This window comes from Cheilinus undulatus, linkage group 13 (genome assembly GCF_018320785.1).
Source record: "Cheilinus undulatus linkage group 13, ASM1832078v1, whole genome shotgun sequence".
Taxonomy (NCBI): domain Eukaryota; kingdom Metazoa; phylum Chordata; class Actinopteri; order Labriformes; family Labridae; genus Cheilinus; species Cheilinus undulatus.
In genome coordinates, this window is record NC_054877.1 from 19,244,784 (window position 1) to 19,388,962 (window position 144,179).

The 144,179-nt window shown below is 39.7% G+C and overlaps 3 protein-coding genes across 5 annotated transcripts; 2 read left to right on the forward strand and 1 right to left on the reverse strand.

Annotated features, from left to right (window-relative positions):
* Positions 1–295: 295 nt before the first annotated feature.
* clul1 (clusterin-like 1 (retinal)) lies at positions 296–12,567 on the forward strand. Its single transcript, XM_041804191.1, has 8 exons — positions 296–398; positions 3,141–3,289; positions 3,374–3,544; positions 3,908–4,349; positions 4,465–4,587; positions 4,674–4,888; positions 11,918–12,096; positions 12,276–12,567. The coding sequence occupies exons 1-8, from the start codon at positions 296–298 to the stop codon at positions 12,289–12,291; spliced, it is 1,398 nt and encodes a 465-aa protein (XP_041660125.1). The 3' UTR covers positions 12,292–12,567.
* A 54-nt stretch (positions 12,568–12,621) lies between these two features.
* Positions 12,622–61,524, reverse strand: yes1 (YES proto-oncogene 1, Src family tyrosine kinase). Of its 2 annotated transcripts, XM_041803279.1 has the most exons (13): positions 61,164–61,524; positions 59,050–59,117; positions 41,544–41,834; positions 35,133–35,232; positions 31,790–31,888; positions 30,843–30,946; positions 29,086–29,235; positions 27,377–27,532; positions 23,334–23,513; positions 20,932–21,008; positions 19,680–19,833; positions 17,404–17,535; positions 12,622–14,313 (listed from the first exon to the last, which is right to left on the reverse strand). In XM_041803279.1, exons 3-13 carry the CDS (start codon positions 41,824–41,826, stop codon positions 14,105–14,107), a joined length of 1,644 nt encoding a protein of 547 aa, XP_041659213.1. In that variant the 5' UTR covers positions 41,827–41,834; positions 59,050–59,117; positions 61,164–61,524; the 3' UTR covers positions 12,622–14,104. The 2 variants fall into 2 exon arrangements, with proteins under 2 accessions (XP_041659213.1, XP_041659212.1); XM_041803278.1 differs by lacking the exon at positions 59,050–59,117.
* Positions 61,525–68,755: 7,231 nt separating this feature from the next.
* adcyap1b (adenylate cyclase activating polypeptide 1b) lies at positions 68,756–74,434 on the forward strand. Of its 2 annotated transcripts, XM_041802353.1 has the most exons (5): positions 68,756–69,065; positions 69,428–69,532; positions 70,487–70,621; positions 70,937–71,041; positions 71,680–74,434. In XM_041802353.1, exons 2-5 carry the CDS (start codon positions 69,429–69,431, stop codon positions 71,861–71,863), a joined length of 528 nt encoding a protein of 175 aa, XP_041658287.1. In that variant the 5' UTR covers positions 68,756–69,065; position 69,428; the 3' UTR covers positions 71,864–74,434. The 2 variants fall into 2 exon arrangements, with proteins under 2 accessions (XP_041658287.1, XP_041658288.1); XM_041802354.1 differs by lacking the exon at positions 70,937–71,041.
* Positions 74,435–144,179: the final 69,745 nt, after the last annotated feature.

Genomic DNA, 144,179 nt, shown 5'->3' on the forward strand with positions numbered 1-144,179 from the left:
TTTCATTCATTAAAGAAAAGTTCCTAGCACTAAAAGTTCTGGGTACTTTTGGTCTAAAAGCACCTGAGGCTCAAATGGGCCCAGGCACGGTATGGATGGCCTAGTGTGAGTGCGTCCTTAGATAATTAAGAGTCAGAGAGTTCTTTACAGGAAGAATCTGGTAAGTCACTGTTGTTTCCATGTTATCCTGCAGTAAAGATGTGTAGATATATTTCTAACCTGATTACACCTGCGCCCCTCTTGTCATGTTCTTCCAGATCAAGTTTGTCCTCAGAGAAACAGATCACACTCAGCGATGAAGCTCCTGCTGCGACTGGCTGTCCTGGTGGGGACTCTGGGGGTCCTTCATTCAACCCCAGACGACCAGTTTACAGCCATCTCAGAGGACACCCTCAAACGTGAGAAAACAAAATCTGAACGTTATTCGCAGGGCCTTCTTTTTTTTTTTTTTTTTTTTTTTTTTTTTAACCTTTACAACTTGAGAGAATTAAAACGTATTTATGGCAGCAGTCCCTTAACAAATGTGCAATAAACAGACATTTACCATGCATAAATTCATTCATGTTAAAGACTTTATACAGCTGCTGGTTATTCATTTAATCTGTTTTGTCATATGAATCACATTATACCGTTATACTGTCTGCTAATAGTTAGGATCAGTTTTTTAGAAACACAGGGCTCTTTGTTTCTGCCTGCAGAGAAAACCATGATCAACATGTTAATTAGTTACATATCTCTCTAATGATGATGTCAGGACTCTTTTCCATAGCACTAGTGATAGCTACACGTCTATTAGACTGACAACCACTGTTTCAGTTGTGGGAGCAATTTAAGGATCAGTGTTTTGCTCAAGGACACTATGGTGTTAGCACAGGAGCTAGGGAATGAACCCCAACCTTTTTGGTAGAGAGAAGAGCTGCTCTGCCACTTAACCACAAGCTAGATTCATATGTCATACTTATCATATCCTCCTGACACCTGAGCTTTTGTTTGAGATGCATTTTTAGTTTCTCCCATGTATTTGGGACCTGATAAGTTTAAAAGCTCTTGTCTTTGAACAAGTTTTAGTTTTTGCCAAGAATGATGTCCACAAATCTCATGAGGGCTCGGTTTCTGTAGAGAATAAAGCACTGGATAATTTTTGAGCATTCGGGTTGTGTGCCTGCCAAATGATCAGTAGTTTTGGGATCTTCAATTGATAAGAAATGGTTTCAGTCACTGAGAGGTATTGGAGTCACATTGATAAAGGACCACAAAGATTAGTTATGCCAAGCACTGACAAAATTTCCAATATAAGGTCTACATTTTCTGGAAATTAAATTTCTAAAGTCCACACAAATTCCCAAAAATCCCATAAAAAGTACCCAAAAAATGTCTTCAAATGTTCCCCAAATGTTTTCAGCAAACCTGAACCAGAAAGCCTAAACATTCTGACAAATTTTCACAAAAATTCCATGTCAATTCCTGAAAATTTCAAGCAAATCTCTCATAAAATTTCTATTCAAGTTCTCAAAATTTACAAATAAATTCCCCAAAATTCCATGAGAAGTCCAAGAAACATCTAAAACAAAAAACAAATTCCCTGAAATTTCCATGAAAATTCTTAAAATTAAAAAAAGTCAACTTAAATATCCCAAAATTACAAATACCAATTAAAAATTCTAAATTTATTATAAATTCTCCCTTCCAAAATCCACATCAAAAAAACAAAAACAAACAAACAAACAAACAAACAAACAAACAAAAATAACAGAGAAATTCCTTAAAAAATTTCTGTGAACATATAACATACATATAATATATTTTTGACCTATAAAAAGTACCCCGAAATGTCTTCTTCTTCAAATACCTCGAATAATTCATTGGAATGTATTCATTGAGTAAACATTCCATAAAAAGAAACCCCCCAAAATTCCTGAACATTTTTGAGTAATTTTTTAAAAAAATGTAAAGCAAATTTGCACAAATATACATGTAATTTCATGCAAATAATGGCAAAAGTCCCCCAAACAAACAAATTCCCTGATATTATCATGAAAATCTATGAAATTTTCGAAGACCCCAAATTCCCAATCAAATTTTAAAAAAGAAAATCCTCGTAAATACCTTAAAACTATAAAGCAAATCCCCTAAAATTCAAATTAAATTCCAAAATTACACATTTCCCAGATTTTTGTGAAAATGCCTAAAATTTCCAAACAAATACCCTTTGGCCTCCAAACTAATTTCATCCAAACAAAAAGTAAACATTACAAAAAAAGAGAAAATTCCATGCAAATTCAACAAAAAAAAAGGAAGCAACTTTCAAAATAAAAAAGTAAAAGAAAATTCCTACAAATCTACAAATTAATCCCCCAGAATTCCATGAAAATTATGAAAAATTCATACAAATTCCCTAAAATTTTCATAAAAATCTTGAAATGTTAAAAGGACTCCTCCCCCATTCCCAGTCTAATTCCCAATACTTTACACATAAGTTTCCCAAATTTACATGCAAACACCCCCCAAAAATAAAGGCAAAACCCCCATAATTCAAATCAAATGTCCGAGAAAATACATATTTCCCAAATTTTCAGGAAAATTCCTGAATATTTCATTTAAAAAATACAAAAAATATTGCCCTAAACATCTACACAAATTTCCCTTATTTTAATGAAAATGCACAAAATTGTCAAAGCAAATTTTCCATGAATTTCCCCATGAAACCCTCCATAATATACAAACAATATACAAACACTTCCATGAAAATAAGTGGAAAATTTCCAAGCAAATTTCACAGTATTCAAACAAATTCCCTAAAATCCTATGGAAATTCCTAAATATTTCACTTAAAAATTCCTGAACAAATTTTAACAATTCTCCCAACATTTAAATGCAAATCACCCACACTTTAATGACATTCCACACAATTAAAAATTCGAAATGGTAGAAACTATTACTTTGTTGTTGGACGCTGAAATGCAATGTCCTCATACAGTACGCCCATGCAGGATCTCAGGGAAAAGTGATCTAACTCGTCCATAACTTTATTTTGTAATGGTCAGAAGTTCCACAACAATTCCCTTCCTGTTAAACAGAGAAAATGTGGAATATTAAGTCTTAATAAAACACCTTGACCTTGTTTTGTGGCTTTCTCCAAGAGCTGTCCTTGAGTGGGGAGAAACTGGTGGATGAGGAGATGAAGAAGGCTCTGTACGGGGTGAAGCAGATGAAGGAGGTGATGTGGAGGAATGAACAGAAACATGAACACCTCATGAGGTCGCTCCAACACAGCAGCGACAAGAAGAAGGTCTGACCAACAACATGAACCTTTCTGAAGCTAGACAGAAATGGAAAGAAGTTGAATTGAAAATATTTCTCTTTTTGCCACTAGGGGGCAGTGCAGCTGGCTAAGGAGGTGACTGACAAGCTGATGGAGGCAGAGGAGCAGTGCAAAGACTCCCTGCAGTCAGAGTGGGAGGAGTGCAGACCCTGTCTGGAGGATGCGTGCAAAACTTTCTACACCTCCACATGCCGAAGGGGGTTTGCAACTTTCCAGAACAAGGTAGGAAAAGTTGACAACCAACCTCCGCCTTTTCACTCAGCTCACAGCTGCAAACTTATTACATTTCCAAAAAAAAAAACAAAAAACCATACACTTGTGTCATGTTCAGCTTTAACTTTACCTTCGTTTGAAAAAACAAAACAAAAAAAAAAAAAATCAAACTCTGGCCATAGTTGGTGATCTCTTTTCCCTGCTAATAGACATGTTTGGTTACGTTGAATAAAAGAGAAACTTTGCTTCGTTTGGAGGTTTTACGAGTAAACAACTTTACATTACTTGACAATAAAGATCAGACATGCTAATCCAGTAAAGCCACACATCCCAAAGAAAATAAACTCACCTTTGACACTTCCTCCTTTCAAGGTGGAGAACTTGTTCCGCAGAGTGTCCCGCCGCTTTGGTTCCCATCAGTCCCCTGTTGAAGCAGGGGACATCCTTGTAAACCAGGGCCCTGACACCACTGACACAGAGGTCACCCAAGTGGAGGAGTCCTTCAACCGCCTCATGAACAAAGTGGGCACCCTGGTGAACCGCAGCATCACCCTGGTCTCCACCATGAGCAGCCGCCTGGACAAAGCTCTCCAGAAGGCTTTCCTCAACAACACTGACATCCTAAAGGAGAAGGCCGACACCTCAGATCCCTATGATCCTGCCCGGGACTCCGGCTTCCTGCAGGGTGTGGGACTGGACGAGGTCCTGGATTCCTTCTTTGACTTTGGGAAGAGTGTGGTGGAGGAGTTTGGAGCTGTGGTGACACAGGTGTTCGATGACATCCAGGAGGCAGTGGAGGAAGAGAAGAAGAGAGGTAGAGGATTGCAGAAAATGTTGCAAATTTTGTATCAAGTGTGGCTTTACGTGAGAGATGTATGTTCCTGCTTAAAATATACATACTCAACCATGATGTTTACTCTATTCTGCAGAGAGGGAAAGTTTTCCACGTTTCCTGCAAAACAGGAAGTTGTGCCGAGACCTTCGTAAGCAGACGTCAGAGTGCTGGAGGCTCCAGAGCCAATGTGAGGCCTGCCAGGGAACTCTGCTCACAGGTGAAACCCCACCACCTCCGCCCTCAGTGTTTGCACTGATTTATTCTGACTTCTACTTACATATGTCTTTTTCTTTCTGCCTCCAGAGTGCCAGGGTGTCCGGGAGCTGCATGTGGAGCTGGATGAGGTCTCCCAGCTGCTAGATGTGTCCAAAGAGCAGTATGATGAGATCTTATCCATCGTGCAGCGTCACACTGATGAAACAGTCAGCTGGCTCAGCAATATGGCGGCAGAATTTGGCTGGGTGGCTCAAGCTGTGAGCAACAGCAGCGCTCCAGAGAACATTTTCCGTGTCTCTGTAGTAAGTACACTAAAGAAAAAAACAGATGGAAAGAATTCGCGCATCTTTTTGCAAAGCTTTTCCATCTTTTCTTTAGACAGTGAAACACGTGTGGATTTAGCAACAAAGAATTATTCACAATTTATGATTTACATATTAAGTTTTAAAATGGATAATGACTCATTTCAATGGACTCAAACTGCATTGCCACATGAAATAAGATATTTCATTTGTTCTTGTTTCTGATTTATTATTGGGCTTTCATGCCTTTATTTAAAAGACTGGTCAGTGGATAGAGCAGGGGTGTCAAACCGCCCGCAAGATGATCTCACAATTCTGTTACAACTGGTCCATCAGAACGAGGTATGCAGATTTCCTCAAGTATAAAAATGTCAACTTATCCTTGATGAGTTAAAATTTTTCATAAAATCTGAAAAAGTAAGGAGTGATAATACTTAGATAAGAAGTCAGGAATGGGGGAAAAGAAATGAATTTGTGTGTTAATTTCACATTTTCAATTCTGCATCACAATTAGGACTCAAACTTATACTCATACTTTGAGCATTTCAACTCATAATTTAGACTTCTCATATAATATTTTGGGCTTTAAGATTCATAATTCTAATTTTTAAGTCATATTTTGGCCTTTTTAACCAATTATTTTGTATTTTATCTCATATTTTCAACTCCAAACTTTGACGTCATAATCCCATGGTTTGACCTTTTAGACTCACAATTGAAAATTTTGAATCATATTTTGACTTCTAGTTCCATGATTACAGATTTTATTTCATATTTTGACCTTTTAAACTCATGATTTTGACTTTCTTTTAAAGATATATTTGCCTCTTAAAACATTAATTTTTAATTTCAATTTCATGTTTTGACCTTTTTGAACTAATAAATTTACTTTTCTCAGATTGTGAGCCTTTAAACTTATCTTTCTAACTTTTTTAATGTCAAAATCATTTATCATCAGTGCTAAGTTTTTTTTTTCATATTTAATTACTGGTGAAATGAGGTTGACAGTTTATGGTTAAAAAGATGACCCTTTTAGGCCCTAAAGTTAGACCTGAATCCAGAATCTGGCCCCTGCTTTGATTGAATTTGACACCCCTGGGATAGAGTTTGAAAATGAGGAGAGAGAGCAAGAAAGTAATCAGACCCCCTTCACTTTTTACAATTTAATTATGTTGCAGCCTGATGCTGCTGAATAGGTGACGTACAAAAAATTCACACAATGCATTGTTTTGTTTTCTGTCTGGGTTCACCTACTTAATATTTCCATTGCACCTTATATGTGATAGCAGAAGAATTTGGTAAAGTTGATAAAACATTACATGAGAAGAAGAGAGTTGGAATTTAAATAGAAGGGAGATTCTATTTCATTCTTCCTGACCGCCAGAGACGCGCAAGAGGTCGAGACATAATACCAACAAAGTCACATGTGACCTGGTGACGAAAGCAATCTGATAAGAAGCCCTGTCACCCAGCAGTCGACTCCTTTTCATCTTCTCGCCATTACACTCAGGTCGTACAGTTTGTTTTGCCAGCTTAGCATCTAGCCGCCTATGCTAGTAGCCTCGTAACCCATCGGTTGGAGCTACGTTCCGTCCTCCAGAGGCTGCATAGCCGGTGTTCATTACCTAACCGGGAGTTTTGCCGCACCTTTGCAGGTAAGTATTATCACCTTCTCCCGGCTGGTATTGCTCTTGTTTACTGTCGTTGCCGTTAGCGTCTCCGCTGTAGCGGCTAACGTTGCTTGTGTTGACTTGCTATTTTCAGGAGTCACCGACTTAGCTAAAGCTATTACTTCCAAACCTTTCGACCGACCGGTCTCGCTGTGGTGCTCCCGCCTGACAGCGACGACTGTGTATAAGGTCTGTGGACAGTAGCGGAGAGTGTTCTCGCTCCATAGCTACCGTCCAACTTCACTACCGCGATCTGGCTTCCTACGGCTTGTGACTGAGTGTGATTCGCTCTTGCTGCTTGCTAGACCTACGGTGCTAAGTCAGTGATTCCTGGTGGGTGTGTAGCCGAGTGTTTCCGCTCTTGCCCCACACTACCCCGATATTGGAGCTTCTTCTTACTGACTAATTAGCGACCGTAACTGAACGTTCGTGAAAACGGAAGCAGTCGAGCCGGGCTTGACAGCGACCATGTTCTCAGCTTGCAATGCCTGCATGACCCCTCTCAGTGCAGAGGATGGCCATGACACTTGTCCAACATGCCTTGGCGTTGAACATCTAAGGCAGGCGATGACAGACCAGGCCTGCAGTAATTGCCGCTGCATGCCGTTGGCAGAGAGGGCCGCTAGGCTAGCTAGGTATGAAAATAGCCTAAGCGGGACCCCCTCTTTGAGCTCCAAACGCAAACACAAGTTGAGCTCCACTGTTGCTAAGAAGAAACAGAGACGTGAGGAGCCGCTGGCTCTCAAGGTGGACACACTGGCCTCTGAATTTGCCCAGATTAAGGCCCTTCTCCTTAATTTGCAACCTGAGGCCCCCCCTCCCGTTGCTACAGTTGCTAGCTCTGTTGCTCCAGCACCACCTCCTATGATCGGTGAGGGTGATAGCTTGTCTTCCCTATCCCCTGTTGCTATTCTGCAAGATGAAGATGTCCTTTCTATTGCAGCTTCAGGGAACTGCTTTAGTGATAAAGAGGGGGGAGAGCAGGAGGATTTGATGAGGGCGCCCTCACACTCTTCAGGAATGGACTCTCTTGAGTCAGATTCCATGAAAGATGTTGACACTGGGCTTTCAACAGTTAAAAAAGCCATTCAGCTGGCTATCTCTCGGCTTGGCCTCGATGTTGCCCCTGTTGAGATGGCTCCGGCCAATGCCTTCTTCAAAAATACTCCGCAACAGTCTACCTTCCAAGTGCCTCATTCGGTACCATACATTGAGGAGCTTAAAAGATGCTGGCCTGACCCTAAGGCATTCCACCATTTGCCTAGTGACTGCAGGGTTTTGGCCGCTATGAAGGATGCTGCCCAGTGTGGGCTAGACCAAATGCCTGCCATTGATGCATCTATTGCTTCTTTGATAGTCTCCCCAGATGAGGCCCTCCGACCAGATGCCCGCTGCCCGCGCCCACAGTGCAGGATCACTGATGACCTCCTCATCAAGTGCTATGATATAGCAGCTAGGATGGGGCGCATCGGTAACTCCTTATCTCACCTTGTTCTGGCTCTGTCACAGACCCTTCAGACCACCGGAGCTGATGCCCCCACACAGAGCCTGAGTGATGCTTCACTTCAGGCTTTTGCTTTCATGACGAGAGAGCTTGGCAGACTTATGTCCACTTTGACTCTGGCCCGACGCCAAGTTTGGCTGGCCCAGTCCCCCTTATCAGAGGCATGCAGGAAGACCCTACGCACACTACCGGTTGTTCCGGGACAGATGTTTGGGTCTGCAGCCCAAGAGGCCTTGGAGCGCAGTGCTCAAGTTAATAAGGTCAGACAGCAGTTTGCTGATCTACGCCGGGCGCCCCTGCCTAAACCAAGGCATGCCAACAGTTATCGCCCTGTAGCCAGGACTCAGAGTCTTTTGGGGGCTGGACGCTCCTCCCCTCAACAGGGCCATGCTCATCGGACCCCTTCACAGCCTGCCTTTCGAGCACCAAGGGACAGGGGCCCCAAGCATGGGGCCTCTTCTGGCCGACTCCCTAAGCCGCAAAAAGGCTATGGGGGCCGAACCTGACTCCCAAGCCATGGGTGCCAGCCGCTTCTCCCCACAGCACCTCAGCTGCTGGAAGGCCTTTGTCTCAGACCCCTGGGTGTTAATGACTCTCTCCAGGGGATACAGTATTCAGTTCAGACGTCGGCCTCCAAAGTTCGATGGCATCAAGGTGACTGTTGTCAACCCTTTGAGGTCTCTGGTTCTAAGTCAGGAGATTGCGGCACTTTTAAGGAAAGGCGCCATCGAAACTGTACAAAGTTCTTGTCAGAAGAGGGGTTTCTATTCAGCTTATTTTCTAGTTCCGAAGAAAGATGGCGGGTTTCGCCCCATTCTCGACCTCAGGAAGCTGAACCAGTACATAAAGGTTCTGCGTTTTCATATGCTCCGCACAGCAGATGTTCTCCAGGCTGTGTCAGAGGGAGACTGGTTCACAAGTGTCGATTTGAAGGATGCTTATTTCCATGTGCCAGTGGCACCCAAGCACAGACAGTTCCTCCGCTTTGCATTCGAGGGAGAGGTTTACCAGTTTCGTGTGCTCCCATTCGGGCTTTCGCTTGCTCCTCGGATCTTCACAAGGGTCATTGCAGCTGCACTTGCCCCTTTGCAGGCCAAAGGCATGCGAATTCTTCCCTACTTAGACGATTGGCTGGTTTGCGCTCCAACACAGGAGCAGGTGCTTTGCAACACAGAAACCCTTCTGTCCCATGTGTTGGAACTGGGGTTCACGGTGAACTTTGCAAAGAGCTCTTTGATTCCCAGTCAGTGCATCACATTCATCGGCATCGCTCTCAACTCAGTGTCGATGAGGGCTTCACCCTCCCTCCAGAGGGTGAACGATATCCTCAGCCTTGTCTCTCGTTTTCAGAGGGGCAAGAGAATAACATACAGACTACTGCTCCAGTTACTAGGGAAAATGACAGCAGCAACAACGGTCATCCCTCTAGGCCTCCTCTCGTTGCGCCCTTTGCAAATCTGGGTCAACGGATTGGGTCTCGACCCCAAGAGACACCAAAACAGGACGGTGCTGGTATCAGGCCAGTGCCTTCGGGCCCTGGAGCCTTGGAGAGACAGAACTTATCTGTGCTGCGGTGTTCCCCTGGGCTCACTTCCGTCCCGCCGGGAGATAGTAGTGACGGATGCCTCCCTCTCAGGTTGGGGGGCTGTGTGGCACCACAGGACAGTCAGGGGGACTTGGAGCTCCCATCAGAGGCTCTGGCACATAAATGTGTTGGAACTGCGTGCAGTCCATCTAGCGCTCAGGCATTTTCTCCCCTTCTTGGAAGGCAAACATGTCTTAGTGCGTTCGGACAACACATCTACGGTTTACCATGTGAACCACCAGGGTGGCACCAGGTCCATCAAGTCCCTAAGGGAGGCACAGAGGCTACTGCTGTGGGCATCACCCCACCTAGCGAGCCTCAGAGCTCTGCACCTGCCAGGAGTGCAGAACGAGGCAGCAGACATGCTCTCCCGCCAGAGGCCCCCACCAGGCGAATGGAGGCTGAATCCTTCAGTGGTTCAGATGATCTGGGAGAGGTACGGCAGAGTGGAGGTCGACTTATTTGCGTCAGAGGCTTCGACGCATTGCCCACTGTGGTTTTCCCTCTCGGAACAGACCAGTCCACTGGGACAGGATGCACTAGCGCATCCCTGGCCAGACTGCCTCCTGTATGCTTTTCCTCCTCTCCCCCTGCTCATGCTGACACTTCACAGGATAGAAAGAAGCAACCATTCCGTGCTGCTGGTAGCCCCGTACTGGCCAGGGCGAGTCTGGTTTCCTGTTGTTTGTCGGCTTCTCAACGGAGTGCCCTGGCCTCTCCCACAGAGGCAGGATCTTCTGTCCCAGTTGGAGGCGCATTTGGCACCCTCAGCCGAAACGTCTTCAACTGCAGGTCTGGCCGCTGAAGGGCCTGGCTCCCTGCTGAGCTCCTGTGAGCAGGCGGTGGTCCAGACAGTACTAAATTCGAGAGCTCCCTCCACTAGGGAACTGTATTCCAACAGATGGAAACTCTTTTCCAGTTGGTGTACAGATCAACATGAGGATCCAGTGTGTTGCTCTGTTCCTGTATTGCTCAGGTACCTGCAGTTGTTGTTGGATAGAGGTCTCTCCGTCTCAACCATTAAGGTATATGTTGCTGCTATCTCAGCTCAGCATGTATTTGTGGATGGTCGTAGCGTGGGTTCACATCCTCTAGTGAGTCGCTTCTTGAAGGGCGCGCTGCGGTTGCGGCCTCCCTTTGCCACGCGGGTACCTTCCTGGGATTTGCCTGTTGTCTTAGAGTCCCTTTGCTCCTCACCATTTGAGCCACTGGATCAGGCTGAACTCAGATGGTTATCTGGTAAGACCGCTTTTTTACTCGCTATGGCCTCTGCTAAGCGTGTCAGTGACCTTCACGCCCTCTCTATTTCCAGTGACTGTTTACATTGGCATTCTGATGGCTCGGGGGTTGCCATGTGGCCCAACCCCTCATTTCTCCCTAAGAGGCTTTCTGCCTTTCATGTCAATAGGCCTATCAACTTGGCAGCTTTCACCCCACCGTCTGGGGTGGAGGAACTGTCCCACGGTGCTGGCCTCCTCTGTCCAGTCCGGGCCTTGAGACAGTACATTCAGGTTTCTGCAGAGTTTCGTAAAACTGATGCACTGTTTGTCTGTCATGGTGGTTCCAGGAAGGGACAAGCCTTGTCTAAACAGAGGCTCTCTAACTGGATTGTAGATACCATCTCCATGGCGTACAGTCTGAGAGGCCTCCAGGTCCCTTCTGTGAAATGTCATTCAACCAGGAGCGTGTCTACATCTTGGGCTGCCTTGAAGGGCGTTCCGCTCAATGACATATGTGCTGCAGCTGCTTGGGCATCATCCTGCACCTTCGCTCGGTTCTATCGGGTCAATGTGGCAGCCCCTTATCCTGTGGCAACAGCAGTCCTGTCTGCTTCTTCAGTTCTTTGCTAAGCAAGGTGAGTGTGTATCCTCGTGACCTTGTTGGTATGGGTCATCCAGGTATTGCATACCGTCTCTGGCGGTCAGGAAGAATGAAATAGAACGAGAGTTACAGCTGTAACTAAGGTTCTATGAATTCTGGATGACCGCCAGAGTTCTCTGTCACTCGGAATCTTGTCGAGAAGATTCTGTAGGAGTTGACTGCTGGGTGACAGGGCTTCTTATCAGATTGCTTTCGTCACCAGGTCACATGTGACTTTGTTGGTATTATGTCTCGACCTCTTGCGCGCCACAGCGCGATGATATCCAGGTATTGCATACCGTCTCTGGCGGTCATCCAGAATTCATAGAACCTTAGTTACAGCTGTAACTCTCGTTTAGACTACATTACAGATGTCAGAGGCTTAGATTGTTTCTCCTTTTACCCTCCAGGTGGCGCCAAAGATCATTGATGAACAGAATCTGACTGAGAGAGAAACCACAGTGGAGGTGAACATCCTGAACTCTCCCCCTCTGATCCTTTCTGTCCCTGGAGAGTTAGAGCTTCAGGACCCAGCCTTCATCCAGTATGTGGCCCAGGAGGCTTTGAACAAGTACAAGGAAATGGTCAGGTGAGTTCCTAAAATCTGGTTAGTATCTTCTATTTCAGTAAAAAAATCTCTCAAAATGGCATAGATGTTTTTAAACACTGTTTTTTTTCTTTAAGTATGCCCAAATTACCTTTTTTTTGCTTGCATTTCTACTTTCTAAAATCAGATTTTCAAACATAAACACAAGTCTTTCTTCACAGGTTTGAGGATGAGTGACCCTACAGTTTCATCAGAGCTTCTTCCAGCACTTTCTTTGTGAATAAAACTAGATTGTGTTCCTGTTGAGTAGCATAATCTCACTAAAATGTAAATACATTGAAATAAACCCATATCACTCAGGGTGTTTGAATGTAAAATGAGGAAAATATGCAGCATACTTCGTGGCTAATGTTGTACATACATAAAACAAAGCACAAGAAACTGTTTATGATGCATTTGTTCTTCAAGAGAAGTCTTGCATGAATAAATGAATAAAATGATGTGTAAAACTTTCGCAGGGCTCCTTTGTGGCTGACTTTTCAAAAACAAAAACGCTAAAGGCAAAGCTTTAATTAAAACTTTTATTTTTCTGTACAAAATCATATTAGTTACCACATTTCAGAAAGTTCAATATTAGCCCCTGACAAGTCCAAATGTTTAAGAACAGTCATGTAAAGTTCTCATGAGAAAGGAAATTAAAGTTCACATTTTTGTCCCATTGTTAAGCTTACTGAACGACAACCTCTTCATCTTAAAAATTTAGTACTGCTGCACAAGCTGTAGACGTACCTCTAAGAACTGGTTTTAGGATTTTTCTTTTACACTGGTAAAATCTCACTGCTGTGAGTGCAACGTGTTTGTTTTGTCTGTTCTCTTTACCTTGCTGCACATGTAACCCATTTAAAAAAGGAGACCGTAATTAAATGTTGAAATAATGGCAGCTAGACATTGGAAAACGCTATTTGAGATTTTCCAATTTGCATAGTCACAGAAATGAAAGGGACTGATTTACTGTTGTTGGCTTTGGATGATGCTTTATCTCAAGAAGACACAGAACTGAGGACACTGAAGGCATTGTTGGGTTTTTACTGAAAGGAGGGGAAAAATACCACAGACGTTTGCAAAAAAGGGAAAGGAAATATGTAAGTGTTTTACAGCAATCAGAATGGTGCACCAAATTAAAGAATATGCTTATTTTTAACAGAAATCTGACTTAAGTTTCACAGCTGAAATGTCATTTTTAAAACATTTAAACAACAGAAAAATGTTTTTTATATATCAAAATAACCTCTTTGTGATTTCAAGTCCCTGTTTAAATAAAAAAAGCTGAGTAAACTGACATGACTTGCCATTCAAGTGACATAAAGAATCATACAAATCACTCCTCTTTCATCCACCTGATCAAACCTGCTAAAATAACATCTGTCTGCACATACTGTATGTACATCTCTGGAAATTTCTGTACATTCTTGCAACCATAAAGTCTGCTCTTTTCCTCTCCCTCCCCCTTATACCATCAAAGCTCAACAGTCACAGCACATACTTGACGATTCAACCACTCATGGGTGGCTTAAAAACATACTCATCAACCTACAAATAAACTCATGTACATGAAGATTCTTACTCTCAATATCAAAAAATTTTGTGAAATAAATTTTTAAAAAATCAGAGGGGGACATTTATCATCTAAAAAGTAAAAAAAATACATCTAAAATTAGCCGCTGATTTGAAGTAAAGGGAAAATAACCCTTGCTTTTTGATCACAGTGTTGTGGCCAGTCAATGTGGATTATTCCCAGAGTTTAACGTACCAGCATCAATCTGAAAAAATGAACGCTTCCTCAAACGTTTGGTCCATCTGTAAAAAAAGAGGTAAATCTCTACCTCCCAACATTTTTCTCCTTATATTTGTGGATGTACCAGCGTGGTTGTGGACTAGTTTGTAGCTTTCTCTCTTTGCAGCCTCATCAAGGCTTCTCCCCTTTGAAGATCTCCATTTTCCCAAGTTTTGATCTGAAAGATGCCAGAGTTTAAAGCAAAACAGGCCCACATTACAGGTTGTCCCCTGGCTGGTACTGTGGCTCCGTGGCTGTGAAGTAGTCTTCCAAAAACGACTGGATGTATTCAAAGGTGGGTCTCTCATCAGGCTCCTTCTTCCAGCACTGCCTCATCATCTCATGCAGGGACTCAGGGCACCCCTGGGGGCACGGCATGCGGTAACCTCGTTCTACTTGCTCTAGAACCTCCCGATTCACCATACCTGGGAAAAAACAAAGACAAAAAAAGGTTTCAATTTACAGGTAAGACTGCAATCAGTGTTTTTCTAACATTACTTAAAATTTTCAGCTTTTTGCTCCATTGAGCGTACATTAATAACGTCATCATTAGTTTTTTTACTCACAATCTCAATGAGGTGACAAAGATGCTTTATAAATGTGTTTGCCAATGGTTTAATCAAACAGTGAAGATAGAGGCTGAGACGAAGGGTGGAGCAGGCAGAAAGAGGCCTCTCTCATCAATCAAACACAATCCTGAATCTTCCTTTGTGTAATTGAAGTTAGCAGTTTTCTGATTCTGATAACAATATCAGAAATAGATCCAACAGTGCTGAAAACTGGTACTGGTATCGGGGGTACAAGTGTTTAAATCCACACAAGCAGATTGGACATTGGACATTGCTAATGCATTATTGGCCACTAATGGCCACATTGTTTTCTCAGAATGCTTTGTAAGGGGCTGTCAACAAATGTACATGTGCTTTGTGCATGTACAATGTTCTGGTTTCAGAATAGTTATAGGGAAGAAAAAATGGTATTGGAACATCTCTAGTGTGACTGAATAGTTAGTTTTTTTGTGCTCTCTCTTCCTGCATTTGTTTAACCTGACATGGCACATAGACTGATTAATATTGCATGAGATATATTTCACATTCATCCGGGAAACTGGATGACTGGATCAAAGTTCAGTCTGTCACATTTATGATGACCCAATGAGAGCAACAAGACAAAATGAGCTCCAGTGCTAACCTGAACTATGCAGGTGCTGCCGTAGTGTTTGAACAACAGAGCTTAGCTTAGTTAGTGGCTGAAGCCAAACGGTAGACGTGCAAAAATATGTTCTCTGCTAAGAGAAGCTTTTGGTGTGGCTCTTTGCTCTTGTTTTTGAAAAGAAAAGTGATCAAGGTCTGATCGACCTGCTGCTTTTTTTTTTACAGCTACATCCAAGCATTGCATACATTTGCTCAAAGTAAAACTCAATCCCTACTGTAATGATCACAGACTCGTGCTGAAGCAGGTCGGCAGAACAGCAAAAACAACTTTTCCTTCATGAAAAGCTTTCATTACTGTTCTTTGCTTTTTATTTCATAAAGGAATTTGGTTCAATTGTGATAATATTGCTGCTACATTACAGCAACATCTGAGCTGACCGCTACACTGGAAGCAGTCATTACTATTGCCCCACAGAACAACCTAACCCTGCACATAGCTACTGCTTCGCTCTCCTCAAATGATGCAGACTGGTTTGAACCACAAAAGTTGTAGACTGGAGCTTTGCAAGATCCTGTCTGGCAAATTCATCTGCTTTGCAAGGCAAGCACTTGACAAGACAGCTAAAAAACATGATGTCACATCCATTCTTTGCACCAAATAACCAATTTGGACAAAACTACTCAGAGATCAGGGACCAGTGCTTTTAGGCATGAAGAAAACGAAATTCAAACTGAGCATCAGAATAGAAAAGGTGATTTAAGTGGCTTTGAATGTGCCACTGTTGCTGCTGCCAGATGGCTGGTCTACATATTTTACAAATGGCTGATGTGCTGGCATTTTCAGGGACAACTCTCTCTAGAGGTTACAGAGAATGGTCCACAAAAAAACAAAATATTGGAGAGTGGCAGTTCTCTGGGCCAAAATGCCTTGTTGATAGCAGAGGTCAGAGGAGAATGACCAGACTTGTTCAAGCAGACAGAGAGGCAACCATAATTAAAAATTAAGCATCTCTGAAAGCATAACCTTAAAGCAGGTGAGCTACAGCAGCAGAAGATCAAATCGGTGCCACTCCTCTCTACCAAGAATAGGAAGCTGAGGCTACAATTCTTTATCTTTACCAAATCTTTAAAATAGGACAACAGAAGAGTGGAGAAATGCTGCTTGCAGTGATAAGTCTAAATATCTGCTATGAGATTCGAATGGTTGTGTCAGAAATCGGTGTAAACAACCAACATTTTACTTGAAATAAGAAAAATACACCTGCTATGATGTGAATTTTACAGTGCTCCTTGAGACAGTAAGACAGTGATCCTGAACCCTGTGACACCGTGCAGAAACAGCTCCATGGGGAGTTCCACTGTGGCTAAAAGAGGTATGACACAGAGTCGGTGGCATGGTTGGAGGCACATCCTCCCCCCACGTCTTTCTGCCTCATCCTCTCTGTATGGGAGAGTGGGGATCAGGTTATCTCACACTATGAGAGAGGAAAGACCCAGATCACCTGCTGAGACCAGGATATAGTGGCGGTGGTGTGTCGGATGTTGAGGTGTTAGCATGATTTATGTCTTGGAACTCAGAACCTCAGCTCTAATAACATGCCTGTCATATCTATTAATATAAACACAGACAGAAATAGTGGAAAAATGATGATGTGTTCCAATGCAGACACTTGGCACGCGATCTTGCTATACCTGCTTCAAAGTGCTCTACTCTACCAAGCAAGGGAATAAAAATAAAACTGTGTGCACAGCAGGACGGGAGCCAGAAATGTCTGGTGACTCACACTTCAGTTATAGAAAGGAAAGGAGGGGGATCAGCCCCAAAACTCTGCATCTCTGAGGTGAATTAATCAAAACCAACAGTTTGCATTAAAACCAAGAGGACCACTGGAGCCAGATGGTCCTCCACCAGAGATGGTGGTTAAGTCCGCCATATGGCTCTCTCTGTAATCAGTGCCACTTCAACAGTCACCAACACTGACACGCTGACAGCAGTACCGCTCTGTGGCAGCAGGGGGCAGCAATGAGGCAAAAAGAAGAGGGAGCCCAAATGAGAGAGTTTAGGGGTACTTTCCCATGCTCTGAGAAACCATTAGACATCTGTGATGACTCATATCAGCAACATGCACTTCTATTCTAATCTGCATGTGTAAGAGATCGCTATTAAAAGCTTCGGATCATGGAGAATCAGAATAGCATGTAGGAATTATCCAGAGGCACCGACGAGCGAATCATTTCAGCTCTTCATGTAGGAAACTGTGAAAAACTATCCCTCGTGTTTTGGTGACACATATTTAAAATATATCAAAACTTTTAAAATGATGCAGAAGTTTGTGTAGGTCTCATCCATCACATCTGTACCTGGGTATGGTACTCTGCCCTTGGTCACCAGTTCAGTCAGTAGTATACCAAACGACCAGACGTCTGATTTGATGGTGAAGCGGCCATACAAAGCAGCCTCAGGAGCTGTCCATTTGATGGGGAATTTTGCACCTGAAAAGACAAAAAATAAAGTCAAACAGGAGGAATTTTCTGACTATTTTCTTTGTATAAACACTGGTTGTGACCAAACCCACATATTGTCTTTTCCCTTCAAAAGTTGGGTGCCATTGTTTTTTTTTACAGATAGCAATGCTAAATCAATATTTCCTAAATGTCCAAAACAAGCCTGAATTGATATTTTTAAGAGAAGAAAAATTGTGTTTTTATTCCAGAGTATTCTTGATTTAAACCGTTTTATTGCAAATGTTTTATCAGTTTTGCTTGATGGAGAAGGCTCTCCTCAATAAAAGCTCCCTGGGTTAGTCATCCCACATCTTTTGACTTTCCAGGGATTGCATAGTTAGAAACCCCCATATGGATAGATGTATATACGCTAAACAGTACTGAATACAATAAATTTGGTTCAAATGCAATTAATCAATAGTAGCATGAATCTGAATGAGGGTGCAACAAGCTTTATGCTATAAAGGAGGAGGCTGGGGTGGAGGAGGTTCAGCTTCGCCAGCAGCAGCAGCAGCAGCAGCGTGGTGCATCAGCATTAATACAGGCAGTCATTACTGAGAAGTACGTCATTTTTAAATACACTGCAGTGTTGAGAGAAACAGCTTTGATTGGCTGTGGGAGCTGGGAGGCAATAACTGGGATCAGCTGGCTGTCAGCTGATGCCGGCTGGGCTTATGACTTCCATGTCCTGCATGAACTAATGCTAACTTATAGAATTGAGTGAAATATCTTTTAAAGATTCCAATAAACATAGGAAAATAGAAGGAAACAGATGTTGGCTTTTTATGTGAGAGGGGAAAGCAAAACTCATACTATAATGGTATTACATCAGGGGTGCACAATTTCTTTTCCCTATTTTGTGCCTTTAATTTTGAGTGGCAGAGGATCACATCGGGATGTAGTGGTATTGAAATAAGGCATCGATCCAATAGGTATCAGATTTGTTTGTACCAGTACCAACACGGAACTGAGTTTTGATACTCATCCCTTTTCCCTACATAGAGCTGTCTATGGTGGACTATAACAACTGCAGAATTTCTCTGAAAGCTAACAGTAAACTCAACCTATCTTCACAAAAATATAAATGACACAGAAATGAAAAAGTTCTGTGAGATTTTTAGCAAATTAACCATATTTTTGTGCTCTAATCATTTGTTTGTGCAACAGATGATAGTCTCATGGTTTTAATCATCATAAGGAAGAAACATTTCTACATTGTACATCCTTGGCATTATGATAGCAGATTATATCGACTGAAGCCAAGGTCAGACTACGTGTTCTCAGTATGATTATAGCCCTACCCAACAGTGACAAGATTCAGAACCCACTGGCTCCAGAATCTGTTATTTGATCCTGTGTAGTGTCTCATAGTGAACGACTATCAAGGACACGTCTCAGACACCTCAAGACCTCCCTACAGTAAGTCTCCCATATTTGATTATTGTCCTGACTTTTGTTGTCTAGTGATTTACTGTGATGTCAGTGATGCTAACAGACAGTGCATTCAGAAAATTACCCTTCACTTTTTAAAATCTTGCGTTGCAGCCTGATGCTACAGTCTAAAAAAAATCTTTGTCAGCAATCAAGCTTTGTACATGATATTCCCCCCAATTCAATCAATATCTTTCCATTTTGTCTCACATCCTGTATTATACCTATCAGCCAAAGTTCAGCCCTGTGCAAGGAAATAATAATCCTGGAGATTTGGTAATGTGATCCCTCCTTTATCTCTGAGAGTTTGAACTGTGGTTTATCTGCCAGTGAGCTTTAACAAATTCCAAAGCAATATAAAGAGTCAAAAAAATGCTGACTTTGACCATTCAGTATTATTTTTAAAAATCTAGTGTTTTATGTCATTTCCCGCAAAGTGGAAATTGAAGGTTTTGGCCTGACGCCATCATAATCTTTAAATTCCTTTTTAAATCCTAATTCCACAGTTAGTCTTTAAAAAGTAAATGTAAACCAAAACAACTTGAAGTGAAGGATGATTTTTTCATTTCCATATTTCTTGAGATAATATTGAATAAATTAAATGTGAATACTTGTTGCCAATTTAAGTTCTTGCAGCCAACAAAAACCAACATAAGCCTATGTGTTGCTGTGTACCAAATGCATCCCTTTTCTCCACACACCTTGTCTGGCTGTGTATTCATTGTCCTCGATGAGCCGAGCAAGGCCAAAGTCAGCGATCTTGCACACCAGGTTATCAGCCACCAGGATGTTGGCGGCTCTCAGGTCCCTGTGGATGTAGTTCATCCTCTCGATGAAGGCCATGCCGTCAGCAATCTGATGGAGAATTCAAGAGGACAGACACAGAGATGAACAGGGGGAAAGAGGAGGAGGTAAAGAAAGAGACAATTTCATCCAGACAGAGACCAACTAGAGAAAACAACCAAAGAAAGCTAGTGTAGAATTGTTAAGCTTTTGTGAATACATATACAAACCATGAACACTTCGACAGAGAGGGCTCACAGTGAGGTATCATTTCTTGATCTTATATTTGACTTGAAAACTAAGTCATGGGGTCCCAGTACTGGGAAATTTCTTGTTTTAAATTACCAAAAAAGCAGGCAAACTCCTGCATACTGTCTAAATATTAACATGTTCCCAATACCTCTGTATAATTTACAAAACCAATTTTCTCTTTTTTTGCCAGAAGCAGCTTTTGGTTAAAAATATGACTGATAATCTATGATATTCAAAGCCCTAGAACTTTTCAGTACAAATCATTGTAACAGAGATTGTATCATTTTAAACTGGTTATTCAAAGTATGGCAGTATTAAAAGTTTTAAGACCTTAATATGAACCTTTGATATTAACAAATGGCCACATTTCTTAACACAACTATCCATCATCTTCTCACTCAACTCCCTCTGAGGCTTTCAGGGTTTCAGCTCGCCTCGGTGTCACACTCAAGCCCTTTTTCACTGCTGAATGAGAAGAGGGAAAAGAGGGAAAGGAGAGAGAAAAAGGAGCCTGGGAGCACAGAGAGGAGAATTAAGAGCAGATCACAGGAGGTGACTGAAGCAGAGAGCTCAAGTGGCCTCTTATGAGCGGCATTTAAGTGCTACAGGCGGTTAAGTGGTGGAGACTGAGGGGAGTCACATACAGCAGGGGACGAGGAGGAGGAAGAAGAGGTGAAGGTAGAAATGTCATGTTGGGTACTAAATAAATATAACAGCCAGATGGAAAACAAACTGAAACCCTTATTTTGAATATTTTGACTCATGCACACCTACACACACGGCTGGGAACCCACCCACAAGCAGCTCTCTTTGTTTTATTGATGATGCATGATAATGCCTCCCTCACAGAGTTTAAGCAGCAGCTGGGAAGCTTAAGAGGCAAAGTGTTAGTGCTCACACGCTGCGTTTTCATCCTACCTGTGCAGCCATGTCCACCAGCTGGGGTAGCTTCAGATATTTACCGTCTCCCTCCTTCAGGAAGTCCAATAAACTACCTGTGGGAGTTTAAAGGACTACAGTCAGGCATGATCAATACAGCAGTCTGGGCAAGGTACCAACAACAAAAATCAGAAATAAATAAAGAATCAGTAGAGACAAATATAGTGCACTAGAAAGCACCAAAATAACCAAAACCTCACTAGGGAAACATGATTACAAAACATAACAAGCTTTGTTGTTAAGCTCAGCTGGTTTTCACACACTTGAGGGTTGAATTCAAGTTCAGCAGTCAAGCAGTGACATTTAAACAATAACATGTCCTTACTAAAGAAAGTTTCTATTATTTTATTGTGATTTGAGAGGACAGTTCTGAGGTTGCACAAAATGCTCTTTATGCTCATAAAGATAAGATTCATACATTTTTTTTCCAGAATTTTCAGATTAATTCTAGGTGACTTTTTCTTTTCTTTGCCTAAATCAAGGTATCTTATATGGTATTTTGGTTTTAAAAATATGCGATGACTTTGCAATGATGGGGGACAGGGTTGAAAATGTATTTAAGTAAACTATACAAAACTTGCAAAGACTAAGAATGTACATTATTAGATATTTTGGATGACTCCCAGTATTAATAATGTTCCCATTCCTCCCTCTGATTGCAGGGACATTGAATTCATCAGTAGTGAAATTCTTATACCTTCATATCTTCTCTTTGAGAAATGGTTGACAAATAGATGCAGCATACAATAAAATGCTCTTAAGCATGTAAACAATAACTGTATAAAATGTTGTATTATGTAAGTTGGTTGAAAATGACAAAGTCGGGCAGTTACAAAGTCCTCTGATGTGCAGAAGCAAACAGAAGAACAAGCAACAAAACCCAAACAAAGACAACAGGACAAAAGGGCACCCAACAATATCAGCAGAACCCTATACAGAAACCTGACTAAGACAATAAACTCAACAGCCTCATGAGAAACAGTGAACTCAGACATCACAAGGTGCCATGAAACTAAGACATCATAGACATCATTAGAGCACGGACATCACATGACATCATAGGTACCATAAAAACAAATAAAACTGCAAATATTAAAGACCCCGCAACATGTCATACATAAAAATATAAAGGTCAGAGGTCTACTCTGGGATTAAATCATGTATGGACCTGTTTAAGAAGTAGTTACACTTTAGTTTCATTAGCTTTAGCTAAAGCTAGCATAGCTACGCTAGCTACGTAGTTAACATCACCACATAAACCAATGTAGCTATATAAGCTTTAGCAATGCGAGTTTTAGAAAACATAGCTAAAGCTAATATAGCTATGTAAACTATGTAGATAATGTAGTTGCATAGCTTACATTGCTAATATTAGCTTCCTCAGTGTAGATATCCATGAGCTTTAGCTTTAGGTATATTAGCTACATAGCTATGTAACCAATATAGCTTGTGCAGCTAACAGACCTACGTAAACTACATCAGAATGTTTTCATGGAGGAAGAGCTTGCAATTCCTATAAGCAGACTGTTTATTTGGCGTTATTAAATGTTTTGTGAAAAGGTTTTGAAGGTCAGGTTTCAATGTTTAACTTTTGCTATCCTAACCATTACCTAAACCATTACCCTAACCGGACTGGAAGTTCAATCCAATTTTATTTTGAAAGTTTTACCACATATATCTGTTCTGACAGATGAGGTGTCTAACACTAGCTGTCTGTGAAAGGGGATGTCTGAGAGATACAGACCCCTTTATTGTATTTTACAGACTGATCACTAACTAACTGCTTACCTTTGAGTAATAAGGGTAAATTATGAAGAGGGGAGCAAGATGATAGAAAGTAGAGTCCCCGGCTTCATTTGTATTGCTTGATATCCAAGAGAATTGAAATGTATGGCACGACAATCTCCATTTCTGAGTGGCCTTGTAACAAACCTTGTAACAAAGAGGTGGAACTGAGGCAGGCCTTAAGCCTCCTGGAAAACAGCTTCTTTGAACTACCTGCCAGGTAACCCAGGAGGGCACCTAAATATGTCGCACTCTCAGTCATAATATTATCAAATCAGGTGAGTTACAAAAACATCCAAACACTGTAGAGTTTGTGTGGTAAAGAAATTAGCTATTCATTGTTGAAGAAGGCTGTAAACTTGTTTATATTTACAGTAAAAATGGGCTATTTAATCTAAACATTTATGGGGCTTTTCCTGCCTCAAGTGGATGCTCAAGGAACAGCAGTTTTTTTGCATTACTCTTTATTTTTCAACACCTGAGGCTGGCCGTGGGTCTAGATGAAAAAGCTGTTTACTAAAATGTTACATTACCCCTTAAATGCATTAATATGCAAGAGAATAACTAGTCCAAGGTGTACATCTTCTTGTCTTTACCTTTTCCCATGAATTCTGTGACGATGTAAATGGGCTCCTCAGACACCACCGCATAAAGAGGCACCAGTTTGTCGTGTCGGAGTTTCTTCATAATTTGAGCCTCCTGTAGGAAAGCCTCTGGGGACATAGTGCCTGGCTTCAGGGTCTTTATGGCCACCTTAGTCGTGCCGTTCCATGTGCCTAGGGAGAAAAAGAAAATAACAAAAAAATAAAATAAGCAAAATGACCTCTTTTGCTTAAAATAAAGCACTTAACTGTTTTGCATTTGTGGAGCTTAGGTGTGGAAACAATGAATCTCACACATTTCCAATTTATTAAGTGATACATCCTGCAACACTTAACACTGCAGGTGCATTAAAGACTTTGCGACCCCTTTTAAGTGATTAAAAAGTGGATTCTAAAATCAGCCGGCGAGCCAGTGATCCCTGGCAGCATTCCCATGTGTGAAGAGTGGCTCAGAAGAGAGAGAACATGATGGCTTAAATAATCAGGCACTTCCTGGTTTGAGAGCCACTTACTCACGCCCTGCTTACATACAATGAGCTGAGGCAGGAGATCTGCTGCTTCCGTCATGTGGCTGACCTTCATGAATGAATCATACTGAACAAACTACACACACGAGCTGAAGGACAAAGAAGGGTAATGATAATATCTACTAACACCATGTGGTTGTAGGAGAGTAGAGGTCAACTGGCAGCCTGCAGGACATTTAAAAAAAGTAAAATGTTTAACAGGCAGGGGCAAGAAGAAGAGTTTCAGGAAGAAGTTGCTGTTGAGCAAAACCACACAGAACAAGGAGAGAGAGAGGGAGGGAGGAGAGAGCGAGAGAGGGATTCCTGGGATTGCACAGTGGAGGCACGCAGGTCGAGGCTTGCTGCAGGCCACACTTAATGAAAGACTGAGTGATGAAAGAGGAGCGTCATGCTCACTCACAGGCCCCTGTCTCACATGCGGGCCCCAGGAACTGAAGCGTAGGAGCTGACCTGTCATTACTGAGCTGCGTGCAGAAATCAGTCTTTGCATCAGTATGTGGGCCAGTGAGACAGCAAGACCAGATCTGTACTGAGGTCAGCCCCACTCAGCTCTTAGCAAACATGAATCACTCTCTAAACACACTCTGTGCTTTTCCTGCTTCTGCAGAGTTTCACATTAACTTTACATGTGTTATAAATAATGTAAAGTTGATGCTTTGTTTCTATATGTAAACACTAATGGCTGTGAATGTATGTCCATGTGGTCGTTTGTAGCTTTACTATTTAATGATCAGTGTTTGCATAAAACATAAACACTATGTGTATTTCTTATTCATGTGTGTTGCTGACATAGGAAGATCACCAATTATTCATTGAAGCTGATCCTAAAACTAATCAGCCTTCATCAGCTGCCATTTCTGACTACATCAGCAACATCTGGTTCAGTTTGCTGACGGATTTCCTTCAATTATGATACAACAAGATTCCCATCTGCACATGGTTTTGCTTTACGTAAGGAGTACATTACTCAGCAGGAGCTCTGTTCAGAAACCTGCTTATACCCACATTAAGTTCTTAGACAAACCAACAAATTTCAAAGGAGTTGAAGGTTCCTTGATCAGCAGTTCCTACAGCTGAAATGATGAGTTAATTGCAAGTTACCCACGAGTCTGTAAACTGGAAAGTAGATCTGCAACAAATATGCTGACTCACAGCTAATGGCTGATTTTATTTTCAGAAAAAATAAACATGAGAGGGTTGGATTTAAGGTCTTCAAATTTAATTATTTTCTGGATTTCTTTCTTCTTCACAATGTTGAACAAAGTCTGATTTCCATACTGTTGCTTTTGCAAAGCGAGCAGTATCAGTAGGTTCGCTCTGTTTTTTGGAGGCTGGGGTTGGTGCATTTCAAGCAAGTGAGGACAGATTTAGGTCTGTCTGTTAGAAGTGGATGTAGAGGGTTTACAGCAAGATCATCAGTCTCTTTACTTAAAGAGCTGGGAAGCAAGGACAGAGTTTGTGAAAGACAGATGTATACTGTTGCAGTTAAAATCAGCAACTGACAAGGAGGTTCTCTCCTCTTCCCTCATGAAAATAAGGGAGTACAAGGAAGTAGAGCAACTACTTTAGTCAGGGCATCTCACCTGTCTTTGCTTCCCCCATCCTCTTTCTAAGCTCTCTCTTGTGACTTCTGTCTTTCTCTTGTGTTCTCTCTCATGCGTAATGTTGGCACCAGGAATAGCTGTCTTTTTGTGGTGGTAATTAGGGGCCAAGGGCTAGGGTTGGAATCTGCATTGCCACTACCTTGAGGCTAGGTTTCTGAAGATGGAAGTGCTGTTTGGGCAATGAAGGCTAGAACAGGTAAAATAAAGAGCATCTGGCATGGTGAATTGTGAGAGCTAGCCTGGGCGAGGATGGCTCTGAGAAGCCGGAGCTCACTGTCCAGTCTTTCTGGAGTGTTTTTCAGACTAAATAAACAAACACAGGTGAGGGGAGATTTCCACTTGCTAACCCCAGTAAGGTGCTGGCCTTTTGCTGCCCACCTGTCTCCACTGTCCCCTCTGGAAGGGCCAAAATACCCTGCCACATCCTTTTGCACCTTTGTGTATACTTTTTGTGATGTTCATATTTTCATTTTGCTTCAGTATGTTTTTTTCTATAACAATCTATTTAAGTCTAGCCCCTAATATTTTTTATAAACATCTTATTATGTTTTATTCTTCTTCTGGTTTTCTTTTTGTACCAAACACCTAGTTAAATTCCTGGCAATAAAACCCGATTCTGATTCTGATTATTGGATTTAGGGATTTCTTCACTGAGGGCTTATCCTTTAAGTGGGGCACAAGTATCTTGTGTTCACTACAAGTTAACCATTTTTGCTGAGCTGTGTCTACATCAAAAACTCAGCAGCAGTGTGGTTTGCTCTTAGCCTTGTGGAAGAAGTGAAGAGTAAATAAAGTCGGCTTTCCTTTATATCTTATTAAATACTCTCCAGTTGGCTGCAGGGTCATTCATCTGTCTAGATCCAAGCACTACACATCTGTAAGATATGCAACTTATGTAAACCTTAAGAAAAAGCAGATGAATGGAGTGATGCACAGATCTGGAAAGTATTTACGAAATCAGCCGCTCTGGTTCCCTTTGATGCTCTCAGAGTCTGCACACTGAAGGCCTGTACATCTGAAACATGTAGGCATGTTTTTTTATGTCTGAGTGCAGCAAATCTCTCAATAACTTCATTTATGTACATCTTTAAAAGACTATGCAACTTTCATTCCATTTCTAAGTGTTCTCATAAATGTAGGTCTGCATTAATGCTTGTATTATTATGCTAACTGATCAATACGTGGTTCTATTTGTGTTAGACTTGGCCCCTTTCACTCTATACTTACATACTAAGTGATATTTATCTATTCACTTCCAATTCATGCCATCTCCTTTACCTGTTACTTTTCATTGTTAAAGCTGTCTTATTTATCCGTTTATTATTATTGTTCTCATTTTCTATTCCTCTTGGTGTTGAGGAAGGGTTAGGACAGACAAGATTGTATGTCTTTATACTTGTTCTTATAACTGTGTTTGTGTTTACTGTAAAGAAAGAAAAAAATTAATAAATGTAGAAAATAAAAGACAATGTACATGATAGATATTTATTTATAGCTGCCATTTCCCCAATAGTACTCAGGACTTTGACCATTTTTCCACTCATCTATAAGATTCCTCTAGCTGTACTGTCTGTATTTTCACAGAGAAAAAAAGCCTGACAAGATTAGTAAGCATGCTACTGAGTGGAAAAAATCCACACTCGTAATACACTACTTGGAAATGTTTGGCCCTGAAAAGTCCACCCCAGAGTCCCTGCACTTTTGGGGAAGCACTAAGACTCAGATCAGGGACCTTTTAGAAAAGTCCCGCAGACTTTATTTAGACCCTGGTAACTGTGGTGGGAATGCAGTGAGCTCCTAGAAAAGTCCCTGATCCCTGGGGGAAGTTCCTGTGGTGGAAACCCGGCTTATGCTTGTTTCTGAGACATAAACTGTGTCCTGGAGTACAGCAGTGATAATGTCTTACCCATCCAGACTTCTCCGAAGCAGCCCTGTCCCAGTTTAACCTCCAGTCTGAGAGACTCTCGTGGGATTTCCCAGGCGTCCTTAGCAAGCCCCTGAGTCTGAGGCTTCACTGTCGGACACACTGTCGTCAGCCGGTGGCACAGACCGTCAGCATGTTCTGGTCAGGAACAAACATGAAGAGACACAAAAAGTATGATGTTCGATACAGACAACCAGCTTAATTATATAAACAGAACACACAGAGACATACTTCAGCAAGTGGACTGTAAACATGTGGTGAGAAATGCATAAAGTTGCAGCTGCAGACCACATTGATACCACAACAGAGCAAACTGACAGAACAAGCCATTTCTATCTTCTGTATGAAATGTGCTACACAAATAAAACTGAATTGAACTGAACAACAGCCCTGATTCACAGCCATTCTTGGAAAACACTTTGTTCCCCTTCTAGAAATAATCACTCCTGGTTGTTCTACCATCTATACTTGAACCACGATGAACTCAATTTGATTCCAATTTAAGTGAGAAAGCGGAAAGATCACAGGGTCACATAGCTGACACAGTGAGAGCTAACGTTAGCTGGCAGCACCAGGACCAACAACCATGTGAGAAAGCCCATTTGCATTCAGCACACGCTAAAAGTTAAACCAGCCTGTTTTATCAGGCCACTGAACAGGTAAGATGCAACAAACTTCTTCTGCAAGAATTCACACTTGTTATTGACCTCTGTCTGCACTTTAAAGCTCCACACTGGAAGGAAAATGTAGAGCCATGAATTTATCAAACAGTGAAGATACACAGGGAAAGGTTTATTATTGCCCTTACTTTATGGATTACACTTCTGGGTGAAATATTGCAAAATTTGAGTGAAAACAAAATATCTGTACCCAAGCAGCGTTGTTCCTGTTGATATCACTGAACTGAACAAACTGTACTGATATTCTGCACACATATTTAATTGTCAATTTTTCTTAAGTCCTTAACATATTTTTGTCCTGAATGGAAGGGATTTAAAACTTATCACCAAAAAAAAAAAATAAAGGCAAAAATAATCCAGGTTCAGGCACTCAAGATGGCACTCTCGTTGTTGCAAAACAAATATTTCTACGGCTACCCAAAAGTAACCTGAACAGTTTTTTCTGAGTGCTTTCATCATCCAAATACTTTCTTGTGACAGTCAGGGGAATTTTTGGGAGCAGCAGCCTGCTTATCAATATTATGGAGAGATTACAGCAGGCTTAAAGCTGTGCATGTTTTTTTAAAAGAACATTTTTATATTCATGCCTCTTTTGGCTTAAGCCTCACATGGTTCTGATTTTTTGGGGGTGGGGAGGGAGGGGGTTGGTATGATTAGTGAGCTGTCATTATGTCAGTAAAAGCCTGAGAATCCCCATATAAAAATAAACTGTAAGGCATATTCAATACATTTCCCATCAGCATTACTGTAGCTGAACAATACATTTTCAGCTTTAAACACTACATTTACTGCATACCTTTTTAGCAAAGCTTCTTTGAAAGACTAGAAATCATTGACATGTTTGTTCAGATTACACTCTACAATCATGAGTCTAAAAGATAAAAATTACAAACCTCCTTAGAGTAAGAGCAATAGTTGAGTTGTAAACAACTATTTGTCTAAATGTTGCCTTCAAGAGGTGATGATGTTAATGATGTGTGTGCAGGTCCTTCTGACAGGCAGGCTGCATACCTGTGTAGTGTTTCACCAGCTTCTGCAGTGTGTCAAACTGGGCCCGAGTGGTGATGTAATAACCGCCACTGTCCAACTTGCGGATCTTGTAGTGTTTGACGTTGTCTCCCTTCACCTCATCCCAGTCCCGGATTGACAGAGAGTAGGCACCTTTGAAATCCAAAGATGTTAGTCTTCATGGTAACAAAACCACAAAAATACAAAACCAAGGGCTGATAACATTTTAATCACAATCACTCTCAGAATTTCTTTAGTTGATCATAATTTTTCTCCCTTTTTGCATTTAAACGTTTTTCGTGTTTCATTTGGATTTTTGTACTGTCTAAAACTGAGGGCAATCAATTTCCTGTTAGGATACGGACCTGCTTTTATTCTGAAAAGTAATTAGGAATGTAGGGTAGATGGAATATAATTAAATGAACTTAACCACAAAAAATAATGACTGAAAAGGTGATAAGGGAACAGCACTTGTTAATATTTGATAACACAAGGTGACTTTTGACTTGCCCACTGAGCTGTCTGTGAGAAAAGTGAAATCCAAAATTTGCATTTAAAGTGCACCATACAGTTTATATATTGGAATAAGGTTGCCATAAACTTGAAAAAAATGAGAATTTTGAGTGACTGAATTTTAGATTTAGATTGTTAGAAAGTTTTTCACCTCTTTAGTGGCTAGGTTTAATTTGAGCAGGGTAAATATAGTGCCCCATGACATCATTGGATGATTTAAAGAAGCTGAGTGGCTTTGTTTCTCTCAAAGCAGCAACAGTTTAATCTCTCTTGTCCATTAGAGTTGCGATACTAGAGCTTAGTAACGTATCTGATGACGGACATGTTCTATTCTCCCCTAGTGTGTCATAATAAAACCTTCAATGCTAATAATGTGTGAAGACATTTATTTTGAAGCCCAACATCAGGAAATGGACTGTTTTTGGCAGCGATTTAACAATGAATACTTCTCAAACGGGGGAGGGGAACATAGCTTAACATTACTCAGAAAATGAGATATAAGGAATACCTGAAGTGTCAAATATAGGATGAGAGAATGAAACTGAGACTTTTTAGCTCTAAACTGTCAGCATTTATAGCTAAAGGCTGGCATTTCAAATAAATGTGATTGTTTCTCTGGTGGATCAAAAATGAGAGTTATAAAACAGCAGTATAGCAGACAGCTGATTCCTTTGTTCAGGTTGTAGCATTTTTTAAATTCTAAGAGGATTGTCTTTCCTATGAGTGGGCGTGGCTTACACACCTTCAGCTGACACGCCCACACCACCCTAGATCAGATTTTATTGCCTCATTTTTCATGATTTTGAAGCTTAATTTTATAGACCAAGAGATGTTTTCCATTACTGAAATTTGGCCTGGTGGTTCATAACAGTGGCTTGCCATACCTAAATTCCAATTTTTTTATCGCTTAAAAGGGACTTGACAGGATGTGGTGGACTAAATTTACATCAGGGAGACATTTCAGTGGCTTGACCAAAGGTGTGCTGAAAGGGACAATGAAGCTTGGGATATGTACATTAAATGAACTTCTTATGGACCTTAGTCACACCATGATTAATGAGATAATGCTGACAGCTCCAAAAAAAAAAAAAAACAATATTTCATACACCAAAAAAAAAACATTCCCATTATTTCATTGACCATATAGCTCCAATAAAGCCAAGTCTGTAGCTTACACAAGCAAAAAAGGGATTTAGGAATACATTTCCTTACATTTAATCTGTTTTCATCAACAAAAAACCTCATACCTTTTGTTGTCTCGCTCTCTCGTGCCAAGAAAGTGCCCCGCTGATTCCCTGGAAGCAATAATAGACGCTCAGCATCTTTGCGGCCCATTTTACCAAAGTACCATCTGCCAAAAGCAAGAATATCGGACATCAGACGCAGAAGGAGCGCTCAAAGTGAAACACAGCATAAGATGTAGGATCTTCTCCTTCATGTAATAAGAATTTGACTCTGGTGTACTGGTGCTTTGATGTAGGGAAATTTTCTCTGGTTTTATATAAATCTTCTAAACCTGAGAAACAAGAAATTCAAACAGTACATTTGTGAATGACATTTAACACAGAGAATATTTGTTTTTCATGCAAAACAACCTTATGAGCCCCACACAGAATATTAAGAAGCTTAAAATCTGTTGAAAGCAAAATTGATTTATGCCAAAGTACTATTATAAAGGCTTTAAAGGACAAATCAAGAAGTATTACTAAAAACTAGCTAAGGCTGTAAAGAAGCTCATAGCCTGCCTTATCTTATTGTTTTCTCAAGGACAGTGTATTCTGAGGTATCCATTCAATTTCGCATTTACCAGCAGTTTTTCTCACATATTTTCTAATGAGTTGCAAAAGCATCTAATACAAACATTCTCATTAGCGCTGAACCCATTAGAAAGCAGACCAAACCAGCCTAAAAGTAGCACAGCCTCTGAATGTCTTTGTTACACCAGATGAACACCGTCTCTCAGTGACAGTACAGAACTCCATTGTTTCAAATCTGTGTTGCCATGCTGGGTTAGTCACAGTGTGTGACCGCCCAGCCACATCATGTTGTCTCAATCAGAGAACCAACCGAGCAGGGTGAGACAGCAGAAAGGAATGATGAGGAGAAAATAAAAGTGAAAGAAAAAAATAAACCGTAGGAGGATGACGGAGATGGAGACAGACAAAGAGTGTCAAAAAAGTTAATGAGCTCTCACTCTTCAGCCTGTATGGAGTCAGCTGGAGCCACGTAGTTACTGGGGATGTAACCTTTCTGTCCGGTGTTGATGGAACGAGCCTCCCACCAGTCACCTTCACTGAGGAGAGAAGAGGATTGGAATTCAGAAACACACAATATAGACCCAAAAAAGCCTGATTGAAAAATACACCCACTCTTAAAAGTAGACTTCAGGTATAAAAGAAGAAAAAGATATAAAACAACAAGGTCACATTTTGCGTCACTCAAACACGTCAGTGCTCAAAGTCATCTCACTGAGGGAGGGGATTAAAAGTCATGATAAATGCAGATGGAAAAGAAGAGCATAGACTTTTCACTTTTGTAAAAGTACTAAATGCTTTAGAACTAGTAAAGGAGCTTTATGATAAATCTTACTTTGATAAGATCCAAAATTAATATCAACCTGATCACCTCACAAAATCAGGCTTTTGTCTTAGGCTCTTACCCATGCTGTGGCTATAAAAACTTCAACACACTAAATCATCAGTTGGATGCCATGCCTTATTTGCCCCTTTTTAGCAGTTTCACAGACAAGTGAATAACCGTCATTCACTGCAACTCTAAACTTTACTTCATACCATGTAGAGCATGGGATGAATCAGCGACAATGAAGAATCAGCATCAGCTTTATTGGCCAAGTATCCTTACACAACAAGGAATATGACTCCGGTTAGCTTTGCTCTCAATGCACAGGATCTAAACATTAAATATGAAAATAAAAATAACAGAAAAAAAGAATAAAATTAAGTATTAAATATGTTCAAGCTGCTGTTAGGTATTTTCACTAGTATATACAGGTCTTGGGGCATTATTGGTATGGTTGCCAGGTGTGCTGAATAGATGCTGAATAGATATGATCTGAAGTTTAAAATAAGCTATGAGGTAAAAAAGATAATTTAAGCAAAGAGACAGTGCAGGGCGTTTTAACATTAAACAGAGCTAAGGTACTTGTAAGATGAAAGAATTGGCTAAGCCCCTGAAAAACCCAGTGAATGGGCCCTCCCAGTTTTGATTTCTGATAATATCAATGTATGTGTGCTGGATCAGCAGTATTGATGCTAGCATCCTGGCTATCAGTTCCCTCATTTTGGAGCTGAAAAGTGTGTGAAGTTTTGTTGGATTCTGTTCACTGTTTCTGCCCATTTTTTACATATTTTTTCCACTTTTAACCAATTTTTACCTCCTAAAAACAATTTTTGCCACTTTTAACATATTTTTTTGCCATTTTTAACCCCTGTCCTGAAGATGCCCGTTTTTGTCACGTTTTTCCCCATTTATATCAATTTTTGCTACTTTTAACTGTTTTTCACCATTGTTGTCATCTCTTTTTGGCCCTTTATTGCTTTTTTAGCCCTGTTTTTTCTGCTATTATCACATTTTTGCCACTTTTAACTGATTTTGCCAATTTTAAGCTTTTTCCCCTTTTTGATATTATTAAATTCATTTTCCCTGTAATTTGTTTTAGTTTCTTCTACTTTATTTTATGGCATTCAGACATTTGTGCACATCATGGCTTAGCCATGATGTCTGACATTACTTAACTATTGGTTTTTTATCAGTGTGCTCATCAACATTGTTAATTTTTAACAATGTCATTCTATATTAGAAAAAGTGGTTTATGTTTTGAAAAAGGTTATATTTGATACTTTTATACTACAAAGCGTTCAGAAAAGACCTAATAAAGACTCAAGAGTATATTTATGAAAAATTAAATTACTTCCTCTACACAAAAAAGCCAACAGCTCAACAAAACTTACTACATCGACTGTCCTGTGGTGCTGGGGTCGTTTATCTCCTCAGACGGCAAGCACATAGCTAATTATGTATGCAAGATGACATCAAAGCAAATCTATCGCTCTGCACGAGCTCAGTATTGCTGGGGACTATGCAGGGAAAGCGGGAAAGTTTGACCAGAGCTTTCTCATAAAGCAGAATTTTAATCTAAGTGAGGTTTTCCTGGTTAACCAAAGGCTTAATATCATCAGTGGTATGGAGAGATTTTATGTCATTGCTGTGAGTAATGACGAGGGTAAAACAAAGGGAACTGTATAGCTGAGCGCCGTAAACACCAATGCAGCAGCAGAGAGAGAGAGGGGCCTATGCCAAGCAGAGTTGTAGTGACTTCGATAAACTACCTATGACCATTCCTCAGATAAAGTTGGATTGTAGTCAACACAGAATCACATCGTGCAGAACGGCATGGACCGCCTGGAGCTTATAACGAAGGCTCTGTCTCCCTTCAGAGAGGTTACAGTTATATCATGATGAGGACTGATATTAGCAGCTGACGGTAAGACTCGCTTTGTTGTTGTTAGTGGAGGATGGTATTTGGCTGTTGTAAGCTGCAAAGTTATGATAGTGGCCAATGTGCTAACAGGCTAACGGTGCTGATGTGAAGCTAACTATTGTTTATGTGTTTAACATGTATTGTGTAACTGACTGCATATGTAAGGAAAAGCACGCAGCTTTCATTTTGATACTTTAAACCACTTACACAAAAAAAAATAAGAGAGAGATTTACACTGAATTATGAATAATGATATGTTGCATGAGGTTATCAAAATAGTTATAGTACCAGCATCATCTGTTCTAGCATACATTTAAAAATGGATCATAAACTGATTAAGAAATGGTTCTACATCATTATGAAAACTGAACATATCTATCCTCCTCCCACCTCCTCTCTGAGAGCAGATGGATTTCACATCATGCAGACGTATCGATGACAGTAAGTGAAGACATGTGTGATGTATGTGGGGAAGAGCATATGTGGAGCACTTGGCCCTCTGCCTATTTTCCCACCTGTTTACACCTGGGAAAAAACACTCTGCTGCTGCAGCAGGAGGAAGCAGCCAGGAATAAGCATTTAGATTCCATCGTACTACCACCACTATACATGTATATATGATGGGCATCAATAAATTATAGTATAGTGAATGTAATTTATTTTAAATGAAATAAATGTAGGTGTAAAAAAGCAAATTAATTCCTCAAGGATTTTGACCATCACTTTTAGAACATTTTTAATTCAGCTTTTATGTAATAACAAACATTTCTCATACTTGACAAAATGAGGGAAGATTGTTATGATAATGACTCTAACCCCAAATGTTAACCCCTAAACTGGATGAATAATTTGTGGCGGGAGAGAAGCTATGGGGACTGGACAGATGGCCCATTAGAGAAGCCATTAACCCAGACAGATTTCAGCCTAAATCACAGACTTGAATACAACGAGGGATTAAAGACACAAACACACACTACCATGTCAACACATATCCCCTCAGCAGGAGTTTGTCAGTTTTAGAGGCAAATGTACTCACGTGTTGTTGATAATCTGGAAGCGATCTCCTTTTTTGAACGATAGATCATCTGACGTCCTCGCCTCATAGTCATACAGTGCTACAAAAAATGTTACACCGCCTGGAAATGAGACAAAACTGTGTGTTAGAAGTGTGGATATTTAACAGCTACTTTACCCTACTGTGCCTCAAAGGGAAATTTACTTTCTTTTAGAACAATCTTTTTCAAAAACCTTTAAATGTTACACAAAAAAACTAAAAGCCCTCCTAGAATTTCAGATGTGAAATTAAGATTAACAATTTTTTATAGTACCCCCTATATTACTTTGGATCTATTTTATACAAGTCTCTAACAGCCAACAAGCATCAATATATACAGTGATAATAACATAATAAAAAACATGAAATAATTAACTAAACTGATTGGTCAAAACTGTACCACAATCATAAAAACCATAATGATACGGCAGAAAATCAACAAACAGATGTTTCTGCCTCCATGTCATTCAGCACCCTCTTAAAAGCATCCAATGAGAACAAGTCATGAAGTTTCAGGTCGTTTCATCATTGGTTCCAGGCAAATTTGTTTACTATGGAAGGCTCTAGAATTGAAAGAGTCACTGAATATAAATATGTTGGCGTATGGATTGACGAGGATTTAACGTTCAAACACCAGGTAAACAACCTTGTCAAGAAAATGTGACAAAAGATTGTTTTTTTGTGCAGAGACAAATCCAGCTTTCCTTTATTCTGTAGAAAAAGAGTTGTTGAAGCTGTGTTGGTATCTGTCATTGATTATGGTGATGTGATTTACAGACATGCTGCAGCTTCAGTTCTAAAGCCTTTGGACAGTGTATATCACTCTGCTCTTAGATTTATTACTGGTGATGGGTACAGAACTCATCATTGTGTTCTGTATGAGAAGGCTGGTTGGCCTTCTCTGGAAGAGAGGCGCAACAAACATTGGTTTTTATATATCTTTAAGGCCCTCGTTGGAAAATTACCACCTTATATCTCAACCTTGTTAGAGTGGAATGCTGGTAGCTATACAACTCACTCTACTAATCTGTTACTTCTTAAAGTTCCTCGAGCGTGTACTGAACTTGGTAAAACAGCTTTTTCCTTTGATGCTCCAAGCTCATGGAACATTCTCCAACACTCTCTAAAAATTGATGTTCTTCCCTCTCTTTCAGAGTTCAGGACTTTGATTTCTAGCCATTGTGTTTCACATTGCAACTGTTTTACCTGATTTCATTTTATCTACCTTGTCACTGATGAGATTGCTGTTCACAGTGATTGTTCTATATACTGTACTTGTTTTATTGTGCTGTGGTTTTAAGGTGTCTGTAATCTCGAAGGCATTGGAAATGAGGGAAATCTCAATGTCCTTTCGAGAATAAATGAAGGTTTAAAATGAAATGAAAAGGTTGCCACAAACTTTAAAAAATTTTCCCCAAGTTCAGCTCTAACTCTTGGGAATAGAACTGAACTTGAAAATGAACAAAATTTAATTAGTAAGTTATTTATTCAGTTATTTATTCATTTAGTAATTAATTTATTTGTTTATTTAGTAGTTTATTTATTTTAGTAATTTCATTATATATTTTGTCAGTTTTTTAGTTAGTAATGGATCTATTAAGTAATTAATTAGTTTCATTATTTTATTATTTAGCTATTCATTTATTGTTGATTTTATTTATCTATATATTTTAGTTATTGTATCTATTTATTTAGTTTTTTATTTTAGTTATGTTTTAAGTTATTTTGTTAGTTATTTAGTAAGTGAAATTGATTTGATGCAGAAAGCCTCATTGAGATCAAGAATCTCATTAACAGGAGTTCCCTGGCAAAGATGGGCAGCAGCACCATCAACAGAGTTATACACATGACACACAGCAGTTACAAACACAGACCAGCTAAACCTTAGTCACAAAACACAAAGTCATTCATCAAAAACATTTCCAACACTTTTAATCTTTTGTCAAAAAGATCTAAAGCAGCTCTCCCAGACAAAAAGACTACTGTAGCAGATCCCAGGCTGTAGAAGCAGTGTACCTGACACTCCTTTAACCCATTTCAAGAAATTGGGAACAGATAGCAAAAGTAAATCTCATGACTGAGTCACAGAGCGAAGATTGCAGCTTCCAGCACTTTTTACATGAATAAAATCACACAGGTATGATGGAAGCTGATTAAGTATCCTTGTAAATAATATAAATATTTGTCCTATCAATATCACTAAATTCAGCCTTCTAGAGGCCAAAGAAGGCCACCCGACTCAATCATTCAGAGTGCAATGATAAGTTATGGACTTCAGATTTTTTATAAACATCACTCCCTCATGGTATACAATATTCAAAAAACTTGACCATAATCAATCAGAGGTATAAGACTGGCAGAAACAAGTCTTTTCTTAGCAGTATAAGAAAACCAACTTATTTATGAAACAAAAAGCAACTGACTTCTTTACAAGTCGCTAAATATAAAGAATCCAAGGTGTCTCAGTCATGATACCCTGAGATGTAGTAACAGAGGGCAAGTCCAGAGGTTTTCTCTTTGAGTTTGGATTTGTCGGGAATCAGAACAGATTTTAACTCATGCAAAGTGTCCTGTACAATAGTAAAGGCTTGTTGTAAACGACAGAGAGCCTGATGTTGTGTAGGAGCAGAGCAGTAAATGATAGCGTCATCCGAATATAAATGAAGATCTGCTTTAAGTACGTTTTGACCAATACTACTGATGAACGTTGTAAATAAGAGCGGCCCAAAAACGGAGCCCTGAAGCACACCCTTTTTAACTTCAAGACATTTAGAAGTAAAGCCTTAAGCCTGCACACACAGGGATCTGTTTGATGGATTATTTTCAAACCAACCAACAGATTGTTCTGACAAACCATTTCCTCTGTTTTTCTGTGATAATGTGCAAATTTAATTGATTTCTTGACATATTACCTTGTTATGATAGTAAAACCATCTCTATTATCACAAGACAATGAAATAAAAAAGAGGATTTTTGGTGAAAACAAACTAATTTACTTACAACAGTAAAACTAAGAAACAAACTGTACTGACATATGTCTGCTAAGGGCTTCTGTACATCACAGACTTTTTGCAGCTTCTTTTTTCCAGGCACACAATATTGACCCACTTTTGGGTCCTGCTCTACATGTTGAGAACCATTATCTCAAACTACTCCTTAATTAAGACATAAACAAACTGGTTAAAGAATTATAACAGTAAATTGCATATTGCATAAGGTCATATTGCAAAAAACACACTAGGTTTCTAGAAAAACCTTTGTTTAGAAATATCCCACTGCCTGTGTCTCAGAGCTGGGCTGAAAACAGGCCGCTCTCTAACGCTGATTTATTTGAAGAAAACACACCAGAGAAACACAATTTCTCAGACTGGGTGGTATCACTTTATGCCAGTGAATCAAATTGATGTCACTTAATCTCTTCCACATAATGAAAAGAGTTGATTTGTTGGCTCTGAAGTGACAGAGAGCGGAGAGACAACACGACTCTGATATGTTTATCTGCAGGAGGAAATTGAATGGGCAGGATTAGATCTCCAGCAGCCCCTCAGGCCAGATTATCCTCCTTGAGAGATCACGGCAGGGACCCAGGGATGTGTGTGAGTGCATGATTGTGTGTGTGCTGTGGAAGGAAACATCTCTGTGTTGTGTATGTTTATTGCTGAATTTACCCATCTAATCTGTGATTTATTAACTGCACAAAAGGATGAGATTACTTTTCATGTCACCAAGAGTCATTTCATTTCAGACAAATCCTTCATCAAAGAGTCATCTAAAGTCAAAGTCTTGCTGAAAGTAGAACTTCAGCTGTGGACGACTAAATCCATTGAAGTCAGGGTATGTAATTGTTGTCTTTGGCTCCAGAGACGCCGTGCATTGCTTCCCATATTACAGACCTATTTTGGGTTCCTCTTTGGCCTTGATGTTTTGGCTCAGTTGTTTCAAATGTCTAATTTGCATAACATCTGCTGCTCATAACGTACTGTGCATTGCGAGTTTATTCAAAAGTTTAACACTGATTCACACACAATGAAAACACATTGAGAAAAACCAACTTGAAAGATCTATTAAGTTCATAAATTTTGGCTAGATATTCACAAGATGGTAGCAGCAGAGCTGCTTTTAACACTACAAATTTGATCTGTCGTCTCCAAACTAAACATACAGTGGAATACGTTGACTTCACTATAGCAACAGGCAGCTTCACTGAAGCAACAACCTCTGGACTTAAAGGGAACAGAGAAGTACCATCGAGAGAGATAAGGCAAACAAGATAACAGAAAAGTGGTCGAATTCATCGATTTGGACAACCATCCCTTCTCTGTGGTGGAGAATCTGAGTTTTTGTCATCTTCTTGAGCTTTTGGACCCATGCTATGCCCTGCGGTCTTGACATTACCTTACTGACCATGCCGTACTGGAGTTGTACAACAAAGTACGTGACAGAGAATTTAAAAAGCAACTTCGCCATCATTAGCTTCACCACAGACATTCAGAGCTCTGATGTTTGCCCCATGTCACTGCTGAGCCTCACTACACAGTCCTCCACCTTTATGTTAAAGCACGCAGTATTACATGCACGCCAGTTTCATGGGTCTAACACAGCAGAGCATGTACAGCAGGCCAACAAGGATGCCGAGTGTCCTACACAAAAAGCTACACTTCATTTTACAGTAACAGTGGGTAAAGAAATAAAAGTGAGGGAGGAAAAAGTGATGTAGCAGCTCCAGTTGCACTTTAGAAATTGCACTGAAATAACAAGAGTGCCTTGTATTCAATATTTGGGTTTTATTGCACTGTTAATGTTTTGGTTCATGTCTCAGATTAAGCTGCTACATTTTAATAGGGATTGTTGTTTTGAATCTGTATGATTCATATGTTTGTGATCCTATTCAAGTTAAACTGTTTACACCACTTTAACATGGAGTTGGGAAGTTTTTAATTCATTTTTTAGTTCAGTTTTTGTTGTGACTGATAGAGTCAAGTTAATTATCACTTCCAAGTGGAATTATAATATTTCAAATTCATTTATTGAATTTATTTCTTATTGTGACTACTGACACTGGTTTTACCACCTCTAAGTGGAACTGAGGATATTTGGGTTCACTTTTCTTGACTGCTCAGGTGTGTGAGCTGTTTTGACCACTTTTAAGTAGATTTTTGTCTGTCTGATTTAATTCAAACACTGCACTAAATGAAGATGTAACTTCATTTTTTTTGACAAATGATTAAAGCGAAACAGAGCTATTACGCCATTATGAGCAGAAATGTGATTTTTTTTTTTTTTTTTTACAACAATGTTGGCTGTACTGAGTTAAATAGAATAAGTTTTAGATATCTAGTAGTTATTCCGTTTTCTTCAGTTATTTTTGCAATCAAAAACAACTGAAACTTTAATCTAGGTAATTATGAGTATCGGATCAGGACTTGGTATCGGTAGATATTCAATATTAAAAAATCAGATCAGAATCGGAGGCCAAAAATGCTGATCGGGACAACCCTAGTTCAATCATTAAAAGGGTAAAAAAAATACAAGGGGCCGGAAACTTTTCTTATGCAATGTACATTGTGAATTATATTACTCATTGGTGAAAAGAATTTTCAAAATAAGGCATGAATCTAAATTTAAAGCAGTTGTTAATTTTTTGCTTTTGTCTCTAGGTGAACCTTTACCTATAGTTTGGATTTTTTTATGTAGAGCATTTTTACAGTTTTAGGTGTCATAAAACTATCAAACAACAGAAAAAAATCAAATAAAATGCACACACCACAATAAACCATTTCGAAAGTTCAATGTACCAAGACAAGCTAATATTTTAACATACAAAAAGCCAAAAATGAGTGCAGCACTGCTGTTCTTCTGGCCTGATTTTATGCCCTTGATTTCCATATGTAAAGTGGTCCAGAGTTAACAGTCCTTTTTGGCCAAAGCTCAATATCCAAGTTTAGACCTGAAGTGTTTGGTTTGATTGAAATACAGGGTTAAGGAACAAGAGTTTTTGTTGTGAGTTTTAATCTAGGAAAAATAAATGCAATAACTACTGAAAAATAAACAAAATTAATCTCTTCAGTGACTGGCTGAAAAAAAAAAAAAAAACAGAAAGGTTTACACACCGTTTAGCTCCCAACGGTGTGCAGACCTTCCTTCCTTTTCGGTAGTTTGTGATTTTCTTATCCTTTTTGCCCAGACGTGCATAGATATGTGTCTTTTAACCATTATTTTAGGCAATTAAAATAAAAAAAAAACTTTCTGGATGTAGGAGGGAACACTTGAACCAGAAATATCATAAAATATCTGAACACTGAATCACTCCTCATTCATGTTATGAATCATACATAACATTTTTTTTAAATATGCTTGGTATTTTTTAATCTGAGATCTCCTCCACAAACTGACCTTGGATGACGCCGGGGAATGGGCTGCTCACAGCCACGGACGTGAAGGAGGTGGAGGCCCCTCCGAACGGCGTCATGACAGATGACGCTCCACCAAACGGAGTGAGGCCAGCGCTGTGGCTGTTGTAGCTGTTGTTGTGTGTCTTCATAGCAGGTGAGTGACCCATCAGCGTGGGGTCCGGCCCATAGTGGCCCAGGTGGGCGTTGATCGGTGTGGCATTGGGGTTGTCGGGTCGGTACTTCAGAGCCGGGCCCTTGTCCTCTTTACTCCTGACACAACCCATCGTCAAGCCTGAATATAAGAGACAAAGGTAAGGGTTAAGTCACTGTTAATGCTGAACAGCAGAGGTTGATTTTCACTGATATCGTCTGAGTCATTTAGACTGTCTACTGTCACCTATGCCAACAGCACCAAGGTTCCACCTACATTACTTTTATGTATTTGGCATTGATTCTGCAAAAGTGTTATTTTAGTGTCCTTGACAGAAAAGAAGTTGGCTGACTAAAGTAGTTAAAAAAAAAAACAAAGATGATAAATTAGACAAAACAAATTAGACAAAAACAACAAAATGCTGACCCAGATTATGATTTTACTGAAGAGCAGTTATGCCAAGCGTCTTGGATGAGGGACACGTTTGAATAGGAGGATATTGATGACTTTGATTTGATTAATTGATAAAATTTGAAAATGTTGATAAATTTTAGGGCAAAGGCAATTAATTACTGTATTATTAACTTTTAGGATGTTTTAATCTCATGTCTCTATTTTTTAAGCTGTATTTGGGCCACTTAAAAAAACATGAAAAGATAAAAGGGATCCATGAATTTTTGAGATTGAACTCAAATCTATTATCACCGCATAAATTTACAAGTAACCAATCTGAGATTGTTTTTGTTTTAAAAGTAGTACATTTACAGAAGAGAATAGCATTTTCAAGCTTAAAAAGTCACAAATTTACATCATTGTTTAGTTGTAAATTTAACAGCGGTTTGATCATCTCAGGGGTGTTGTAGCGTTGCCTTCTGAATAGCTAAAGTTCACGGCCATTTCTCTGCAAAGTCCAGCTTCTAATGATAATACAGTTCTGGGCTAAAACCACAAATATTCATTTTTGATCAGCCCCAATAAAAAGTAAAATATTACTAAACTCTAACTGCAGGACTTGTGCAAGGCAAAAAGCTCCATATGATACGATTTTTTTTTCCCCAGGGAAAAGCAACATAAACAACTTTTTAAACTCAAAAATTAAGAGGCTTTTCTTGAAAATTAATGTATTCTTTCTATTTTTTAGAGCTGCCTAATGGCCAACCCTACTGATTTGGGGGCTTGTTTCAGACAATTCTTTGGTTTTAGAAGCCAGGCAGCCTTAGGTCTAAATGAGTTAAAGCAAATGGCACTGTGGGAGTGTTACACCAAAAGCAATATTTGAAAGACATCGGCATTGGTATTGGCAATTGGTTAAATACAATTCAAACATCACATCCATCCTGATTTTCAAAATCGGTGCACCTCTACTTGTAATGTAACAGAGTTGCACCAGTCATGATTGGTGTAATGCTTCTAGTATGCAAACATTTTCTCTTATGTTTAAGCATGAAAACATCAGAGTTTATCACAACTGTAAATAATCTCTTAATTGTCTGAAAGAACCTTCCAAATCCTGGACACCGCTAAAAAATGCTGCCTGACCAGGGCCCAAAACATCAGAAGAGACCCCTCACACCCCCACCATGGACTGTTCTTGCTGCTGCCCTCTGGAAACAGGTTTCGCAGCCTTCGAAGCAGAACAGCCAGACTAAGAAACAGCTTCTTCATCCCACAAGCTTTAAGACTCTTAAACTCAAAATAACCTCACCCTCACATATCTTCTCAATGTGCCCCATTAGATTGCTCCATTAGGAGCCCAGATAAGACTGTGCAATATAAAACTACATCGTGCAATATATGTAAAATAATATTCCACTATATTTAATACATATTTTCATGCAGTATTTAATACCATATTTTTATTTTTATTTCTTATTTATTATGTACATTGCTGCTGTTTATCTTTGCACTATCTGAAGCCAAGCAACAAAATTTTGTTCTGAAGTACTATTTGGTGTAAATCTGAATGACAAATAAAGTCTGTCATTTGATTCAGTAGCTAGATATACCAGATACCAGCATAAAACTGATCGGACACAACAGATAAGTAATATCTGCTGATAGCGCTGTTAAACCAATGCGCCGATCCATCTCTACAATCTGTTACACCATACAAAATCTCTAAAAGTGCAGGGATTCACACTGAAAATAAACCTAAATACCTAAATATAAATACGTATTTGGAAGCCTCCAGAAACCTTACATCACACAAGTATGTCCACAACTATGCATATACAGTTGCAAGAAAAGTGTGTGAACCCTTTGGGATTTCTTGGATTTCTGCATAAATTGGTCATAAAATATGTTCTGATCTTTATCTAAGTCACAACAATAGACAAACACAGTCTGCTTAAAGTAATACTGCACAAAAAATGATGTTTTCATGTTTTTATTGAACAAAACATGTAAACATTCACAGTGCAGGGTGGATGTGAACCCCTAGGCTAATGACTTCTCCAAGAGCTAATTGGAGTCAGGAGTCAGCCAACCAGGAGTCCAATCAATGTGATGAGATTGGATGTGTTGGTTAAAGCTGCCCTTCCCTATAAAAAACACACACCAGTTTTGAGTTTGCTGTTCTCAAGAAGCATTGCCTGATGTGAACCATGTCTCGCACAAAAGAGCTCTCAGAAGACCTACGATCAAGAATTGTTGACTTGCATGAAGCTGGAAAGGGTTACAAAAGAATCTCTAAAAGTCTTGATGTTCATGTGTCCACGGTAAGAAAGTTCAGCACTGTTGCTACTCTCCCTAGGCGTGGTCATCCTGTAAAGATGACTGCAAGAGCACAGCGCAGAATACTCAGTGAGGTGAAGAAGAATCCTAGAATGTCAGCTAAAGACTTACAGAAATCTCTGGCACATGCTAACATTTGTGTTGACAAATCTACAATAAGTAAAACATCAAACAAGAATGGAGTTCATGGGAGGACACCCCGGAGGAAGCCACTGCTGTCCAAAAAAACATTGCTGCATGTTTGAAGTTTACAAAAGAGCACCTGGATGTTCCACAGCACTACTGGCAAAATAGTCTGTGAACAGATGAAACCAAAGTTGGCTGTTTGGAAGGAACACACAATGCTATGTGTGGAGAAAAAAGGCACTGCACACCAACATCAAAACCTCATCCCAACTGTGAAATATGGTGCAGGGGCCATCATGGTTTGGGGCTGCTTTGCTGCCTCAGGGCCTGGACGGATTGCTGTCATTGATGGAAAAATGAATTCCCAAGTTAATCAAGACATTTTGCAGGAAACTCAAGACCATCTGTCCACCAACTGAAGCTCAACAGAGGATGGGTGATGCAGCAGGACAACGACCCAAAGCATAGAAGTAAATCAACAACAGAATGGCTTCAACAGAGGAAAACACACCTTCTGGAGTGGCCCCGTCAGGGTCCTGACCTCAACCCAATTAAGATGCTGTGGCATGACCTCAAGAGAGCGATTCACACCAGACATCCCAAGAATATTGCTGAACTGAAACAGTTTTGTAAAGAGGAATGGTCCAAAATTTCTCCTGACTGTTGTGCAGGTCTGATCTGCAACTACAGGAAACATTTGGTTGAGGTTATTGCTGCCAAAGTAGGCTCAACCAGTTACTAAATCCAAAGGTTCACATACGTTTTCCACCCTGCACTGTGAATGTTTACATGGTTTGTTAAAAACAAAACAAACAAAAAAACAAACAAAAATGAAAACATATTTTTGTGCTGTATTACTTTAAGCAGACTGTGTTTGTGTATTGTTGTGACTTAGATGAAGATCAGAACACATTTTATGACTAATATATGCAGAAATCTGAAAAATCCCAAAGGGTTCACATACTTTTTCTTGCAACTGTATGTCTAAGCTCCAACAATGACTTCATCACACTTTGATTAAAGATGTGCCACTAAAAATTTAGTCAAAATACAAACAAGTAAAAAAAGTTTTTCTGCTTAGTCATTCCTCATTTTGCATGGAAATCCCAATGACTAGAAGGTTAAACATGCACACTGAAAGTCTGCAATTTAAGGCAAGTTTTGTTTTAATTAATATATCTCCACCTACATGGTGATGACAAACCACACCAATCTGCCCAGCCTGGAACAGATCTGATCCAACATCTCTGGAATTGTTCAAAAAGTCAGAACTTTAGAGTCAGTCCGAAAACTTTCAAATTAATCTTCAATCTTCAAGTTCAGCCTTTAGAAATGAGAGATTTTCTTGACTGACGCATAAAAAGGCAACACAAAGAACAGAGCTGGTGTTATGTCATTGGACTGAGCTTGAGTCATATGGTGAAAAACTATTTCAATATTGTTCATTCATGCCATGAGCTTTTCTTTGGGGTCCAGGCATAACTTTACCATCCAGAACATAAAGAATGTAAGGCAACAAATGACCTCATGGGACTTCACAAGTCCCAACAAAACCCTGACGATCCAGCTCTGCTAGAAATTAGATCCTGTTTCAGCCTTTAGCTACTTCAACTCTGCCCTTTGTGATCACACTATCACTGACACAGATTTGAGAGGGAGGAAAAGCCCTTTGGTGTTTAAAGTCAGAGCTCCAACCTACTGAGCTCAGTGATATATGACCCCTGTGAATGTGTATAAACAGTGTGTAGGCTAGACTTTAAGGATCAGCTCAGCTCAAAGGAAAAACCATCAAAAACACAAGAAATCCTCCTTTGTATTAGTGTATTAGCTCAGTTGCTATGTCAAAGTGGAAAAAAAACAAATGCATTTTTATGACTGTCAAAGTTTGTGTCTTGTCACTAGAGCTGGCTCTGTTTACTCATTGTTCTGTCACCTTTGGCCTCATTGTTAGTCGCTCTGTGCATGTGTCTGTCTCTTCTTAGGTCCACAATAAAACAAGCCGCCACTGCAGGCGAACTCCAGGACTGATTCACCATCAATGACTCATATCCTTGCCAGGAAATGTTACAACATGGTTTCAAATGGCCTTCAGAGACAGGTCACACTTTGGTGTTGGTAACAGAGGAACAGAGGTCGATGCTGCTGTTGTTCACACAAGAAGGGGCAACAAAGCCAAGATGAAAAATAAGAGAGGGAGAGAAAAAGGACAGATGATATGCCTCTAGGCCCTGAGGGGGATCTGCTTATAAAAAAGCAAGTAAAAGTGCCTTTACTCTTGAATTTGCATGTAAATAGTAACAGACTTTCTGTTTTGCAGAGATCAACAAATGTGATTACAATGTGTGCAAATATAGTGCTGTTATTTAGAGTAGATTTGCACATTGTGTCTTTTTCTGGAACCAACTCTTAAATAGTCATGACTATTTGAGGGTCTTGGTTTGAGATGAGATACGAATTTTGCAAAGAGGAGAGGCTAAAGTCTAGCCAATCTGTCATGAAGCCCAGATCAGTGGAGGGCTACAGTGATGGTTGTCCTTCTAGAACTCTGTCTGAACTCCTCACAGGATCTCTGGAGCTCAGTCAGAGTGACCATCAGGTTGTTGGTCAACTCTCCGATGAAGTCAGCTGAAATGCTTTTGTAGCCTTCCCCAGATCTGTACCTTGCAACAATCCTGTCTCTGAGCTCTACAGGCAGTTCATCTGAACTCATGGCTGGTTTTTGGTCTAATGTGCATTGTCACCTGTGAGGCCTTCGATAGAGAGGTTGTGCCTTTCCAAATCATGTCCAATCAGTTTAATTTACCACAGGTGGACTCTAATCAATGTGTAGTTCAGCAAAGATCAAGATAAATGGGAGTAACCTGAGCTAAATTTCAAGCGTTTCTGCAAAGGGTCTGACTACTTTTGTTGATGCGATATTTCACTTACCCAGTAAATACTGGATGTGTTGATGGTACCATGAGGGTACCAGATTTCAATACTCATCCCTACTGAGGACCCGAGCAGCTATGTAGCACAAAAAAAGCTGATGGTAATCTCTGAAAATGAAGAATTTAAAGTATAAATCTTGAAACTTTTTCAGGAAGTTTTATATTTTTAAGGATTTTTTCATCTTCAGTGGTCAGCTAGAGTCAGCTCTATATTGTGGTAAATAAAAAAGCAGGAATTTGTTAACTAAAATCATGACTGACAGTGTGTTTGTTGTACGTTTACATGTTGATTGCATGGTTAAGGGTAGGGGGGCCTGAAAATATTTACCAAAAGGGGGCCAGGCAGAAAAAGTTTGAGAATCAGTTTCACTCTGCGACAGTAAAACAACACACCATAACAATGTGAAGTTGGTTTACAGATCGTGGCTAATGTTGGTACTAAGGATACACAATATTAGAATTTTGCCAATGTCTGATGTGCTTATTGTTACTAATTCACTTTAGCTGACACTGTTATTGATACATTTAGTTCAGACCAAAACTTCCATCCAAAAAATGTAAATGCAAAAAGCAAGTTAAACAATGACTTTTCATTTTATAGTTTGGCCAGTTTACAAAGCAATCAAGATCAAGTAAGCAATTAATAATCAAACATAATGATTGACAGGGCTCAGATTAATTACAACATCTGTGTGTCCAGTTATTCACAGCCAAAGGTTAACAGTATTATTTTGTTATTTGGCATTGTCATTTTGACTAGGTTTTAGTTTTTAGCTTTACTCTTCACTTTCAAAGTTCTAAGGCGATTTAGACATGCAGTCACATAAGTGTTTCAAACTGAAACAGGACTAAAACTCCCTAAATAAAAACAGTTCATCAGTCTCTATTAAAAATATGACTTGCTTGTGCAGGGCAGAGCTACAACTAAATCTAATGACAGCAGCAATCAATGTATGGATATGGACCTATTTAAGATGAATAGTGTATTGACGTCCCTTCATGCACAGTATTGACTAAAAGTCAATGCTGGTTGAGGCAGCGGAAATAGAGGATGGATGATGGGTTGAGATGGATGGAGGGAGATGAATTACTCTCAGGAAACCGTAACATCTAAAGCACAGAAAGAACGAGCTAAAGGGCATACTAAGCTTTAAAACTGTTAATCTTTAGGTGTCTAAATGCAACAAGAAAATATTAAAGAAGTTGATGTTGTTGGGATTATAATGGATTTTAAACTAATGCATGAAAATATGATCCTTAAATCATAACTGTCAGCTAGGATCATGCACACTGCAGACTAATTGGTCCACTTAGACAAATAATGGGCTCTCAGGAAACCAGACATCCTGCAGCCGATTGTTGCCACAGACAGGATAACTAATGGCAGCTGGTGAGCAGCATGTGATCTTTATGAGCAGGGCTGTGTCAGGATTACTAGCATTGGGTGTAAAATTCAGAACAAATAGTTTGGTTTCAGTTCTTATTGAGTAACCTTCCTATTCAGCTGTATACAAGTCAAGCTTATGTCATAATTCAAGAGTCTGTGTTAAAGTGAAGCCTGAAGTTCGTGTTTGCGTGCTTGAATCTGCTGGCGCGCACAGCTGCCATGTGCAGATGTCCCCGCAGGTGTCCAGGAACATGCATGCACATTCAGGTTAAAATAAGCACCACCAAGATGTCTCACTTACAACAGTGAATGTAGAAAAAAAGAGAGAGAACAAATAAGGAAATCCCAAAAATAAATCTTGAACTGGAATAACAATTAGAAAGAAAACACAATGGGCCATCTGTTTGCCTTTGTCACTTGATTCTTTATGTTCATTCAAGCCTAAAAACAATGAAATTCTCCACTGCTCAATTCATCTACTGATGTAAGGAGCTAGTGAAACCTGAGGCCTAAAAGAGATTTGGCAAGTGTTGAATTCTACTGAAATTAAAACGAATTTAGAAGAAGGCAAGAAAATCATCCAGTAAGGAAATGACAGTTTGTCTTTAACAGTAATCAATGCAGTTCAATATTGTCTGGTTGTGAAAGTCAGGGCCCCTACTTACATTTTTATTTAAAAACAAAACAAAAAAAAAAAAAAAAAAAAAAACAGTTAAGCTAATTGCAGATTCAGATACTTATGATTTTGTCATGACTTCTTTGTAAGTTGTGTGTCTTTTTCCAAGGAGCTGGTGCATTGAATCTTCTCCATAGCTATGCAGGAGAGGTCCGTGCTATCATGGGCACTACATACTTGTGTCATGTGTCTGCATTGCTCTACAACACTCAACCAAAACACTATTTAGCAGCATAATTTCTATGCTAGTTACATCACCATATTCAGGTCCAGTCATGTTCTTTCCTTGTTCCATGCTACACACCAGATAGACCATTTTACATATTCGTGGCAAGGGATATACACTATATGGAGAAAAGTATTTGGCAACCTGACCATTACACTAGCTGGGGACGTAATGGCACTGTATTCAAATATTTTCCACAAGATTTTTAAGTGTTTCTGTGGGAATTTGTGCCCAATCATGTTGAGCATTTATGAGGTCAGGCACTGATGTTGGACAAGAAGGCCTGACTCACAATCTCCATTTAAGTTCATCCTAAAGGTGATTGATGGGGTAGAGATCGGGGCTCTGTGTGGGCCAGTCAAGTTCTTCCGCCATCAAGTCATGTCTTTATAGTCCTTGCTTTGTACACTGGGACACATGTTAGAATAGAAAAGTCCCTTCCAAAAACTGTTGCCACAAAGTTGGAAGCATAGCATTGTCCAAAATGTGTTGGTATGCTGAAGCATTGAAACTGCACCAGCGAAAAAACAGCCACATACCATTATCCCTCCTAACAAAACTTCACAGATGGCCCAATGCAGTCAGACAGATTCAACATTCTCCTGGCATAACCATATTCATCATCTTTAAGTGACCATTTCATGAGTTTGATTCAAAAGAGATAATGTAAAAATTGTCGCTCAGCGATCAATACCAGAGATCATACTTAATTCACAGTATAAATCAAGATAATCCCAGTTAAATTGTTTTCCAAGTCATTCAGCACTAGCAGCTGCATCAGGTATGCATTCAGCTGATGCATACCTGATGCAGCTTACACACCTGGGCCAAACACTTCATGTCAGGTGACTGCAGGAAATTCCAGAGTGAGGAGTCCTGATACAGTTTTTAATTGCTGATACCAATACATAGATTTGAGTATCAGCTGTAGGGCTGAATGTTTTGGGAAAATAATTAATTGCAATTCCCCCCTTCCAAAATTGCAGTTGCGATTTAATATACAACTAAGTCCCTCATCTCATGAATATTTCCACACAAGTAATAAATAATACTATAATATAACCAACACAATATTAGATAGATGAAACTAGGGATAACAACAACTGTGATTATTTTGACTCATATTTAAAATGTGATATGAACTGCTGTATTAAAGGGAGTGATCATTTTAAGGCCACTCTCATTTTGGTGAAAAAAAAGCAGAAAAAAAAATGAAGCAAGTAGGGGTTTTTTTTGTGAGCCATCCTAAATAATTACACTTGAATGATGTGTAAAGCATAACATCCCTGCTGCAAGAAAAGTTTTAACCTGGTGTTCTGGCACACATTTCAGGCTAGAAAAATACTGCACCTTCTGTAATTTGAAAGTTACAGCAGACCACACAGCAATTAAGTTCAAATTTTGATTGTTTACCCAGCACTAATCAAGCAGATACAGAGTTACACACAGATTCAAGTAGAACTGTACATGATAGATATTATGCAATATCCAATTTCCTATAAAAATATTCCAAATAAAACATAATGGCTGACATTTGCCTGAACATTTTGCTCTGTCAGAGCCTCATTATAGGGAGCAATAGAGACTTACACAACTACTGTTGTTACTCCAAATCCGGACACAGACACACTAGAGCAGACATGTGATATGTCGAGTACTTGGCCAAAAAATTTACCAGCAAACACTTTCAACACTGAATGGGGGGGGGGGGGGGACTAAATTAATTGCATTCATCTACTCAACTTGGAGGATTTTCTACTTTTGTTACAGTATATAACTGGAAAGCGCACAGTGTCCCAGCTGGTAATTAATGAAACAAATCTACCATTCCTTTTTTTTGTCTGACAGATTAAACAGGAAATAATACTTGACCGCAGCATTTGTCACTGTATCCTGCAATTTGTGCAGCCCCTTATGAATCCATGGGATGGAGTAAACTTAAAAAATGCCTTGCTAAGTTTTGTACCTCAACATAACAGCTGACTAAGGTAAGAGAGCAGACACAAACATAAACACGACTGCCCCCTTTGACCTTATTCTGTCACTTGTGCCGACTATGACATGCTCCCAAATGTCCACAAAACTTAGCGCCTTAATGCTACAGCAAACAAATGGCTGACCTGTCAGAAAAACACAGGGCTCGAGTGCCAGTGCAGATCAAAGAGGTTATCAATGGGTCAAATCCTCTGCTGTTTCCTGGAAGTAAGTACTCCAGACTGGGGTTAATCCTGATGAAGCAGACTACCAGAGATCATAGCGTCTGTATGTCAACTCATTCTGTCTACACAAACAGCCAAGTGAGGATGAGCTGTGTTACTGCTTTCATACTGAACACAACTACCATAGGACTTGAACAAGAAGGAGCACAGTGATACTGACTTGATCAGGGGTCAGTTTATACATTGTTAATTACTCAAATAAATTTGTCTGCAACTTGTAGTTTCACTTTATTTTCTCCTGATTTATGCTCCAAATTGCTTCATGTAATTACAACCTCAGTAATATGTTAAAAACTCCCCTTTCCTTGCTAATTGGCACTGTTAGTTTTTAGCAGCATCACACACTGGGAGGATTCTCTCCTCAAACGGCCCTGAATGGATCACAAGCCTGAGCGAGCCCACACGCTCGGCACATGATATGGCGTGTCGAACTGTTTCAACACCCTCAAGTTTCGCTTTGAATCCTTTCCTCTCTGGCCCAAAATACTAGACGTATCCTCCAGCAAAATCAAAAGCTACATTAATTGAGAGCATATTAAATCTGATTTTTATTCATAATTCAGAAAGGATGCCAACAACACAGACTAGAGCTTGGAAGAGTTAAGATTTCCGAGACTAATATAATACCTTTGACACATAAAATTAAACTTACAAATGACAGATCTCGCCAGCAAGGCAAATTATTGAGTAGCAAATAAAAAAGGCCCTTTCTTTCATTCTACTGTGTTTGTTTAAGTATGATGTTTGTAGAGTTTACTGTATTTCAGTCAACTTCAACAATTTCTGTTTTTGTTTTGCCCAAAGGTTTTTTTTAATTACCTTTATTAATGAATGTTTAACATCCATTTAAGACTGGGTGCTGGGTGCGTGTTTGCTTTGTGACAGCTGCAGCATGCATCAGATCCTGTCTGTCCTTGCAAGTCTTACCTTAATATTTCTATTCCCATTGTGACTTGATTCACTGAGCCAGGGTGAATTCAGAATAAAGGCATTCTGTACAAATGTGGTGAGTTTCCTCACAGAAAGGCTGGGTTTTTACTTTGAAAAGCACTAACCGGATGAGTAACCGTACTGTGACTATCAATTTCCATTTAATATAAAAATCATGGCCTCAGGGTCTGGATGGAGAGTAAAGAGTATGGATGCATACTGGTATGAGCTAGCTTAAAAGTAAAATATCAGTGTCAGTAGATATGGAAATTGCAGATATGTACAGCATCATTGGCTATAAATACCAGCTGAATGTACGAATAACTTTGTGGAGTTTTAGGCAGGTCCAACAGACCTATGTCAGCGCAAGTCTTTTTCATCCTCATTCCTTAAACTTTAAATGTTCTAAGGAATGAAGTTATAGGTCTGAACTACATTTATATATCTGTATCCATATCCAGCAGGAGATTTAGACCCCTTTATGAATACATCTGCTGACAAGATTCACAGAGGTGTGTCGTTCAGGCTGGACCCTATAAACAAAATGTATCCAAAGGTTTTCCCTCATCTCTGTCACTTTTTAATGTTCAACAGAAGAAACAGCCCATCAAATCATCTACAAACCAACTAAGGCCTCGTCCACATGGAGACGAAAATGATAAATTGCCGTTTCGTTTTGAAAAAGTTTTCCATAAAGACGGGATCGTTTCAGGAAATATCCGTGTAAGCACGGAATCTTTCTGGTTGTTCTCCGCATTGGATTTAAGAACATTTGGTGCATGTGTTTCGCGGTGATGGTAAAGGAGCATCAGATTTTGCAGTAAAAGTCCTAACAAGCTCAGTAGCTTCTGCAGCATGAACACAACCCTGTAATCCACCATTGTTGTTTTGGCCGGACCTGCGCAGGCGCCTTAAGAGAGCTACACTTTTTGTGACATAATTGTTTCAAGAAAGTTGCGGTTGGCTGTCCACATGGAGACGAAACAGTAGCTGTTCATGGAATTTGTGCACTCTGGGACCCGTTTTCAAAAAGCATCATTTACAGTCACCCAAAACGCAGTTTCTGTGGGGACGAAACGCCAATACGACAAAAAACTTTTGCATATTCTACTGAATTCATCTCCATGTGGACGGGGCCTAAGTCTTCGTGCTTCAGCTTCAAGCCCTGTCCACATAGAGTATATACAACTTTTTTATCTTTACCAGCATACACCAGATGTTCTCTAATCCACCGAACAGACCAACCAGAAGTGCAACCAGGAGGAAGTTTTGGGCAGTGTTACATAATCTTTTTCTCTCTTTTGGTGCATTTCGTGGCAGTGTTACAGCGCCACTTTAAGGCTTGACATATATACTACAGTATTTTCAGTGGTCCTGTGCTAACGCGGACATTTATTGAAACGACCCCGTGTTTACGGAAAACCTTTTCAAAACAAAATGGATATATATCGTTTACATCTCCATGTGGACAAGGCCTCAGTCCTTCTGAAAAAGCCACCCATGGAGAGCAGCTTCACCACCTCTTCTTATTCAATACCAAAGAGAAAGGCTTGAAATGTATTCTTTTGTCAGTCCCATCTACCTTTTGTAATGTGCAAAGGGAAAGTACCTTGCTCTGCTCCCCCACCGAGCACAGCACACTCGGAATCCTCTGAACTATACATTCCCATACACATGCTAACACAGGGTGGCACAAAGGCCACAGACGCTGTCCTTACAGCAGTGACACCAGATGGCCTAGCATTTAATCAAACCAAACCTTAAAACAAAATATTCTAAACAACAAAGACAGGAGCAGGTTTACTGCTACAGCTCCTATGAACGGGCAGTTAAAAACACACTGTTTTACGCAGCACATGCTGCTGTTGGATAGTTTTACTCAGTGCATGTAGGATTCCTCTGAAGATGACACATTTCATCCTGGAAAGAAAAACTTCAATGAAAACAGCTTAAACTGAGAAATTAAAAGAGATAATATTTAGGAAGGAGATGGATGATCAGCGTTTGTTTTTCTTTTTTCCCCTTTTCTTTTGAGAGACAAATTTACCAAAACTAATGATGCCACAAATCGACTCAGCGACAAATCAAATTACACAGATTATTGTATCCTCCCTCTGATGATTTCCTAAATGAGGCTGTTCTACACACAATGAGATAAGCTTGAGGAATGTGCCATTCTTTTGGAGGCTCCAAGGGAACGCAGTAAATACTGCCCAGAGCTCATACAGAGGCGAGCCATGGATACTACTACTACAAAAAAAAAAAAAAAAAAAAGTGAAAGCAACATGTCCTCTGAGGTCTCTTACCACACAGGAGACAAGATAGGACTGGAAATTGTAGAGACCTTGGTGTAAATGGATGTAAATTCATGCACTTGCTTTCACACATTTTTGTGAATAACTTTGCTCTCTCCCATACTGTACAAGAGAGCACAAAGAATGTGGTATGTGTTCAAACAAATGCTGAAGCAGAACCCCATCCAAGGACATGTGACATGTGAGACTGGGTGCCAGACTGCCAGTGATGCCGTGTCAGATTAAGGAGACACAGGCTGCTGCTTCCCACAGGCCTGAATAACAACAATGCCGCCGAGCTGCAGGAGGAAAGCTTTTGCTGTAGCTGGCATGAAGGCGACATTTGGAAGAGAAAAGTAAATCCAAGAAGTACCATGCCAAACTGTTGGTTGAATGGTATTAGCATGCTGTATGGTCAAATGTTTTCAGAACAAACATCAACCTTTCTGATATAAAACTGGGGGGCCATGTCTAAACATATGGTTTGTTGGATAATTACTTTTGCTTTATTAAAGTCCCTGTTTAAGTGATAAAAAATCTTTATTTTAGGTTTGTTAATTGACAGGCTACTGTGTTATGAACCATTAGGGCAGAGTTCGGTCTTGAAAAACATCTGAGGTTATAAATGAAGCTTCAAAATCATGAAAAATGAGGCAGTAACATCTCCTCTAGGGTGGTGTGGGCGTGTCAGTTGAATGATCTGAAGCCACGCCCACTCAGGAGAAATACTATCCTCTCATATTAAAAAAATGCTTCTGATCAGAGTGCAGCTGCCTGCCTCTGTGCCAGAGAAAAGAGACAGAAGTTGGGGATTAAATTTACTGTTTACTGGTACAAATCTCTCTGTTATGATACTTTTAATGATCTGTAACCCCCTGTGGCTGATAGACTTGGGAAATTTACCTCACAATGAACAAAAACACAGCATGTAGCTGACTGTTAACTTTCAATGAAAGCAGTGACATCAGCTAACAATAGACTGTATTAATATGAACAGCTCTGGGATTTTATATCATTTTAGCATTAGGGGGCGGGGTAATTCCCCATTAAGACTAGGGATGTCATGGGCTCATATATTTGTCTTGCCGAAATAAAACCAAGCCAGGACAGAGGTGAACAACTTTCCAACGGCCTAAATCCAAAATTCAGTCCCACATAGATATCTGGGTTTTCACATGTTTACAGCAACCTTATTCCAACATATCTAGTGTGTTAAGACGCATTGGATTTCACTTTACATGGACTTTAATGTAATACTTGAGTGTTTCTTGGCTTACTCAAGTCGTAGTCTCACTCACCTACACTCACTCAAAGTATTGGCACTGCTATCAAGAGATGTATTGATCAATTTCAAACATTTTGAGATGACACACTAGTGACTTCTCTGAAAAGCATTGCTCAAACATGACGAAGGTCCTAAGTATGGTTATCAGTGTGACTCATCAGATAAGCCTGAAACCCTGCAGTATTCTGGGAGAGGTCCATCGACCTTTGAGCTACTGACATTTATGTAACCTTTGCAGTACCTTGAGACAAAACTGACTCCTTTATCCAGAGGTTATATTTAGAAAGGATTCAAGTTTTATTCTTTCTAAGTTAGACAAGTAAATCAAAGATGTACAAAGCATGGCAGCGCATGTCATATTTCCTTGATCAGATCAAATCACTGACTGTGGTTGTTTGACAGCATTTGAAGAATTGGGCTCCTTTTGTTTAAGATAAACTAAGAGATGTGAGCAGGAATACAGAGCAACAACCTTGGAGAGATTAGTCTACATCAACTACCTTATCTTTTATCACAACAATCGCAAAGAACAAAAATCTAATCTAATCCTTATAACAGGATCAATAATAATAATCAGCTTTGCTGGAAAGGAATCTGTGCTCAAATAAGAATTTCTACTCCAGGTAACATTGCTTTCACAGTCAAGCATTTAAAATTCAAGTATTAACGTAGACATCTAAAGGCCTACATAAGACCACAGTGTGGAGCTGAGAACAAAGGATACTGAAATAAATATAATAAAAAATATGTAATAATGCTACAGATTTAATCATATACGAGGTAACTTTTATTAAATGTGTGCCCATGCAATCCTTATGCAGTCTTTGCTACTTATCATTTTCTCAAGAAAGTGTTTGTTTCACACATCCATCTGGGAAAGCTTCAATAGGAAATGTTTGAGAAAAGGCAAGAGGCTTTGAAAAATCCTCAGAGTCTGACTGGGTGAACGATCTGTCTGTCATATCTCTACGGGCCAAACGGAGCAACAAAGCAGGTGATGCAGCCGCTAGCAAGCTGTATGTGAGCAGCTACTGAGGAATACAGCGAAACATGGCGACTACAGACATGTAAGTACTCAACTTTTGTAGTTTTTGAGAACAAAACAACTCACTGCTGTTCTTTGTTCTTCTTTTAACGAAGAAATGTTGTCAAATTCTGATAAGACTGGCACTTTAGCAACATCCAAGCTAATCTCTTCCTCCATAACTGCACCAGCTCTTGCTGCTGCTTGTTTACGTCACGACTCTGCTGCGACTGAAAGTACTGCCCCTCGTAGCTGATTGGTCCTGTTACTTTCTAACTCGGCCCAAACAGTTCAGATGGGAGCTTTGCAAGATGGATTCGCCAGTGAAAAACAAGGAAACAGGCATATCCATCTGCTTTGCAAGGTTATTATAGACAGGGATTTATAACTTATACTCAATTGTTGTTGTGTTTTGGATAATGCTGATATTTATTTTTTAGTAGTAGTTCAAATAAATTTGTTTGGAATACATTTAAATTCCATTCTTTTTTTTTTTTTTTTTTTTTGCTTTTTAATAAGAGGAGCTGTGTGGTTTACTACAGCCTCAGGTAAGCTCACACATTATACCAACAATAATAATAATTGTAAATATATACATATATATATATATATGTCAGAATTAGTATCGGTATTGGCACATATTTATCAGAATCGGATCGGAACTGAAAAAAAATGGATTGGTGCATCCCTATCTATGATGGAAGATAATTCAAGAAGCATGTTGATATTCCAGTATTTTAATGTTTAATTCGATTTCCCTGTTGCACCAGCTTAAAATTTTTCAATTCTGCACTCTTTTTGATCTCAAGTCTGCCACATTTTCTGAACCTCTCAACATACCTAACATCACAGCTGGGTGTGGTCAGGTGTGTTCCTCTGCAGAGAGACACTATTGTCTTACACAACACCGCTGCTGCATAGGGTGAGAAAATGCAAGTGGTGGCAACTAGTGTGTAGGGATGGTTGAATAATCAGGCTAAAAGCCCGCTCAGACAACGGCACCATGTCAGATTATGAAATGAAAATCTTGTCCCGTCTTGGCTGACAGCCTGGCTAGACCATCTACGTGAATTCACACTGGTTGACATTAGGATACACGCCAACTATGTCTGTTCAGGGTGTCAAACAAGAATGTGATGCAAGATCAAATCATTGATTATGTTACACTATGAGAGCGCTTGTCGTTCTCGATGCTCATAATTGGGCCTGAGGTTTAACGATGAACTGCGATGATGCAGTCTGTCCAAAATCTGGCTGAATTCATGAAGTCTGAGACGGCCTTTAGCGATGCCGGGTATGTAAACTTTTAGGATCTTTGAGGACTCCACTGAAATAAAGGTATTTTTTAAAACTGAAAATAAATTGAGATGCACTGAGTGGAAGTAAAATGTGACAGAATTTACCCAACTACTGATTCTGATGTAGGGCTGCATGGTGGTGCAGGGTACTCTGGCTTCCTCCCATCACCAAAAACATGCTGGTTAGGTTAATTGGTGAATCTAAATTTGCAGTGAGTGTGAGAGTACCTGGTTGTTGGTCCCTATATGTAATGTCATATATCCAGTGACAGCTGGGATAGGCTGCAGCCTTCACCCTGAGCAGGATAAGAGTAGAAAATGGATGGACAGATGGAAGAGTCAGATGTTTCCTCATCACTTCCTTTGGTGGAACACTTTCAACATGCCAACATTTTCTTTCATTTTTGACAATAAAAACTGAACAGAGTTTGTCAAACAGGTGACTCTGATAAAAAAGATAAAGACGGGCTACTGATATTGACTCATGCTGCATTATTTTCTGAAGGCTGGTGTTTCTCCGCAGGGCTGCTATTGGCCGATGCCATCGCTAGAAGTAAGACTCAGGTACCGGAACTAGTATCAGCATTTTAAAGAGGCAACATCATCCACATTCAGTGAGAAAAATGAACATAACTATCCATAAAATTAGGGCTGAAATTACTTACATAATGCATACAATGGTGGTAAGTGGACAACAGCAAAAAAGATTATACCCTAAGAGAAGCAGCTTATCCTCACATTTGAAAATCTGACAGCAGATTCTCAGTACGCATTTCTGCTTGGCAATAACGGTCAAAAACAACAGTGCTGTCAATTCTGATGTCTCCATGTTTGCTCTATAGCATCTCTTTACATGGCTAAGTCAAACTGCAGAATGCGCAACCAACAATGTGATCTTGCTCCTCCTATGAAAGATAAATCCAGCACTTAAGCCTGAGAGCCAAGTTGAAAGACTTGCACTGTAAACACTTTCCTCAATCATAGAAAGGAGGAGATCATACCCTGGGCTGCAAACCATTACTGAGGCGTAACACAGTAATTTCCCTGGCACACTCTCTGAGGCGCAGCCCGGCCTTATCTTCAGGGCAGCCTGCCATCTCTGCCAATCTCTGAGTGAGCAGAGGGGGCCACAGGGGGAGGGGGGGACTTCCTTCCGAATCCATTCATGCTACTGAGGCCACCTGCTGTGACTGTCAAAGACTGGCGTGAAGCTGGGAGAGGGAATAAGCCATCTAAAAGCTATAAAATATAAGAGCTCTTCTTGTTCTCTTTTCCCTCTTCGCTGACTGCAGGCATCTGACGTCTAATTTTCTCTTTCTGTCGACACAAATCCAAACATTCATCCAGTTTGTTAGCATGAGAGTGTGTCACGTAATGAGTCTGACTTCTGAGCTTCTAATCAGCAAACTGTAATGACATTGTAGAGTCTAATTTGTACCACGAGGACACTCAAGGACTATGCGGGGATCTTTTATGTCTGCAGTTAAACTTAAGTCCCTGAACCCCAGCCAACACCACCTGTTAGTGCTCCTCACTCCTCTGCCAACAGCCCTCTCCATTCCAGCTGTGTCTGTGTGTCCATGTGTGAGAGGGAGACACGACTGTCCAAGCAAGTGAGGCTGCACTAACACAGGGATTAGCATGGAGGAGGATTACTGTGGCACCCCAGTGTATAAACACACCAACAGACACATGCACAGCCACAGACAGTGAATGTGTAGACACACATTACACCATTGATTATGTTTTCCACATCTTCTAAGACACATTAATATTTCAATGTGCAAATATTCAAAGTACAGCTGCACTATCACAATAAAAGCATGCAAAAAAAGAGTTGGAAAGCACTCCATAAATTACAGATTTCCTCATGTTGTAAGTCCTCCTGTAAAACAATATGTCTTGCAATAAAGGCCTTAAACAGCTGAGGCCTACAGCAGCTGATAGGGAGAGTGTGCAGAGAGAGAGAGGGTGAGGCAGTGAGGATGATAAGGGTGGTTAAACTTGTGTAAAACTCGGATACTAACTTGAAAAAAGCAATACAGGTAGCAGAAAGATGTTATAGTTTGTCATTATGATCATTTCCAATTTTATATATCATTAAAGCGGCAATGCGGAGTCGTTGGAGGTAGCTTTGGGACCCTTTCCTTATTGATTTATTTGCCATTAAATTATAAAACTAAACTATCCTGAAAATCTAGTTTTATTTCCGGATAACGACGCGAACGACGTTTTAACCACTCGAGGGAAACTCTTCTTTCCCTAACTTTCTCCAAGTGCATACGAGGCCCAGCTCACTTACTTTTAACAAACTATGACTTTCTTAGAGGAGAATTTCTTACCTTAAAAGCAACCTTTGCAGTGTTTTTCTTCGGCTACATGCGTCCTGTGATGTTTGCTCCCCCTCGTTTTGTATTTTTACGTAGGAAATCCAAAGAAGTGCCGACCAAGCAGTCTTTAACCGTACAATCTCAGTCTTCGGTCTGTCCCATACCGATTTACTACTTCTGCAACCCAAAGTCCTCCGCCGGGATCCTTTAAATTGCGCTAAAATGAAAACGCACCCCCAACCGATAAAGACTGCTTAATATGGCGGAGTAAGAGCTAAGCAAAACAGTTAAAATATCCACAAATCACCGCCTGCTGATAGGTCAGGGTTGCCCTGAAAGACACACAACAATAGCCCGGACTAGCACCGAGGAACCGACGAGGCCAAAGAAGGAATGATGTTGCGTTCGCGTGCTCAGATTAGACTCGGACATTTTTTGGGAGTATGGCTGTAGTCCGTACATCTGAGTTGTATATCTCAGAAAGGAAGTGCTGTAATATACCGGTAACGTATTTCTAGTTTCAGGTATTTTTTAAAAATTAACTTTATTCATAAATTAATTCTAGCAGTTACATTCATGAAATAACCACAATGCAAACATTAAAGTCAGTGCAACATCATTAACAAAACAGAGAAAAAAGGTCAGAGGTCTAATCTGGGATCAAATTAGACCCATTTTAGAAGTAGTTACACAAATGGTGACTTACTTTAGCTAAAGCTAACACAGCAACTTATCTAAGTAATTAACATTGCTACATAAGTCAGTGTAGCCAAAAATAGCTTTAGCAAACACTGCTAAAGTTGACTTAGCTATGCAGATAACATAGATATATAGGTTACTTAACTGTTTTGTGAGCTTAGCTTTAGCTCCGTTAGTTCCTTAGCTATGCTAGCTATGTAGCATCATAGCCACAATAGCTATGTAGATCTGTTACACAGCTAACAGAGCTATGTAAGCTACCAACAATGCTACACAGATAACATAAATATGACGTTTACATAATTACTGCTCATAGAGCTTGGATTTAGCTCCATAGATATGTTAGCTATATAGCTACATTAGCAACATAGCTGCATTAGCTATGTTGCTTTGTTACACAGTTAACAGAACTATGTAAGTTACCCTGTTTTCATGGAGGACAAGCTTTTTCCTTTAAGCAAACTTTATTCTGCTTTATTAAACGTTTTATTACCAGGTTGTGCAGGTCAGATTTTTTTGGTTTTCTAACCCTTACCCTCACCCTGTATATTTTGATTCTGAGATATATGGCATCTAAGATGAACCATTCTGAGAGTGGCCATCCAAAATGAACGGCCAGACTGTCTTGGACCTGGCTTTAGCCTGAAACACAAAAAACTGTATGTATGTGTTTTTTTTACAAACTAATTTTGAAACACCAGCCTTCATTGGACCATGTCCGAAAGTAATCATTATTGTAATTATCATGTACCTGTCAACTATTTGACACACACAAATGTTGGCTATTTAGAACCAATGGTTAAAATTCAACACACGTTAAAATTACAACAGACTGAATAAGGGAAGTGGCAAAATAGAGAAAGGCATGTGTAATATTTAGATTACTGATGCATATACATAAACTTATCAATTAAATCAGCTCAATACAGCTGCTTGGTACAGAAAATAAGTTGAACTAATTACTATCGATTTATCAAAAAAAAAAAAAAAAAAAGACTTGACCAAAAATTTTTCAGTCACACACAGCAATCACCTTTGGAGCCCAGCTGTAGAAATTCAGCTTTCTTTTTCAGCTTTATCAAGTTCCATGCAGGATGTTGTATCATTTCCGATAGCACTTGAACGTCGCATCATCTCCCATTGAATGGTTTTCCCTTGAGTCCAATATGGCCGACTTCACAGGCTCAGATTGAAGAGAAAATCCACCATCTGGCCCTGTAACAAACAGATAAAGCTGTTCTGACTGGTGTCACTAGATCAGTGAATCAAAGTTTTATTAAAAAAAAAAATAGTTGTAAGTTGTATTGCTGAGGACGTAAATACCCGCTTTTTATCGTCCCGTTTTAACCTTTGAACCTTAATCACAATGGGCAGGCATCTAGCGCCCTCTAGGTCATATAAAGGGTAAATGAGTTTAATTTTTTATAACAGGCCAATACTAACAAGTGTTATGAGATAAAATATTGAATTATTTATGCTCTGAGTCCGTCATTAAAGGAGACACAACTAAACCATTTGCTATGGTCCTTATGTGGTATCTTAAACACCTGTTCTTAAGGCTGTTTCTGTGTATTGGTGATGTTAGGAGTACACTTTACACAACTTTTTTGAGGCAAATACTTTTAATAAGCCAAAATAAAACTAACAGTTTCATCACACTGTGGGTTGAAGATGTAGAAGACCATCTGCTGCAGATTCTTGAAGTGATTTGCTGACCCCTACTGACTCTGACTGCACTATGCGCGGGCAACCGCTGCTTCTCTGGGGGGGAGGGCTCCTGAGAAAAGAGCCTGTGGCAAACACAATGAAGGCCTATCCCCCCACCCCAACCCACACACTGAAGACAACCGCCAACCACAGACAATACTCTGCCGTCTGTCTTCCACAATGGTTTTCCCCCAGGTTTAAAGTTACAGGCTCTATATATTTTGATGACTTTATGAATTTTAATTAAACACTGTGTGCCTGAAGCACTGCTGCTGTCGATCAGTCAGCCAGTGATCATAATAAAAGGATTATAAAAAGATACTCTGAGGCAGGGGTGCTCAACTGGTTTAGCCTCAGGAGCCATTATTACCCCTTTAATGAGAAATTGTGATCCAAATTAAAAAAAAATGATAACTGAAGAAATTTTATTAAAATTGCTGCCATTTTGGATCTTAGATGGGACAAAACACGACTGAAGGACAAAAACAAATCTGTTTGAAAAGCACATCATTAGAGAAGCCCTGGGGGGATATTTTGCATGCATGCAATTTCTGGCTGTCTTCTAAAGATGTTGAAAAATTATCTTAATGTTCCATGTTAAATTCCAACTTTAATATTCAAAGAAAATGAGGTAAATAAGTTGAGATCTTGAGAAAACAACCAAGTTCAATTACTACCTCCGCAGAATGTGTCAATGGAAATATATATGTCCGCTAAGGGCTCTGCCACCCACTTCTACGCCCCTACCTCCCAGCTGAGAAACTGATTGCAGGAGCTCTGACAATGTTTAGAGAAAAACATAAAGTAAAGGTGTGGGCTGGCCCCAAAGTGGGGGTCAGGGCCCACTGGGGGTCATGAGACACTTGAAGGGGGTCGTAAGATGCCGTTGCAAAAACAAATAATTTTTTAAAGTGGTTTTGAATTGTGTATTTTACATATTTTTGTAAGAAATGCATAAATTAGCTAAATCTAAAAAAATTGTCATTCTGAGAAATTTATGCCCAAATCAAAGTACAATAGTTATAATAATTATAATAATAATAATAATTATACATTTATTTAGAAAGCGCTTTCAGTCAAAGTGCTGTAGATAGAGATAAAATCTCTTGACAATAAAAGCATTAGAGAATCAATAAACATATCCAAATATACTGAAACAATACAAAAGGACATCAGTAAAAAAAACAATTTAAGACTCATATACAACAGTAAACAAGTGGGTCTTCAGCTTTGCTTTAAATACATCAGTTTAAAAAATCTTTAAATGTAAGTGTGCACATGACTGTTCTTAAATGTGCACCGCTGCATTCAGTTATGCCTACACCTTTGGGGACAGTGGGGGTCCCTGATCTCTGGCATCTTCATTATCGGGATCGTGGGCTCAAAAGTTTGGGCACCACTTCTTTAAGGGATAGAGCAGGAGATAAACAGCATTGCTATACCTCATATCAGTGGTTCCCAAACTGGGGTTCAAGACCTCACCAAAAGGACAAAAGATAAAACTGATGGGTGAAAAATGTATGATGGATTTGGATTTTCAAAATAAGAGACACTAACAAGTGAGCATTATGAATATTGTTGGACACAATGGCTGATGTAAAATAACAACAGCATTCCATTTATTTTACAGCAAATAAATGAATAAATGAAGTATTATAATGTATATTGTGTTTATTTTATGGATCCTTGTAATGTAACGCCGTCCTTATTTGTAGTTTTGCTATAGACGATATGTTATTAGTTTTCCTGGGTGTTTATTATTTACTTGCAGGCCATGATACTGTTGTTTCTCTAGGTTTAAATTTAAACCATCAAAGATGTTCAGGGAAGAGAAAGGCTCAATCAGAAAAATTAAGAAATCTGACATTTAACCTATGAGGATTAATTACAGTTGCTTAGGGATGCTACGCTAGACTGAATTCACATCACAATACTGGATTCATGCTATGATTTTGATCTAGATGTGCAAAATTCCATTTTAATTATTTGTCTTTATAAATGTGGTTACAGTTTAAATTTCTTTGGATGCTATGAAAAGTCTTGTCAAGTGAGAAACACTGGATGTAGATAGCACACTCTACTGGTTGAGCACAAGTATTGCAACATACTTTTTTTCAGTTAATTTAGCTTGCACATATTCTTATTGTGTTGAGATGTATTTCTTAATCCCTACAATTACTGGTTCTTTTATTTAAGTGGTAGTGAGAACCACTGACTTTCATGAATCAATGAAAATGCACATGATGCAACAAAAAAGAAACACAATGAGTCACCTTGCTAGTCTGAGAAAAGTGCACTAATAAAGGCAACAATTGAAATTTTTAAAGTCAAGTAAACTCATAATATCTAAAGTTAATTGTGCTTAGTTGCCTTTTGCAGTTTGAAATTCTGTGATTTCCAATTTAGAGCTGGTTTTCTTTCAGTTGGGATTTCTGTACTGTCTTAAAGGGGACATATGCAAAAAACACTTTTTCAGGCTTTTCTAACACAAACATGTCCCTGGCCTAACCACAATCTCCTCAAGTACCAGAAAAATACATTCCCTCTCCCCCTCTCTTTCTCCACCTTTCAGAAAATGTGTGCTGAAACAAGCTATTCTCAGATTTTACATCTAGTGACCTCACCAGGGGCCCTTAGCACCCACCCCCAGGTTTGGTTGGCCCTCCCCCACTTGGAGGAAAGTTCCGCCCTCCTCTACTGATCCTCTCAGCTACTGGCTGAGATGCTGGACTACAGTTGAGGAGATTGATGGTCCAAATCCCAGTCTAAACTTTGGGGGGAGAGGTGCCTGTAATATCATGAGTGCTGCATCCACTTCCTGAGAGGGGAATGGTCAGGGGCGGAGTCAGACAGCTAATTACCATTTAAAGCAACAGAAACGGCTCGTTCTGAGAAGGGCTGAAACAGAGGGGTTTGTAGACATGCAAAAATCCTATACTGAAGAGTTTTTTGAGCAATAAACTTCACAGGCATGTTTTGGGGACCTCTGAGAACAATATAAACTTGTCTTAAAAGGGTAGAATATGTCATCTTTAAACAAAGGGTAATTGTTCTCCTTTTTGGATGCAGTCCTGCTCTTATTTTGAAGGAAAATAATACACTTTGAGTAGATTAAAGATCATGCTATAACTTAACCAAAGAAAAGGAAACTTGCTATGAACTGAAAATGAAATAAGGGAGCAATAAAAGGTAAATGTTTGAAATCACAAGGTGCTGATGACTTCTGACTTGTCCACTGAGCTATCTGTGACTTTTAAAACCAAAATGAGAAATTACAGTGCAGAGGTGGACTTGATTCACATCACTGTGGCTGCAGGGAGACGCTGCAGTGGCTTAACTGAAGTGTGCTTAAATGCAATCAATATGATTAAAAATAAATGTCCTGAATTTGATCCTTTAACACGATGAATGCATTCATGCTGACAGCCCTCATATGATAACAGTGAAGTAACATGCCAATTCTTCATTTTCATTGTTTGGTAGAGACTTCAATAAGATTCACTGATTTATTTCAGGTCTATCAGAAAGACATCTACTTCTTTAAACTAAAATAGTTTCCAATCAGAGTGACGAACCACCAGTGGGAGTAAAAGGAATATATCTATATCTGTCTATGCCTATATATTCCTGATGTTAAAATAGGCCCACATCTAATTTTGCCCACATCTAATCTTTTCCTCCCTTTTCCCTCCCCTTCTGTGCCGCTGAATGAGCACTCTTCTCTCCTCATGATGGCGCTGTTTGCTCATCCTACAAAGCCTCATCGCTACCTTGCTGTAACAGGCCTGATATCTGCCGTCTGCTCTAGTTAACACATAAGGGCTTTTAGTTGTTCTCTTCACAGCTAAAGAAGAAGAAGAAGTTGTGGATAGCCCCCCTCGTCCCCTCGTGCAGTGACTGGCCCTGTTCGTCATATTGCGTCAGAGTAAACAAAAACGCTGACGTGGATCTCTCGCCTCTTTGGCAAACTCTTCAATTGGTTGATGAGCTATAGGACTGAATCAGTGTTGCACAGCTATATGACCTCGTGTTGGTGACTATGACGAGGGCCCTTATAGGATGACAAAATTAGAATCTTGCACAGGCGTGGGCCTTCACATTAAAAGCAGTGCAATTTGCATGAAATGACACACCAGCGTTATAATGAAATAAAGCAATGATTTGATCATATTAAGCTGCATTTTTATAACAAAAATGAGACGCACATTATAAAGAAGTAAAAAGTATGAAAAGGTTTCACTTATTAGAACAAATCCTGAAAGACTAGTGAATGCGGAAGGAAATAGGCCCAAATGCGTTTTTGGCGCATGCCACATACTCTATAAATCACTTTCTGGCACTTCAAGGTGTTTTTTCGTTAAAACCTATCACCCAGCATATTATAACATTGCAAGGATGATCAGAATAATGCCTGTGAGAATGCGTGAATCGTTTTAAAAAAGCCACGTAGGCTCTATGACAGCTCTGTGAAGCGGCATCCTGCGTCACCAGCCCGTGTCCAAATCAGATTATACGTGCCTCGTTTATTTCAACTATCCAACAGATCTGCAGAAAGGCCCGAGCTTTGTCATTGCACGGCCATTAAAGCCGATATCCATTCAGTGAGCAATTATTGGAAGTGATTAGAGAGGGGGGGAAGTTACTGTACAGTAAATACACGAAAAAAAGCCGCAACTGGAGAGGATGGATTTCAGCACTGGACAGCTCCTGACTCCCCAGAGGCCTTCAGCTTGGTCATCGGAAGCCTGAAAACACCATTTACTGCCATTAAAACCACCAGAGTCACACGAAACCACCACCTTCAAGCAAAGCTGATCATATCCCAGCTCTGTCATAATCATAAAAGCCTAATAGGACTTATTGATGACGCGTAGGGGGGAAATAAGCATGTCTCAGTTGCGGTGAAGGACAAATTGATTTGTGACAAAATCCGGTGATTAATTCATGAGTGCGACCACAACCATTTCTTTTTTTTTTTTCTTTTAACAAAAAAAAGTTTAGAAGTAAAGTTCCATCTTAAGGGGAAGGGGAGGGGGGAGTCTGACGGATGCATCGATGAGGAAGGAACTGTACTTTTATATTCCGGGAGGCAGACTTGATGACGTCTATAGCATCCTTAATGTGACTTATTGGAGGGAGGAGGAGGTGGAGGGGAGGTGAGGAGGGGGGAGGCAAGGCTTACGATGCATGGATAAAAATCCAAGGCAATCACAGCGCAGGGCAAAAAAGTTTAGAGCAAAGCGATATGTAGACGGAGACCCGGCGCACTTTTCCTCCAGAGTTTTTTGTTCCGGCTGCTTGAGTCTTATTATCTGTGTATAAAAAGTGAGAGAGGAGGCTGTACGGAGTGGAATCGCTCAAGGAGACGACGGAGGCGCTTCAGCCAGGGAAAGAAGTGCCGTGAGAAAGATACCGTCTCTCTCTGTTTTTCACTCACTAGCAGCACAGCCGCGCCCGGATCACATCCTCCAGCACAGCAACCGCGCTCTCCCTGCTCCCCTGCTATAGGTACGTCAATTATCCATCCAAGGATTCTCTCACAAACTCGGGGAAATTCTTTAAAAAGGGAGCCATATAAAGTAATGGAGATTATTCTGCTTTTTTTTCTGCACTGCATGGAGATTTACAGCTTACTTTGGCGCTGCATGTGAAGGATTCCCTGCTAATACTTTAACTTTTACGGGATTTTTTTTTTTAAAGAAGGGAAATCTTTCCCGGGAGCTGTTAAATTTGTTCTCTATGTTTCGATCCAACTCTGTAGTTTGTAGTGAGAGAAGTGAGCACAGCGTGTGAATTAGACAGAACAAAGAGCGAGCATGTTTCTATAGGAGTGACTAACCTGTTTCATGTTTTCTTTCATGTTCTAACAGCATGGCCAGTTCGAGCAAAGCCACTTTAATCTTGCTCATCTACGGAATCTTAATGCACTACAGCGTCTTCTGCACACCACTCGGACTAAGTTACCCTAAGATTAGGTAGGTGGATGCGCTTTACTCCATCATTTAGGGCGATTTTTAAAAAATATAATTCATGCTGAACATCTGTTTTGTTCTTGAGGATACAAAAATTCGATTGATTTTAAAAGCTAAGGTGAAAATTTGGTCACTTTTGTCGCAAAAACGCGTGCGTAATTGCGCGCAAAACTGTGCGCGTAATTTTAAATCATATATTTTAAATGAAAAACAAAGCAAAATGGGAAACAATGGCTCAAAATGCACAAATACTCGTGTGGAAAAATGCATTGGAAATTGCGTTGAGGTATCTGTCCGGTGGGACGTTACACAGAACTCCCCTTATTAAAAATGAGAGTGCAGTCGATGCAATGGATAGCCCTCGGGATGACGGTGGACTGGCGTCACCAAGGAGAGGCGAGGCAAAACGAATAGGACTCTACCCATTTATGATTTCTCTCTCTCTCTCTCCCTCTCTGGGAAAAGCATATCCATAATTTGGGCGTGGTTCTTATTGATTCTAAATTTTCTCTGCTAATTGCAGCATTGTTTTTTTATCAGATTTTGGCCCCACGCCTGCGCTGAATGTGATCATTTTCACACCCATTGTTTCCCAGGCTTCAATAATTAATGAGGCTTTATGTTAAAGGAGCTGTGGCTAAAAATAGATTTTAACGATTCATGAAAATACATGTACAGAAACAGAAAATAAAGCAACACTTATTTTTTAAAATGATTTTATTCGTACTATAATAAGAATAAAATCCCTTTCATGCTTGATTAAAAATACATTTTCCTTTTATATTTTATATTTTCGTTTCTTTCCCATATCTCCAATACATCTACAGCCTCCCACTGATTTTAGAAACGCACGCAGACATTTTGGCATTCTTTCACTCGTGCGTCCTGCTCGTGCTCGGATCAGATTTGTGATTTCTCCATCCCTTCTGTTTTTTTTTTTTTTTTTTTATTCTGCAGACTTGAAAACGACGCCTTCGATGAGGATGGCAACTCGTTATCGGACATGGGTTTCGATAGCGATCAGATTGCTATACGAAGCCCTCCATCCTTAAACGACGACGCATACACCCTGTACTACCCGCCAGAGAAGAGGTAAATGCTCCTTTATCAGCTCCCTGCATAATGACTGCGATAATGTTGGCTTGCTTTGTTTTATGCCAGAGTTTCTCATGTTATTTGTTCAGTGTTATTTTCATGCCGAGTAGCCTAAAATGTTGCAACAACTACGGAATCAATAATCAACGTTCAATTTAGAAAAATGTGGGCTGCGATTAAACAGCACCTGATGTGATTTTTGGAGCAATACGGGAGGGCGGGGGGGACATTTTAGGCTACTTTTGATCATTGTGTCTGCGCTTTTTTTTTAGTCACTGATGATCTATGTGTTTTGGCGTTTTATCATCTCAGATCAGAAAGGCATGCTGAGGAAGAATTAGATAGAGCCTTGAGGGAGATCCTGGGTCAGTTAACAGCGAGACATTATCTGCATTCTCTGATGACAATTCGTGCAGGGTAAGGGCATTTCTTTTACGCGTTCACCTGCAGTCATCATCGCCTCTTTTCTGTCACGGCTGCTGCATCGCCTGTCTCTCATTTTATGTGCCTGATTTATTTTTTCTTTATTCTTTATTTGAAAGGCGTCTGGACATTTTTCATGGTTTTTTTTTTTTTTTTTTTGTTGTTGTGGCGTGGCTCTGCGTTCATGATTACTGTGCTCCCTTAGGGAATAGAGGGTCTGAGGATTAAAATACACTACAATTTATATGTGATAAATACATAAATTGATTTTTTTCTTGCGCTAATGAGAAATCATGCGTCAGAATATGCAATGGGCTGCGGATGAATTATTTATAAGTTTTCTAAAAGGCTTAAATCACTGTTTCTGTCACACTGCCTTGCTTGTTGCATATTTTCAATCCAAAATTAGCGCGTAAAAGGCCCCAAAATGCATTTGAGGCATACTGTGTCATTGCAGAATGCCTTCAATAAACAAAAATGCATATTTTCAAAATATAATGAATTTTGAATTACTGCAGAGGAATAATAATAATGAAAAGAAAGCAATGATGTTTGGTTTCCAGTGCGTAAATGATGCGTAAAAAGGCTGCAGCTTTAATTGTGCGTTTTTCTTCTTGTTTTTTTTTTTCCAGTGAAGACACCAGCATGGAGGAGGAATCAGAGCCCCTTTCCAAAAGACATTCAGATGGGATCTTCACCGACAGCTACAGCCGCTATAGAAAGCAGAAGGCGGTGCAGAAATACCTGGCAGCGGTTCTGGGAAGAAGGTACAGACAGAGAGTTAGGAACAAAGGACGTCGGCTCGCCTATTTGTAGCGCGCCTAAACTGCCCTCCTGTGTAAATACATCCAGTCGTTAAATCAAAGTCATTCAGATATATCTGACCAACCAGTGGATTGCGCCTGTGTTCTTTCAACATGTATTTATGTATGAAGTAAAGCCATTAAAATGAATATTTTAATAATAATATCGTTTTTTTTCTTTTTGTACAAAAGCACTTGATACCGCACAGTTAAACTTTGTGGACCAATATTTTATTTTCATGTTAGGATGTTGAAATCAGAAAAAAAAAAAAAAGGAAAGAAAAGAAAGAAAGAAATCAGAAAAAAGATTATTGTGCACCTTCAACGTTATGCGCTTGAAATCTTTACAAAGTCATCTACATATGCAGAAAATAAATAGATTTTAAAAAGACAATCAAAGTATTGAATGTTATACTTATTTTTGTAACCAACGTTCTATTTTTTTAGTGTCGTTTGTTTTCCAAAAATAAAAAACAGGCCCAAAGAAGCAGTGAGCATGCTCTGTGAGGCATATCCGCTTATCCCTAAATGATAGATGTTTTGCCCTTGTCCACCCTCCTCCTCCTCCTCTTCCTCCTGGCTCCCCTTAATGGGAGCTCTGTGGGTTTGTAGAGCTTGCTGCCCCCTCCAGGGGGATCCAGATGGCTTTTGTTGCACAGCCTCTTATTGGACGGATAACTGATTGACTTACACAGTGATTGGTGTAACTGGTGGTTAAAAAGAGAACCCAATCCTGTTTTTCAAATTTAATCACAGGCTTTATTTTTATTTTCCAAGGGGGTCATTTTGCCTTTAAGGAAGCACTCTGTTAACAGTATGCGGCAAACACTGCTTGCTCACTTGCCTCAAAGTCATTTTACTGCAGGAGATAAATCATGCTCGTGTTAAGAATGTTCCATTTATGTGTGTATGTGAGGGTGTGTTATGTACAGCTAAGAAATTACACATCTCAATGTTGTCAGGGTTATTATTTGGAAGAATGTAGTCCAGCTGTTGATTGTTAGAATTATAAAAGGACCCAGACCATGTAGGATGCAGGAAGTGAAGCATTTTTATTGTGAAAAGGTGAGGAAAGGTAGCATCAGAGTTAAGGCGTTATTAATCAGTGCATGTGGAGACGAACATGTGGATCATTTTTGCTTAGAAATGCATGCCGTTGTGCTTTTATTTTCTTAATTTTCTTTAAATTGTGCTATATGGGAGGTGGGCCGCTCTATGCTTCTTTCAGCACCACTCCCCTCCTCAAATGTGTTGGGAATGTGAAAAAGGAGGGCTAGAGGTGGTGGAAACTGGTACTGCACTGACTTGTTGATTTTGTCTTTTACCTCCCTTGCTAATGTCATTGTGGATATCATAAGTCGAGACACTGGACTCCCCCCTTTTTGTTGCCTTAGTCCTGGTAGCATTTTTTTTGCCCTTGAGAGACTTTTTTGCTTGTGCTAAATTTTGTAAAGCTGATAAGTGTTTGGTGTTTATGAGAGGATTCCTAGAGAGAGGTGTAAGAGAAAAAGCCGTTACATAAGAGGCAGATGTGAAATACAGGGAGTAAGACCAGGGTCAATGAGTCTGATAGGAGGTATCAGATGTTGAATTCCCTTCACTACAGTGTCACTAGAAGGACAAAAAGATTGTGAGAGAAGCTGGATGAGGCCACAGATGACAAAGATCCCTAAGAGAAATTAGATTTTAAAGGAGCTGGATGAGTCCAGCCCTCTTTTACAGGCTTTTATTTTCAAATTCTAGTGTATTTATCCAACAATATGCAAATGCAGCTTCAGACACCCCCTGCAATCCAATCAGAGGCCTGCGCCCCCTATCAATACACTCTCCAATTTGGCTTTCAGGCTTTGTGTGAGTGCGTAGATGTTTGATGTCTGTCTGTGTGAATGAGCGACTGTGGAGGTGGAAACAGCTTTTGGCTTTGGTGCCTTTGCTTCGACGTGAGATTTAAAAAAAAATATATGAAAAAATTCGCCACAAGTGACAGATGGCAATTTTTAGTGGCCCTACAATGCTGCAGTCCATTAGCTTACATTGAAACTTCCTCCTTTTTTTAAGTCTGTTTAATCGCTCAGCTTAGTCTGCCCCGAGAGTAGTAGAATTAGGCGTTCTTTTTAAAGCATGGCCAACAATTCATGGAGTTAAAAAACACAAAATGTTAAAAAAAGAGTAGAATGTATTTGTTGATGGAGCAAGCAATGTGTAAGTGTGCGTGTGCATGAGTTTTCGGGGTGTTCAGTGTCTGTGCGAGTTGTGAACAATGACCAGTGTTTGTTCCTGTTGATTATGAGGTGTTGTTGATCATTTTGATATTGGTCAGTTATTTATTCTTATTAGTCAGTAAAAGAAAAAAATAGCCCCTCACATATTCTGTGCATCACTATGTAGGATTCAAGGGTTTGAAAACATGACAGAGATGCTGTTCAGATCATAGAAAATGCCTGTTGTTGATATTTCTGAAAGCGCCAAACGCCTTACTTCAATGTTTAATCTCTTATCTATCTGAAAACTCTGTGTTTGAAAAGTGAACCTTAGTACAAGTGACATCGTTATCCACACAGGAGTCCTTCTATGGGGTTTTACGTTTCTCAATGTCATGAAAGTGTTGTAAGATTTGTATGAATAAATTTTTGTAAACAACATTTTTCTAATCAATGTCTAATCTTTGAATTTTTGAAGATGGTACATGTGTTTTGAAGCTAGCAGCCTTGTCAAATATCTCAATCGGTGTCTATTTTCACACCTTAGATTAGATTCAACCTTATAAAAAGCTATCATAAAGATTTCATTTTTTGTTGGCGTATAGTATATGGCAGGATAAAAGTGATAAATCCTCAAGAAACCTTAGCACAAGGTGTGCTTTTTTTCTACAGGGTCATGCTGACTTGCAGCAGCATCAAGCTAAATTTACCTGTAACACAGAAAAACATGAAACTTAAGCCAGTAGAGCCCCGTTTTAGCCAATCAGCGCAAAAAACATTTAAAAAAGAGCAAAAATAAAGGTAGATGCATTTGGGTATGTTTTGCCCACATAACAGTGTTCCAAATGGGATTATGAAAGAAAAGTACTCGGAGAAAATGGTTAAATGCGACCAAGAAAACGTCCCTCAAACCTCAGGATCATCTAAAATCTTAGAAGAGATCATCAAGAGAAGCTTCGACCCTGGAACTGAGCGGCACGATCATCCTCCCCTCCTAACTATCTCCATCCTTGGCCTTGGAAGTGCAGCTGTGTCCCGTGGGAGAGGAGGATGGGTGTGGCGAAGGAGTGCGCTTGTGTGCGATCTGATCCTCATCAGCCAGCTATGTGTGTGTGTGAGAGTGCACATGCAGCAGAGCTCGACTAACCCAATCAGAGAAATGTTGCATGGCAACGCTCCACAAAGGGACACGAGTTATGTATACGCATGTGTCAAGAGTGTTTGGATGTGTGGAAAGGGAGCGCGGTAGAGGGGATTGTGTTGTGTGTGCATGTTTAAGTGTGTGATTAGCAAAGGCGAGGCCTTGAACGAGCTCTGCATTGGGGATCTACCCTACACTTTGCTTTTGTGTTCACACAAACATGCAGCCTGCAAACCAGTGGAAGAACAAATGCACAACACAAACAGCAATAAAGGTGGTAAATATGATAAATGAAATTTGACAACAAGGAAAAAATATCCCAGACAAAGTAAATCCCGCACACTCTGAGACTTGGATCTGCGTTTCCTCCCTAAGGATGTTGATTCATGCCCTGTTGCTATGAGAAGGCTGACAGATTGTCAATTGCTGGGGTTTGAGCAACCTGTGTGACGTATAAGACAACTCTATTCTTTATTTATCCCTCCCTCCCGCTCTTCTTCTACAGCTGTCAGTGAGAAAGTCAGGCTAAGTCTTCCTGACATGCACAAGATTCTCACGTTTTTCTTGTAACACTTAACAAAAGATACATGAACCAAGAAGAGATGATAAAAAACATTTTTGACACAACTGTTATCCCACTAGATTGATATCAACAGAACTGCCAGGGGTGGAAAGTAACCAATTAAATGCACTTAAATTACTGCAATTGACTTGCTCTTTGATGCACCTGAAAACAATGATTTTCAGGGGTATGCTGTACTTCACTACATTTTAAAAAGCATCAAGAACTGAGTGCAAAAATTTGCACTAAACGCTAAAGGAGGAGGTCCACACTTTTTGTCAATAACATAAAACTGGCCACTAGTTTGGATTTGATTGCACATGTTGGTCAGCAGCACATAATGAGAGGTCAATTCTACATTTCATCCCTAAACAGCTGCAGCATGTTACTTTAGGTTAAGCCACACCCTATAATAACCAAGCTGGCTGAAGATTCCTATTCTCCTGTTGTTATTGCACATTATAAAAGTATAAAACTTCACTGTAAAAGCCCCTTGGTTAGCCAAAAGTAGCTACTCACAACTGAGTTCTTTGAGTAAACGTTAAATTATCTATTTGATACTTTTACTTGAGTAGACTTATAGATGAGTATTTTACCTCTACTTAAGTACAATCGTCTTGTACTGAGAAGTGGAAAAGTACCCGACTATTGTACTCAAGTAAAAGAACAGTTACTGGTCTATAAATCTACTCAAGGACAAGTAAACAGATCTTTAATTGAAAGTTTATCTAAAGTACTGAGTAGGTACTGAGGAGCTGTACAGTAATATGATCTTGCCTTATTGCCAAGACTAAGGAGAATAGAGGTTGTTTAGGTAACGTCACACCTCTATACAAAGCAAAACTGACTGTTCATTAAATTCATATTCAGCTTAACTGAACATTCATCTCTATTGGTTCAAACTACAGAAAGTTAAAATATCATTCTAAAAGTGGTAAAAATTTTCCAATACGAAAGAGCTGCAGCAACTCTTGAAAATCTGTGGCAAGGCTGATCTCCTCTGGCAATAACAAAATAGAGAGTCAACCTCATAGCAAGGCAATGCATACCAATGAAGAATACATGCCTAAATTGGACTCTAAGTCGGTGGATGACTTCACTCATGGTACAAATGTGTCTCACATCAAGAACAACAACAATCTGTCAAAAACCTGAGCAAAAGAACCCTAGGAGAGATCACTGTACTATAGACAACATCCAAACACACAAAAACACATCTTAACACTCTGCCCAAGGGCATGATGGGAAACTCCACCCACACACCCCACCAATTAAAAATGACAGTTGGTTTGATCAATCAGGACTCTTTACAGAGTTGAACTAACACTGGCGGACCAACACCATCAAATCACTCAAACACTGAAGACCATTTCCCTCAGTATGGAGTTAAAGTCCAGGGAAAGTGAAGCCAAACTTTGTGTCTTAACACACTAGATACGTTGGAATAAGTTTGCTGTAAAAATGTGAAAACACTGAGATCTACGCATGAGTGATTTTTAGATTTAGACCATTAGAAAGTTGTTCACCACTTTCGAGGCTTGGTTTTATTTGAGCAGGGCAAATATAGGAGTCCATGACATCACCAGTCTTGATGGAGAATTACCACGCTCTCCTAATGCTACAATGATATGAAATCACAGAGCACTTAAACTCAAAACAGTTGATGACACTGTCTTCAGTGAAAGTCAGCAGCAAGCTACATGCTCTGTTTTTGTTCATTGTGAGGTCAATGGCCTACGGGTCATTAAAAGCATCATAACAGAGAGATTTGTACCAGAAAACAATAAATTTAATCTATAATTTCTGCCTCTGTGCTGGCACAGAGCCAGAACAGCTGCACTCTGATCTGAAGCTTTTTTTTTTTTTGGAGAGGATCTTCTTGCCACAGTGGTGTTGATTCATCATGAGGCCCGATGTGCCACAACCAGGAGCTGGAGAGGAGGGGTGTGGGGGAGGTTGAGGGGTAGAGATGAGCTTGACAACCAAGGTCAAGCTTTGCGGCATTGCTTTTGCCTGGTCTTTTTCCCTTCTGGTGATACAACCAAAAACAGTTTTCTGGCCCTTGGGACATCCACAGCACAACCATGGGTCCGTAGCAACTTTTCTACCTGCCTGGACAGTACCCCAGGCTGTGCTGACTCACCACATCCCTAACTCCACACTATAGGTATGGACTTTGTCATTTTTTTCAACAGATTATATTTCCAATGCCTCTGGCAATGTGCAAGAACATCCAGAGCACAACTCGGGTTGTGTCAGGCCATTAATGCCATCAGGCGGGCTAACTTCCCAACACACGCCTAACTTCAGCCCAAACTTTGACCCAAACATGCCTAAAAGTCCCGCACAGTACTGGATATATATTTATCAAGTAGCTTCTCTTTAATGTATTGATGATACTTCTGTCTGTATGCATCCCTTACCTCATGTTTGGGGATGTTAGTATAGTCCAGACGAGGCTTGAACACCATGTATGCCTGCTTGGAGAACATCCAGTGACAACTGAACGTCTGGCTCGACAAGGCTACAGGAGGAAGTAGGGCTTTACCACAACCACAATGATGAGATTGGTGGCGATCAAAGGCTTCCTGTGTGGTAGGAAAAAGAGAAAGAGCATTTAAGAAAACTGTGAGAAATGCAGAATTGCAGACAAAATGTAATCTTGCAGAGCTAATAGACTGGCCAGATTTTTTGTCTTTCATCAGGCGGATCAATCTTGCAAAGCTTCAGGATGGATGTGAATAATATCATATGCCATGGATATGTGAAACTGTCTTTCTGGCGTGTCAGGTAAGACTAAATCTAATTTCAATCTTATTTCAGTTCCATTAGTTGAAGTGTATAATCTTAAAGCACAAAAAAGTGGAAGTTTCATGTGGTGCATAGCCACCAGCTGTTACATCTGGCATTTATACAGGCAAGGATGGGGGTTCGTTCATAGTATTAAAAAATACTTGGTGCTGTGCAAAACTATCAGTCATGTCATCCTATTTTCTTTTAGTTTCATAAGCATCAATAAAACTAAAGAAACCAGAGATGAACGAAAACAATGCATTCATAAGTAAACTGGAATTACAACTGATGCTTCCCTGAGTGGATATGCTCCAATTTGCTCAGGCTTCACATGAGGGGGCCCCTTGACCAATTTGTACATAATGTACATTAATGCCTGAATCAATAAAAGACTGCTTCTCCTCTTAACTTGCCCCTCTTTGGCGTACTTCACTCCGCTTTTATCTCTCTGTCAGCATCTTCAAGCTGATTTGGGATTGATCTTAAATTTTCAAAGGAGTTTCTAGCCTCACTTGTTAAACTGGCACACTCTTGAAGGAAAATTGAAACATCTCTGAAAATTAAAGGCGCAAAATCAGTCCTAGTCACTTTTCATGGAGTTTGTAAGCATTCACAGCTTTGAGTAATCTTCCCTTTGACCTACAGTGCCTCCAGACAAGTCTAAATTATGTATAAGGTGTCAGAGGGGGAGGGGCAGGCTGTATTCTCCAGTGGGGATACCCTAAACTGCATCCCCCCAAAACACACAGCCACACCCCACTTTCTTTGTCACCACTTGTGCCAAGAGCCAGGAGTGTGTTTGTGCATATATAATGCTGATTTATTGCTTGTATTATTAACATTTGCCTCTTCCTTCAGTTGTGTTTGTGCTTATTTATCTCCAACACAACCTCCCCTCCTCCTCTCAATACTCCTCCTCTCTTGCGTGTCAGGGTTAAGAATACAGCACTTACAAGAGAGGCCCAGACACAGCAATGATGCAATAACACCCCCCCCACCCCACCCCACCCTCCGCCCCCTTGCATTTCTCATCATGAATCATTCAGCGGTCAGGTTGAAAGGGGAGTGGAAGGGTAGGGGTATGGTCACTCATGCCTGCAATGAAACCTGCAAACTGTGTCAGCGCCCGGAGCTCCTGATTCCTCCTCTGCCTTAAATCCCGGCATGTGGTGGGTTCTGTCACATCCAGCATTAAGCAGGAGGCACTCTGCGGTGAACAGCAGGCCCTCTGGGAGATGGAAGAGAGAGGGAGACGTGGGTGAGATGTGGACCACTGATCAAGAGTTGCTTCAGGCTTAGAGGGAAACACTTTACCTGTGCTGCTTGGCCAGTCATGGGTAACCAGAAAGATCCATCATTTATCATGAGCCTATACAACCAGGAAAGAGATGACCATCTCAAACATCATCCTCTCTGAGTGTCCACAAGATAATCTGGATATTAAAATAAGCCAAGTCAAAGATAATAAAGAAATCACTGAGATAGCTGAAAGTTAAAAGACTGAGAAGTGATAAACTTTGTTGAGCCCAAAGGAAACATTTATGGAAAATAAATATTTACTGAGATCTATACAGGGCTCTTTGGTCTAGTTAACAACATAAATATTTCAAGGTTTAGTGAGATGTTTAAACAAAGCTAGAGTAAAAATTAATAGGCAACTTTTATTTGATTTTTGATTTTTAGTGGCTTGTCCTTTTATTGTCCCTTTTGTTGCACTATGCTGTGATAAACAGTGATTTTCCTTTGTGTTTGAATTAAAAACCCAATAGAAAGAAGTTTAAAAACAGCTACTATGCCTTGTTGAATATGTATTATAAAGTACAGTTAGACCAAAAGGATCTTCAGGAACAACAAGTATATTTTTCCTTCATCTGATCAGGCTGCCGTCTGTATGAGAAATATTAACGAGGTAATGAGCATCCATCATGTCCCACACACTGACTTTACCTGGGCATCACTCCCAGGTAGGCTATGAAGAGTCAGTCTGAGTTATTTTTGGAAAAATTATACAATCTGAGATCCGTTATTTAAAACAAAGTTTGTTTCTCAAGTAATCTATTCCTAAAAGATCGTTCTGTCAATCAGAATTATTGATGTCATACATGTTTATCTCAGTTTTAACCATTTAATACTTGATAAGTGAGTTTGTGAGACCTCTTCTCAATCAACATGAACAACACTTTCCTCAGAAACCTTATGTATATAATCTGATACGTGATAAAAATGCCCTCCAGTGGGTTAACGGTGGAAAAATAAAATATGCAATTTCTGGCTATGATATGAGGTATCAGGCTTCACAAGGTTAAGTATCCTGGTGTGTAAAAGTTGCCAACGCTCTGCTGATTCCATAGTTGAAGATGAACTTCCATTGGCATTGATATAAACAGAAAAACTGTGGTGGGAGCTTCACAGAATGGGTTTCCATGGCCGAGCAGCTGCCTGCAAACATCACATCACCAAATCCAATGCCAAGCATGGGATGGAGAGGTGTAAAGACCACAGACACTGGACTGTGGGGCAGTGGAAACGTGTTCCCCTTGACTGTGACGTTTAGTGGCATAGGGATAATGGTATGGGGCATTTTTCAGGGTTTAGGCAAGGCCCTTTATCCTCAGTTAATGGTTCTACAGAGCAAGACAGTTTGGACAATGCCATGCTTCCAACTCTGTGGCAACAGTTTGGGGAAGGCCCTTTTCTGTTCCAGCATGACTGTGCTCCAGTTCACAAAGCAAGGACTATAAGGACATGGTTTGATGAGTTCAGTGTGGAAGGACTTAGAGGCCCGCAGAGTAAACCCTGCAGAGCATCTTTGGGATGAACTGAAACAGAGATTGCAATCCAAGGCTTCTTGCCCAACATGCTCTACAGAATGACTGGGCAAAAATTCGCTCAAAACACTCCGAAATTTGGAGAAAGCCTTCCAAGTAGAGTGGAAGCTGTTACAGCTGCAAAACGGGGGCCAACTCCATAGTAAAGTACATGCATTTGAATACTATGTTATTACAGTCCCTGTTGGTGTAATGCTCATGTGGCAGTATACTTTTATCCATACAGTGTATGTTACATGTGCATGAATATGTACGGTGCAGGAATGCAACAAATGAAAACCAATGGAAAAGACTGAACACTATACAATGCCACTTTCTATTATTGTGGCCACTCTCCAACAACTGTGCAATTCAAGCCCGAACCATCAACTAACCAAGGAAGACCCCCGGCCTCCTCTTATGAATGAGTCAGCTTGTACCAAGCGGTAAACATTAACATTATAATTAAACTACAGGCATGTCTTTAATGCAAATGACACCAGCAGCTGCAAAATGATTCAACAGCACCTGAAAACATATTAGAATAATTGGCTTCTTCAATTGCTGCTGAAAGAACATTTCCCATTTTTCTAAGCAACGAAAACACCCCTCCAACTATAACATACTTAGCACCCTCCACTTGGCACAATGGTAGCAGCAGGCTTTGGCTCTGTTTAACAGCTCCTGTTTGGAAAGTGAAGTGCAAGAAAGAAGTGGAGCAACAGGCTAGGACAATGACATATTTTATATAAACTTAGCTATTGCTGAGCTGAACAAGTTGTAGCCTTATTTTGCACACATGTATTTATTTGATCATGCACTTATATATTTATTCCTATATTTGAATCTTAAACTTGGTTTTTACCCTTAGACTGTAGAAAGAATTGGACAAACCCTGTGTGATGTCAGCCGTCTGCTTACAATAGGCAGACTCAAGCAGCTCTTGAAGCCAATCCATGGAGGCTTCCATATTGAAATCGCGGTCTCAACCGAACTTTGGATCAACCAAACAACCTGCCCACTAAGCGCGACTTCCTGTCAGCCTGCTAGCTAGCATTCTGGTCGACAGAAACAGAGCCTCTGCCTGCTGAGCTATCTGTCTATCAGCTTTCATCCTAAATATAATCCAAACGGTCATGGTACAAAAAAATTCCCCCCCTCATACAGTGGGAGCACAATAAGACACTAGCTAATGAGCAGTGTTGGGCGTACAGTAACTCCGTTACTTCTTATGGTAACTAGTAGTGTAAAGCGTTTCTTTTAAAAATGAATAATGCTGTTACCGTTACTGGGAATTTAGATCACACGTTACTCGTTACTTTTACAGCTGACAACTCTTTGATGAAGGTTAGCAAACATCCGGCAGATGATGTGACAGAGTGGTAAGCACATCAGCATCCTGGGAGAGAGAACAGCCTCTGCAGAAACAAACAAACACGGGCACTGAAGCACGCACACACATGTCATGGCTGAGCACTCGAGCGTGAGCTCTCTGTCTTGGAAACACCAGCATTACTTTTCCCTCCTTGGGATAAAGGACAAAAAAGAACAGGGAAGTAAAACCTTTCCACCTCCATGAACAGCAATTTTAACGTTACGAAGTACTGAGTTAAACAACACGCTTCAGCTAAACTAATTTCCAGAGAGCCGGATGCTAAAGACACCGCTAACCCAGATACAGCTCACGTTAGCTGGGCAGAGCAAGCAGGGAGGAACCGCCCCATCTAAACAACCCAAGACTGGATTTAATTCGCCGCCAGCTGCAGAGTGTGTCACTAAGGAAGCACTAAACAGACTGATAGCAAGGTATGCGGTTAAAGACAGGCTTCTGATATAAGCTGTGTAGTCCGCTGTCTTCAGAAAAATAAGAGAAAAAGATAAGATGAGGGATAGGACCGCCATGTAAAAAGATATTCAGAGAGCAGCCAGGATTAATCTTTACTCTGTCAGTAGAGTAGCTTAGATATATTGGAGACTTCTTAAACAGTGTTAAAAATGCTTTAACACTGTCAAAAATTGAGAAACGTTTCTACTGAGTTCTATTGTTTCACCACTTTCCAACATAATGATAATGGCTACAATGTTATATGAAATTTGAGTTATTTCCTATCACACTGTCATAACAACACAAATTAATGTCATGTGTACAATAATGAGGATTCAAGTGAAAAAAGTAACGCCTGAGTTACTTTTCAAAGTAACTAATTACTTTTACAAAGCAGTAACTCAGTTACTAACTCAGTTACTTTTTGCAAGCAGTAACTAGTAACTGTAACTAGTTACTATTTTTCAGTAACTTGCCCAACACTGCTAATGAGACACGTTTGGTATTTTGAACCAGGCTGTAAACCAGTTTATTTCTAGTGTCAAAACCAGCTGTTTAACATGTGTCCAGATGGGACTTCCAGTGTTCCTGCAACCAGCCTCAAGTGGACACTTGCGGTATAACAATTTTTTGCACTTCCGCATTGGCTTCATTTTTCAGGACTGGATGTTGCCGCTTGTTTTTATCCTGGCTCATTTGAGATCTTTTGGCTTGCTGAGTTTTTAATTTGATCTTAATGGATGGTACTTCACCCTCTTTTATGCCCATTTCTGCTTTATTGATGGAACCTTGAGCACTTTAATGTTTTACCTTTGCTTCTGGCATGTTATTTAACTTTTTAGGAGATGGGTGGGACGGTGGGGGCAGGGAGTGGGTTGTTATGTCTTAGGAGGTTTTAAATAACCTTTATTTTTCCTGTTTGTTTGCTCCTGTCCTGTGATATGCGTTTTGAAATGGATGTTGTAATCTCACTGACTGCAAAACAAATCTACTTACGGGTACAAATAAAGTAACCTGAACCTGAACAAAAGGTAAGGAAATTCATCTTTGGTAGATTATGTCTATGTTGTAACAATGCTTCTTGGTTGGAGAGCCTGTTTACTTCCCTTTTAAATGGCGCCACATTTGCAAAGAACATGCATTTGTGGGTATTTATTGTTACGCATTAGTGACTTCAAGGGAAAATAAGTTCTGAAGAAAATCCTGTTATAATAAGCGCTGACAAATCAGAGAGAGTACTGATAACCTCATTTAAAATTGACTTAGACAGGAGGAAAGTGTAGCAAATCATGTCTTATTAATAGTTATATTTAAAAACTGTCTATCACCAGGTATTTTTCCCCTCAAGACTCAAGTAGAACATGCATGCATTAATATTACACGGTCTCTCTCATTTAATCATCAAGCACACTGATAGGCCTGTATTATTGCCTATCATGTCTAGCAAACTACTCTGCATGGAATTCCTCAGACAAACCTATCTTCATGAAAAAACAACCTCAAAAACTACATCTTCTATCTAAAGAAACACACATGGACATATTTCACATTTTCATTCATTGATAAATAAATTGAGCTGAAAAAGTAAGGAAATTTGTGTTTGGTAGATTATTTCTTTGTTTTAAAAATGCTTCTTGGCAATAAATATTATACTGTTGGAAAGCCTGTTTCCCTTTTAAATAATGCCACATTTGTAAGCAACATGCATTTGTAGGATGAGCAGCAGAGCTGAGTATGTGGGTTGTACCAGTGGAAAAAAAAAAGCCAAATCCTCTTGACCAATGCCAAACAGCTTATTTTGCTCTTGCTGTTAAAACTCTTGCTTTGCCAATCAGGTGCCTGACTGGCAACCGCATGTTTAGCGATGAGTTCAGATTCTGTATCTCCTTCACTGAAAAAACAAGGCTCGTCATCAATGGAGGAAATCTCGATGTACAGCGATTCTGCAACCAGTGGCAATCAGTGTTTATTTTGTCAACTAAATCTATGACTAAAAATGTTGTAAACACACTTTTTTTTCCATGAGAAAGACTAGACTAAGACTTGACAAAAATAGATCTTTGATGACTAAAACTGACAGAATGTAAATTTTGTTTCATCCAGATGACTATAACAAGACTAAAATGTCAAAATTAACACTGGGGGTATTCCCATGTCTCCACAGACTGGGACCGAACTCACCCAAGATGACAATGCTCACCCTCACAGAGTGGAGTTTATCAGAGACTACCTCCAGAATTTGGGAGTGGAGAGGATGGAATGGCCTGCCAGCAGTCCTGACCTAAAGCCCACTGAACACTTGTGCCATCAGCTTGGGCATGCTGTTCATGGCAGAGTGACCAACACAATCACATTGGCTGACGTGCGACAAATGGTGAAGAATGGGATGCCATACTGAGGCAGTAACCCTGTAACCTCAAGTCAGTAAGCATCCCAGCCCTCATGAACATGTTAGCTACCAACCTGACCACTACACACCCTACAACCACAGTTGATGCCCTGGTGAATCACTACAATACAGCACTATCCCTCAGCCTGGATTCTCTCGCCCCTCTGAAGACTCGCTCAGTCTCCTTTACCCACCCAGCCCCCTGGTACACTGCTGAACTCCGCTCCATGAAGGCTTCTGGATGACAGCTGGAGAGACTTTCTAAAAAAATCTGGCCTCACTGTCCATCTGGAGGCCTATAAAGAGCATGTGAGCTCCTATAAAGAAGCTCTCTCTAGAGCAAAGTCCAGCTACTACTCATCCCTCGTCAGTGACCAGCAAAACCATCCCCAGATGCTCTTCTCCACAATAAATCGCCTTCTCCGCCCCATTGACAACCATCATTCCTCAGCCGACTTCGACCGCTGCACTAAGCAACCTGCAGTTTTTCCAAGATAAAGTTGCCTCCATCCAGCAGCAACTTTCATCTGAACCACCACCTCAGGATTTCACCTCATACCAGGACACCGCTCCTCCACCTCACTGCCAGCTTTCCTGCTTCATACCTGTGGACACTCTCCAAGTGACCGAATGGGTCAAGAAGGCCAAGGCATCCACCTGCTCTCTTGACCCCATGCCCACACCACTGGTGAAACCATCTCTGTCTGTTCTGTGCCCCATCATGGTAGACATCATCAACACCTCATTATCATCTGGAACTGGCCCCTCATCCTTCAAAACTGCCTCAGTAACCCCCATCATCAAGAAGCCCGGGTCAGACCTGGAGGACCTCTCCAACTATCAACCGATCTCCAACCTTCCCTTCATCAGCAAAATTCTCGAAAAAGCAGTCGCTGCCCAACTCCAGCAACATATGTCCAACCATGAGCTCCATGAACCTCTCCAATCAGGATTTCGCACTCACCACAGCACTGAGACCACCCTTATCAAAATAACCAACGACCTCCTCAGAGCTGCAGATTCTGGACACATGAGACTCCTCATTCTCCTTGACCTAACCGCTGCCTTCTACACAATATCCCACACCATCCTCCTCAACCGCCTATCTCACCATCTTGGCATCACTGGCACAGCTCTCTCCTGGTTTCACTCATATCTCTCACAAAGAAAACAGTTTGTTACCATCGGCACCTCTCACTCATCCCCCGCCCCAGTTAACCAGGGCGTGCCTCAAGGCTCTGTACTTGGACCTCTCCTCTTCACCATCTACATGCTTCCCCTTGGACAGATTATTTCACAAACACGGTCTCAGCTTCCACTCTTATGCAGACGACACCCAACTCTATCTCAGCACCAAACCATCCACTCAGCTCCCTCCCCACTCCCTGGTAAACTGCCTCCACGACATCAAAGCCAGGATGACCTCTAACCAACTCAAACTCAACAGCAATAAAACAGAGCTCATGGTGGTGGCCCCCAAAGCGCTGCTGCAGAAGGTTGGAGATCTCATGCTCGATGTGGAAAGGACCTCCATCTGTCAGTCCTCTGAGGTCCGAAACCTGGGTGTCATCCTGGACTCCACCCTCTCCTTCCAGTCCCACATAAAACCTGTCACCAAATCTGCCTCCTATCATCTCAAGAACATCTCCAGACTCCGACCATCACTCCCTGATTCTGTGGCTGAAACACTCATTCACGCTTTCATAACCTCTCGCCTGGACTACTGTAATGGAGTCCTGTCTGGAGTACCCAGCAAAACCCTGGACAGGCTTCAGTACGTCCAAAACTCTGCAGCTAGAGTTCTCACCCACACTAGACCCTGGCAACACATCACTCCGACCCTCATCCACCTCCACTGGCTCCCTATCAAGTCCCGTATCAACTACAAATTCCTCCTCCTCACGTACAAATCTCTCCATGCTCTGGCTCCCCAGTACCTTTCTGATCTCCTTCATCCATACACACCATCCTGCAACCTTCGGTCAGACACCGGCCTACTTTCATACCCAACACCAAACTCCAAACCTATGGAGACAGAGCCTTCAGTGCTGCAGCCCCCACCCTCTGGAACACTCTTCCTGCAGACATCCGTAGCGCTCCATCTCTGGACATTTTCAAAAAACGTCTCAAGCACCACCTGTTCACCACAGCCTACAGTCTTCACTAAACCACCTCTCACACTCATCCTACCCCTCACATAGTTTGTCCATGTCTATGTGTTCCTGTAGAGCGTCCTTGAGTTTCTTGAAAGGCGCTATATAAATTCAAGATATTATTATTATTATTATTATTAGCAGTGTGTGACAAGGCTGGTGACCAGCATGAAGAGGAGATGCCAGGCTGTTTAGGGTGTGTATGGTTCTCCCGCACACTAATGAGCCCCCTGTTTATTAAATGAATAGATTGTTAAATTGCCAATATGTCTCGTTTCTTCAGACTTCAATCATCCAATCTGACAAACACCACGAAACAAGAGTCAATGCAGAATAAGCTGTTTGGCATTGGCAGAGAAGATTTGGCAAATTTTCATGGACAAAGCCCACATACTCAGCACTGCTGCTCATCTCGCAAATGCATGATCCTTAGAAATGTGACACCATTTAAAAAGGAAATAAACAGGCTTTCCAATGGTTTAGGATTTATTGCCAAGAAACACTGTAACAACAAAGAAATAAGCCACCAAACACACATCTGCTTACTTTTTGTGTTAAGTTTATTTATCAATGAATGAAAATGTGAAATATGTCCATGTGTGTTTCTTTGGATAGAAGGTGTAGTTTTTGAAGTTGTTTTTTAATGAAGATAGGAGGAACTCCATGCAGAGTAGATTGCTTGAAGGCTCTATTGAAATGAGAGAGGCTGTGTAACATTAATGCATGCATGTTCTACTTTATTCTCAAGGGCCAACGCCTTGTGATAGACAGTTTGTAATAAGACATTATTTGTTATACTTTCTTCCCGTCTTAGTCCATTATAACTGAGGTTATCAGTGATCTCCCTGATTTGTCAGTGCTCATTATAACAGGCATTTCTTCAGAACTTCTTTTCCCAAGAAGCCACTAATGCTTAACTGGAGATATCCCTAGAGATTGTGCTTATGTGTTTTTTAACTTCAAACAAATGTCGTTAAAGCTGTCTTCTCCCATTGTGGATCTCTCACAAAGACAAGAACTGGTGGACCTGCTGGCTTCTGCACAAAACCAGGTGGGCAACTTCTTTAAGACTTTAAGTTGACTTTAAGTTGTACGATGTATTTTTAAAATCAGGATGCAGCACAGCATCTAAACTTAACGCACCCTGACCGCTGGAGTTGACTGAGAGCTGAAGCAACAGGCGCCTCAGACTTAACTGTCTTTTGTGTAATATTTTGCCTGTAGCTTGAGCACTCGCAGAGCTCATTCTGGATAGGGTGAGGCTGTGCAAACACTGAATAATGTATCATTTCTGGAGCAGCGAGGTGTGAAAACTCAGTGTGAGATTAGTGGGAAGGAACATGCTCTTTTTATTCTCCTCCCCGTCTCTCTCAGCTGCCTCTAAATGAAAGAGAAAGACTCCCTATTACTCCTTCCCCCTACAGGCTGCATCCCTTTCCACATCATTCACCCTCACTGCTGTAAAGTTGTGACACATTTCCTGAATGAACAGAGCAATAATGAAGAGTTGAGAGATGCCCATCAGGTTCCAGACTTCACATGCTTATGATAGTCAAATTCACTCACTTACACATGGCTAGTGTTTGTGTTATCCCCTATTCTGGGCTTTTAATGAACACAAAATAAGTGCAAGTGGGTGTCTGTTGCTGTCAGCCTGCAGTAGAGTGTTTAACATGTGGATAAAATACTGAAAAAGATGATATAAATGCAAGAAATGCAAACACATTGTGTCCATGGAAACAGCTCCAGATGTAAGAAGTTCCACAAAGAAGCACAACAAGCGTTTGAAGAAAAAGTTACTGGAAAATAAAAATAGCTCAAAGTTTTGTTCCCTCTTCTTCCCAGTTTGAAAGGATTCAAGAGACAAACATTCTCTCAAAATCTCATGTTCCTACTGAAAACACTTTGTCGTGATAAAATGCTCATAGCCTGGTAAAATGGATCTGCTCCATTTAAAACCTCAAACACCTTCAAGAGTTCAAACACAGAGAATCTTCGAGATTTCTTTGTGCAAAACCTCAAAAATGAACCCAAAGAGTAAGCGGCCGCTTCAAGAGGCAGCGCCACAAAGAAGGCTTAGGCTTTTCTTGTCTCCTCACACATATTCTTAACAGAATGTACCGCCTGTCACTGAGCAACACATAACTCTTTGGGAACTGTCTGCGGTGGCTCCCGAAGAAATGAGGCGGTGTGAAGAGGGGAGAGGCGTGAGTGGGAAACATAGGGAGGCGCGGTAACCAACCAGGCTCTTCATTCACACCTGTGAGCTACATCCTGTTACAGCAGCAGCATTGCACAGAGGGGAGACACTCTCTGCCTGTGTCTCCTGCTAGCTCCCTTTTTTCTCTCCTCACTACTGTTGGAGGGCTCCCCTCCTACACAGCTCTTCCCATCAGGGATCTTTTGTTACACTGATAGACACATTGCTAGAATAAAGATGCTCCTAAGGGATTGATCCATGACATTTAAATGGCATGTTTTCTAGCTCTGTTACTGATTCTGTAACTCAGAGCTTCCTAGCCTTTTTGGTCTGAGGTCACTCAGCAGTCCTGTCAGATTAATTCTCATATGCACCCAAAATACGCTGTGCCTCTTACGCTAAAAGTGCATGACACTACTCATGTATAAAATGGGTTATATTACAAATTATTCTTATAAAACAGTTAAAATGAAACAGCAGTTTCCAAACCATTTAACCCTTATTTCAATTGATTATTTATAACAATTTCCAACTAATGCAGACATTCATCCAGTGTTAAACTACTGCATCCATTCATCGCTGCTTCTTAACTGGCTAAAAAAAAACATTCAGCAGATACTTTAAGCTAGCTATTGCAACCATTTATAAAATGTTTGTTAGCCAACTACTTCAACTATTTCCACATTATTTCAGCTAATAACTATAACAATTTATCCCCACTGTAAGCCAAGTGATGCAACAATATATGCACAACTTTTAGCTAATATTACAATCTTAAACCCTTATTATAGCCGGCCAGTGCAACCATTTATCAGCTGTTCAGCTAAAGATTGCTATCATTCATACAATATTTTTTTGCTTACAAATGCAACAATTTAAATACTATTTAAGCTAACTTTTGCAAACACTTTTTACTATTTAAGCTAAGTGATGCAACAAATTGTACACTACTCTTAGCTAACATTGCAACCATTTAGCCACTATGTTTAGCCAAAGCTGCAACCAAATATATATTGCATTTTTAGCTAAATATTGTTACAATCGTTACTTCAGCTAACTATAGCAAACATTTATCCCCTTATTTAGGACAAGAGATTGGGGAATTTGTCCCATTAAGCCAACTATTTCAAGCATGTGTCTTCATCATTTTGCTTACTATTTCAACCATTTATACAGTAGTTTAAGCTACCACTGAGAATATTCAAACACTATTTTAGCTATTTTAAACATTTATCACTATATTAAACCAAATGATAGAGCAACTTGTCCTCTATTTCAGCAAAAAATTGCAACGATTATTTGCTTCTTTTATCTAATTATTTCAACATTTCAAACATTTTTTCTAAACTATTTTTTGTAACTTTTGAAACATTACTTTAGCTATTCCAAACATTTAATTATGTTAAGCCTAGTGATTCAGCAACTTATTTGCTACATTACCCAAGTTAAAAGATTTAAGCTAACTATTGCAACCATTTAACATTACTTTAACTAACTTTTGCAACCACCACTCTAAGCCTAACCAAGCAGCAATTTAAACACAGCTTTAAGTCAGCCATTTATGTTTTGCATTTTTTATACAGTATTTTCACAACGTATTGCAGACAAAGAACATGTTTTGTAGCACGCTGTTGCTATCATTTAGCACTTATCTGAACCAGCTGATGCTTTAAACACTTTGTAGCAAAACCAGCAATTACTATTTTAGTCAGCAATTGCAACCCCTTATCTGTTTTTTTTTCAGCTAACTATTGCAACAAGCATCTACTCCTTTTAGCTAACTATTGCAACAAGCATCTACTCCTTTTAACTAACTATTGCAACAAGCATCTACTCCTTTTAGCTAACTATTGCAACAAGCATCTACTCCTTTTAGCTAACTATTGCAACAAGCATCTACTCCTTTTAGCTAACTATTGAAACGAGCATCAACATCCATCAGCAACTTATTCCTACCATACCTGCTAACACACCCTCCTTTCTTCTTGTTGTTCCTTCTTCTCAGTCTCTCTCAGTATTCACTCTACCCCCTGTCTCTAAAATTTCTGATATTATCAAAAAATCAAAAACCTCCACCTGCCAACTGGAGCCCCTTCCAATTGTCCTTGTTAAAGCTGCTGCTTCTTCTCTGGCCCCTCTCATCACACTCATAACCCACTCTTCCCTCACCACTGGAATTGTCCCCTCACCCCTTAAAACCACTATCACTCCCACACTCAAGAAACCTGGTGCTGACCCCAACAACCTCAATAACTTCCGTCCTATTTCCAATCTTCCATTTCTCTCCAAAATTCTTGAAAAAACTGTCGCCTCTCAACTTCATTCTCATCTGTCTCACAATAATCTGTATGAACAATTTCAATCTGGTTTCCATCCCCTTCATTCTACCGAAACAGCCTTACTGAAAATAACCAATGATCTCCTTTTAGCTGCTGATTCTGGTCTACTATCCATACTCATCCTGCTTGATCTGAGTGCAGCCTTTGACACCATCTCCCACACCATCCTTTTGGACAGACTTCTCACTATTGGTATCACACAGACACCCCTCACCTGGTTTAAATCCTATCTCTCTGGCCACACTCAGTTCATTCAGCTCAAATCATTCACTTCCTACCCACTCCCAGTCACCACAGGTGTGCCCCAGGGCTCAGTCCTGGGGCCCCTGCTCTTCATCATCTACATCCTCCCAGTTGGCCACATCCTCCGAAAATACAACATTCAGTTCCACTGCTACGCGGATGACACCTAGCTCTACATATCCACTAAACCTGACTCCACCCTCCCACCTTCCTCCCTCACCAACTGTCTCCTTGAAATAAAGTCCTGGTTCACACTGAATTTCCTCAAATTAAACAGCGATAAAACAGAAATGTTATTTATTGGCACCAGATCCACTCTCAACAAATCTAACAGTTTCACAATTCCATTTGACCACTCCTCCATCTCCCCCTCCCCTCAGGTAAAGAGTCTGGGTGTCATCCTGGACAGTACACTCTCCTTCACGTCACACATCAACAACATAACCCGGTCAGCCTACTTCCACCTCCGAAATATCAACCGCCTCCGCCCCTCCCTCACCCCTCACACCACAGCCATTCTGGTCCATAGTTTAGTCATCTCCCGACTTGATTTTTGCAACTCCCTTCTGTTTGGTCTCCCCCAGAAAATCCTCCATAAACTTCAACTGGTTCAGAACTCAGCAGCTCATATCATTTCTAGGACACCATCCACTCATCACATCACACCCATCCTGCAGCAGCTCCACTGGCTCCCCATCACATACCGCATTCAATACAAAATCCTACTCCACACATACAAAGCCATCCACAACCTCGCCCCTCCATACCTGTCTGACCTCATTAACAATTCTATACCTACCCGTACCCTCCATCCTCTTCCTCTGTCCATCTCTCTGTCTCCTCTGCTCGCCTCGTCCCCATGGGGGGCCGAGTATTCAGCCACTCGGCTCCCCAGTTATGGAACTCACTCCCCCCTGACCTCCGCAACACTGACTCCCTACCCCTCTTTAAAACCAGACTCAAAACCCATCTGTTCAAACTCTCCTACTCCCTCTGATCTTTTGCATTGTCTATCGTATTACTGTTTGTTTTTATTCCTGTTTTTATGCCTGTTTTAATGCACTTTTTTGTACTTTTTGTAAGGTGACCTTGAGTGTCATGAAAGGCGCCCTTAAATAAAATTTATTATTATAATTATTATTTATCAACTCCTTTTAGCTAAGTGTTGCAACAAGCATTTACTCCTTTTAGCTAAGTGTTGCAACAAGCATCTACTTCTTTCAGCTAACTATTGCAACCATGTCTTCTTAACTGACTACTTAAACTGTTTCTACACTTTAAAGCATGAACAGCAACCACTTATACACTATTTTAAGCTTACTACATCAGTCCTTTTATTTGCTGCTCAACTGAAACTAATAGTCACTACTTTTAAAGAACTTATTTGACTTTGTACATTGCAACCCTTGTATCCTCTTCTCAAAGATTTTCATTGTTACCATTTATGTACAGCTTTGCCCGTTTTGGCAGTAAACTTTACACTATTATAAACTTACTGATGCAGCTATTTGTACCTCTTTTGGCCAACTATGGCAAGCATTTAACTGCTACATTTAGCCAGCTAATGAAACCCCATTATAATCTTCTTCTATAGGTAACAATTGCAACCAATATCCAACATGAAATGTTTACAACAGCAGCATTTTTTGCTATCTTACAATATTTTTTATCAATTTACTTTAATTTTTCCATGAATTAAGATAACTGTAGGTGAACTGTTTATCTATCTGTTAAGCTAACAATAATTGTCCATCCCCACTATCTCATTATTGTTACTTATTGTCCATTACTTAAGCTTACTATTTTGAATAATCATCTTTTATTTGAGCTAATCATCTTTTATTTGAGCTATTTTTGTTCAAAATTTTTATTTAGTATTATTAATTATTAGTATTATTTAGTATGTACTAAACTAACGCCAATACTCAAATATTTAGCCATCGTTTTATCTAATGAGTTCAACATTAGCTAGGTATTCCAGCAGGTTTTTCCATTACTTTAGCCAAATATCAAAAGGTGATCCATTAGGCTACTATCATCGCACAATTTTGACTATCTAATAACCAGAAGTATTTATGCAGCAATTCATCCATGGATTTAAGCTTATTGTGTGCTCATTCCTTTACTGTTGTTATGGCAAATTCACATGACTGCAGTATGTATTTTTCAGCTAATATGTGTGACTCTACCGCAAACTGTAGGATGGATTTGGATCGGTCACTTGGATCGGCGCCGTCAATCAGATATCCGATCTATTAATTACATCCATATTGGACCCAATACCGATATTGGATAGGATCGGTCCCATCCCTAACATTTTATTGTATGAACAGTTGAATTACTATGTGTTTCTTAGCATAACAACTTGGGTACAATACCCTGGTCAGTAAGATGCTGCTGTAGCTAATAGTAAATCAAACTATATCCTTTGACCAGTATTTTCTGAACTGCTATTTTCTAATGGATGTGTTTCCGAAGTGACCGCTCATCAAAGTTACTGAAAAAGAGTTTTATGGAATCTGCACTTATTTGATGCAAGAGAAAAGAACCAAAGATGACTAGTTTTATTTTAGTATTGCTGAAATGATACAGCCGGAAGAACAAGAACAGAAACATCTTGTTTTGGACCACAGTAGCCACTAATGTCTCTATTTTAAGAGAAGAAACAACCACAGATGTCTGCAGACACAAGCTGTGATATCAGACGGATTGACACAATCAGACATGGCAGTCGTTTAAAATTCCTCACTTGTTTTATGTGGGAAAGATAGAAGAAGTTGCAATTGTTGTTTTTTCTTTATAAGTATTTCAAACACTTACATTTGAAGAGAATATAGCTACATAGACAACATTTTCCACTGCATCTTCATTCTGTATCAAATCAAGGCTGTGAAGGTGGATTATTAAAAGCAAATCAAGTATTTTTTCACTTGGACTGCATGTTTCTATAACTTCTAGTGGTCACAGTGTAGACTGAGTGCTTTAAAAGTGCTGGATCAGGAAGTATATGTCTCACATCATTTTAGATCAGGAAATATTCAGGACTAGTTTATAAAGATATAAAAAACAGGTCCTATCAATAGAGTAGTTAAGAAGCAGGCTGACAAGTCTACTTTAATGCAAACAAATTAAGTGTTTATATCCATACCACCAAATATGGTGCAGATATTCTCGTCTCTTCTGAGTTAGTCACTGTGTTAATTTCTGCTGTTTTGTTATTTGTAGCTCCGGAGGCTCGTGCCTGTTTGTTTTGGGATTTGGCAGTGGCTGTCAATGCGGTGACAACCCAGTACTGGCACAGTGATTAGTCAGAGATGCAGTGAAAACAACACAGCAATGACTGCTTGGTGCCAAAGATGCCTGCAAATAAAAACAAAAACAGTGCAGATAATCACATCAAGCTAAGTTAATTGGCTGATGTTGAGCTGAGCATGAACAGCTGGTAAGATATTTTCAAGGTAGTTTTCACTGGTGGGATTTCTGATGTATGAAAAGTGAAGAAACTTTGTTAGAGGATATAAATCTATAGCCATAAAAACCATAACCCACGCTTTTTTAAAGGGTCAGTGAGCAAAGCGTTCCTCAGTTCTGCTCTGACTGGCAGCAGATGCACTTACCCACTGGGTCTGTTTTTGAAGTGGTCTGTTGATGAAGTGGAGCTCTGTCGCTTGCTGAGTCGCTTACCCTACAAGGTTATTCGGTTGATAGTATATCACAGCCTCCATTTAAAGCATGCTTGTGACAAAATGAGGATGTTTTCTCATTCATTCCTAACAGCTGTCTCCCACTTCCTGACCCCCATCAGGCAATCAGGACCACGTGGTTGCAAACAATCTATTCTCCAAATGAGAGGAAATGAATACAAAACAATCATCTCAATCTGAGCTTTAAGGGGTAAGACAAGGCCAACAACTAAGTTAACTCTGCATAAGCCTTTTGTTGTTCCCAAAAAATTGGGGCTGTTTAATATGGAAATAAAAACAGAATGCAATGATTGGCGGATCTCATAGACCCATTTTTAAAATTCACATTGAACATAAACAAGATAACAGATGTGGAAACTGAGACATTTCACCATTTCATGAAAAATATGAGTGCATTTTAAATTTTCTGGCACATCTGGTGCCACACATCTCACAAAAGTAGGGACAGGTCCATGTTTACAATTGTGTAGCATCCACACTTCTTTTAACAACAGTCTATAAATGCTGGAGTTTTGAGGGGGGATGTTGTCCCATTCTTGTCTGATGCTGGATTCTAGCTTCTTAACAGTCCTGGGTCTTCTTTGCTAGATTTTTCATTTTATGATGCTCCGAAGGTTTTCTATTGGGAAAAGGTGTGAACTTCAGGAAGACCAGATGAGCACCAGGACTCCTCTATTGCAAAGTCATGCTGTTGTGATGAATGTGATAAGTGGTTTAGCATCGTCTTGATGATCCACATACCTCTTTAGTCTAAAGAACTCAGCTTCCATTTTAAATGAGCTTTGGCTCAGAGAGGACGTCAGTGTTTCTCCATCATATTCACATATGGCTTCTTTGCATGCTACAGGTTTAATTTGCATTTGTGGATAGCAAAGTGAACTCTGATGACAGACAATGATTTCTGGAAGTTTTCTTGAGTCTGTGCAGAGATTTCAAGTACAGAATCATGCCTGCTTTTAATGCACTGCTGCTTGAGTCCCTAATATTATGACTGTCCAATATTGACGTTTGGCCTTGTCGAGATTTCTTCTGATTCTCTGACTCTTTTGATGATAGTAAGTACTGTAGATGGTGGAATATTCGAAGTCTTTGCAATTTTACATTGAGGAACATTTTTCTTAACTTGTTTCAAAAATGTTCCACACAAATGGTGAACCTCTGTTCATCTTTTACTCATAAGTGACTCTGCCTCTCTTAAATGCTCCTTTTATACCCAGTCATGTTACTGACCTGTTGTCAGTTAACCTAACTGGTTGCTTATCATTCGACAGCTGTTCTTTTCGTTAGCGCTAGTTACTTTTCCAGCCTTTTGTGCCCTATCCCTACTTTTTTGAGATACGTTACTGTCATCAGATTCAAAATAAGCTCATAGTTTTCACGAAATATCAGAATTTGGATTGAGCCTTTTAGATAACTCAGAGATTCCATGGGAAATTTCAGCGTTAAAATCTGAGATTTATCGTCATTGCATTCTGTTCATATTAACATATTACACAGCACCCAAACTTTTTTGGAATTGAGTTTATATCTCACAGTCTAGGTAATAATAACAAAAGTTTTTAATGAGTCTAGGTCAAATTTTAGAAATGCATGCCCATATGAAAGCATATAACCTGACTTCTTAAATGTTGTAGGTCACTTACCCATTAAATGAATTGGGATTAATAAAGTACATATCTAGTGATGATGGTGAAGGCTACTATGTAGAGTGGCCTTCAGTATTTACTTATCTGATTAATACATATTCACACGCTGCTAATGACTCAGTGGGAGCACTTTGGTGTTAGTGTCTTGTCCAAGGACACATTGACATTTGACTGCTGAACTGGGGATCGAAGCTCTGACCTGTCATGGTTAAGTGACAACTGCCTACTGATCCACAGTCCCAACAGTATTTATTTGATATGAAAATGTGCATACGGATAAGAATCTGTACAAATCATGTGAAGCTGTTTAACAAATGACAGAGGCGCTACGAGCCTGTTAGATACCTCTGAGATTACCTGTCAAATTAAGGTTTCATTCATAACACAATAGATGAGGACAAGAAGGTAAAGGGAGGATATATTAACTGAATTAAGAACTACAAAACCTTTCACCTGCTTTACACACCACACTAAAATTAGCCTTTAACATAATTGCATTCATCACTGTTTTTCAAAAACTGAAGAAGTGCATGCTGTGCTCTGTCTTATGCAGAACTTTTCTTCCACATCTGACTTTCTATTGTGGCCGTACCACAAAGAGCACTGTCAGATGTTTGACAGAAGCAGAAACACCGGCAGATGGTTGGGATAAGGTTTTGCTCTTCTGTCTTCTGAGAGCATAAAACAAGCAGAAAAAATAGCGCCAAAAATAGAGAAAATATGCTAACAGAGATGTTAAGAGTCAGTTTATCGTCATGAGAGAAGAGAGTGCTTCACAGATTGCTTGTTTAAAGGGTTTAGATATTTTGTTTTCTTGGGCTAAGATGATTCTAATTCATTCAGATGAGATGCAGGCAGTCATCATTCATTAAAGTTAGGTTTAGGTTTAAAGACTCTTGGCAGGGAACATCTGTAAAACAAGAATCATCTACAAGCAAAAAGAGTTGTGTAATCAGGGTCAAGGGATGAAGAACTACTTTGGCAAACTGATGAGATCTTTGAGTTATGATACAACTCAGCTGATGTAGGAAATAAAATCATAGCAGTTTCTTTTGTAGCAATGATCAATAATATAAGTGCTTTGAAATCCCTTTTTTGTATAAACAGAATTCAAATTCAGCTGCAGATAACAGCAGAACATAATGAGTTTATTTTTAGTCATTCTACTATGAATATTTAAAAGATGTAGCCTTCATAATCATAACAGTTTTAATGACTGGCATATTATCCAAACCTGTTGTTAAAAAAACAACACCTTCATTTCTGATGACGCACTTCTGCCCACCTCATTTTAACTTAATGATACACCTAAGAGAGCATGTTGATACCATCACATCTGTGATTATGCTTTCTTCTTGCCAACCCACCTCTCCTCCGGGTCATCCGTCTGGTCCGTGGCAGAAACTGGACGGGTTCTGAGAAACAGCTGCCACTCAGGCGACTCTCAGAGGTGTCCATCACAATGGCTCGTGGATCCAGAATATTCACCATCTGCTGCTGTTTTGCTGGACGTGTAGCGTAGGCCCGTCTCACTTCCACTGTTGGGTGTGGGAGGCATCGAGTCACTGACTGACAGCAGCTTGTGAGCATGTTTGGAGCCATATGGGGAAAAGACTGACTGCCGCATGTTGGCGCAAGGCAGAAGCTTCAGTGTTTAACTGAAAGTGTAAAACACAGCACTGTGCCAGGCAGATATCAGTCAGGTCATTTAGAGGCTTGAAAGACAAACAAATCATAATTGGAAAAAAACAGTGCAGATCCAAAGTTTGAAATCAACATATCTAATTTGTAAGGAGGGAAGGTGGGCTGGCTCACTGTCACATCTACAAAAAAAATGCACACAGTTCTGCAAAAACCTGGAATTTGTCCAATGCAAAGCCACAATATTAACCTGCACACATCAGTCGTTCATTAGTATGGAGCCTGCTCATTGAGCACATACACAAAGAAGTTTTCAAGCTCCAGGCTTCCTCTTACTGTACTTTACCTTTAACACTCTTTGCATAAATGAGTGCCAACAAAGTTTTAAGAAGCTCTAGGAAAGTTTAAAAAAATCCCTAATGGTCATATTACAAATCCTTGTTTGCATTTCAAGGAGTCCTGTCTTTCAGGTAACTCACTTATAATGGTGGGGCAAATGCTTTGAGGCTGAGAAGACCTGCTATTTGCAGAAAATTGGTCCAGCACTGAAAATCAGACTGTTGGCAGTGTTTGAACTCTTTTAATTATTTCTTTCTACATTATCTTCCCATTGCAGCTATGATGAAGGATAAAGAAATAGGGTTATTAAGCCAGACAGTGGCAAAGGTGTGGTTATACAATGTGAAGGAGTTGCATATGGTGGTTTAAGATTGTATTTATACAAAGAAAGACTTTGAAGTAGCAGCTTTTAAGTAAATAAGACTGCATATTTTTGAGTCCTGGACTGCTGGACGGACCAACAAAGCTTCAAGGACAACACTTAAGTTTCTTGAGAATTGTGGAAGGTACTCAAGATGGACAAAAGTATTTGGCTACAGCGGTTAATTGTTGAATTCAGGTGTTTCAATCAGACCTGTTGCCACAGGTGTATAAAATCAAGCATCCAACCATGCAGTTTCCAATTATGATACATTCTGAAGAAATCATTGGCTTCAAGCATGACAGACGCCACCTTTGCAGTTAGACTGACAGTGGAATTTCATCCCTGCTGGATATTCCACAGTCAAATGTAAGTGATATTATTGGAACGTGGAAGCGTTTAGCAACTCAGCCATTACAACCACGTAAAATAACACAGCAGGGTCAATGACTGCTAAAGTGCATGGTGCATTAAAGTCGCCAGTGCTCTGCTGATTCCATAGCTGAAGAGTTCTGAACTTTCACTGGCATTAATGTTAGCACAAAAACTGTGGTGCGGGAGCTTCATGGGATGGTTTTCCATGGCCGAGCCACTGCATGCAAGCCTCACATCACCAAATCAGACGCCAAGCGTTGAAGTAAAGCACACCGACACTGGACTGTGGTGCAGTGGATATGACAAATCATTCTTCACTGTTTGGCAGTCAGATGGGTGAGTCTGTGTTTGATGCTGAGAGAAAGTTACCTGCCTGACTGTATTGTGCCAACTGTGAAGTCTGGCGGAGGAAGGATGATGGTATTTAGCTGTTTTTCAGGGTTTGGGCTAGGACCCTTATCTCCAATGAAGGTCAATCTTAAAGCTTCAGCATACTGAGACATTTTCGACAATTATGCTTCCAACTTTGTGGCAACAGTTTGGGGAAGGCCCTTTTCTGTTCCAATATGACTGTGCCCCAGAGCACAAAGCAAGGACTATAAAGACATGGTTTGATGAGTTTGGTGTGGAAGAACTTGACAAGCCTGCACAGAGCACTGACCTCAACCCCATCATGCATCTTTGGGACGAACTACAGTCAAAAGAAATCACACTGAGTATTTTGAGTTTAGTCAACATGTAATCATTAAATAAACACCTCTAGTCTTCAGATCACTCCAGGCACAATAAAACTACATGTCAGAGTCGGTCATTCAATCGTAGACTAACGGCAAAGAACACAATGTGTATTAACTAGTGCTGTCTGCATTAATGCCTAATCCTGCCTTGTTTTCTCTTGACAGTGCTGATGTGAGCTGTCAGCCCAGACTTCATGAGTTTAGTTTAGTTGGGTGTAAACAAAAAAAATACTGACTAGGTTCATTCGAGTATGTGGGTATGGATCAGATGTTGAATTCATCATCCTCGAGTCTTGTGACATCATTAGAAGGTGATGCAGCACCTGCTCTGTGTGCACCTCAGGAATGGTGCAAATAGGTTACATTACAAAACAGAAAAGAATAGAAAGGGAACCTTTTTTGCTTATCCATTCTAATATTCACAATTATTTTCATTTACTAAGCAATTCAGTTCTTTATGTTGTGGGATTGTGATAATAGTCATTGAAACAAAGAACCTCCTCTTTGAAAATGAATGGGAGACAAATGTTTAAGTCTAAGGTCTTATGATCTTGCTTGCACCACATGGATTACGTTGATCCTAGTGGTGTGAGCTTCAGAGCATCCCAGGTTTACCTGACCAGATGCATTGACAGTATTAATGACCAGTTTTTCGGTGTAGGATTTATTTAGCCAAGTTGAGTTATTATAATTTACGAGAATTTTGTTACTCTAACAAGTGGGAAGAAATAGTTTAACCTACTAAAAGCGGTTTCTTTAAATGAACAACCCCTTGGTTGTAAAATCAATCATGGTCAATAAAATTGGGCTTTTTGGAAAAAAAAACAACCTTATTTAATGTCAAAGTGAAAACATATTTCTACAAAGTCATGCCAACTAAACATAAAAAATATGTAATGTAAAAAGTGATTGCATAGATTCTCACCCCCTTTAAAGTGACCGGTGTATTTCAACAGAGGTCCAGCAAACTGGTGATTGTAGTCTCACAGTTAGTGTAAAGTGATCTGTGTCTGGAAGGTCCAGCCACTGGTTGATCAGTATTCCTGGCTACCATTACACCATGAAGACAAAAGAACACCCCAAGCAACTCAGAGAAAAGGTCAGTGAAGTAAAGTCAGGGATGGGTACACAGAAATGTCCAAGTTTACAAGCTTCAGAAGCTGACATGAGAGAGATTTTTGCATACAGAAAGTGTTGCCTGGGTTCTTCACCAGTCAAAGCTTTATTGGAGAGTGGCAAAGAGAAAGCCGCTGTGGAGGAAAACTCAAATCAAATCTTGACCAGGGTTTGCCAAAAGGCATGTGGGAGACTTCATGGTCAAGTGGAAGGAAGTTCTTTGGGCTGATGAGACCAAGACACTATGCTTGGCAGACACCAAACACTACCAACTCACAGTGGTGGCAGCATCATGCTGCGGAGATGCTTCTCAGCAGCCAGCCCTGAAAGGCTTGTAAAGTTAGAGGGTGAAAGGAATGCAGCAAAATAAAGGAAATTTCTGTATGACAATTCTATTCAGTGTACAAAAAAAACTATGGCTTAGGAGAAAATGTATTTTCCACCAAGAATGATCCAAAGCATAGAGAGAAAGCTACACAGAAATTGTTTAAAGACAACAAGGTGAATGTTCCTTGGCCGAGTCAAAGCCCAGACCACAATCCAATTGAAAATTTGTGGCTGGACTTGAAAAGGGATGATCACAGCCGATACCTGTGCAACCTGACAGAGATTGGGCAGTTTTTCAAAGAAGAATGGAGTAAAACTGCAGGGTCTAGATGTGCAAACCTGACTGAGAACTATCCACACAGACTCAATGCTGTGATTGGAGTCAAAGGTGTATCTACTAAATACTGACTTGAAGGGGTGAATATTTATGCAGTCACTTATTTTATATTGCATATTTGTATTTAGTTGACATTTATTTGGAGAAATCTGTTTTCACTTTGACATTTAAGTGTTTTTTTGTGTGATTCTTCTGTTAGAAAAGCCAGATTATATTGACTGTGATTGATTTTTAAAACATCCAAGGGGATGAATACTTTTTATAAGCACTGTACATTTTTCCACTCAACTCAAATAGCACCTTTATAAAGGCATCAAAATTTCATTATAGTGATGGACTGTTGCTTTGTCTGCTTTGTTGGATTCGCACAGCTTTTTCTTTACGTCATGTTTTTCCTCCGCCCTACTGGGAAAATGTGACGCTTTTAGGTACATGTATAAACATGCAACTCAAGAGGATCTCATGGAAAGGATGTCTGAATTATTTGAATATCTGAATGCACATGTGTTTTTGCACCTCATGTTTAGGCTCTGGATTCTCGCTGTGACTTTCAATACTTGAGAGATGCACAGACAAATTCTTATCAAGTGTGTTGACTTTGCAAACAAACTTTAACTCCGGCTATAAGGAAAACAATCATTTACATCTCTACTTGTAAAAGTTGAAAAATAAAGGCTTCTCACTCAAAGTCTTGGCTGTAGTCTGCATTATTCCCCTGTAAGCTGACTCTGCGGGCACTTCACTGTTCCAGGAGTAAACTTTATTAGAGTCAAAACCAGCATCTCTTAAGTCAGTGCACGGCCAGACAGGAACAGGGAAAACAAAATGCAGCGCTCAGAAAAATGCCGAGGGCTTCAAGCAGGAGGCGGGTGAGTGTATCGATCTATGGTCGCAACAACTTCCTCTGTCAGCAAAATTCTATTTCTGGATCCAGCGTATCTCAGGAAGCCAACAAGACCTGATTTGCTGTGAATGACATTACATTACCTTGTCTCTTCTCTGGTCCAAGTGATCTATTTCTATCGGAGAACTCTACACCGCTCTGTCACTTAAGTTAAATTTAGGTTAGGGTAGAACCCCTCTTGTCATGTTGTTGAGGCGGATCTGTGTGGTTGTTAATTGCGTTGCCTCTTGGGTAAACTCCTAGCAGGCTCATCAACCCACATGTCACGTTACCTAGCCAGCGTGGATGAAACCTGGAGGTAATGAGCAGTTCTTTGCCTTATGTCAGCACACACTCTGGAGCTGTCTGATAAAGCGGAACCGGAACTCAACTCAGAGACAATTTTGGGTTGCGTTCACAAACAGCGTGAGGACTTGTCAAAACCTTTCTGGAGGTGCAGTAGTTTCTCAAATCAGGGTTTTATGGGACTCTCGGGGGCTTGTAGTGACAGGTAAGCCTCATGAGAGGGAGGGTATGGAATCCCTTGTGTGGAGCTCTTGGTGACGGGATAATTTGGACAGCTAAACAAACAAGTTCTGCTTTACTGCTTCATCAAAGATCCTCTATTAACTCAAGTGTAAACATGTGCACCTTCAATGTATCAAGGTTTAACTCGGACAAGGAAAAAAAGCACACCTCTAGGGAGAAGCCCTGGACAATCAATGAATTCTGATTAAATCTACAACAGTGATGTCGAGGCTGCTACAAATGAGGCGCTCCTGGTCTGCTGCGTTGATTCACGGCAATCCCGAGAGTCATTCATCCCCCATCAGGCAGTTGTCGGCCCAAAACCTCTGGGTCAGCCGTGTAATAAATAAAGATGTTGACACACAGATTCTACCAGTCACAGCAGCAGACAATTCATGTTGTGGGTGGACTGAATCTGGCCCCCATGTCCGCACCTGACACCCTCCAATTAGATGTGACAGATGCTTGGCGCGTGCACACGCACATTAATACTCTGCAGCAAGGAGTGAAATCTCCATATCTGACACTGGGCTTTTCTCCACCCCTCCTCCTTTACCTCTTCCTTTTGTTCTGGGGCGTATGTGACCAGATGTGGCCCTACTACAAATTTAATAAAGATGCCGAGACGCCTCTGTTTGTGACTGCCTGAGTGAGTATGGGTTAGGATTTAAGCCTCTGCTCAAGCGTGTGAGAAACACATCTACTGTATGAAACTATAAGAGTGCATGTGAATGGCTGGTGTGTGTTACACGAGCACAAACTGATCCTATAGCTGGGGTTCTCTAAATCGCCTTATTAGCAGGCTCCATGTGTCAGTGGTTAATCCTTCAGTCTCTCAGGGGACACCCCGCCTCCCCCCTGTCCTCCTGTCACCCCCTCATCACCACCTCCACAGATGGGTCCCTTTATTTCCCCACAGAATACTAATAATGGCCATTGAAGGATTCCAGTGGGGCAGGCTTTTCTTTCTTTAAAGCAGCACCAGGGCTGAATGGTGTAATGATGCAAGTGGTGTCCAGAGGGAGGAGGAGAGGGAGGATACTACCAGCAAACAAACAACAGCTAATGCAAACAAAGATTTTCGTCATGCTTGTTTAACTGCTTCCTTTTGAATGGTTGAATTGCTTCTCTATTATGATGATACAATAACATTTAATTCAGCCTAAATGCTCCAAAACTTAAGTGAAATATGTAAAAATAAGGATGCAAGACCAAAAGCAAAGAAAAATTGCATGACAGCATAACAAAAGAGGTATGATAAGTTAAAACTCAATGCTAGAACTTTGATTTTGTTTTGATTTTTGTGCTTCCTGTGAGTAAAGCAGTATGCCTTAGTCCTTTTGCTTATCTTGCCCTGTACATTAAGACATTTTCTGATGAGTTATATCACCCTGTTGTCTTTCGACACTCAATCCTGTCACTTACTGTGAATATTTGTTGAGGAAAATGCCAATAAAAGCAATAAAAGGTGTCTTTTGAATGAATTACAACATCAATGCGATGTGGCATGGAGGCGATCAGCCTGTGGCACTGCTAAGGTGTTAGGGAAGCCCAGGTAGAAACCTACAGCTAGTCTGGGTTTTTGAGTTTGGTGTTTCTTATCTTTCTCTTCACAATACCCCATATATTCTCTATGGGGTTCAGATCCAATGAGATTGCTGGCCCATCAAGCACACGGCAAACATGGTCATTAAGTATTTTTGGCAGTGTGAGCAGGTCCCAAGTCCTGCTGGAAAATGGAATCAGAATCTCCATAAAGCTTGTCAGCAGAAGAAGGCTTGGAGTTCTCTTAAGCTTCCTGGTAAACTGCAGCGTGAACTTTGGACTTCAGAAAGCACAGTGGATCAACAGCAGCAGATGACACCCCAAACCATCTCAGACTGTGGAAACTTTACACTGGACTCAAGCACCCTGGATTCTGTGCCTATCAGATCACACTGTGGGACCTTGATTTCCAAATGAAATTTACTTTCATTTGAAAGAAAACTTGGAGCACTGAGCAATGGTCAAGTTCTTTTTCTCCTTAGCCCAAGTAAGATGCTGATGATGTCTCTGGTTCAGTAGTGGCTTGACACGAAGACTCTTGCAGCCAAATTCCTTGATACGGTTATTATATTTAGTTGGTTATTTCATCTATATGTATTAATTCAAACAATATTTTTATCATAGCTATCAATGAAAGTACTGTCAGGACCAGCTATCCAGATGTTTTATAGTCTAGCGATATTTTTTGCTCTCACAGGAAGACATCACAACATGGACAGATTATCAAAGATAAAACCTCTGAACAGGTATGAAGAGGAGCTGAGCAACATGCAATCCATCTGTCGAAGTTATTGCAGATACTGTTCGCACAGAATCATGGGGGAAATCAATAAAATGTTGGATAAAAGCATGGATAATTTAGAGCCTACTGATATGTCAGGCAGCCATACGGTGGGAAAATCCAGCTAATATCATATCATCAAACTAGGGCTGCAGCCAACAGCTACCATACAGAGTGGATTAAAGAGGGGAAATGAGAGCACTACTATAGCTTCTAATTATAGCAATACCTTCTTCAGTGGCTCAGTGATGGTACAGTGTACAGGAAACACTGCCAGGAGTCAAGACACTCTGTCTGCGAGGCAATGAGAAGGAGAGAGAGGGGGTGAGGAAGAGTTCTCAAACAGCTTAGGTGTCCCATCGGAAAATCACCTGCTACCCGTTCTCAGGTGGTCGATGCTATTTTAAGGACTCTGTAACACAAGAACAAATTAAAGACGTGAAAGCTGTCGCAGAAGCACGTCAAAGAATCAAAGGAATGCTGCACAGAGTAACTTTGTGTGTTTGATGAATCAGTTCAACCCTAACAGGCTGACTACAGCTGGAAGAAATGTTGTCACAATGAGGACAAACTGGGTTAGAGGTACAGACGATGTGAAGCTGATGTTCCTGGAGCACAAATGTAGAAATCAGCACTTTAGTTTACACAGAACAAACTGACAACTGAATGGGGAAAAAGCAAGTTATTCTACTTTTTTGAGAAACATTTCAACTTTGTGAATCCTGTATTTCCTGGAAGAGCATAAAAAAGACAACGAAATCAGCAATTCATTTCTTCAAGCATTTAAACAGAAGACTAATACTTTAAAGATTTAAGACGTTAAAGTAAGAGAGAGTTGTGAATAATCGTTGGCAGCAACGCTTTACCTAGAAAAAGGGGGTCCAAACTATGGCCCAACCTTTTTTACTGGCCCACGACACATTCTTAAAATAAAACAAAATATGGCCAGCATGAGAACATGAAGCTTGTGCTTGACTGTATTGTACTTCTTGCTTTCAACACTAGGTGGTGCAGCTTTGTTGAAGAGGCAGCTTATCCATGTCAAAAGACAGGTGCCATCACTCAAAGAAGAATTGATGGGTGATGAACAAGCGGCAACCTTCAGTCCTAAAACGTGAAGCCAATGCGGAAATGCAAAAAAATGCTATACCGCGAGTGTCCACTTGAGGTTGGTTGCAGGAACACCGGAAGTCCCGTCTGGACACATGTTAAACAGCTGGTTTTGACATTAGAAATAAACTGGTTTATAGCCTGGTTCAAAACACCAAACGTGTCTCATTAGCTAGTGTCTTATTGTGCTGCCACTGTACGGGGAGTGAATTTTTTTGTGCCATGATCGTTTGGATTATATTTAGGATGAAAGCTGATTGGCGCATCTCATTTGATTGACAGATAGCTCGGCAGGCAGAGGCTCCGTTTCTGTCAACCAGAATGCTAGCTAGCAGGCTGACAGGAAGTAGCACTTTTGGTTGATCCAAAGTTTGGTTGAGACTGCAATATGGAAGCCTCCACAGATTGGCTTCAAGAGCCACAGGGTTTGTCCAATTCTTTCTACAGTCTATGGTGATGAAACATGGCAGAAGCAAAGATACACAAGATAGAAAGTGCGCGTTGGGAAAACAAATATTTCTTCGCTGAAGTCAAGGGGAAGTGTGTCTGTTTAATCTGTAATGAAACCGTTGCAGTGATAAAAGATTATAACGTTCGACGACGCTATGAAACCAAGCATCAGTCTTACACCTCAAATACTGGTGCCGAGCTAGAGCAGAAGGTTAAGCAGATGACTGCCTGCTTGCTAGCTCAGCAAAAGCATTTTTTCTGTGCCAGCAAAAATCAAGAAAATGCCACAACCGCCAGCTATGAGATAGGTCATCTTATTGCTCGTCATGGAAAGCTTTTCTCTGAGGGAGACTTCATAAAACAGCGCCTCACTAAAGTTGCAGAAATATTATGTCCAGAGAAAATGCAGGGCTTCAACAATGTTAGTATGTCCAGAAACACAGTTGACCAGTGAACTGAAGACTTGTCAGCTAACTTAAAACAAGTTTCAGACAAAGCCTGTGCTTTTGATTTTTATATCAATATGTTTATTGAGTTTTAGATTTAAAAACATAGAAAAAAGAACATTTAGAACAAGCCTACAAATAAACAGGCAGACAAACAAACAATTGGCTCATACAATCAAGTCAAATTCAAGTCAAATACACACAGACGGGGGGGACTCAGGATTCAGATCATATACAAGGTAAGTGCATGTCCTTATTTACATGGTGTTCTTTACATAATCTTCAAGGCACAGACTTTATATAAAGGAATTAAAAAAGAAATTGTTAAGTAAATTCATTAAATGAAATGAAATTAAAATAAATGAAACAGCAAATAAAATAAAATAGCAAAACTAGCCAGGACAGCCGTGGAAAACACATTAACTGCAAGGCTGTCTTCTCAGGGCACAGCCTTCCGGTCTAGGTTACAAACCCTCTTGTGAGAATAGTGGAAATATTCAAACCAATATATGACAGAAAAGGTTCCCATATTCTATGAAAGGTGTCGTCCCACCCATGAAGCTTACAAGTTAAATAGTCTAAAGAAACATAGTCCAGTACTACTCTCTGCCATTGTATCTTAGATGGAGCTTTTTCTGTAGCCCAGTTCAAGAGGATACATTTCCTTGCACAGAAAGTTAACACTTTGTAAAGCTTTCTCTTATATTCATCCATGATAAGTGGGTTAGATACACCAAGTATCAAAAATAAAGGGTCAGCATTCATATTACCTGTGCTTTTGATTTTTACTTCATCACATGTGACGAGAGCACCAATGCCACGGACACCGCACAGCTCTTAATCTTTTTACGAGGAGTTGACAACTTTTGCATTATGGAGGAGCTGCTTGATCTGATGAGTTTAAGGACATTTTTGAAGCCATGTCAGCTGCTGTTGACAAGATGGGACTTCCATGGGAACAGATGTGTGGAGTTACAACAGATGGGGCCCCAGCAATGACAGGAGAGCGCCAGAGGTGTCTGGCTGAGGCGCTGGTGCTTGGTTGGGACATTTCACTCAAGTTCTCTTGAGTCTCTGCCACGGACATCTTCATACTAGGCTACATACATCTGCTATTTCCTTGCGGGAGTGCAATGTGATTTGTGTCATGTGCGCAGGTGCGATGGATCACGTACAAACCAATAGGGTGTCGGAATGGTATGTTTATACTTCTTATCCAACCACAATCAAATTCACTCTATCCAGATGGCGCGGTTTATCTGGAGAGGTTTTGGGGTTTTTTTGTGTGTTTTTTTGAACGATGACAAGCCAGAATTAAAACAAGCTGAAATCAAATAGGAGTAACGAGGCTATTTTTAAAATGTAAGGAGCAGAAAGTACAGAAAATTGCGTGAAAATTTAAGGAGTAGAAGTAAAAAGTCGGCTGAAAAATAATTACTCCAGTAAAGCACAGATACCCCAAATTTCTACTTAAGTAATAAGGAAGTATTTGTACTTTGTTACTTGACACCTCTGGAGAGTGCAGAGAGGCAGCCTCTTTGCTGTGTGCAAAGGTAAGAGAGATTGGAGCTGAGGCTGTGAAAATGTCCTGTAACATCCACCAAGAAGCGCTCTGCGCCGAGACTGTCCGGCTTGGTGATGTAATGAACACTGTGATGAAAACAGTCAATGTAATACGAGCATGAGGGCTTTATCACAGACAATTTCAGGCTTTCCTGTCCAAAAATGATGCTGAATACGGGGATGTTCTCTACCATTCTGATGTGTGCTGGCTTAGTCGCGGCTCCATGCTGAAGCAGTTTTCTGCTCTCAGAACAGAAATAGACCAGTTTTTGAAAGACAAAGACCGACCTCTGCATGAACTGAGTGACCCTTTATGGTTGGCAGACCTGTCTTTTTAGTTGATATGACTGGACATCTTAACACCCTGAATAAAAGCCTTCAAGGCAAAGACCAGTTTGTGCCACAGCTTTATGCACACATGAAGGTCTTCTGTGTGAAGCTCCGTCTTTTTGCGTCACAGCTACGCAACTTTAATGTTGCACTCTTTCCCACGCTGTCTGAAATCAATTCGACTTTCCAAGAGGCCAACCTTTGTGCTAAAAAAGGAAAATATGTGTCTGTAATCACATTGCTTTTGACGGAATTCAATCTGCACTTACAAATTTTTTGTCATTGAGAAAGACAGCCAGCTGTTCTCTACCCCCTTCTCCGTGAATGCAGAAGTTGAGGAGAGTCTGCAATTAGAACTGATCAAAATGCAGTGTGAAGATTCCCTGAAGAATAAACACCAGCTTCTCTCCCAACCCGACTTCTACCAAAGCTCGGAAAAGGAAAAGTTTCCTCTGATGACACGCCACGCAAAAAGGATAATGTGTCTGTTCAGCTCCACATACAGTGCTTAACAAATTTATTAGACCACCCTAACCCTAACCAAAGTAAGGTTTATGCCAAAGATTTATTAACGGCATTGGTAATTACCAAAATCATTCTTTATGTCTCTGCAATGGTTAATACACCAATATGTAGAAGCTCTTTAACCAAAATGACATTTTTAATGCTAAATTTTAATTATTATTGTTATCCATGAATTGTCAAATTTACTGATTTACAAAAAACCTGAAAAAATAGTAAAGCACATTAATATTTCTTGATTATTATGTCAAATTATAGTTATTTACTTGCATTCCTGAAGAGAGAAAATAGTTTTAGCAGTTGAATGTTATGCTTGATTAATTTCTGACTTCTCAGAGAAGCCCAGTGGGCCGGCTCAAATTTGGGTGAATTCAGTTTGAAATCCCTCATTCCTAGACTCCTCGGTCAACGTGGAGAGTTGAGTGAAAATGAAAGAGTCCGCATTAAAGCACTTCATGATGCTGGATGGTCTCTGAGACAAATATGACAGGTGGTCTAATAAATTTGTTAAGCACTGTATATATGTGAGCAAACATTTTCCTTGATGACTTTGAACAAAAGCAGACTGAGAACCAAGATAACAGACAGCCATCTCTGTGATATCCTTCGCATCTCAACATCCAAACTTGCTCCAGACGTGCCAGCCATTCTCCAGTCAAAGACACAGCATCGCTGCTCCCACTGAACGCAGCCCCGCTCCCGTCATGGGTGAGTTAAAATATACGACACCCAGTATTTATGTGTAAAAAGCCAAAAATCTTAATAAAACAACTTTGACAATTAGCTAAAATAAAAGAAGGTAGCATATTTTAATTGTATATAATCCTTCCTAACTACGTTATTTGTACAGGCTCAGAGTTCATTTGTAAACTAACATCTGCCGAGAAGAAATCTTTGACATGTTTATTTTTTACATCACTTTATTTAGAAACATAAATAGTGAAAAATTAACTACCAAAATAAAAACTTGATTCATAGTGCCCTGGTGAATAAAGACAATGGATTACGGCAGAAAATAGTGCAAATTGCACTCATTAGTTTCTTTACCTCCTCCGTCTTTTGGTCCAGTTTAGAAAGCAGACGACTCTAATCATCTATAAGTACCATCACTACTATAAAGTTACTCCCCTTCCAGCAGCTTGCTCTTGTTTTGAGTCTGAATGTGGAGATGAGCTGTCACCGAAAAATCTTTTCATCCTAAGCAGGGTTAGATCTAGAGGGAAAGGCCCCCTGAATTCTGATTGGCAATCCCAAAATCCTTAACAGTTATGAGCTTTTTATTTTAAAAAGCCATTAATGGAAAGCTGTGATGTAGGATATTTATCTGTAAATAGTTTGAACATTTTAATGTTGGATTCACTGTCTTTAACACATTATAAGTGAGCTTTCTTAATGAGGCCTGGCCAGCCTTCAGTTCCTGAGGCATGCGGCCCTTGAAGAAAAAAGTTTGGACACCCCTGACCTAGAAACTTGAAAAAACACACCCATACACATAAGAGTGCACGATTTTTGCCAAAATCTCGATTATTTATATCCATATTGGAATCACGATGATGACAACACTTTTTTTTATCTTGGGGTATTTTTTGGTTCACATTAAAAGCATGTCCAGCTATTCATCCACTGCCAGGACTGGACTGGGACATCAGCCCTGGCATTTTGAGCCATACCGTCCCCTTACAATGAGCCAAAAATGACACAACAGCCCCCATCACACCCACAGTTCCACTGTTACACAATATCCATAGTCAAACAAAGCTATAGGAAATGAATGTCATACCAGGATAATATCTGATTTTCAGTACCCATCCTTGTCTAAAAAAAAATCATTCTATTACATAGGACCTATATTTTGGCCTCAAATGACAGATTCTGTAACACACGTTGTGCGACTGTTATTTGTCGTGCTTTTTTTATGCTGTCTCACATTTGTGGCATGTTATTTCCTGTCTTGATTTGAAAAATGTTCTTTATTTGAAAGAAAGTAATAATAAATTATGGTTGACAATATGGATCTCCTGATTTCTTCATGGAAGCAAGAGTGCAGGAATGTAACTCATTACATTTACTCACATCACTGTTATGGAGAAGCTTTTCTGTACTTTCACTTTCTGAGTAGTTTTAAAACCACTCATCTTACGTGATTATACTTTTGAGTGAGTATTGTCCTTCACTTCATTTAAATAACATCAGTTTTGAGGAAAAAAAATAACTATATGGCCAAAAGAGGAGGTTCAAACTTTCTGCCAGCTACATAATACTGGCCAGTTGTTTGTTTCACAGGTACCACGTGGACAGAAAGGTGCAATCCCACTTCACCTTCTACCACATAGTCATACTTCTACATTTTGCAGGTTCACATCTAGTGGTAGGGTGTCCTTACCTTGCAAAGCAGATGGATTTGCCAGCTTCCATGTCTGTCACCAGGCAAATCCATCTCGCACAGCTCCAGTCCACAGTGTTTGTGCCAGACTGAAAACGGTTTGGACCACTCAGTGTCATTTGAGGAGAACTAGTTGGTAACTATGGGCGGAGTTAAGTCGTACTGTGACTGTTGACTGCCATTAGTATAGCGGCAGATTTATCAGAACTGGACCACATTTCTTTATAAAATAAAGACCAATAACAGAAAAGATGTCTCTGCTCCTCTGACAACTTGCTTTAGCATGTGTTTGCAGGGGTGAGGTTGTAGTGTAAGTGTGAGTGGCTGTTCTGTGCTCGGATGTAGCCACAGAACTGGACCTCATTTCTTTATTAAAACAAGATCAAAGAGCCACACTGAAAGCTCTTCATGACAGAAAAACATCTTTGCTCTTCTCTTGACCTGCTACACCCCAGTGTAGCTTTTAACTTAATCAGACTTTTACAACATTTCTATATTAAAACAAGACCAAAAAGCCACTTTAAAAGCTTATCTTACCAAAAAATACATGTCTGCACGTCTCCTGATAGGCTTTGTCATTAATTTTAGCCACTGACAATCTCTACTGTTCAAACACTATTGCAATGCTAGCATGCACAGCTCTGGAGCTGCACATGTCTACTACCTCATTTTGTCTTTTTGCTCTGATTGGCCCATCAGGAATGTGACAAGGCAGAAGGTTCGACCAATCACCTTCCAAGAGTGTTTTTAAAAGTCCTGTCCTTCCCAAATACTTTGTAGGGCAGATTTCCCAGATGTGACTGTGAAATATATCCAAGGACATATGACAGTCTATCTGACATTTCAGGTTAAGGGTGTCCCAATTCTTGGTTGAAAAGAAGTAGGATGAAGTGTAAGGGGCATGTGGTCCTTAAAATGAAGATTTTCCAGACGTAGTCCAAACTTAGTCTTATGCAACATCTCCCAGAATGCCATGAAAATAATTAACAAGAGATGAAAACTACAACAATCAGATATCACAATTTTATGGCAATCCAATGCATCATGGTGCTTTTGATTTCAAACAAGCATTTCTTTTAAAATCACTTGTAGAAATTGCAATTTACTAAAAAATATGTGCCTTTTATTAAACAGTGTGGCTGAAGATTCATTTTCCCTTATTTTTTCACAGGATTCATGTTTTACCTTTCAACACCCTCAAGTAGCAAAAATAGCTATGCGGTACTTTAAATAAACAGTAAATAAATTGCTTTTTCCTTTTACTTGAGTAGATTTATAGAGTAGTATTTTTGTGTACAATATTGTATTTTTTCCACCCTGTAAAAGTGAAACTTTCTGAGGGTGAGTGTATCATTTGGAAGACTTTATAAACTGTGGATGGTTCTGTCTGTTCAGACACAGATAAAGAGACAGAGAGAGGCAAGGTGGGAGAAGCAAAAAGCAGCTAGAGAACTGAAGGGGAGCAAAATAAGCATTTTAAAGTTGTTTGTGAACAAACATTTATATAACAGAGAACTTGGTTTATAACGGGGATTTGCAAAGTACAGCCTGTAAGCCAGCTGTGGCCCACGGTCCGTTTTAACTGTCCCGCAGCAAAATCAAGTCAAAAAAGGTTTGTGTTAGACCATGAAGCTTGTGTTTGATATGTTCATATGAGACAGCATCAGTCTGTTGATAGAGACAACAATCTGCCGTCCTCACTGGTAAACTGTGTTTCATTCAGGCAGATGATCAAACAGAGTTTATGTTTCTTTTGATACCAATCTCCATGCAATGGCACAGTCCCTCGCTCTCACTTGTCTCCCTCTCAGAAGTTGTTTCAAAGTTGTTAAAAGATTAATGAATTAAAACCCAGAATTCTAGAGAAGCATCTATTTATGCTGTTCAGTCACACAGGAGAATCTGACATCTTTGATTATGTTAAAAACCTTTAATGTGCACAATGACGGGAAACTGCAACCTTTTGCTGTACATGCTGTTTCACTCTGCAGGGTGGGTTAGAAACCCTCATCTCCCTTAAAATAGGCGAACATAACTGATCTTTCTGCCCCCAAGTATATTCTTCAAATAACTTCAAGAGATTTTTTTAAATTTTGGCAAAAAGAGTTAATGTAACATTTACAAATGGTTCTATTTTTAAAATCCATACATTAGGATCCTCTTATTTTTATTTTGGTAATAAGGGGCAGTTTTGGGACCCCAGACAAAGACTAATATGAGGCCCTTCTAATAGCTAGTGAACAAAACATTCTGCAGTATCTCTCTATAGGTAGAGAGGACTACGAGAAATACTGACATCTGAATTTTAAATACCCCAAAATCCAAAAGTACTTGCTCATCAATTCCTAGAAGTGGCCCTTATAAGTAAATTTAGATAACTACAGTTCCTCATTATTTAATGGATACCTGTGGCTAAATGTTTAGGTTCCTCTTAACATGAGGCCCCAGATCAGGCCTCAGCCTGCCTTTGCCTGATTGTAAAACCACCTACTGTGCCTCTAAAAAGTACTCAACCCCATGGATGTTTTACCCTTTGGTTGATTTTATAAATCAATCATGGTCTATATAATTTATCTAAAAAAAAACAAAAACAAAAAAAAAACAAACAACTAAAACAAAAACAAAAACAAAAAACTTTAATGTCAAAGGCAATCTGTCCAGGGCTGGCTTCTGAGAAACATCCCCACAGCATGATGCTGCCACCACTGTGCTTAAGAGTGGGGTTGGTGTGTTTGTGGTGATGTGCAGTGTTTGGTGTCCACCAAACAAAGCCTCTTGTCTGATGGCCCAAAAGCACCATTTTGGTCTCATCAGACCAAAGAACTTTCTTATCCCACGTGCCTTTTGGTGAACTCGAATCCCTCTTTCACTAATTGTTAAACTACTAGCACCAACTGGTTGTTCCTCTGTTGAACTAGGTCATTCTATTTAAAGGGGGTGAATACTTATGCAATCACTTATTTTACATTACATATTTCTATTAAATTGACATTACTATGGATAAATCTGTTTTCACTTTGACATTAAATGTTTTTTATATCAAAGAAGCCAAATTATATTGACCATGATTGATTTATAAAATTAATAAAAGGTTAAACCTTTAAAGAGGGTGAATACTTTTATGACACTATGTTTGTGAGTGTTTGACAGCTTTATGGCACACTCCCCTTGTTTGCTGATCATTTGAGCTCAAATCACTCAGCTCACAGGCCACCAGCTTTAGTCTGAACGAAACTAACTTAGCATCTCTTAACTTAAATATTGGTGTGTAAAATATTTTTTTTTAATAAAAATTAATGTGATCACAGATCTATTTCCTTAGCCTATCAATGATTAATTCCACAGTGTGATTAAAGTGTCATTGTTTAGACAGTTATTGAATTTCATTGTATTCTGTTTGAAATGAAAACAATGATGCCAGCAAACTATCCATGATTCTGTGTTAGAGATGTTCTTCTGCTTCGTGGTCTGTGTGAAGAACATATAGGCTTACAAAAAGTTGTGTAGAGAGTGCAAAAAAAGGAAATGTGTTAATTTTTATCTCAAGCTCCTTCCTCAGTGTAAAGATGGTGTGAATGTAATAAGAAGTTGTAGATATAATAAAACCCCCCTCCCCTCTATGCTAGACCAAATTATTTGAAGTGACATGCTCGTTAGATCATTTGCATTAGGTGAAATTATTAATATCAATGAAAGTATGAATAATTATAAGCTGCTCCAGTGCGTCAGAGTGTGTGATGATGTGGTCTCAGTGTGGATATCTTGGTGGAAGACTTGATTTAAACTTCATGTTCAGGTTTCTTCCTCTAAAGTTAAAGCCTCACACTATCAGGCTTGAGTTTTACTGTCATGTTTTAGTCAAAGCTGACATAATTTCATTCTTGTGTCAGTACCCTAGATTATTTTTCTCTCCATTTGTGAATTTCAAGTTATTCTTTGTATTAATACTGTCTTTCCAGCAGGCTTTCCTGGATCGATTGGTTGCTTGATCCTGATGACATCAATGAGATCTTTTCATCTTTTTTCCATTTCTATTATTTCACAACCCCCCCATCTTCCCCTAGCTGCCATGATCTTCAGATTTTTTCTCATTGATTTATCTGACAGGTTTTATTTTTCTACCCATTGATTCGAACCCACCACTGTCTAGACACTGAGGAAATCCTGTGGTATCTCCTTCCCTTATCTTCTTTGGTCTATATTTGGCCTCTCTAGTCATATGTCAATCAATATTGTTACATATATTTAGTTTCAAAACCGTCTTCTTTAGAAATATGAGTTTATCTAATTATTTTACTTCACTTAGGTGCAAATGTGGGGTGGGTTGGGAAATGTGACTCATGGGTTCACATTTCTGCCCCAGATTGTGTATTAAGGTAAAATGTATGATTGTTTAAAGGACTTACAGGACATGTCTGTTGGTGGTTAATTATCACGATTGAGTTTTATATTAATTTTTAATGTTGATGTTACTTTTGAGCACAGTGGCTCACCCATAAAATTATCTTGGCCCCTGAAAACCAGCAACACTGGTAGTCTAGAGAACATCTTTATTAGACTGACGTGTTCCAGCCTGTAGCCATTTTATTTAGTTAGTTAAATTTATCTAACCAGAAAAGTCTCATTGAGATCAAGAATCTCATTCACATCACTGTCCTAGCCTTTAGCCCTTAGGTAATCAAAAACTCATTGCAAACAACATCTAAATAGGGTACTATGTAATCAGAAAAAGTGTGGAAAAAATGAAAAGATATGAAATTAAATAAATGTAACCAATCAGAAACATCTACATATACGCACCAGCCAAAAGGAAAACAGTCTCAGTGGGATGGTTAAATGATCATGTGGTTTATGACCAATGAACACTGTCAGAGAGGTAGAGGGGGTGTCTAATAGAAAACTGACACCAAATTTGTGTCAGAACACTGAGAGGTGGTGACCACGGGGTGAGCCACCCACTGAAAATGCCAACAAATCATCCAAACAAATAGCTGACTGCTGGTCTATTAACGAGATTCCACGTTAGATCTCTGCATTTCAAATAAAAATTGAGTCTCACTGCCATTTGTCCATTATTAGTCCTTACTGATGATCTCAACTGTAACCTCTGCTTTAAAAGTAAAATCCAGCCATCATGGTTATTTTGGGGTAATCATGTAAATTAGAAAGACAAAAGCATCCACTGTGGATAGTTCAGTAAAGTCCTCTGTGTCCATGGCTCTTCCCTGCAGCTGAAGTTACCTTTGCTGCTGCCACTATTGGCTAGATTAGCTAGCAAGCCTTGATCAACACTCCCAACAGAGAAGTGGATTAATGCTCAGGCCAAAATGACCCATGTCCTTCTGCACCTGCACTATGTTAAATACAGTTCCTGTATTGGTCATAGGTAGATTTACTCAATCTTCAATGTCAACAACAACTCTCTACTCATCGTAGGCTGTTCGTCGTCCCAACCACTGCATTGCAAATTATGCTGCTTAGCTATTTGCAGTTCCCTTTGTTTCCTTATTATCTGCATCAATAACTAACTCAAAATCCTTCCATACTACCAATTTCCCTGCATAGTTTTAGAAACTCTGGTCCTCCCAGGAAGAAGGTAGTAAAATTATGCTGAGTTTATATTAAAGGATTCTTGACAATGTATCTTTTAGGCAACACATTAAATGACATGTATTATTCACTATTTACAAATTTGGTAATTGCCATATTTTCAGCCAGATATTTTGACTTTTAATATTCTTATCTGCTGGACATCAGCCCAATAAAACCGGCCAAAAAATGGTAAATTCCGGCTCACAGAAACCTTGCACTACACAACAACTATTCAGGAGGGGGAGCTCTAAATCATTTGTCTTCACTTCCAGGCAACAATTACCCTGTTCATCTTAATACACAGTCTGTGGTTTGGACTAGGGGGCAGAGTTGGGGAGGATCTACAGTTACAATCCCTTCATGGTTTAAAAGTTTTAGCAGGAGTGGCATGCCAATCACAAGGTAGCCATGCCCTAAAGAATATGCCCCTCTCTCTGACTTACTCATTATTTAAACCACCAAAATAAGATTATGCTGTTTGGCAAAAGTCCTAAAAGAACTATAGACTCTGATATTTTTAGGAAAATGTTCACTGAGGAAATAAATCAAGAGAAAAGTGAAGATATTTCATTATAGACCTCTACTATTGAACTTTGTCCTCCACAAGTGAAGTCACCCCCTGCTGGCTTTCTAGAAAGAATGGAGGTTTAAGGCACTTTTTTATTGGCTTCACTTTTCACCATTAGGCTTCTTCCACTGCCTTTCAAGTCTGAACTCTAACTGATCCCCGTCTCTGTGTATCTCCCCTCGTGTCTTTTTGTCCACAGTGTCAGAGGAAGTGCTTGGTATCCCCTCAGTCCTCTATGGGCCTGAATGAAATTCAACGGGACATTTGTCAGTATGAATATTACATTTTTTCCTTCAGTCCAATGATGAATTATTAAAGAGAATGCACTCTGGAAAACAGTCTTTGTAAGTCTCCCAGATATTGCAGATTTGATTCTTGTGGGTCCTGCCTTTTCCCCTCGTCGTAAAGAAAGACCTCCGCATGAGCTTGAGAAATAAAACACGTGCTGGAATTCCTCCCTGCTGGCTGCAGCACAGGCTGACTCGTCTGTCTGCAGAAGCAACAGATGGCCATGGTCTTGGGTTGCTAGGAAACTGGTAATCAAATACTTTAATTCAGATTGATTTGGGAATCGGAGGTTTATTAAAAGCAGGGTGAAGTCTTTTGTTATTCAGATGGCAAGATGTTGGATTTCTGTGCCTTATTTTAGTTGGTAAATATTTGATTGGCCTCAGAGCTGGGTAGAGACTTGGCACTGTGCTGTGGACAAGCTGTGAGGGCTGTGAATGCGAGTGATTGACAATGCCTCACTCACAGCCATTCTGCTATGATAGGAAAACTAATAAAGGCAGAAATGTGTGTGTAGTCAATCTGCTTCTTAATGTCTACTCATTTGTACGTAAATGGCAAACTTTTCTAAGACTGCATTCTGTCACTTGCATGTTTACAGCATTTATTTGCTCCCTAATGCAATAAAAGTGGTGAAAATAAGACATAAAAAGCTTTTTGTTTTTTAAATTGGTAAGTTATTTGCCACTTTTATTACTACAAAGATCAATGAGCTCATTATAACTGCTGTTTGAATGCCCCATATTTAGACCCCATGATATTTAGCCTCCAAGATGAATGTCATAAAGAAGGCTCTCCCAAACCTTTCAGCCTGTGACCCCTAATAACAGCGTCAGAGACCAGGGGCCCTCATCTTCCCAGGAGGTGGTTAAAGCGTACAATGTTGCACAAAGCATCAAGTACAAATGAAAATTTTAGGGAGTTTTTTTTACTACATTTGAGTGTAAATCCCAATAACTACTAGGGGCGTAATAGTACCAGTAATACCGTGGTTCCAGAAGTGTCTAAATACCATCCTGGACATGTCACGTTTTCAAATGGTATGTCTTCAGGCCAGAAAGTTTTTTTTTTTTTTTTTTTTTTTTTTTTTTTTTTAGTGGAGCAGAGCTAATGGACATGGGAACATTGGCCCTTGCGTACCCACCATGCTTTGCGCTCCACTCGCTTGTTTGATTCTACAGCTGGAAAATGTCAGATGCATGGAGTAGCAATGAAGAGATGAGTGACAGTTAAGTTTTTGAGACTGCGGAGGCTCCAATGACTTTTAAATCTGATGTGTGGAAACATTTTGGTTTCCTGGTGCCAAGAAATGAGAAAGGAGAAAGCGTGACGGACAAACAAAGAGACAGTATGTACACTGCCAGACCACAGTGACACAATACATGGGGAATATGAGTAACATGAGGAGGCATTGGATAAATCACTGCCCTGAAAAGTTTTACGAATATCTGAGGAGCAAAATCCGGCCAGGCCAGAAGACTCGTGGGGAAGCATCCCACTTCCCCTCAACAGCACGAGGGCTCAACAGATCACAAGGAGTATAGGTGAATATATACTGCCAAAGACCTACAGCCATTTAGTGGTGGGGAGTGAAGGTTTTAGAAGGTTAGTAAACATGCTGGAGCTAAAGTATAAAATTGGCAGTAGCATTAAGAATGTTTGAAAAACTAGATTTCATGCAATAGGTATGCCTTTTAATTAACAAGGTCGAGCTGTTGCAGTTTCTTATTTTATTAAAATAACTTCCCAGATTCCATACTCCATTCTATTTCCTTCATCCTGTATTTGTTAATAGAGCTTTCAAAATGTTCAATCATTTTTAAGACTATGCACACCTGAGGCACTTTTTTGCACATATTGTTACATTTAAAGTGCAACTGTTGTTTAAAAATGCCAATGTCATTTTTTTCCCAAGGTTTAACCTGTTGTTCTGAGTAGTTTTTTCTATACTGTCATAAATACCGTACAGTGGACTTGTAAATACCGCACAGTGAGAATTTGATACCGTTACATCCCTAATAATTTCAGTTTTATTTTAAATTGTACTAATTTCAAGATTTTTTTTGTAATATTTGATAACATGGGTAAGGTGAGGAAGGCGTCTTTGCCCCAAGTGAGGGCGTTCAAGTGCCTTGGGGTCTTGTTCATGAGTGAGGGCGGAAGGGACCGTGAGATTGACAGGCGGATTGGTGCAGCATCTGCTGTATTGCAGACGTTGTCCCGCACTGTCATGGTGAAGAGGAAGCTAAGCTGGAAGGCAAAACTTTCAATTTACAAGTTGATCTTCATCCTAACCCTCACCTATGGCCATGAACTCTAGGTAACGATCAAAAGAATAAGATCGTGGGTTCAAGTGATCAAAATGAGATTCCTCAGGAGGGTGGCTGGGCTCAGCCATAGAGATAGGTTAAGTAGCTCAGACATCCAGAGAGATCTTGAAGTAGAGCCGCTACTCAAAGCGAGCTAGTTGAGGTGGTTTGGGCATCTGATGGAGGTCTTCTAGGCACGTCTGACTGGAGGGAGACCCCAGGGTAGACCCAGAACTCGCTATCTTACCTGGCCTGGGAATGCCTTAGAATCCCCCAAGAGGGCTGGAAAATGTTGCTGGGGAGAGAGATGTCTGGGCTGACTTGCTTAGCCTGCTGCCACTGTGATGCGACTCCAGATAAGTGGAAGAAAAAAGATGGATGCATAATTGATAACATGTACCACTTTGAAGCATTATAAATTTCTCTTTGGTTTTTTTGGAAAGTGTCCAGGACTTGGATGAACGTTCTGTCTGTCACATCTTTATGGGCCAATCAGAGCAACAAAACACGTGACGTCATAGCCGCTACCAAGGTGTGCGTGTGCCACCACTGAGGAACTAACTCCATATAGAACATCATAAGGCTAAACCATGGCGACTATAGACATGTCAGTATTCGACTTTGTCATTTTTGAATAAAAAACAACTCAGTACTGTTCTTTGTTCTTCTTTTCACGAAGATATGTCGTCAAGTACTGATAAAACTGGCGCTTTAACAGCATCCATGCTAATCTCTAACTGCACAGGCTTCTTGTTGCTGCTTGCTTCTGTCATGACTCCACCGCGAACGAAAGTACTGCCCCTCATAGCTGATTGGTCCTGTCACTTTCTAACCAGGCCCAAACGGTTCAGACGCGAGCTTTGCAAGATGGATTCGCCAGTGAGAAACACGGAAATGGGCATATCCATCTGCTTTGTAAGGTTAATTTATATGTGTGTGATAGAGGTTGCATTAACTGAAAATTCTCAGTCACTGATGGATTCTTTTCAGAGGATGACAAAATTTGAAGACTTTCCGTTATTTTGATTGACTGGAATGAAGGTGACCCTGCGTGACAGCTCACTCACACAGACAGATGCACAGACCTTCACCAAGCAGGTTATCAAATCTATCAAAAAAGGATTCTTCTTGTAGCCTGTGGCTCTATCACTGTCTTTGATACTGTAGATTATTTTCAATATTCGAGAACATCAGTATCCAGGTGCTGACAGTGTGCTTAGAGGCTGGTCTGGAGGTGTCAGAGTGCATCAGTCAAAGAGGGCTACAGCTGCTGTTGTGGTGCAGCATGCTTCAAATTTTGTCCAGAGTTTGAAGCAGTTAGCACAAACTGTAGCAACAGTCTCATAAATCTAAAGTGCAATTTTGCACACATCTGTGCGCAGCCACAGCAAACAATCAAGCACACTCAGAGGCTGAGCCATTACGCAGTTACTTCAGGTAATAATGCTCTCCAAGTTTGCAGATTCTCGTGGTAAAAAGGAGTGACGGCCTCATGCAGAGTAAAAACTTATGAGAGTAGGTGATGAGTGGTCTTTAGTATTTATGAGCTCTCACGGCAAACTTTTCAGGGATCAGAGGTCTGTCTTAATAAATGATGCTTTGCCTAAATAAAGTGTAATATTACTTTTCATTACTATTATTAACATATGAATTAAATCAGCTAGAGCCTGTGAGAGCTGTGAGGAGCATGTGATTGTCGCACTGTGGTGTCCTTTCTTAATTTATTATCATAATTAATTAGATTGAACAACCATTGCTTAAGTATGCTGTAATGGCAGCAAATCTTGCAGAGCAGGCAAAAAGGTGCAGGGCCCTATACAGACTTTTAACAACTGGTGAATCAGTTATGGCCTTTAAACAACGTCTTGATACTGAAAAAATACTTAAACAGTAAACAATATCTTAAATGGCACAGTTCATATTTGTTTGCTTGAAGACAGGGATGTTCTGTGTTTGGCTGTCGTTGCATAAAAAGTGTTAATCTTTTCTCTTCGTGCCATTAAAAAAATCCGTAACCTCAAAGGTTGTTCATATAAAGCAGTGGTTCTCAAATGGCACGGCAAGTCACACCATTCCCTCCATGGGGGAAGTTTTAGTATGCTCTGGGCATTTGTAAAGAAATGCTTGATTACTACAATAATGCAAAAACCAAAAAAAGTTTAACTTATGCTTTCACAGGTATTTTTGATACTATAATATTGTTTTAAACCTTCCAATATCATATAATGAAACAATATAAAAACGTGGAAAACCTCTTAGAAAACAAACTATTTCCTGCTGGATATTCAATTTTTTCTAACTGTGCTTTTGTTTCAGAAGTACATACGTTGTATAATTAAGAGTAAAATTGAAAAATAACAGGTGCAAAAGGTTTTTAATTTGCTATAGCAGATTGCTTTAATCAACAACTGCGAATAATGCTGACACAACTGAAATGTATGCTGATAAAATGTAGATTTTAGTGTGTATTTGTATGAATTGGTTGTTTCCATGTGGTGTAGCAAGGCATGTCAAGGTGTGGATTGTGAATTTGAACAACCATGCATTATTACTACAACTAAACAGTGAAGATAACATGTGAAAGAGGTGAGTTTGCATGGATAGAAGCATGGTATGCACTGAGATTTTGGTTTGGTCTTAGGTGTGATTTGAGCAAAAAAACTTTGAAATCACTGATATAAAGTATTAGTTGGGAAATGATGCTTTATAATTTGAATGTTACTGGGAATCTGTCCTTATATTGTGTTAAAAGTAATGAAAAGATCATTTTTAAATGCTATAAACGCCTCTAAACGGTATAAAGCAATTTATAAAGCTTTTCAATGCATGAAACAAGACTATAGATATGACTTCAACCTCTATGTGTGACTTTTTAAAGGAAACTTCAATGACATTTGTTACAGTCCATCCAGTGCGAGCACTCAGGTTATGCACAGCCAACAGGACATACAGTGAGAGCATGAATGCTCGTGCATCGTAACAGCATGGCTGTTACAGAGTCAGCTTGAAATCACAGTGTCTGCCTGGCTTCAGCAAAGAAAGTGGAATTAAAGTTAAGGTGTTTGTAGTGTGATGGTTATTTTTAAAACAGCTATTACCCAAGAAAATAGAAATCCATGAGCACAGCACTCATTAGTGATTAGAATAACAAGTTTCTCTCCCATTCCCACAGTGCAGCAGATTGGCATAGATGAGCTGTCGTACAGAGCAAGATCAAATTAGTGACTTTGCATTTAATTTGTTCATCAATATACTAATTTTGTACACAGTTTAAAATCCTTCTGGTGTAAATATACAGTTTGTATTGTGTCCCATCTTCACTGTGAATAAAAGTAAATACGGAAGTAAATAAAAGCTCAGGCTTTTAATACAAGTTTCAAAGCATGTCACATTTAATTAAGAAACTAACAGGATATTATTCCTCCTACCTATGAAACACTGAATCTAGTGCTTAACTGTTAATGAAAGCTTGATTCAGGATCATATTGGTTTGTCAAATCTAATGTTGTGCAGATACTGCCGTGTGACATTATTGCTCAGATTTAATGACTTAGACTGTTTGTCTGAGTTCTAGCAGCAGACTGAAATAAAAAGTTTTTAACAAAGATCTACCGAGATGTAAGAGCACATATCTCAGTGGGAGAGATGTTTGCTGCATCTGTTAGATGTTCATCTATTATGGGAACAGTTCACTGGAAAACAATTGGCCGTTTTGCTGTCAATAGAAACTGCTCATCAAAAACGTTTCTCTCTTCCAGCTTTGCCTCCGAGTAGTATGGCTGACTAAATTACTGTATCCTTCACTGCCTTCACTAGCAAACAGCATTTCTTTTCTCTAAAAAATTTTGATTAAAAACAGGGAAGCAACACCATTGTAATATCATCAAAAGTATAATTCATTGACCTATGCATCTTTGTTTTGCAAACATTTGTCTGATGTGTAAATTAATTCATGATCTTGCATGGGCTTTTGAACGTGTCTCTCCCTGCAGGAACCGTTCTAGGGAGATCTGCTTTGTATCACACTAAAGCTCAGTTCATGTCCTTGGCCCTGGCACAGATGGAAGAGGTGCACCTCTGCTCAGTATGGTTGCTCATGTATACTCACACAGACATGACATATGATTGATCTGACCATTCCTCTAGATAATCATTTTAAACTGAGTATTAGGGGGAGGTAACTGACCAAAACAAGTTGCAAAGTGAGTAAAGTTGCAGTCATGTTCTTTGTGTGGCTCTCCAGTGTGCTACCTTTGAGGCCTTGCTACTTTGTATTATAACGTCATAATATATGTAAAGGACACAGCCATGCTCAGGCCAGTCATGCAGTCCAGCAGGGAAAAGTGAGTCAAAGTGAAAACGGATTTCTTCAAATGAATGTCACATAAAAATAAACATAGCTAAGGTATAATAAGTGACTGAATAAATATCCACCTCTCAAGCCAATATTTAGTAGATGCACCTTTGGCTGCAATCACAGCACTGAGTCTGTGTGGTTAGGTATCAATCAGGCTTGCACATCTGGACACTGCAGTTTTACTCCATTCTTCTTTGCTAAACTGCTCAAGCTCTGTCTGGTTGCATGGGGATCTACAGCCCTTTTCAAGTCCAGCCACAGATTATCTGTTGGATTGTGGTCTGGGCTTTGACTCTGTCACTCCAGAACATTCTTTAAACCATGTCTTCTTGCACAGTCACTCAGTTGTGAGGACGGTCTGATCTAGGCAGATTTACTCATGTGCCGCATTCCATCCATGTCTTGATGATGGATTTAACTGAACTCTGGGGGATGTTTGGTGCCTTGGGGTTTTTTTTTTTTTATATAAAGCCCCTGAATTTACTTTTGAATAACATTTTCCCTGACTTGCTTGGAGTATTCTTTGGTCTTCATGATGTAATAGTACCTAGGATTACTAATCAAACATTGTCTGGACCGTCCAGACACAGGTGTCTTTATACTGCAATCACTTTAGACATATTTCACTAATTGTGAGACTACCAGCACCAACTGGCTGGACCTCCATTGAATAAGATCAGTCACTTTAAAGGGAGGGTGAATATTTATGCAATCACTTATTTTGCACGACATTTTTTGTTTGACACTACTTTGTAGAAATCTGTTTTCACTTTGTTTTTTACAACGCTTTTCAATTACTCTAAATATGATTATTTGCATCAAAAAATCTAAGGAAATTCTGATTTAAATCATTATTATATAATTTATTGAAATGTAGTATGTAAGTATCTTAAATTTCCATCTTGCCTCAACAGAAGTGCTGTGCATTAAAACTGTTTCTTCAAAATAAGCACACCTTTTGGCTTGTATTTTATTTAAAAATGATGAATATAATTAAAAGGACAGAACTAATTAAGTGTATTGAATATGTTTCATTGTGTTCTAATGTTTAAGTCCATTACCTACCTGATATTTTTTTTCAAACAGAATAATGAAAGCCAAAAGGCCATGATTATGAAGGGAGTTTGAAGCACAGGATTTCAACTTCCATCCCATCCCAGGATGGATGCTTATTCCCTGCAAAATACAGTAAGCCATACATCACATACAACTTAACTGTGTTGGCTTTTAGAGGTAAGGGTCTAATAACTGATGAGTAGCTTGAAGCATGCTTTGTAATCCTGCTTGAAGGGCCATACGGTAATAAATAAAGAACATGAGGGAGCTGGAGTCAAAACTGGCTGGCACAGCAGTCTCCAGATGTTGCCTGTTTGCACTCTTTCTATGAGGTTTATTTTGATTCTGCCTCGACTGTTGCAGGATCAGTTTAGCCTGCTGTGATACTGCAGAGCTACAGCCGGTTTCCTCACTTAGTGGGACACATCAGAGCTGATATAACATTTCCCTGGTGGGTTCATAAATAGATCCAAACAGAAGACAGCCAAACCTAGAGGAGAAATATACCCACTGATTGTTAGCGTTGTTGCTCAAAAAGCCACATTTGATGTCTTATTTTCTCTTTGATCAAAAAATAAACATAAGAGGGTATTCCTCAAGCCTCTGTAGCTGCTTTATTGCCTGAGAGAAGCAGACAGATGAAACGATCAGGTGAAGGGAGGAGAAGAGAGACGAGAGTGTGCCTAGTTGCCTTATGCAGAAGCACGTTTGAATGCATACACTCAAAAACAATATAATGAGATGGAGTATGCAGTGAAATTAGACAGACAAGATAACCTGCCAACATTCACAAACTGATCTGCTATTAAAGGACAGACTATCATGATTTGCCTGACTATAATGGCATGCAAGGTTGATGTTCGTACCTTTTCACAGCTTGTAACTGATGTGAAGCAGTATTGACCTTTAAGGAGCCTTCAGTCAGACCAACATAGTCGATACCTCACAGACATGCAGTTCTGTAACAGATGAGACAGTTATTGTTGTATTTTAGTCTCTGAATAGAGGAGAAAAATGCTTCAGTCTCTGAGGAGTCAGCCCAGGCATCACACATCTACCTGTCAGAGAGTGCACAGCCAGGTCAGCTTAACAGGTTTAGAAAGTAAACTGAGCTCCAAAGTTTTCTTAGAGATCAGGAGGGTTTAACTGCTGAGGAAGTTTTCAAGTTTAAAGAAGGGGGTTGACTTTAAATATTCTTACGTGGGAATATGTTTCATTTTGGCAGGCAGATATTACTGTTAAACATGAACCACAAAACATATATTTATACCATGGTCTTGGTGAACACTCGAATCTGATTGGCTCTGGAAATTCTATTGGTGTCCAACTTCTGATAAATGGACACCATTTGAACTTCACAAGTAGTTCTGGTCAAAAAACCATTACACTGTTCCAAATTAATGTGCAGCCGTAAGCCGTTGCTCTGTAAGGAGTAACTATAGCAACCTGAGACAGTTATATTTTCTGAGCAGGGAGCACAGCGCTGCCGGCCTAAGGATCCTGTGGACCAGCATCAACCGTCACTTAACTGACATAAGCACTCAGAGAGCGCAGACCTCCGCCATTAGCCCTATCTCCCAATAGTGAGTAATCCTTTAAAAAAATTCTGGATCCGTCCCCATGTGCCCCCCACCACAGCATTCGCCAATTACTCCCTCCCCCGGTGGGGTGGAAACATGGTGAGCAAAGCATTGGCTTCACTATGAGTAGACTGTCATGGCAGAAGCATTGCCTGCCAGTGCTAACAGATGCACTGACAATCTCTCCCATGGTCTCACTGGACAACTAGAAGTCATGGCAGAGGGTGAATATTCCTCTACTCCTCCCAGCATTGTGAGTATTCTGGCTACAATTCGCTGTCTTTCTGTCTGTTACGCTCCGACTTGTCTCCTCAACAGGGCATGCATCTTTCAAACTCTATAAACTCCAAAACTTTGAATAAAAACACACCCAAAAATGCTGCTGGGATTGAAGTTACTCATGTCCGCCATCTCCTGGTGTAAAGTGGTAACAGCACAGACCTTTAGCCATTAGCCCTATCTCCCAGTAGTACAGAATCCTTTAAAAAATTCCTGGATCCAGACGGTGATCCAGATCGCTCCCAAAATCTAACCAGTTCGTCCTTACACCATTTTGACATTTTGTGAAAATTTCATTAAAATCTTCTCAACTTTATGAGTTATGTTGCCAACAAACTAACAAACTAACAAACCCACCCGATCATATAACCTCCTTGGTGGAGGTAATGACAGACTCCAGGTTTAAGACCAGTAACATAAGACGGTCTTATCTTCTATATCCAATGTACATCTTGTTTCCAGGCTCACCTTAACTCTGAGAGGTGAGTGTCACAAAAAACTCCCTTCCCTTCTGTTCTAACTGCTATAAACTATTGTCAGAAGATTTAAAGAACATAGACAAAAGAAAAGAAGCCATTATTTCTTTGTAGAGCCAAATGAAACGCCTCTGATGAACTGGCATGATAATATCTGATAAATATTGATGTGTCTGATGGACAATCAGCACCTGCAGGGCGTGGACAGCTCAGTTTCACGTCTCTGAGCTTGTAGTGCTAAAGGGGGAATTACTCTGTATATTTAAACAGCTGGTCTGCTAAAACTAAACTTTTTATCAGATGACTGTTCATGTTAACTTACAGGTTTTTAGTCTGATCACAGGTGACTCTCAGTCTCACTTGTCTTCATGTTTTTTCATTGATAAATCCGTTCAGAAAGTGCGCTGAGAGGACTAGTTTTTTGTTCCGTTGTGACTTCGTATCTTTGGCCCATCCTATGTACTGGAGTACTGAATAACATTTACATTCCCTAAGGACGTTATGGAATTGGATTGACTATTTCAGTTATTAGTTAAGCCCTCAGGGGTTGCTAGGGGACAGAAATTGTTTTAGTAAAACTTTCTATTTTGATCACAAAATGTATGAAATTATGTATTAGTAGTTTTATTAATTATTTTTGTCGGCAAGTGACCATGGTAGAAGGGGGTTAATGCCCGGAGGCAACTGCGCGTCGGATGGTTCAGGCCTCCAAGTCATCCATTAATCCCTGGTAAACACCTCGTCAGGCATTAACCTTACATATATTGGTAACACTTTCTATGCCGCCCCCTCGGTAATGAATTAAAAGTATACTTACAACAATGATGATACAGCATTATAGGTGCATAATAACACATTGTAAGCATTCATATTATAATGCCTTTTAACAGTAATCAAAACTAATAATAATGCCAGTGTCTATAATGACTTATAACTAAACGCACTGTAACACATTATAAGTCATTATAGACACTGGGATTATGATTATGATTATACAGCATTAAAGGTGTGTTATAACACATTATAAGTCATCATAGACACTGGGATTATAATCAGTGATTACTGTTATAAGGCATTATAAAAACTCATAAATGCTTATAACTATGATTATACACATAACAGATGCATTTTAACACATTATAAGTATATTTATAATATATTGTAAAGCATTATAGAGAAAGGGACATAGAAATTGTTACCAGTATGTTTAATCACTTCACTGCAAGCACATCAAACTCAGATATTCTGATATATTAAGGCCCTGTGACCACTGACATGATTGAGTTCTTTTTGACAGAATCTTTTATTTTATTTTTTTTTAATTTTCTGTAAAGCCTCAAAAAAATCGCATGTTCCCATGTTCCAGGCTTGCTAGAAAAACTTCCATAAAGGATTTGAAGGCATGGATAGTGTCATTAGAACGGCTCAACTGTCAGCTCCAAGAAGAAAAAACATGAGAGGTAACAATTAATGGTTCAAAAGTTATTTAGCTTTTAATAACCTGTGTGACTTCTTCTTTTATACAATGTCAGGATGAGATGTGAATTTCAGCCATGACTCAACAACAGTTATTTCTTGTCACCTCAATGGCAATTGACCATGGAGGTGGGCACTGCTGAGCAGTTATCTTTGGTTATTGTTTTGATTGAGAGAGCCCCCTGGTGGTTTAATTTATATACTGAGTGTTTAATACTTCAAAATGACAAAACGAAAAAAATGGCCATAGCTGCAGTGGATCAAGTTTGCTGGTAGGGTACAGAACAGCAGCCTCACCACATTTTTCCTTCCATTTTTCCTAACAAAAACAACCAAGTGTTCCTTTCCTCGTCTTTGATGGTCAAATATTACTAATCTGTTTATTTAGTCCCTTTGCGTAATGCAAAACTTGAGTAGATCATGGCATATAAAGTATGGCAATGCAACTGTTAAAAAGAGAAGCAATTTCTCATTTCTTGTAATGTGAATCAGTCATTAAAGAAGAGTGAGGAGTCAAGAATGGCATAAAACACAACAGTCGATAAAATAGGTCATTGAAAGTTCTGAAAGACAGCAGCTATGAGAGGCTGTTGGCATACAGGAATAAAATTACACAAAAGATATCAGGCTGATAGGTCCAGAAGAAGAAACATATACGTACATGAAGACAGTAACTCTCACAGGCTTTAGAGGAAATTATGTACAGTATGCATTTCGTGGGAGAGACTGAGGATAATACATTTCTGTATGTACCATCATGATTTAAGAGTGAAAGAAGTCTACTTTTTCTGAGATGAAAGATATAAGAATTTCTAACATCCTTGGATTTCCTTCAGAGTGCCAGAGCTTGAAGGATAAGCTTTTTTCATCTCTCCTAAGAATACATGTGTGAAGTTTAGTCTCAGGATGATTTCATTCTTATTAGAAACCATTAGACAGAAACACAACCACATGTCAAATGTTTGTGTCTGTGGAGACGTTTCCCCATAGCATCACGTCACCAACCTGGTGACACATCGGCTCCCCATCTGCCCTGCTCATGGACCAGTGCTCCATAATGCACAGTGTCAAATCACACTAAAACTTTGGAACAGAATGAAAACAGAATATCTTTATCCAAAGTACAGTTTTTAAATCTCACATTTACAAAAGAATGCTTAAATATGATGCACTTTTGGGAACCTCACGTGGCATCTTGGGAGTGTCTGCAGTCCTATAAAAAAAGAGCAATAAAAAAAAAAAAAAAAAAGTCCCATTAAGGTGTAGAGGCAGGAAGGTCACGCTGCTGCAGGCGACTCATGGCAGCTGTAAAGCAAAATGAGATGATTCTGACTGACAGAGGAGGATTGTATGTAAATGTAGTCCCACATGAGGGAATATCGCCTTTGGAGTGCCGTCGATATGAGTGTTGGTGGGCACAATCCCCTTTAGAAAAGATGTCGTTTTCATTTAACTTTGAAGATTACAGTTTAATCAGATGCATATATGGCTTGCGATAGATTTATCACAACTTTTTTTTTTTTTTAAAGATTTTAGTACAGATATTTGCTGCAGGTCAATTCAGAATTGAGTCAAATTAATTTTTAAGTATATTTGAAAAAGACTCATTCTTTCCAAAGCACTATACAACCGAGTCAGGTAATATCGCCTGATTTTTACTAGCAGTGTATCAAAATGTAAAAATCTGGTATTTTGACAATAATTTCAAAATTGGTTGTGACAGCAGAACCTCTTTACAGTACAGTATTGGACTTGCACTGTAAAGCAGGCTGGAGTTTAACAGTAGGTAAGCCAGGATGCAATAAAGCCATTAATACATTTTTCAACTGTGTAATAAAGTTAACTGTGACTTTCATTTACAGTACACTTTTGTTATGTAAGTGTTGGTCCAGCTCTCAAACAGAGACATCGTCTGCTTTGCACATCAATGCCACTCCAATCTCTCTTTAACCACTGGACATTGGATATTTTTCACATCCATCTAGACAACAGTCTATACTCTGGAATGGGCAAAAGGGTGATGGGATGAAAGCTTTATCCGTCACATTAATTACAGGTCATTCATAATAACAAAACAAAATGTAGTGGGATGTGCAGCCCAGGTTCGTAAACTACATAACAGAGGCAATCATTGTTGTTCACTATCAGTGGAGCCAGTTTGTCAGTTAAACTGAAGCCTGTCAGGAGCCTGTCGAGTTGAGAGAGGTCTGGCTTCAGACCATTCATCTCTGACAGCCACTCTTACAGACCATTCATCAGAGACACCATTTATTAAGGAACGGAAAACTTTCTAAATAAATCGTATTAAACTTCCATTTTGGATAAGGCTTAAGGTAATAGAATACCAAAAGTTGAAAATCTGCTCATAAAACATTGAATAAAGCTGAGTAAATGGTCTGCTTACAAAATAAAGTTTGTCCTCAATGAAAATATTCCAATGGAAACATAGCTTACGTAGCGCCTTGAGCTGTGTAAAGTGTGTAGGTAACATAGCTATTAGCTAATATAGCAATGTTATATTGGCATCTAAGTAGATAAAATAGCTACACAGATAACATAGCTAAAGCTAAGCTCACAAAGCAGCTAAGTTATCAATGTAAGTAGGTTCTCTACTTGGCCAAGTTAGCTTTAACTACATTTGCGAAAGCTCACATTGCTAAAGCTTAACATTATTTAAGTAGCTAATGTAGCTATGTTGGCTTTGGTTAGGGCTAAGGAAGCTGCAGCAGGCCACCGTTTGTGTAACCACTTCTAAAGTTGGTCTCTGATGTTTTCCTCTGTTTAATTCATGAAATATTGCTTAGTCTGTAATATTTTTCATATTTCATGCTACAGCTGCATCCGTGCTAATCTTATCTCTGGTTGCCATTGTTTGCAATGGCTTTCAATACAACCAAACCACTTCCGAAACAACCACCTCTTTCTCCTCAAATGATGCTAACAGGTTCTGACATTCTCTGACCAGGTGCAATCTTTTCTGATTGGAGCTTTGTGAGATGGGTTTGCCCGATGAAAGACAATGAAACTGGTCAATGCATGCGCTTTGCAATGTTACTTTTTTTGAGGACAACTGAGAAATCACTAAAAGCAGCTATGAGTAACTTTTGCTTTGTGTTGATTGTGGTGCTCACTTCGATCAAACCTTAGGTCTCACATCTTTCATTAAGCCACAATATGTACAATTTTTTTAGGGTTAATTTTTTTTGACGTGAATAATACCCACTCTTATCAAAGCAACATTTTTTTTTAATTTACCCTTCTGTAGTATACCAAAATGTAAAACCCCTTTTCTTAAAACAGCATTAAAATGAGTTGAAAGTGAGAAAAGTGTTTAAAGTGGCAACCCAGGTGCCAGGTGCATGCTAGCACCAATGCTATTGAACCAACACATGTACATTGATATTTTCAATAAATCACATCTGGCAGAGGCCCAGTCTCTGGGTTTTTCAGGGGCCCAGCTAATCTGTGGGCAGGCCTGTGGTTGCATAAAAATTGCAACTTACAAACTGAAACAAAACTACAATTATATGAACATATTCTTAAAATACCTAAATATATATATACATAATTTACTCACAGCATTGCCTGTCTGATTCCTCCTGAGTGGATGGCAACAGATTGTCCTCAGCATGTCCTTTCAATCTGAGCCTGCTGAAACTGTTAAATAATCCATCAAAACAAAGCCCGCCCACGAAGGCTACGAACGCCAACCCATGGAAATTACAGAAGTCAACCCATGAAAGTTACGTACGCCACAAGGCAACACATAAAGTGTCTGTGGCTGTTATTTTAAAATTGTCTATTTTAATAAGACATCACTTACCTGTATAAGAGGTGTTTGTAATGTAATTATACTTTTGCTTGCTAACTAGTGTATCGTCCACAGAGACAAGCTGTCAGCTTGATGCTCCTCACACTATTAATTTAGTCACACAGCTGTTTCATCCTCCCATCTGTTTCAGCTCTAATGTACCACTGACTCTGCTGCACTGTGCAGTGATTTTTTTTTTTTTTATCATTGTTCTCTCTATGAATCTCATGACTCTCTATTAGTATTTTGTCAGCACAGTCATTAAGGCCTCAAATACCTGGAGAGTAAACTTCAGGGACATTCAGGACTCCTCTGTCAGTTTGTCTTTGAAGAGAACTTCATATCTCATTGGTTATTGTGGATCCACATGGTCGCACACAGAGACAAGTTAACATCCGGTGTCATGACAGCAGTGGAGCCTGCCACGAGGGGCTTTGTCTGTGTGTGCAATGAAAATGTCAATTCTCTACTACAAAGAATTTTTTTTCTGCTGTTGTTCTGCTTTTGCTAACTCACCGTGAACATGGGCTGAGTAGAAGAGGGAGGGGGTATTCGTGTCAGCTGTGATGAAGGTGAGACGGTGCGATTTATGTGTCAAGAGCTACTGGCAATTGAACCGGGGTCAGGTCAAAGGCATGTCATTTATTACTTTATCTTGTGTTTTACATGACAGAACAAGCCCGCCCCCTCAGTGGGCAACCAGACGTGTAGGTTATACCTCACTGACTGCTTTTATATCACTGAATGTCTCCCTCTTGTTCTCAAACTAAATGTAAACATATAGCGTTAACCAATGTTTTATTTCACGGACCATTAAATGATTTTTTTCATAATCATGGTGAAGCTTAGATTGTTCTGTATTGAGTTTAATAGTTATATAAAACCCTTTTTTTTTTCGTTTTTTTTTTCATTTCAACAAAGATAGCTGTTATTTTAAGATCAGAGGTGACAACTAAAAAATTACGTATCTGTCGTTTATTTTTATAATGGATCAACATTTAAGTCTTGAAGACTTGCAAGTGATGTTAAAAAAAAAAAAAAAGAACCTTTTTAAACATACTTAATTTCACCCATCCAATCTCCAACTTATAGTGTCTATAAAAAGTTTTTAGTTCCTTGGGTATTTTACCCTTTTACTGATTTTATAAATCAATCATGGTCAATGTATTTTTTAAATCCTCTTTAATGCAAAAGTGAAAACAGATTTCTACAAAATAATGACTATTAAATGAAAATATGTAATGTAAAATAAGTGACTCTATTGGATTCAGGTCTGGGCTTTGACTCGGCCACTCCAGAACATTCACCTTGTTGTCTTTAAATCACTTCTGTGTAGCTTTCACTGTATGCTTTAGGTCATTGCCTTGTCATTGTCCTCTTAAAGACTGAACAAGTTCACCATGATTTTCCTATATTTTGCCATATTTATATACTTTTACAAGTCTACCAGGCCTGGCGGCTGAGAAGCACCCCCACAGCATGATGCTGCCACCATCATGCTTCACAGTGAGGATGGTATGTTTATGGTGATGTGCAATGTTTGTTGTCTGTTGGTCTCATTAGACCAAAGAACTTTCAACAGTGGCTTTCTCTTTGCCGCTCTCCATAAAGCTTTGACTGGTGAAGAACCTAGGCAACACTTGTTGTATGCAGGGTCCCTCCCATCCCATCTCAAGCTTGTAACTCCTTCAGAGTAGTCATAGGTGTCCTTCTTGCACAGGCACCCAGTTTGTTTACACATGTGCCATATTCCTTCCATTTCTTGACACTTGAATTAACTAAGGGAGATGTTCAGTGCCTTGGAATTCTTTTTGTATCTGTCCCCTGATTTATACTTTTCAATAACCTTTTTTTCTGAGTTACTCAGAGTGTTCTTTTGTCTTCATGGTGTAATGGTAACAAGGAATACTGATTAACCAGTGACTAGACCTTCCAGACACAGGTGTCTTTATCTACAATCACTTGGGACACATTCACTGCACTTAGTTGATCCCCATTTCATTGATTCAAGCACCAGACCTCTGTGTGTTTGGGTCCGTCAATTTAATGGGGTCAATATATTTATGCAATCACCTGTGTAACACTAAATATTTTGATTTTATCGACATTACTTTGTTGGAATCAGTTTTCACTTTGTTTTTTGATTCTCAATCAAATTGTGATCCCCAGAATAGATATTGAAAGATTGACATCTCTGTCATCTGTTATAGTTTAAAGATCAAGGACAAAAAGAATTTTGTATTTTTTTAAGAGCTAACATAGAAGCCATTAACTGAGAAAGAAGTATATAAAACTAAAAATAATGATTTAACCTGCACCGTACTGCATGTTGGCAACAATGCCAAAGTTTTAAATGGCTCCATCTTCACTCTGATCATTTCTAAATTACTTGCATTGATATGAATCAATGCATCATTTTATAATACCAGCGGGTGTCCAAATAACAACAGATGGCAGACATGCATACCTCTTCAGAGCCCGATGACCAGAGGGAACAGCATGAGCACTGATTCACTATGACATTAGTCACATCAGTGGACTGAAAGAGAAGAAAAAGATCTCTAAACATGTTGTTTTTCTTTCATATAATCACAAATGTCCTTTTAGAGATTGAGATCCCAATTCAGAGCAAGAATATTTTTCTGCAGAGGTTTATTTTGTAACCTGACAGATCATCGTGTGCTTCTTGTTGAGTCAATGTTTGTCGTTTTGGTGAGGATTCAATCTTGTCTCACAAAAGTATTCTGATCATTGTTATACCTGTAAGTCATGGGTTGAAGTTTGTAATACTGCTCAGAAGCAACATGCTGCTGATGCTACAGTTAACATTTCTGGTGGCAGCATCTACATTCTTGCTTCATTTCAAACAGTTTTTCCTCGCATGCTGAAAGATAGGATTTGTGGTGTTACTTTGTTCACGAGAAAAGCCTCCTTTTTAGTGTTTTTATGTGATATATGCATAGTAAAATGCTTTCTTTCTTCTTTTATCTTTACTGATGCATTCTATCTTGGTGGATGCCTCTTTTCCATACATTTCCATCTGCACATTGTCCACATGTGTAGGCGTGTTAAGTCCCTGTATATTATTAACAGAGATCCAAGGGAACAGGTCGATAAAGCCCCAGCCCACCAATGTCCCCCTGAAGTCCTACACACAGTCTCTGGCTTGCAGCTTTACCCTCCTATAGTCATCTATGGTAATCACTGGGATCACATCCCAGCACATCCTTAATCATGCTGGGGGCGGTTCAGCAAAGCCAAGTACGCATGCAGTGAACCGCTGACCTCCGCAGACTACCAACAACTTTTATCTCAAAGCAACAGTTTGTACTTTTCCTCCCTGAAAGTCTAATTTAGAACACATCATTCGCGTCACAGCATCACAGAGATGAGTGGATATCAGACAACTGCATGCCGATACTTCTTAACAGGGAGACTTTGAAGCAGAGAGGCATCCTGATTTCATTTTATGTCCTTTAATGGTGGCAGAGAAGGTAAAGACTGGAGTTGTGTTGTGTGCATTTATGCAGTGGTGGTACATAATGTAACAACATATATTCACTCCCATACAGTTACTGAGTAAAATAGATTGGTAGTTATTAGGGCTGGGTGATAGCACTGAAAATCATATCAGGATGTTAGCTAAATAGTGATGCACGATACATACATATATGTGGACATCTTTTCTGTAAAGAAATAACAAAAATAAAGTCAGTTTGAAGTCAAATCTACAAGAGAAAAATGCCACACAAGCACATTTATTAACAATCAGCTGCACAATGTCAACATGTGCATGAAAAATGACATTAAATTATTTGTTGGGGAAAAAAATAAAAAAGGATTCGTTAATAAAACATTTCAGACAGATAATCTTGTAGTAAGCATTTTCATGTTTGTGGTTCCTCTTACAGTGAGCTACACTATATCAATGTGAACAATTTTGTCTTATCCTGTTTATCTTTAGATATATATTAGTACAACTGTGGACAGTACACAGTTATGCAACAATCTGAAGAAAGTCAAGGACAGATAAAGTCATTGACATCTATCAGTCTTATAAGGGTCAGTCATTTCTAAGGCTTTGGTGAGAGCCATTATCCACAAATGGAGAAAATTTCAAACAGTGTTGAACCTTCCCAGGAGTGGCTGGCCTACCAAAATTACTTCAAGAGCGCATAAATGACTCATCCAGGAGGTCACAAAAGAATCCAGAACAGCATCTGAAGACCTGCAGGCCTCACTTGACTTCCAGAGTTCCAAGGCAAAAACCGCTGATGACCAAAAGATCACAAAGGCTTATCTCATGTTTGCCAAAAAAAAACATCTTGATGATTTGCCAAGACTTTTCTGTGGACTGATGAGACAGAAGGTGCACATATTGTTCCATGTAGTGTAAAACTAACACCACATTTAAATGAAGAATATCATACCAACAGTCAACGCGGTGGTAGGCATGTGATGATCTGGGGCTGCTTTGCTGCTTCAGGACATGGATGACTTGAAGTAATTGATGGAACCATAAATTCTGCTCTCTACCAGAAAGCCATGAGGGAGAATGTCTGACCATCAGTTCAGGGCCTCAAGCTAATGAGCACATGCAGCAGGACAATGATAAGAAACACACCCGCAAGTCCACCTTTGAGTAGCTTAAAAAAAAGCTGAAGTGGCCTGGTCAAAGTTCAAGCAAATAGATTGAAATGCTGCGGCATGACTTTAAAAGGCCCAAAAACCTTCCACTGTGATTAAATGAAAGAAATCTGCAAAGAAGAGTGGGACAAAATTCCTCCACAGCGATGTGAAAGACTCATTGCAAGTTATTGCCAGTTGTTGCTGCCAAGGTTAGCACAACCATTTCTTAGGTTCAGGGGTAATTACTTTTTCAAATCAGGCCAGGTAGGTTTGGATGTTTTTTTTCCCTGAATAAATGAAATCATTTTTTTGAAACTGTATTTGGTATCTTTTCGGGTTATCTTTGTCTATCGTTAAAATTTGTGTGGTGAGCTGAAAGATTTCAGTGTGATAACATCCTTGAGAAAAAAGTTAGGAAGGTGGCAAATACTTTTTCACAGCACTGTGAATAAATGAGCCTAAGACAGGTCATTTTCATTATGTGGTAGCATTATGCTAATGGTTTGTTTAAATGCTCATTCCTTTGAAACAGTATCATCACACAAGACACTAAAATAAGATGCATGTCTGTATGGCTTCTTAGTTTTGTTTCACTTTTTAGTATTTCTTGTTAATAGTAAAAATACTCGTGATTTTGACACTATCTTTTGTTAGCACGTTAATGGGATTAGCATCAAGCTAACAGGCCTTTTTCCAACTTTGAACAAATGCAGATGGCATGCTGGCTGTACAAAGCGAAATTTAAGAATGTTTTGCACAGTTTAGTTACAGTGAAAAGGCTATTTTAGTTAAGTATTGTGTGTTAGGCCTCAATAAACCTTAGCCATGGGCCGGCCACGCACTAGACGATTTTTTAATCTAAAACGATTTTAAAACTGTGAGAGACCACAGACTTCAGGACAATTTCAAAAGATTTTTCATCCTTAATACTCTGAACACACACACTAGGCAACTTAGCCAGACTGTCAGATCCCTGGAGACCACACACTGTAGAGTGTGGCCAGCCTTATCAAACTAAGAAAACAGTCTGATTTTACAAAAGCACTGTTTATTCTATCTAAACTAAACAGGAACTTTCAAGGAGGGCAGAATAGTCCATCAATCTTTATAGCATCAAATCATTAGTAATGTTATTTCAATACACTTTATAGAGAAGGCCGGTGTGGACTGTGCTCTTTTTTATATTATTTTCAGAGACCCAACATTAATCCACCATGAGCTCAGCTCTAAGCAACATTTAGGAAATCTACAGTGACCAAGAAAAACTTTGTTTAACCAAGCATAAACTAGGCTCATGTTGGCAGCCTTTTGCCAAAGCAGTGATGGGTTTAAGTGGATAGAGAGAAATATGTCCATGTATGGGTGGTGATTTTTGTACTCCAATAATTTGTTTCTTTCAGTAAAACCATCTTATTTCCTGTCTTCATCTCTCTCTGCTTCTGCGCGTTCAGCTGTAAAGGGCAACAGAAAGGATTGAGGTACTTCTGCAGCACTGCCTGTTTGTTCTTTTCGTCAGTGCACCTGTAGCTGTATTGACATGTTGAATGGAGTCCTGTCTCTGAGACAAACATCTGTGCTGATGTAGAGATCCTGTTAAGCTGCAGTGAGCCTGCTGATGTGCGGTCAACCAAACTCCTCTCTCACTTAAGCCTTTGAGCTGGAAATCCAGAGAACTCACTCGCTGTGTGATTCTTGCATCACAACAACATCCAATTTGATTGCTAGCACAAACACGAAACCAGACGGCAAAATAAGAAAGTCAAACATTGAATCGACTTATTATCTTCTTCTTGTGGGCAAAACAAGCAGTCAGAAACCACAGACGCTGTCTCGCTGGAAAATATGAAATGAAGGGGAATGTAACCAATAACAAGCGCCTGATGTATGCAAAATAGAGAGATAAAAGATAATGAAAGATTAATGAGTAAATCTCTGCCCATGAATATTTGAGGAGGGGAAGTCTGTTTAATACATGATCATCCTGTGAAAGGCTTCCTGTACATGCCACTGCCTCACTCGCCCGTTCACCGAGGATGCTTATTAGATTTTCAGGCGGATGGTATTTTCATTGCCAGACTCTCTGATAAGACTCTTCCATAAATCATTTCATATCACTTTATATTTGGGTCTTATTCCTAGATGTGAAATACACAGAAGGACAGGGGGAAAATGTCTTTAGACTTTAGGAACAGAGGGTGATAAATGAAATTTTCCAGTGCTCTATTAGGGCTTTGTTGCTTAGACTTTTATCATAAACATAAATGCCAAAACATTTTTTTTGATTGAGTGATAGATTCATTTTGAATTACAGTTGATTTACAACTCCCCAAGAACAACAGCTGTGGTATAATGAATGCCTTAATTAAAACCAGAAGAAACAGTACATTATTAAAGGGGGTATATTTAAGTTTGCACATTTATTCTTTCTAGGGCATTATATGTAGAAATATCACTATGCACTCATAACATATATGTGTATCAATGCATACCTATTCCAGAAATGTTATGGCAGTGCTATGATGATTGTTTCAAAAGACATCACCTATAGTGCAGTTCCAATTAAGCCAGTAGGTTTCAGCAGATGTCAAACTACATGATGCAGCAAAGGTTTTAAATCAAAACAATCATGGATGAGAAGCTGTATCCACTGACAGCAAAACAAAAGCAAAGATTATGGGAGCAATTTGGGTTTTTGTAATCTCCATGAAGTATGTGAGTCATACACTTGTCAAGCCATGCAAAAACGAGGCAAAACACTGCAGGATCTAACCTTGCAAAGCAGATGGATTTGCCTGTTTCTGTGTTTCTCACTGGCAAATCCATCTTGTAAAGCTCCCATGTGAACTTTCTGGACCGGGTTAGAATGTGACAGGACCAATCAGCATCGGGGGGGAAGTACTTTCGGGCATGGCGGAGTTGTGACGTATACAAGCAGCGAGAAGAGGCCGTTGCAATTATGGCTGAAGACATTAGCATGGATGTTGCTAATGCGCCAGTTTAATCAACTCTGGATGACATTTCTTTGTTAAAAGAAGAACAAAGAACAGCAGTGAGTTGTTTTCTTTTCGTAGTTCTATATGGAGTTTACTCATCGGTAGTGACACACCTCAGTTTGGGGCAACGACGTCACGTGTTTTGTTGCTCTGATTTGCCTGTAAAGATGTGACAGGCAGAACATTCATCCTTTTTTTCAAAGGCTCTGCCCTTTCCAAAACGCTGTCTATCAGATGGATGTGTGAAACAAATCCACCTGGCTTGTCAGGTTATGCAGGAACATGACTACCATCCAAATATGACAAGTGGCTAAAGCTAGGCTTGCTACACCAAGCCCGTGCTTAATGATGCAAACCTGGAACTTGTATTCTAAAATTAAGTTATAAAAACAGATTGTGGCATAATTTGTAATTAATTTAACTCCAGCTGACACTCATGGCCGGGTAAAATGGTTTATATATCCTTTTCAAATACTGATTAAAACATTTATTTTCAGTCACAGCTGGGTGGGTACACCTTCACTGGCAGGTGGTACAACCAATGTAAAACTGTAAATAAATTATTTACTATAAAATCTGAATTATGTTTTAAAAATATACTTTTCCACTCTCTAACAAAGAACAAAAATAACATGATGTGTCAAAGCATTTGCCTGTTAATTTGAAATCAGCTGCAAATGTCAGGTGGCGCGACAAACTGCAAAAGAGTATCAATATATGGAATAAATATTATAATTTAAAGCTCTACAAATAGTTACTTTTTAAATGAGCTATTACATGGTACATTTTTTTTATTAACAACAGTTTTACCTTCATTGACAATAAAACAGCAACATTTATTTTTACCATAAAATCTTTCATGTTATTATAAAAATATATCTCTCTGCTTTCTAACTAGAACAAAAGTAACAACATGAGTAAAAGTATTTGCCTGCTTCATTTCAAATTTGTTGCAAATGTTCAACCACAATGAATGAAGCCTTAAACAGTATGTCATTAACCTACATTAAACTAATTATTTTATTAGAACCACAGGCCCTAAATTCCAGCTAAATGATCTTTTAAAAACGTAATGAAGCCTCCTGCCACTATTAAGCACAGTAGCTTTAGTTAATGGCTCTGCCTGCTGTCAGTTTTC

What these genes read in the sequence shown, in the direction of transcription:
- clul1 (XM_041804191.1), top strand. Translation starts at nt 296, where the DNA reads ATGAAGCTCCTGCTGCGACTGGCTGTCCTGGTGGGGACTCTGGGGGTC. An exon ending in CTCAGAGGACACCCTCAAAC is followed by an intron (nt 399 to 3,140) that starts GTGAGAAAACAA and finishes GCTTTCTCCAAG; the next exon opens with AGCTGTCCTTGAGTGGGGAG. An exon ending in GGAGGAAGAGAAGAAGAGAG is followed by an intron (nt 4,350 to 4,464) that starts GTAGAGGATTGC and finishes TCTATTCTGCAG; the next exon opens with AGAGGGAAAGTTTTCCACGT.
- yes1 (XM_041803278.1), bottom strand. Translation starts at nt 41,826, where the DNA reads ATGGGTTGTGTCAGGAGTAAAGAGGACAAGGGCCCGGCTCTGAAGTAC. An exon ending in TGGTGGACATGGCTGCACAG is followed by an intron (nt 19,834 to 20,931) that starts GTAGGATGAAAA and finishes ATTCTCCATCAG; the next exon opens with ATTGCTGACGGCATGGCCTT. An exon ending in TGAATACACAGCCAGACAAG is followed by an intron (nt 17,536 to 19,679) that starts GTGTGTGGAGAA and finishes TTGTCTTTTCAG; the next exon opens with GTGCAAAATTCCCCATCAAA.
- adcyap1b (XM_041802353.1), top strand. Translation starts at nt 69,429, where the DNA reads ATGGCCAGTTCGAGCAAAGCCACTTTAATCTTGCTCATCTACGGAATC. An exon ending in TACTACCCGCCAGAGAAGAG is followed by an intron (nt 70,622 to 70,936) that starts GTAAATGCTCCT and finishes TTATCATCTCAG; the next exon opens with ATCAGAAAGGCATGCTGAGG. An exon ending in CTGATGACAATTCGTGCAGG is followed by an intron (nt 71,042 to 71,679) that starts GTAAGGGCATTT and finishes TTTTTTTTCCAG; the next exon opens with TGAAGACACCAGCATGGAGG.